The sequence below is a fragment of the Rattus rattus genome, chromosome 2, assembly GCF_011064425.1.
Source record: "Rattus rattus isolate New Zealand chromosome 2, Rrattus_CSIRO_v1, whole genome shotgun sequence".
Classification (NCBI taxonomy): Eukaryota; Metazoa; Chordata; class Mammalia; order Rodentia; family Muridae; genus Rattus; species Rattus rattus.
The window spans coordinates 43559549-43669332 of NC_046155.1; the positions used below are offsets into that span (position 1 = coordinate 43559549).

The 109784-nt window shown below is 40.7% G+C and overlaps 3 protein-coding genes and 1 non-coding gene across 5 annotated transcripts; all 4 read right to left on the minus strand.

Moving 5' to 3' along the window:
* Window positions 1-7066: 7066 nt before the first annotated feature.
* Window positions 7067-42349, minus strand: Erlin1 (ER lipid raft associated 1). The gene is made up of 12 exons (XM_032892032.1): window positions 42266-42349; window positions 41861-41984; window positions 40167-40248; window positions 36031-36077; window positions 34827-34888; window positions 31871-31996; window positions 29347-29420; window positions 21473-21531; window positions 19939-20030; window positions 12948-13037; window positions 11261-11340; window positions 7067-9283 (listed from the first exon to the last, which is right to left on the minus strand). Exons 2-12 carry the CDS (start codon window positions 41971-41973, stop codon window positions 9062-9064), a joined length of 1047 nt encoding a protein of 348 aa, XP_032747923.1. The 5' UTR covers window positions 41974-41984; window positions 42266-42349; the 3' UTR covers window positions 7067-9061.
* Window positions 42350-45367: 3018 nt separating this feature from the next.
* Window positions 45368-80438, minus strand: Chuk (component of inhibitor of nuclear factor kappa B kinase complex). 2 transcript variants are annotated; one of them, XM_032892034.1, is made up of 21 exons: window positions 80237-80438; window positions 75825-75919; window positions 74029-74143; window positions 72605-72674; window positions 70900-70988; window positions 69896-69985; window positions 69651-69775; window positions 69357-69464; window positions 68714-68849; window positions 63833-64027; window positions 62085-62187; window positions 61120-61243; window positions 60298-60449; window positions 57727-57788; window positions 56078-56187; window positions 54898-54947; window positions 51666-51762; window positions 51071-51218; window positions 50110-50226; window positions 48007-48106; window positions 45368-46613 (listed from the first exon to the last, which is right to left on the minus strand). In XM_032892034.1, the coding sequence occupies exons 1-20, from the start codon at window positions 80339-80341 to the stop codon at window positions 48038-48040; spliced, it is 2160 nt and encodes a 719-aa protein (XP_032747925.1). In that variant the 5' UTR covers window positions 80342-80438; the 3' UTR covers window positions 45368-46613; window positions 48007-48037. The 2 variants fall into 2 exon arrangements, with proteins under 2 accessions (XP_032747925.1, XP_032747924.1); XM_032892033.1 differs by having other exon boundaries at window positions 50093-50226.
* Window positions 80439-83269: 2831 nt separating this feature from the next.
* Window positions 83270-106734, minus strand: Cwf19l1 (CWF19 like cell cycle control factor 1). The gene is made up of 14 exons (XM_032892035.1): window positions 106622-106734; window positions 105763-105847; window positions 104951-105029; window positions 104182-104283; window positions 101806-102020; window positions 99441-99559; window positions 97383-97467; window positions 95536-95676; window positions 94395-94506; window positions 93422-93501; window positions 87355-87564; window positions 86507-86626; window positions 85792-85889; window positions 83270-83901 (listed from the first exon to the last, which is right to left on the minus strand). The coding sequence occupies exons 1-14, from the start codon at window positions 106642-106644 to the stop codon at window positions 83757-83759; spliced, it is 1614 nt and encodes a 537-aa protein (XP_032747926.1). The 5' UTR covers window positions 106645-106734; the 3' UTR covers window positions 83270-83756.
* LOC116895076 lies at window positions 86818-86963 on the minus strand. The gene has a single exon (XR_004387245.1). It is a non-coding gene; the product is annotated as a small nucleolar RNA SNORA12 (small nucleolar RNA).
* Window positions 106735-109784: the final 3050 nt, after the last annotated feature.

Here is a 109784-nt window from a genome sequence, read left to right on the forward strand (position 1 = left end):
TCCTCTTTGTATGTGTGTATGCGCATGCGCACATGTGTGTGTGTGTGTGTGTGTGTGTGTGTGTGTGTGTGTGTGAGCCAGAGGACAACCTTGGACGTTGGTTTTCGCTCCCCACTTTGAGACACATTCCTTATTGTTTACCTTTGCGTATGCTAAGCTATCTGGCAGTGGTGGGTTTTCTGCCCTCCACCTCCTATCTCGGCACCCTAACAGCAGGATCACAGATGCACAGTCCCACACCTAGCTTTACGTAGATGTGGGGATTCGAACTCAGGACATGCCTGTGCAGGGAATGCTTCCCCTTGAGCCATCTCCCTAGCTCTTGCATTTTCTAAGACTCTCTAGTGCATGTCCTTCTTCTCAGCACGGAGAGCTCATTACATACAAAACTGAACTTTTATGTTACATAGGTTTCTAAGACCATGACGTAATTACATCCACAAACTAGAAATAAGAAGCTAGGCTTGGGAGCTCTGAGATGGTTTGGAAGAGTTTTCCTCGGAGAACAGGTCTCTCATCAGCTAAGTCTTTTGAGCCCATCAACAAGAAATGGAACAAAACATGGTATATACCACCCGTCCTTAAGAAGGGATGAAATTCTGACATGCGCTACCAGGTAGGGAGAGCATGCTAGCTCTATGCCAAGCGAAGGGCCAGATACAATTCTTGTGTGAGCCCACTTGTATAGGGTATTTTGAATGAACAAATCAATAGGCTCTGGGAGCAGGAGAAGCGAGGTTACTCTGGGTCGGGAGGAGGAGGGGATGTCAAGCGATTGTGTCATAGGTGCAGAGTTTGTCTGGGAGGTTGGGAAGGTTCTGAAAATGTTGATACCATTAGTGGTCATTCAGCATAGCACGTGTACCTAACGCCACTGAATTACACACTATAAACATGGCAAAATGGCCTTTTTGCTTTAGATGAGGTTTTCCTATGTGGACTTGGCTGCTTGAACTTGTAGTAATCCTCCTGCCTCAGACTCCTGAACACTGGCACCACTGGCACCACGGGTACATGCCATCATACCAGGCTAAATTGGTAAATTTTATGTTATGTTAAATTTTACAACACTTAAAAAAAGTGTTGATAGTTGAAAGGTTATCTCGGTTTTTATTTGTACGTAAAATAGTCAATCTCTGCTGAGGCCAGGTTGGTCTTGAACTCACCCGCAATTGTAGGCGTCTGAGCATTGGGACTGCAAGCATACGCCACACTATGCTTAGCTCTTTAATACATCTGGTTATTCTTCGAGGGTATGGCTGTTTCATGGTCTAGTTTACTGCTTTTAAAGATCTTAAATATGTCTGCCTTAGAAGTAAAAGGTAAATGCGTGTAGCACTAGAATTCTTAGTTAAATGGTTTCCCCTTGGCTCTGAGTTGCCCACAGCGGAACATTATTTCCTCTCAGTAGACAAGCTTATCTTGGTCTTGTTCTTTACTGAGACAGGTAAATCCACAGAATGGTAAGGCTGCCTTAAAGCTCAGTAATCGATCAAGGCCTGGCTGTAATCTTGAAAAGCTTTGCTTCCCAAGTTTCTTTCTAGTCTTTGGAGGAACTCAGTAAGGCGTGACAAGATTTAGGAGGTCCTCCATGATCTGTGCTGCCCCTCCCTCCTGACCCTGCCTTTGGGGCTCCTCTTAGGTGCCCCCATCCCTACCTGTGCAGTGTTTACATGGAATTGTTTTTCCATTCGTCAAAGGATCTGGTGCTGGGATTTTCATAGTATCAGCTCAACCTTCTTGTAAAAAAAAAAAGATGACAGAGACATCCTTTAAATATCAGAGTTTTTCTTTTATAATGACTAGCAGTATTTAAAATAGACATTAAATTAAAACTTAGAATGCTTTCATGACTCCTAAAGGAAATGCCACACTCGTTTCTCTCCTCGGATGAAGGCAACCACCTCCTTTTATGTGTATAGATTAGCCTGCTTGAATATTTGATATGGCTGGACTCTTACAGTATCCTGCCTTTGGTGTCTGCTTTCACTCAGCATGCTTTCAAGGTCACTGCCCCATTTCTTTTCATGGCATGACAACGGTCTGTCCAGTCATCAGCTGCGGGACATGCCTCAGTGTTCTTGAGTAGATATTTGGAAGTGGACCCACTGGGTCATATGGTAACTATTTAACTTTTGGAGAAACCGTGAAAAAGTATTCCAAAGTAAATTACAACCTGCCAGCACTGTATAAGGATTCCAATTTCCTGCCATCATTCCTTACTGTCCTTAGAGAGAGCCTACTGTACTTCCCTAAAAATGAACGGCACTGTATTACTGTATTTCTGTTGCTGTGACAAAACGCCATGACCACAGGCAACTTGGGGAAGAAAGGGTTTGTTTCATCTTTTAACTCGTAGTCAGTCCGTCTTCCAGGAAAGCCAGGGCTTGGAGGTAGGAGCCGATGTCCTGGAGGAGGCAGGGAGCAAGGCTGCTTTCTGACTTGCTTCCATACTCAGCTCATCTTCTTGTAGCATCCAGGACCGCTAGCTCAGGGGTGGCCCTGCCCAGTGAGCTGGGCCCTCCCACATTTATTATCCATCCATTGGGGATATTTTCACAATCGAGTCTCCTTCTTCTAAAATTATTTTATCTGATGTCAAGTTTATATAAAAATAGCCAGTGCAGACACTAAACCCATAAAGCGTTGACTTCATGAGCATTTGCCTGTATGTATACAAGTGCACATCTGTACAGTGTCCACAAAGGGCAGCAGGGGGACAAGTCCCCTGGAACTGGAGCTACAGATGATCGTGAGCTGCCATGTCGGGGTTAGGAACCAAACCCCAGTCCTCTGGAAGAGCTCTTAGCCACGGAGCCATTTCTCCAGCCCCAATACTGATCACTTTACATACTCTTCATGGACACTGCATATGTTCTGAGAGATCCATGGGTTGGGATAGTTTTGCTAACCCAATGCGATAAGTGTGTGTTTCACTGTTTTTTCCCTTTTCTAACACTAGGTTCCTGTCGTCTAGGTGGTTTACCTTCAAGAGTTTGCTCTCCCACAACTGTCGAGTCTGAGAGAGCAGAGATTGTCTTGCTAGGTTCACTGTTGTTCTATTAACTTTACAGCCTTCTGGACTCACACAAGGCATTCTTTAAACTTTTGTTGAAATTTAACTTCATGATCGAAGCACTTTTTCTGTTGTGTCAGGAGGATTGCTGTCTCCAATGAAAATTTTTTTGGAGGGGTCACCCCACAGTAATCATTTATGTTCATTTCTCACTGAAGGTTGTCCCCTGGGGGTGCGAACTCTTGTGCTGGGTCGAGCATGTATGTGGACTGGCTATAGCCATGGTGTTGAGGGATTCCTAAAGTAAAAACGGCTAATGTGCTTGCATGAAGTGGAGATGCAAGCAGGGAACGTGAGGTGGCATCTGGTGGAACTGTCCAACCCAGACCTAACTCAAATCAAGAGATAAGGCTGAACAGAACTTGGGGAATCAAATACCCAGTTTCTCCGAATTCTCCTTATATGCCTGAATTGCAATTCAGCTTAATATAGCTATTAAGATGCAAATCCTGGCTTACCAGTCAGTAGAGAGATTTTGGAGGGAAAACCAGGTCAAACAATTCTGCTTTCTATTCATGCACCAAACACTTTATGTTGGCTGTCCCCGGGAAGAAGTGTGACCTGGGGAGGGGGACTTTTTCAGCCACCATAACTTTCTACTACCAGAGCAGGAAGACTTCCTATCTGAACACAGTATCTACAGTGACCAATTTTTATGCTCTTCAGTTCCACTTGGTTCATCTAATGGAAGAATACTGCTTGTCCAGGCTCCAAAAGGCTCATGTTTCTGCAGTCAGCAGCTATTTTGGGCAGCTCCTCTAGAGAGCACTTCAGAGGGCAAAGACAACCCATGGGTCACTACTTAACATGCTAACCAATCACTCATCCTTTCTCCTGGCCTTCATGGAGACTACACCACCTCTGAAATCTTTCCTAAATTCAGAGCCTTCTCTGTCTAATCGATTCAGTGAGCAAGCCTACCTTAGGACAGCGGTAAAGGCCCTGCAACTATGGTATAGCTCAAAGCTTTACTTCACACCTTGTTATTTATGTGATTTTTGGGTCAAGTGCTCTTTCTAAACCCCAGCTGTAGGATGACAGCAGAGCCTCTTAGGGTTGTGAGGATTCAGAGAGAACGCCTGCAGATGAGAACCTGTGCTAGTAAGTGCAAAGGTTATGAATGGGGGCTTGCAATGAGAAGGCTCTCGTGTCTCCCAGCACTCTTGAGGTGAAGGAATCCAGGAAATTGCATTTTAAATGTAATGTGACTTTTCCATTGCCTCATACACATGGCGTCATCACCGTTTTCAGCTGGCTGCCTCCCATTCATCCTTTGAAACTTGCCTCAGAGCACACATCGATTCCTAGAAACCACCAGATCCTGCCGCTGTTCACTGAACCTGCTGTGCGACTCGCCATTTAGTGTGTACTTATTTACTTAAAGCGCCCCACCCCATCCCCAATGTGGAGATGGTTGCTTTAGCTACACGGTAGGCGTCTAATACTAACAGGAGACTACATTTTTGAAGGTAAAAAAACAAACAGAAACTAGTAAAAAAAATGAATTAAAAGTAACAGCAAAGATAGGTAATATTTCCAAAGAAACATGGTTACCACAGTCCTCTTGTGCTGTAACAGTATCCGAAACTGTGTATAATAATAACTGTTATAATCAGTATAAACTGGCTCTTGGTAACAGAGACTAGGAAGTCCCAAGACTGAGGGGACAGAAGTTAGCTAGCTGTCGTCTACCAGTACTTTACCAAACATTGGTTTTTCTCTTAGCATTCTTTATACGTGCTAGGCTAAGGAGTCTTCAATTTCCTAAGTTCTGGTTTCTTTTAAAACCCTTCTTCCTGTCATTTCCCACCTTGCCTTTTGCTATCTGCAGCTAAAAGGAGCAATGTAGCTGCTTCAAGAATATACACTGAACTTTTTTCAAATAGGGCAGGGAGCAGTTATTGCTCGTCCTCTACTCAGCAGGTCCCAGGCTCTGGGTTCAACCCCCTGCACAACAAAGCAAGGGAGTAATGCCTTCCACTAACTTAGAGAATGGTCTTAAGACTTCCAGAACACCTTGCCACACAGTGGCTTTGCAGCTCAGAAGGATAACCTTCACTTAAGTTCCCAACAGTTAGTTCCTATTTCTGCACCCTCAGAACAGTCTCCGCCATCTTCCCTGTGCTGAAAATCCACTTCCCTACAGCTCTCCTTGCTCCCTCACAAGAACATTCCTTCATGGTCTGCTTGTGGCAACCAAGCTCTACTTATTATTCGACTCCAAAACTATGTCCACGTTTCCAGATATTTATTACAGCAACACTCCAACTCTTCTGGAACTGATTTCTTCTCTTTGTTCATCTTGCATTGTTCTAAAAGAACACTGTCAACTGGGTAATTAATGACGAAGAGCAGTCTCTTGAAATTCTGGAGGCTGGAGATCCAAAATTGAGAACAATACCTCCTGAACGTGCCTTCTTGCTGTATCATCTCACAGCCAATGCAGGCTGTAAGAAACAGTAAGAGGGTGAGAGGAAAAGGGAAGGAGGGAGGAATGCAAGCACACACAGAAATGAATCCCCTTAAAAAGTGAACTCATTCTTGCCATAAAGGGCTTAATCCATTCACTGTACTGACCCCAGGGCCTCATCTCTCTGGGCTAAGAGACTGGTGGACTAGAGGCTGTTCTTTTCTTTTCTTTTTTCTTTTTTTCGGAGCTGGGGACCGAACCCAGGGCCTTACCACTGAGCTAAATCCTCAACCTAGAGGCTGTTCTTAACACATGCTTTTTGAAGAACATACTCAAACCATTGCACAGAGTAAGAAAACTAGCAAAGTGTCACGAGTTATGTATGATCTGTGTAACTAAAGGACACCAGAAGTGAGAAATTAACTGTTCTAAAGGGTTACACATAGACAAGAGAGCAGGAGAGGATCGAGACGCTGGCCTAGGTTTCTAGAATGTCTGTCCCTCAAGGTTGTGGCCAATGTTTAAATCTAGTTATCTTTCACCCTGGCCCCTGAAGAGAAGTATCAATGTGTTTTACTTCATGCTCACACCCATCAAGTACTGTGCCATTCATTCTCTACTGTGGGAATTTCTGGGCTACTCAGAGACAGAAATAAACCGATCTCTATGATTAGATAAACTAACAGACCTTGGAAGTTACCGTATGGAAATTATTTTGCTTAAGAGATGCCCTGCAAGAATGAGTAAACCGTTTAGAGATGGCTGGTAATTTTCCATGATCATTTCTTAAGTCTTCATTCATATGGACTTAAACTCAGCTTCTAAGTCCTTTTGTTAGACGATTTAACTACATTTTCCTGTACTTCAGGAAAATGTAGTTTTGTTTTCATGAAACAAAACTGATCAAGTCTCAAGGATCAAACACCAACTCAGCAGCTAGAACTACATACACTCCCCAGGCAGCAATCTAGCCACGGCCACTGCCTTTACAGAGCCCAGGAAGTGATGACAGACCCTCAGCAGGTCCGAGGCAGGGTGACCCTTCATACAGGGTGAATGGAAACCTGGCTCTGAGCGCAGCTCAGGGTGGGCTCTCCAAGGTGATGAAGGATCCTTAGGAGTTGGCAAAGGACAGCTGCTGCCATAAGAGAGGAAAAGTAGGCCAGGACAGAGCATCACAACGGGAAACAGAGGGAAGGCACACTCCCGGACCTTAGAGGAGCGTGGCTGGAAAGGACAGCAGAGGCAGATTCTAAGCTCCTGGGCCACACACACTGGACTTAGTCATCTTAGAGCCAGTAGGAGTCACACTTCACTGTGCTACTTCACTCTTTCTTACCAGAATGGGCAGAACTCATCTTAATACCAATGCCTATAGGATAACGAGTTCAAATTAGTAGTCACAGCTCCCTGGTCTAAGGTGGGATAGTATGGTGGAGTCCCAAAAGCCAAATAAAGGGCCTCCTTCCCGGGATTCCCCAACTACTGCTCCCTACTAGCTCGGAGTACGATACAGACAGCCGTGGAACATGCTACGGCAACAGAGAAGTGTGAAGACTTGGAGAAAACAAAACACACAATCACTGATAGGAAAATAATTTTATTTAGGTTTTTTAAAAAAGTTAACTTTCACATATAAATTTAGACTTAAAGATTACAGTGTATATTTACCAAAAGGAGCGTCCCTGAAGGATGGTCAGACAAGCTCGCTGAGTGGGCACAGGGACGCTCGCTCCAGAAGGAGCTCAGGTGGAAGCGCTTTCTTTAATCTTCCACAGTGGCGCTTCCCTATTCCTCACCGGGCCTGACTGGTAAGAAAACCCACAACCATCACTTTGGGGCAACAGCATCTCACTAGATGGGAATAAGAAACATGTCTAGGAATGAAAGCACAAAGCTCAATGATCCAGATATCCCACAACAATCATTACATCTGCAGCAACATATAACAGGAGTATTGGATAGTTCAAAAATTCTTGTAAGAAGGGCCAAAGAACACAAAATCTGTTTAAAGGTAATTTCTATAATTAAATGAGAAAAATTATTTTTTCCATATTACAAATGCCTCTACACTATAAGACCTAGGCGGGGAAAACCCTTCAAATCTGGGCTCTCCTTTCTCAGTAAAATGTTTGGCACAACCCTTGAGCTGCTGTGAGATCAACAGCTGAGAGGTTTTAGGAAGTGGCCCCATAATTTTCTGTCTGGCTTCAACACAGTATACACAAGAGCTGTCAACAAGTTGGGCAGACTCAGGTCTACCAGTGCAGCACAAGATTCCAGGAAAGCTAATGTGATGGGCCAAGGTCTGGATGAAATAGATCTCCTAAAGCCACAGGCTAACTTTGTCTTCTCATGGAAAATGAATTCAATGGCTGCCCAAGGAGTCAAAAAGAATTCTGATTTCCTAGAGAAGGTGAAGTTGGAAAAAGCAACTTTGATATCCGCATCCCAGGGAAGGAGACAAAGATGACTAAGGATGCTCTCTAGGTCACTTGGTACCACACTTTGTGACCTACTTTGAGGAGAATCAGTGTGTTAGTGACCATGGCAGTCCAAAAGAACCTTGGCCTTTAGACAGAAGTGCTGGGGTGAATGAATGTGCCCCAAATCCAGTTTTAAAAATAAAAACTTCCTGCAATTATGGTATAATACTGTGCAGTGAATTAGGGATTGCACACTGCTCCTATGTCTGGTTAAAGCCGTGTCCCAGCTTTGGTCGGCCAAGAGGTGACATCTAAGCAGTTTGTGGCTAAAACCAGGCACTTTAGTCACACATGGGCTGGGACAGTGAGGTGGAGGACATCACCGACCAGAGGAAGCATGAGGCCCCACAGCTTCGGTGCAGTGCGGCTTAATCTCCCCTAAATTTCGTTTGCTTTCTGTGTCTCTGAGTCTGCTAATGCAAAAAACTAGTGACTGGGAATCTCTGCGAGGAACCTCTGGTTGGGTGGCAAAGTGCGTGTCCCTGCAGGCCACCAACCTGACTATAGAAAAACAGAAAGGTACAATTTGTATCAAGTAAATGGTTGCTCAACTGGAAGATAAATTTCCTAGGAACCCAGAGGTCTGGCTGTTATCACACAGAAGAATGCCGGAACTAGACTTTAAAGAGAGCCTGGGTCCCAAGTGCCTCATGACACTCGTCTTTTTTAACTTGCTGTTTCTGAAGGTCTTCTCTCTGGCCTCCTAGCTCATGAATGTCTGAGCACACATGTCCTCAGGGACCAATGTAAACATTATTCAATAGACCTCAGCTTTAACAAAACACAGCTTGTTATATAGTGTTAGACATTCCAGTGCAGGCAGTATCTTAGCATCAGACTTTCCCTCTTTCATGAGTACCGGTTTACAAAGGAACACATACAGGATACTTGATAAAACTGTGGCTGCAGAGACCATTTGAGTGCCAGACAGCTGGGTCTATCCTGTAGTCAGCTGGCAAACCAGGACTATGACAAGAGAATCACAACAGAGGACAAATTCCCTGTGAATCTTAAGAGTCCACATAACCACTGTTCCCACTTAGCCCCTTGGGTCGCATCCTGACATGGAGAACATTTCCACCTCTTGCATCAACCTGCGTTCTCCTTGTTTTGGATGGGGCTCTCTCCAGAGGGTTCATGAGTCTCCTCAGGGGAAAGGGAGCCTTCTCTTTCAGTCCTAACATCAGAGTACTTCAAAGCACAAGAGGAGTCCACGAACATGTTAGGGATGTTGCTGCCAAAGTAGATCTTACTGTTAGAAGCAATGGCCTGGTACTTCTTGAGTTCCAGATATTCTGGGGTCAATTTGTGCTGTGTGGGGTAAACAAGAGCAGAGAATTAGAACAGTTGGTGCAATAGTCAGCTCTTTCTCCCGAAGACTGTTTCTGCAGGTGCTCTCCTGAGTAACACGATTCAACTTGAAATGCTTGTCAGTGACCCTATTTCATTATGGAGTGTGTCTGTCCTATGAACAGCTAAGTTCTTGACTAAAATTCCTTTAACAAACTCCTGTCTTAATGTAGGATAAGCCATATTTTTTAAAAATAGATTGAGGATCAAATAACACAGTATTTCTTTTGTAGCTTATAAAGTAGTTTACATGCATTTTCTCAACTCAACGAGGAAATGACACAGCATTTCTGATTCTCTTGAGAGAAGTATACAATTCAACAAATCAGTGTTAGGGTTTCCAAGGAAAAGCCGAAGTCCACAATTGTTTAACCAGGTGTCTCAGTGATTCAACCGTTTCAACCAAATTTGAGAATTGGAGTATATCTAGACATCTAGAAATCACCTAAGCTGGCATCTTGCCTTTATGCAGAAGTTGGCTGTTTAAATCATTTGTGAAAATATGGGTGTCTGTCAACCACCAGAACTGCTTCAACCAACAGTTAATGTTTGAAAAAGGACCTCATATATTTCAGGCTGGCCTCAAACTTGCTATGTAGCAGAGGATGACCTTGAACTTTTAATACTCCTGTTTTTACCACCAGATTACTGGGATGCTAGACATTCGTCACCACGCCCAGGTTCATGTGGTGTTAGAGACCAAACTGAGTGCCCAGCCATGCACTCTATCACCCGACCTCCATCATCAGCCTCTCTACTAGGATTCTGTGTCAATATTTTCAACCAAACTTGCTTTTGGTTTAGAACTCATTGTTCCCAATCCCCCCAGGACTACTCTGGTCATCCACTGTGGCTCGTCTGTCCCGTCCTTTGCAGTGTGATCAGTCACTCTCTGCACTCTGGCGTCTCCACCCTCTCCAGCTGACTCTGGTCCTCGGCCAAAACACGGCAATTACATCTGATCATACAGCACAACTAAATTACTTCTTAAAGCCCTTTTAACACACACTGATATCTGAGTAGCATTTCTCATGATGGTATAAAATGACTACCCTTTTCAGAATAAGTTTGATCTTAATAATAAAGTCTTTTATTTAAAAAAACGACACCTTATTTTTGTTTATACATATGTTTGTGTGCGCAGATGTGCACACAGCTGCGAAGGGACGAAGACAGTATCTAACCCTTAGAGTTGGAGTTGTGAGCCACCCAGTGTAGGTGCTGGATATTGAACTCTGATCCCCTGAAAGTGCGGCAAGCACTCTCACCCATCTCTTCAAACCCAATAATAAGATCCTGATGCCTCTGCCGGGCCAGATCGCTAACTCCCAACTTGTACCAGTGGATGTATAAAGTTCCCATCTTGCTTTCATCTGACAAAATTCCACTTTGTTTCCCCTGAGGTCAAATTTGTTTCTAAATTATACTGTGGAAATGTGCATGTGAGAAGATGTTAAATCAGTACTACAGGCGTGCGGCAGGAAGGGCTAGGGATACAAATGTACCATAATACACAGTCAGCCTTCAACCGTGAAAAAGTATCTCACCCCAGAAAATGCAAGGACGACTCTGAGAGCAAACAATACTCTAAGTTCAGCTTCTATTCTGAAAAGCTATCTGGAAAGTTATTCCAACTCAGTTTTCCTCTTTTTCTGCCACTTTCTCAAGAGCTTGTCAACTATTCGGAGCCCCTCCTTACAGGACAAATGAACGGTTTTATGGCATCTGACCTGTGCTCATGCATCTGTTGGTCTTTACTTTTTACTGTTATAAAAACAGACAATGTTCCCTCCCTAACAATGGGTATCAATATGTCTGCTATGTAATTGGTTGATGATGGGTCGGCCACTCCCCTTTTCTGACATCGAATACACTAGAACCCAGGAAATGAAATGCACACCAGAAACAGTTCCTAGGGAAGGGCATGAGAGCGGTCACCTTGTTTGAGGTGGCATATTTGTGCGCAGCATAATACTCGGCATCTGCCTTCGCCTTCTCTCGGGCCAGGAACGCAGCGTCTAGCAAAGAAAACAGTAACAACATGTTTGAAATGAAAGAAAATTGCTACTGTAGTCCCACATTTGGGTAAGAGTATCTTTTTTATCTCTCTTTTTTTTTTTTTTTCATGTCAAGCCAAGAGAGGAAGAGAGGGAGCGAGAGAGAGAGAGGGAGGGAGGAAGAGCAGAAGAAGAGTGGAAGAGCGGAAGAGAGAGTGAGAACCTTTTTTATCTCTTAATAGTTCAATTGTTTGCCTTACTTTAAGTTATAACTTTAACAATTTAAAAAATCTGAATCCTCAGGACAGCTCCTTTTTAGGGGGAATTAAAGTTCATCACTGTTAACTTTTGCGTTAACTCGTTTGGTGTTCTAAGTGGTTCCTTTGTCCTCTTTCTCCCTCCAACTTCCCACCACCTAGAGCCTTAGCCTTCACCCAGGTGGGGGTCAGGCAAACAACCATAGGCATAATCTAGACTCAATTAACAGAGATAAGAAAAAGCTATGTACAAGCATAAAGACTGGACTAAGAACATCTATCTGCATTAGCATATGCAAGGCATTAGCTGAATAATGAACAGACCACTGTGTGATTTCAGAGTTTTACATTTTTCATTACAACTGGACCGTGTCTTTTCCCCAGCTAATTTGTTGTTATTGCTGTTTTCATGTGACAAACTGGTGGTGGTTAAGTTCATTATTCTGAACATTAAAAAAATTATTTGTGTGTTTAATTTATGTGCTTAAAGTATGTGTGTGTGTGTGAGAGACACACACAGAGAAGGGAGGGAGGGAGAAGGAGAGGGAGACACACACACACACACAGGGAGAGGGAGAGGGAGAGGGAGGGAGACACACACACACACACACACACACACACACAGGGAGAGAGAGAGGGAGAGAAAGAAGAGGAGGAGGAAGGGGAAGAGGAGGAGAAAGGGGGGGGGGAGGGGAGGGGAGGGGAGGGGAGGGGGAGGGGGAGGGGGAGGGAGAGGAGAGGGGGAGGGAGAGGGCAGCTGAGAACTGCCTAACATGGGTTCTCCGAGTCTCTGGGAGAGCAGTATGTGTTCTTAAGCACTGAGTCATCTCTCCTGCCCTTACCGTGCATATGCCTAAAAGCTTTTTGTTCCATTTTATTTTATGTATATGGGTATTTTACCTGCCATGTATCTCTGCACACCATATGTATACAGAGGATGTTAGAAGATGCCCTTGGGACTAGAATTACAGACAGTAATCACGTGGCCTGCGGATTGAACCTGTCCTCTGGAAGAGTAGCCGGTGTTCTTAACCACTGAGCCACCTCTCTAGATACTTATTTTAACAAAAGATTTTGAGGAATTCTTATACTTCATCAGAAAATAAAGTGAAAGCTAAAAAGACCCATTGTAGGAAAGGAAACGAAAGGCTGAGCCATCAGTTACAGACTGAAGAGAGAACTAGATTCTATAGGCTTTGTTGTTGTTTGCTTGCTTTCTTGTTGCTGTGTTTGTCTAGAGCATCAGGGTAGCTACTTCCTCCAGACCAGCACAGCACACCCTATGGTCTCCCCCACAAGACAATCAAGACCTGGTCCTGAGGCAGAGAGGCAGCTCAAGACATCCAGAAGTTCAACTTTTCACTGTTGTACCTTCAATCTCAGAAATGCGTTTTTCAGTTTCTTTCTCCATCACTTTCTGTTGAAATCGAATTTTTGCCACTTGTGCAATCTTCTCTGCTTCTATAAGAACACAACAAAGAGAAACACACTTAGAATCAGCAGTACATGGTATAACATAAATTACGTGTGGCTAACTGCTTCCAAGGTTTTATCTGTTCTAGAAACAACCTGAGAGGAAGAGAATTTCCTTCTTTCTTTACTGTTCTATCTTGGTAGTGCAAGCTTTGTGGGAAGAAGGTTATGAAAGGTTAACAGTTTCAGTCTTTCATGAGACTATAGAACAATGGTTCACAGGTAAACAGTAAAGACCGGTACAAAAGTGAAGCAATACAAACTCATGGCAGCGTAGGACAATGGCATATGGTGGCAAGAGAAAAACAGAATAGGGAAATTAAACCAAGAAGACATTTTGTAGGAATTAATGAACATGACCTGGTAGGGATATGCCATGAAGCATAAAATAAATAACATAGGATAAACGAAAAGAACAAAACAAAACAAAACCCTATATATAGAAAGTACACAGCCAGATAACAAGAAAAGACAATAAAGAAAGCCTGTGGTTTGAGTGGCAGGCTGCACAGTTTAGTGTTAATACATTCAGGATCTACTGTTAAGTGGCCATCAAGAATATGACATAAGGAAATATGACATTCCCTATCAAAGAAGGAAATGAGTTACTTATGGAAACAAATGTTCACAGTGAGCACAGTAGCTGCCACATCCAAGTGCACACAGGGAAAACTAAACAGCTTTAGTAAACATCTGTCCAAACCAAAGCTCCCTGGACCGAACAAGAAAGGCTCTAATTACACTGGAAATTCTACCTCCATCCTTAAAATAATATCTCAAATTTCCTTTTCAGATGAAGATTATGAAGGCTATAGTCCTCTATTGTCACAGGTTTCTTATCTGAAGATTTAACCAAATACAGATAGAAAATACTCAGAAATGTAAAAAAAATGTGTAGTGGACATAAACATTTTTTTTGTTATCATTCCCTAAATGCTTAGTATAACAACTGTTTCCAAAAACCTTTCATTTACTAGGTATAAGCAACCTAGAGGTGATGTAAAATACATGGGAGAATGCACCTAAGTCAGATGAAACACATTCCATGTTCTATAAACGACTAAAACACCTGTAAACATGGTATGAAACCCCCAAAGGGCCCAAGAGATACTTTAGCATATCTCATCTCTGGCTTCTGGGAGAAAACATAAAACAAGAGAGAAATTTTCCAAATATTTTTTTTCTTTTTTCAGAAGGCAATATCCTTTATAAATTACCCCAGGACTCAACTGAGTGAAATCAATCTGTATTATATCAGCTTAAAAACAGACTGAGGTACACCACTCTGCACTTCATGGGAAGAAACTAATGAATAGCACAACCAGACTTGGAGTTCCAGACAAGGGAGAGTAGACTTGAGGTATGCCCTAAAGTGTCATGAAAACAATCAATTTGCCTTAAAATGCACAGCGAGTTCAGAAACAAGAATGAAAGCCCTCCAGTGGCACAGAAGAGAGAGCTGAGGATTGTATGGTGGCAGCCCCCAGTGGTTATTTCACAGGAAAGAGAGGCATGTGAGCAGTGCTCCAAACAGGACAAGATAAGCCTTGTACATTCACACCGACTTCTGAATAAAACCAAGACCTCCAGAGGCTACAACTCTAGGGAGGCTGGACTAAAGAACTCTGCCCAGAGCCTAGTGAGGAGAGCGGGAGATCGAGCAGCGACTTTAAAAGCAGAACAACCCGCGCAGCTGCACGCTCATAACCACATACGGCAGACAGACAACAAGTGAATTTGGTGTGGTGCAGAACTGTGAGCTGATGGACCATCTGAGGATGAACTGACAGCACTTCTGACCAAGGAAGACCAAACAAGCTTTGCCTATGCTAGAAAAACAAAACAAGAAAACAACCAAATAGTAGGCAAAAGTAAACTGTCTGAAGCCGAGGGAAAGATCACCACTTTTAAACGAAAGCAGATGTTCACTCCAGGAGTCCTTAGCAGTGATGAGTAAGGGGCGAGAAGATTAAAAATAACACGGAGACAGTGACAGCAACCATGGCAGGTGAGACTGGAGAAGACGGTGAGAGTTAAAGCATTTTAAAGTATTATCCGAGGACAAAGAAACTATTTAACTTTAGATTTGACTGAGTCAGATACACATTTCACAAGTAATGACTAGTTGTGCATTCTAGACACAGAATGTCAAGTAAAAGAAATAAAATGAATACAGACTCTTCACAATGGAAAAAGAAGTAGAGGAAAATACATGGTAAATAGCACATATTGAGTGATAACAAATCTAAATACAGTAGCAACTACAATAAATATAAAAAGACTAAAACTCACCAGTTAAAAGACAGATTCTCACATTGGATAAGATAACAAAATCCAACTATATGCTGTTTATAAGAGACACACCTAAAACATAATGACATAGAAAAGTTGAAAGTAAAAGAATGAGAAGATACACCAAGAAAACAGCCAAGAGAACATAGCTATGTTATGAGGCATAACCATACAGCTATCATTAGACAGCGTGAGTCTTATGCTATAAAATATGTTTAGGAATAAAGAATGTTATTATAAGCCAGTAACAAACCTCCTGAGAAACTAACAATCCCAAATGTAAATGCCCCTCATGATATAGGCTCAAAATAAAGAAAAAGTTGTAAATCAACAATGAGTATAGTAGAACGTTTTTACACAATGTTCTCAGTAACTGATAGGACCAAAGACAAAATGAGGAGAGCACAAACAATGCAGTCAATCATCACAGAAACCTGCATCCACCAGACAGAGACAATATTTATACACGTGGGGCATTTACAGAAAAGGGCTATAGAGCAGATTTCAACACACAACTTGATGACCCATACAGCAAATGTTATCTTCTGACTGTAACTGACACTAAAATTCAATAATAAAAAAGGTTGAGTCTCAAAGCTCACTAAACCAAAAACTGAAAAAAAATACATATAACTCATGGACTAATGATGAAATGATAATGGAAATACCTTAAAAAGAAAACTAGACATATAAGCCAAAGAAGAGCCACTAAACAAATTCTCCAAGACCAAAGCAGTGCTCAAAAGAAAATGTACACTCCTACATGCTTCCACTAAAACCAGAGCAAAGCAAAACAAAAGAACCCAGAACCAAAAGAAAGAAAGGAAGGAAGGAAGCAACGAAGGAAGGAAGGAAGGAAGGAAAAAAGAGAGGGAGAAAGAGAGGAAGAAAGAGAGGAAGAAAGAAAGGAAGGAAAGAAAAAAAAAGGAAAACCTGGAAGTCACTGGTTTTAAGCATCTAATACTAGGATTTGTTTCTTAAAGGACTGTTAAATAAATTCACAGAGCAGAAGGAAAAAATTCATAAATAACACTGGAAAGCAAGCAAGTAAGCCAAAACCAAACGCAGTTCTCCAAAAAATAATAAGATCAAAATTGATCCAACAAAAAGAATGTACAAACAACAACAACAACAACAACAACAACAACAACAACAACAACAACACTGTAAGGAAAGGGAGGGAACAGCAGATGCTTCAAAGCTGCATGAAGGTTACAGGTCCACATCCCCATTTGTAGTATTCTATAAAACAGACAAATTTCAACAAAAATAAAATTACTAGGCCTTAAAGAGAAATGAATAATGGAGCAGACTTTTATGCAATAGAGAAATGAAATCAGGTTAGATATCACCAAAGCACAAGCAAACAGAACAGCACAAACCACAGTGAAGCACAGTGTGTCATGGGTCCACGAAACCCATGACAAGAAACAGTATACACCACACGAGCCATCCTGGGAATAAATGTTCTTCAAGTCATTCTGCAGTTGGAAGAAACACAGCACACAACAGACAGCAAATCCCAGCACCAAACAAAATACGAATACGTAAAACATGCTAAGAGTCTATAAGAAAACTGTAAGGTGACCTCATGAGAAACAAAAGTAAAAATTCTTAGTAAGCCTTTCAAGAGATTATGTGACCCTTCCCCATAATGACTATGTCGCTTTAACAGAGTAACACAGAGAAGATCCAGTAATGTAACATCTAACAATACAATCCACCATATCAGCAGCTTAAAAATCAACTCCACATATACAGAAAATAATTCAGTTCCAATGATTCTTAATAAGGCCCTTGACAAACAAAGAACAGAAGGGAACTTCATTAAATAGCAAATGTTAAGACACAATTGTTATGGAACTATAGCAGCTCAATGCCTGCCACTGCTACTTTCAGAGGCCAAAGCTTAAAGCAGTGAAACAAGAGGAAATGAAAGGTGTGATCTTTCTATGCAGAAGAAAAGTAGAATTACTGATACCTAAAAACAACACGATTGCTCACAGAAAACCCAGGATAGCACTCTGGATACTAGCATTTTCAGCGCTGTGGCTAACTAAAGACCAATGACTGTCCACACAAAGCAATGACAAGGTAGAAAAGCTCCTTTGCAGAAGAGAGTACTTATTACAGAAACAAACAAAAACTTACAGGGCTACACAGGCACGAACAGCTTTCTTTGTTTTTCTTTTTGAGGCACAGTTTTTCTGTAGATTTGTCTGTTCTGGAACTTATTCTGTAGAGCAGGCTGGCCTTGCTTCCCCAGTACTAGGACTATAGTGTGTTTCACCACACCAGGTACTAATAGAATGAATTTCTAGCAAATATCAAGGCCCTTAAGAATACTTTTTCCAGTTCTCATGTGTGTGCGGGCAAACGTATAGAGCATATGCATGTGGATACACAGCATGTGGAGGAAGAGGCTGATACCAGGAATCCCCTTTGACTCTTCCATCTTATTTGTTAAAGTGGGGTCTTCTCAATGAAACCAGAACTTGTCTATAAAGTCTTGCTGCCAGCTCGCTGAGTCCATCTATGCCTAGTGAGGCTGAACTTACAGGCGGGCCACCAAGCCCACCCCAGGTTTTTATGTGTTTCTGTTTTTCACAATTGCTTACATTTTACACCCTGAGTCATCTCCTTAATCTTTAATTATTATACTCCTTAAAATACATTTCTCATAAATAGAAGAGATTTGAAAGACTTAGTATCATAAATATTTCCATGCTCTCCAAATCAGTGTACATTCAATGTAGTTCCAACAAAAATCCTGACAGTATTTTACAGAAGTGAGCTGGTCCTTAGTCTCCTAGCTGAATACATTATAATTAAGAATAGTTAACAATTACAGCCAAGAGGAACAGCTAAGGAAAAACTCCAGCAGCAAGAAGTAACAGGGGAGACAGAGCAAAGAGTTAAAACACAACAGAGATCTTAGCATCAGAGCAAATGGCATGTAATAGCTTACCGTATACCAGGAATGGCATTCAAACAGAGAAAGCAACGGACTACTCAGTAGTCGAGGTAGCTGAGCTGCTATTTGGAAGAAGTAAAGCCAAACCTGTCACACTGACATTAACACACCCCTGTGAATGATCTGTCACACTGACAGTAACACACACCCTGTGAATGAAAGGCCCATACACAAATCTGTCACACTGACATTCACATACCCTGTGAATGAAAGGCCCATACACAAAAATCCAGAACTTTAAATGTTTAGAATGAATGGTACTGGTGGAGGCAAAAGAGCTGGTACAGAAAATAAGGCACAAACCACCAGATTTGTGATGAACTGGATATGTGAAAATCAGATATCTGTATCTCAAAGTTACTTCCATTCAAAGGTAAGTCACTAATGAAGAAAAGGTCATTTGCAAAGCATAAATCTGGGGAAGGATCAGTACTCAAAAAATACAAAGAACACCATAATCAGTTCGAAAAAGCCATCAGAGAACTGACATAAGATACGTAAAGGCAGTAAACCTTAAAGGGTTACTTTAACCCTTAAATCCAAATAAACAATTATCAATAATCCAGGATATTAACATTGAAATTATGTGATCCTCTGTCCATCACTGAACTGGCATGCATGTTTGAAGTCTGGCAACTCCAAGGGGTAAGGAGGACGCAGAGAAAGGAGAACTCAACACAGAGATCAGAATCCAGAATTCAAACTCTGCTGAAGACACTGAGTTGGAAGAACTAGGGAGGTGGCAGATTGGCAGCAAGAGAAACCTAAGCCCACCCACACACTGAGCTCAGCAAGTGTGCCCTGAGGGATGTTTTCTAAACCGCTGCTTCTCAAGGACCTACCCAAAGTACCTTTTCCTTGAATTTCAATCTATTAGGAACCAACAGATTACAAACTATAATAAAAACAAATTGTTAGAACTGGACCACTCAGAGCTCCCAGGGACTAGGGCGCCCTCTGCACACGTAGCAGAGGACGGCCTTATCTGGCCTCAGTGGGAGGGGATGCACTTGGTCCATGGAGCTTTGATGCCCTGAGAAGGGGGATGCTAGAGAGGTGAGGTGGGACTGGGTGGGTGGGGGAGCACCCTCTCAGAGGCAAAGGGGAGGGGAGATAGACGGGATGGGTAGGTTGTGGAGGGAGGACCTTCGGAAAGGGGGACAACATTCGAAAGGTAAATAAATAAAATAATTAATAAGTAAAACTTACAAAAAATTCACTGTGAAAATGCTTTAAGAACTTCTTAAATTCTCTCAGGAGTTGGACAGTTTCATTAAGGCTTAGGACCCTCTGCTGAGTCACGCTGCTCTAGGAAATTCCTGCACGTGTGCACGGCAGCCAACACAGAGGTGCTGTAGTAAGAACACACTAGAAAGCAACTCTCCTGCAGGGGTTCACGAATGAACAGATTCATGCTCACAATGAAATTATACCGTAAACTGAAAAGGAGCTAGGCCACACTTCATTACCTACTGGCTTCACTTACTTAAAGGTTTAAGGACATCTGAATGTACAATGAAGGTTCCAGAATTCTCCACTATACATCATGCTAATCTGATGAAGAACAGGACAAAGTTACAATACCTACACAAAGTCATTCGATTCACAAAAAAATCCAAGTACCTATAACAGCTCTCTTCCTCTCTGTCTCAGCTTCTTTCTCCACAACCTTTTGTTTCTGTGCAGCTATAAGAAGTTTTGTCTTCTCTGCCTCCCTGTGAAGTAAAACATACAAATCACAAAAGGTTCTGCCTTTCCCATCTTCCTCCCATCTTCCCTCCTTTGTGGTCCTGGGGATACGGTACAGTAACATACGGGTGTGAGAGGCTAACTCAAGCTTGTCCCATATACGACCCTTCTGAATAAGGAGAGAGAGGGGAGGTGGGAGGGAGGGGGAGTGAGAACAGGAGGGAGGAAGGAGAGAACCCACACGACTCATCATTAGTGGAAGCAATCATCTATCTCCCTGATCCTTGAAAAAATTATTTCTACGAGCAGCTCAGATTCCTAATCTACCTCTCAGCCTGACACTTCATGATTTTTGGTTTTAAAGCACAGCTCTACAATCAATCAGAGGAAATAAAACTCTGCCTAACAAAGACAGACTAGAAACAAAGACGACTCAGGGTCATTCTACCTTAGAGCAGTACTGTTATTCCTTGGACCCTGAGTCAATACACCCTATATTCTCTCTCTCTCTCTCTCTCTCTCTCTCTCTCTCTCTCTCTCTCTCTCTCTCTCTCTCTCTCCTCCTCTCTGCCTGTCCCTGTGTGTGCATGTGCACTCAGCCCTGTGTATGTCAGGTCAGCCCTCTGCCATGAGTCACATCCCCAGCCCCAGTCTTCATCTACTGTCGTCCTGGTTTTTGTAGTTAGTTTTCATTTAGCATCTCTTATTTTCTTCCCAACAGCCAAAATTTCTAAACATGTTTATTCTTTTCATATGCACTCTCTGAGAATATTGCTATTTCAAATATTTTAAGTATCATCATAAACAGATCCTTTAAAACATTTAGAAACTAATCCCATGTCAGGCATGTAATGTCTTTCTTCCCAGTTCTGGACAAATTAAAAAGAAAAAGACTCAGGAGTCAACTCAAACTCAGGCAATTATCACAAAATAATGAAAAAAAAATCCCTAAGCTTTATACCAACTAAGTATCTACTCATTAAAAAAAAGATTTTCCCCTTTAAAACTGTGTATGGGTGTTTTGCCTGCATGCTCGTCTGTGCAGCGTGTGTTTATAGTGGCCATGCAGGTCATAAGAGGGCCCTGAATTCCCTGGGACTTATCTATTCTTATCATTATAATAAGGTAACAAAATGGACATTCTTTTCGACATTAACAGGCTTTCCTGTTTTATTAATATTTCATTCACGGCTTTATTTATATATAGAGATCATAGCTCCTTGTATCTCCAGCAATCATTTCACAACAGATTGCATCTCTGAGCACTGCTTTGGACATGTCCACACATAAAGAGAAATCTAGTAAGAATTTACTGGGAATTAAGATACAAAAGGTAATATTACTAAAATACAGAGCACAGCTATTTATCCAATCACAGATTAAACTTTCCATCTTTTCCCTAGACTGTTATACTAATATATAAATAGTTCTAAATAGAAAATATTAAGACCCCCTGAGTGTTACTCACATTAACTCAAAATTTCTTCTTATGGCTTCTGGGATTTTGGGTTTTGTAACACGCACAGCCTAAAAAAAAAAAAAAAGAAAAGCCAATATATATATGAGAAATAAGTATTCACAGTAGGCATGGGAGTATACACTCATATAATCTAAGCACTGAGAAGATAACAGCAGGAGGACCAGAAGGGAGTTCAAGGTCACTTTGGGCTACACAGGCACTTACCTAAGAATAACAAAACTCCAAACAGAAGGCAACAGAAGAAGTCCAAGAAACCACTCCTTCTCAGATGACTCATTTCAACAACAATTGTAACAGTTCCCACTAACTTACACAAGGATCCCACTGGAAAACCTACATAGTCTGTTGTCACATCAAGAGTCAAAGGTGAACTACCAGTTTACTTAAATGGTGCCTGACCTCAAGAGAAAAACCACCTTACTCCTCCTGAAAGAACTTAAACTGGGACAGTTCCTCTTAGAAAATAGATTACAAACCTCTGTAGTTGGAGAGTTTTGCTTGCCATTTCAAATTTACAAACCAAAGAAGATAAGTCAGTCAAAGGAACAAAACTGAGAGGGAAATGATGTTAGAAGCTAATGAAGTCCCAGGCAGGTGTATGCAACTGAATTCTGTGTCCAGTGAGCCAATGGCCACGTCCTAAAGTTACAATCTGTCGGCAGTATAAAGCAGCCCAAAGTTTTACGACAGTGGTTCTCAACCTATATATATAGGTCATAACTCCTGTGGGGGTCACCTATCAGATAGCCTTTGAGAGTCACAGGGTAACATATAAGACATTTTTTATATTATGGTTGGTAACAGCAAAATTACAGTTATGAAGTAGCAATGAAATAATTTTATGGTGGGTGTCACTACAACATGAGGAACAGCATTTAAGTGTTAGTAAGGTTGAGAACCACTGCTTTAGAAAACTAGCAACTCAGAGCTTGCACTCTTCCTTTCTAGAGTCCATTTAGAACACAGTTTATCTGTGTCTGTAGGCATTCCTTACTGATACTTGGCTGTTCTAATCACAGTGGACTTTGGCATAGTTAAGAGTATCTATTTGGGATCTGTTGCTTTGGAGGCTGACTTTCACACACTAAGAACTTATCTCTGGAGGCTTTGCATTTGCTAACCAAACATCCTGCACCTACCGCGATACTGCACACATAAATCAGGGTTGGATCTCTCTCTGAAAACTGGCTAAGTGTTTAAGTAACAATCTTTAAGCACACGAATCTTATTTTTTTAAAGGCCTTTTTACATTTACTTCTGTGTGTACATGCAGGCACAGTCAGAGGAAAACTTGCAGGTCCTCTCCTTCCACCAGGCGGGCCCCAGGCAGTAAGCGCCTCTCCTTGCTAGCCTACTTACTTCATCAGCCCAGACTTTCCAACAATTCTTTCTTTCTCAGTTCACTCAGGGTTCATTTTTTAACCCTGGCTATTGAAAAATAACATTCCCATTGGTAGCTAAGCTCATAGTACAGACCAAGTAAAGACTTTATTTTAAAAGACTGGAAAAAATGCATATGTTTTTGCTTAAGTTTTTATAAAATGAAGGAATTCTCTAGCATTGTAGAAAAAAATCACAAGGGGATTTTAGACTGCAAGAAACAGCATCATGAGTTAGGTTCCCAACCATGGACACACAAGAAAGCATTTGTCAAGCTTCTGATGACTGAAGAATCTCAGCCTCTGAGGGCAGGAGAAATGGTCCAATGGTTAGAGATCCAGAGAACCTAGTTTGATTCCCAGCACCACCATGGCTCAGAAGTGTAACCAGTCCCAAGGCATCTGAAGTCCTCCCCAGCACCAAGCATACATGTGGTGCACAGACACACTTGAAGGCAAAACACCCACATACATAAATGCTGCCTGCCATTGTACAGGTCTAAAAGTCACTTGCTTCCTCATTTACAAACAAAAGACCAAAAACAAACAAACAAAGTCTCTCTCCTTTGCTCAATTTCTAGTCCTTACTTGAGAAAACATCTTGAAAAGAACAGGATGAAGGCAAGTGACTTCTCCAGTCTATCTGTGAAAATACATACAAGTTCCCTACTACTACAGCTGGGACACAGAGATCACCAATTTCTGGGCCATATTTCCAGACATCTGTAAAATATCCTCAAGTTTCCTCCAGGGAGGGGCTACTGCTTCAAAGTTGGTAGTTGCTTTCAAAGAACAAACACAGAATACTTTATAAGTTTATAGTTCAACATATAGAATGAGTGGTAAACATCCAAACTATTGGCTAGACAAAAGGCTGGTGGGCCTATCCTCTCTAACCTAAAGGTAGAGGTGGAGAAAATCAAGTATTTGACTGATCTTTCTTTGGAGAAGTGCAGGCATTTTGAGTTAAGCCATGTTTGCCTTGTTTGGGTGAGAGAGGGAGAGGAAGAGAGAGAGGGAAAGGAAGAGGGGAGGGGAGGGGAGAGGAGGGGAAGAGAGTCTAAAACAGTAGTTCTCAACCTGTGGGTTGTAACCCCTGGTGGTGGGGGTCACATAGCAGATATCTGTATGTCATATATTTACATTATGACTCATAACAGTAGCAAAGAAATGATGTTATGGGTAGGAGTTACCACAACATGAAGAACTTATATTTTTTGTTTGATATTTTCTTTATTTACATTTTAAATGCTATCCCCCTACCTCGAAGAACTTATATTAAAGGGTCACAGCATTAGGAAGGTTGAGAACCATTGGTCTAAGGTCTTCAAACTTTCTGCCTAAAAACGGCAGCTTGGTTCTTGGCTTTGTTTTACAGGACTATCTTTATTAAATATACTTAAGAACAGGGAAAATTTCAATGACTTCATAATTGTCAAACACTTCAATAACAGTGCCTCAAAACTGCCCCTAGAGACCAGCGTCCCTCAGAGCCCCTCACAGATGGGCTTCTTGCTTTACTCCTGCAGCAACTCATTTGCTTTAGAAAAATGTATACATCCAAAGATCCCAATAATAGGGAAAGTACACCAACCATAGGGAAAGATGAGCAGTGTGTACGACATGAGGCTACTTGGACGACACTGCCCTTCTGAGAAGGAGCGCCTCAGACATGACTATTCGGCTCTCATTCAGCCAGGAAATAACGCCTGGTGAATGACTCCCAAGTCTTCTCATTATTCAAATTGGCTTGATGAGCCTGAACAGTATGAAAGCTGAGGAGGACATCTTCCCAGTTCATCTGGACAAGTCTCCATGGCCAGAATGAACAAAACCATTTAACATCTATACACAGCAAAATGTTTTCCAGACTGGGCAAAGGTAGAGTCAGTCTTTGGATGTTAAAGCAGAGCTCATAAGCTTGACTTAGTCCAAATATGGATCTTGAAGGAATGGCAACCACCTTGAAACCTCTCACATCATGATTAAGTTCATGGGAGATCTGATGCAGAGATGAGTAATGCTGTGTAATGGTTTCTTTATTTTACAATCAATTTTCCAAAATATAGTTTCTGCAGCTTTCCAGGGAGATAATTCTTCTACCTCTCGCCTAAGGTCCACAGGCACATTACCTACTGTGATCTTAGTCCTCTATATGTGGAACAGCTGCCTTGGGGCTTATTGGAGAGGAAGGTGCATGCTAGGCTCCTCTTTAGATTGCCTGGGTCCTCTTGGGCCTGATGGACTACAAGAGGTAGGTGCAAGGGGACAATGAACAGCAGAAATCCTTTATAAGGTACCCATGGGTCACCCAAACCTTTGGCAAATATGGCTGTGCCCAGTCTAGAGATTAGTAAGGTACAAAAACTAAGGTGACTGAGATGCAGCCATGACCCATCCTGAGAGGAGTTAATGGATTAGAGACTCTGTACCATAACACCCCACCACTCAGAGGGTCAAGGACAAAGATTTTAAGAGCAAGCATTCAAAATATCTTTAAGTGGATCAGGGGCTATAGTTCAATGGTAGAATGCTTGCTTAGCATCAGGGAGTCCTTGGGTTGGGACCTTAGAACCGCAAACCAAACAAAAACAGAACTTTTAAGCAACAACACTTCCTATGTGAAAAGGATAATCAAATCTGTAGGTATGCCGAGGGCTATCATACTAGTATGAACATCATGTGGGACGGAATAAGATTCTCTGGGACAACAAACATCAAAGTAAGGCCTGCGAGGTCATAAGGACAATTCAGTGGCAAGTTCAGAAGTCAAAAATGTAGAACCAGAATTTATGAGGAATCAGGTTTCACAGTGTGAACACCAGACATAAAGGTAACTTCCATTCTGGATAACTATGATTCAGAGAGAAGTATAGACATACTATATTTAAAGACTTGTCAACTATCTTTCCAGTCTTATAAAAAGAAGAATAAAATAATACCTTGTGTGTGTGTGTGTGTGTGTGTAGTAATTGTACAAATAATTGGTTTCATTCTGAGACTTTCATAGTGGACCTTTTAAAGAATTTGATGTTTGAGGCAGAACATGCTACAAGCTTGCCAATCTTGGGAGACATCATACTCAGTATAGCAGATACCAGGAGTTAACTGAACCATAAGATATTTAAGGAAACAAAGACAATGTATCAAAAAACAATGTCTAACAAACACATACACAAGGGTGCACATGTGTACGCATGCATGCACACACAGTGGCAGGAATGGTGAAGAAGCTGATGAAATGAGTTTACCTGTTCTAAACTCAGTGTCAGAATATAATAACTCATTCTGTTAAATAACACAGGAAGCAAGTATAACCATTTTCACTATTCTACTTTGCCACCATAATTTTTCCAGAAGAAAAGTGGGATATAATAATGATAGGAAAAGGAGACGAGTACCAGCCAGAACTACTTGACAACAGAAATCTACTCTGTGCCATCTGTTCTGTTCCGTAGACACTGGATACAACAGTGAGCAGCAAAGCAAGACTGAGCTCATGGAATGAAGACTTTTAAAGAGACAGGAAAGAACAAGCAAGCAAACAAACAAACAAAAGGTAATGAGGGACAACATTTGAAATGTAAATAACCAACAAAAAAAAGAAAATGAATGAGAAATTTTCAAGTAATTATGAATACTACAAAGAAAACTTAACTAGGATGACCTGAAAACCAGGAAATCGCTATGTCTGGAGGAAAAAAAATTAAGACTTTGACAGACATAACTATATTAACTTAAAAAAACTAACACAAAACTTATTAGAGACAGTAAATTCAACAAAGTTTCATTTGGGGTATGAATTTCCTCCTACATCAGAAATTCTAAAAGAAACAAAAAAATAATGAGATCAAGTAAACTCATAACTATACTTTATAAATTAAACACCAATTTAGGTAATGGATAGTTTAAAAATATCAATAATAATGGCAGAAATATTAAAGGCCAGTATTTCTGCATATGTGTTATACCGTTCCAAATTTTAAAATTCAATAAAAAGTGAACACAACCAAACAAACCTGAAGGTCTAGAACTACATTCCAAATATTTTAAAAGTACTTTGATAAAAAGACAAAATTAATAAAAAAACCGACACATTTCAAGACTATAGTAGGGGTTGGGGATTTAGCTCAGTGGTAGAGCGCTTGCCTAGCAAGCGCAAGGCCCTAGGTTCGGGTCCCCAGCTCCGAAAAAAAAAAAAAAAAAAAAAAAAAAAAAAGAAAAAAAAAAGACTATAGTAATTTTATATGATTTTTTTAAAATAAAAAATATAAACTCAAAAAATCTTTGCTGTTGGCAAAACATGAAGTAGAAAGGTGTGGGGGGAGAGGTAACCCAAAAAACCCAGCTCGCTGACACCATGCAGTTGGGATAGGGAGGAATTGAAGCCCCACCTCATAATTAATGCTAAAACAAATTCCACATGAATCAATGTCTTCTAAGAATATTAATGGAAGATAATGGTTTCTTAATGTTATCTAAATTAGCCTTACACAATGTAAGAAGTCACTAAAATGCTGTAAGACTTATCTTTGCAGCAGACAATTGCAGAGAGCTACAATTGGTCAAAGGGCAAAGAGAAACTTATCATGGGGTTTCCAGGCCCAACTGATACATTTACAAAGTAATTCCTACACCCAAGGCTCAGAGAACATTGCAGAAGAGAGGGCAGAAAAACTGTAGGAGCCAGAGGACCAAGAAGTCTGCTATGAGAATAGAGTAGTGTATCTAACTTCTTCACTTTTGGTAAGAGACAGAAATAAAAGGCAAACCACCAGGGATAGGAGTCACCCATACAGCAGCTAACATTCATCTAACTCCAGTTCTATGGACTCTGACACCCTATTCTGGCCTCTGAGGGCACCAGGCACAACATGGTGTAGACATATGTGCAGACAAAACGCCCATACACAATAAAACAAAACAAGAAAAGCAAAGCACAGCAAATCACCTAATCAACAACTGGGCTAAGGAACCGACAGACAGTTCTGTAAGACATCCACCCAACGAATAGAGAAAATACACTGAGACAAGGGGATCCACTCTACACCTTACTCAGTATAGTGTTCCAAGTCATAACTTTCTTGTTAGAATTCCTTTATTAATGTGTTATCCTTAATAAACATATCAACATGAAAAGAAGTCATGTTTTAACCTAAAGTTAAAAGATTTTAAAGACTCTCAGAAATTCTTAGGCCTTATAAACATTTTAGAAAAGTAGCAGGATATAAAGTTGACATGCAAGAGTCATTATATTTTCTATATACTAATAATGAACTTCGCAAGAAAGAAATTTGGAAGGGGGCATGGGATAACATAATAGGATAAAACAAAACAAGCCAAAACTAGGGATAAACCTAACAGGGAAGTGAAAATTTAAGACACTAGAGAAAGTAACTAAAGAACATGAGAGGGTGGAGAGACCTCCCTGTTCATGGACTGGGAGAATTAACATTGTGAAAATGGCTGTGTCACTAAATCAATCCACAGATTGAAATCAGTGCCTGAATTTCATATGGAGAAATATCTCCCATCCTGCCACCAAGAGCCAAAGGAATTAGTAGTAGAAACAGCAATGCTCAGTTCGTGTGTAAAAATATCCAGAACATATGCAGAACTTCACATCAGTAGGTTAAAAAGAATCTACCAGAAAATGGACAAAGGATATAAAGCAAGCATTGGCAGAAGATGACAATTAAAAAATATCAAAAGATGTTTGACTTCATTAATAACCAAAGAAATGCAGATCAAGAAGAGAAGAGTCCCCATCTCTCCCTGCGGGGAAGGCCAGCATATATTTCACTGAGTCCAATGCTAGTGAGGACTTAGTGGCATTGCTAGGAAGTGTGCACATGTGCAGTCTCCTGAAAAGACAATTTGTATATAAGGAGAACATGCCATGGTTTGTAATACTAATGCTAATTAATAAATCGCTGGGAACAGAGAAATGAAGAAATGTGAAGAAGGGGATTCTAAGTAGCTACTGAGGTTTCAGTTTCAGCTGCATCTGAGTAACACATGCCTGGCATGAAATACTTTTCTCCTTTTTTTCATAACCTTTAATGAAAAGTTCCAGATTTATCCAAAATCTTAATTGAATCAAAGTCTTTAGACATGCTTTCTTGAAATAGCCTCTTACAACGCTCTCTAACATCCCGTGACACCTATTTTGTTTAGAACTGTTGTTTAATTCTTATATCTGAACTCCTTTTTTGTGATGTTATTAAAGGCATGGTATACTTTTATATTGATTAATATAAATTACTGTGTTTAAAAATAACACACAGTTGGTAGAAAGATCTTAGTTCCTCTATCTTCTTAAAAATTTACAAGAAAATACTAGTCAGCATGCTTCCCACTTCTGCAAGGATGTAGAGCCAAATTACCACAGTGATTGGTTTAAGTAACTGCATAACCAGTTACACAACAGCATTCAACCGGAAGCTCTGGAAGCTTCCCTAGGAAGCTTAGGAAGTAGCTTACCTGGATAGTGAGGCCTGGGGCCATGGTGTTTAAGTCTTTTTGCAGGGCCTGCTTCAGGTTTTCATCTATTTGATCTGTTTTTGAAGCCAAGAACAACAAAGCTCATGATATTTGGTTATTTTTAATTAACATCAAAACAAAAGCAGTCAGGAGAGACCTTGATTCCAGTCTTACTCTTTCGCAGATCTCGAGCAGCGTGTTGAATAAAGTATGTACCGTGTATAAATGAGGTGGATACAAAGCCCTTTTTGAGAAATTACCTACTAATAAGAAAGAGGACAAACAGCCATTCTAAGTTTACCCTTGAAATGTTTACTTAGTAAGTTCAATTTAACTCTGGATCGATGTTTGTTGAATAACTTAACTTACACTTTTACTAGATTAGTAATTATTGACTAAAGCAGGTTTTGGATAAATTAAGGTGAGTCTTTAGTTTCGTAATGCCTTATTCCTTTCACAGCTCGGATGGGTCTAAACTTACAATGGTCCTGCCTTAGCTTTCTAGGTGCTAGGAGTACAGATGACCACCACATCTAGCCTATGTATATCACATCTAGCCTATGTATATTCACTTTCATAATTTTTCTTTATGCAAATATGTTGGCTACCACCTTACTATCACTTTGAACTTAAAAGAGGCAAGTGGATCTCTGAGTTTGAGGCCAGCCTGGTCCACAGAGAGAATTCTGGGTTAGCCAAGCCTATAGAGAGAAACCCTGTCTCAAAAAAACAAAAATACAAACAAATGAGGCAAGTCTTTGAAGAACAGATCAATTAGACCATAAGAAGCAATCATTTTACTTGATCTCCCAATGGACGAATTTTTAATAACCTCAAGGGAGTTTCACCATTATCAAAGAAAGCAACTAGTGATGTGACAAGGTGGACATTGCAGTAATTGTCAGTTATCAAAAGCAAGCAACTGGTTTAATTACATTTTATTATTTAGATTGTGTATTATTGACTCTCCTTCCACTGTGTGGCGTCCGGGGACTGACTGAGGTCATCAGGTTTGATGGCAAGCACCTTTACTCCTGAGCAAACTGTCCGTCCCTCAATTGGTAAACTTTACAGTGATTCACCATTCGTCTACCTCGCTCTGAGAAATAAACTAAAATTCCACGAAGAAATGAACACCAAAGGCAATAAACGTGATTCCTTGGTCAGAACTTACATAATCTCAACTGAAAACTTTTACAGAAGAAAGGTAACATAGCAGGCCTGGGACTATGGTCCTTTGTACTTGGAAGTTTGAACTGGAGAGGACTCTCATACTATGACAGAGCTGGTAAAAGTGCCACATTGTGCCTGTTTATCCAAAGGAGTCTGTGCTGAACACTCTTTCTGTAGGAAGCCAAGGAGTTTGTTATGGGTTGGCAGAGGGCATCTGTATGATCAACCCCCAGTGACATTTTGGGGTGTCAGTGGCTATGAGCTTGCTCAGCAGTCAGAATCTCACATGTGCTCACATGCTGTTGCTAAGGGAATTGGGCACACCTGCAACTCCACAAAGAGTGAGCCTTAGAAGCCACGTGAGGTTTCTTTTTAAATTTCCACTATACCTTTTACTTCTGCTGGTTTTTATCCTTATCCTTTGTGTGTAATAATCCTAGTTGTGAATACAACTATATGCCAGGTCCCAGCTGTCCTAACAAATTCTTAATCCCAATTGCATGGATATGGATCTAGAGGAACACCTCTGTCTTGGTTTCTATTTCTGTGATAAAACACCATGACCAAAAGCAACTTGAGGAGGAAAGGGTTATTTCATCTCACAAACTATGGTCCATCATGAAGGATATCAAGGCAGGCAAGTTCATGGAAGCAGCAATGGACACAGAACAGGGGAACATTGCTGCGGGCTTCTTCACCTTGTTTTTTTTTTTTTTTTCTGGAGCTGGGGACCGAACCCAGGGCCTTGCTAGGCAAGAGCTCTACTGCTGAGCTAAATCTCCAACCCCTCACCTTGCTTTTATTTAGCTTCCAGGACCACAGTTAGCTATGCCCTCCTACAGCAATCATCAAGCAAGAAAAGACTCCATAGGTTTACCCACAGGCCAATCTGGTAGAGGCATTTTAATTATTGAGGGTCCTTTCCCAAATGACTGTAGCTTATGTCAAACCATACTCCCAAATATATCTTTAATAAGCTAGCACAGTAAAAATAGAATATAGTATGTGAATAGTGATTTTCTAATTCCTACCGAATTGTATAAGAAAGCATAACTAAGTGAGGCAAGGTGGTACATGTATTTAGTCCCAGCACTTGGGAAGTAGAAGCAGGCTGATCCCTATAAGTTTGAAGTCAGTCTGGGCTATGTAATACAATAGTAGAGAGAGGGGGCTAGAGGGAGATATTACAAGATAAAAATAAAGGTCTTTAAAGATACTTGATCTATTAAAAATTCAGATGAAATGATCAAATGGCCCAAGACTTATTAAAATTACAGCATCAATACTTAAGTTAATAAGATTTCTAAATGTAAACTGTCTATTTATATAGTTAAAACAAATTAACACTTACCAAACAGTTCTATGTAAACTTCTTGAAGTGTGTGGGCGCTGCAAAACTGGTTCAGCTCATGGTGAATTTTATTGAAGATTAAAGTCTTGTCATAGTCTGCAGTATAGTTCCTCACAATGTCAAAGACTGAAGGAGAATAAAATTCATGTTTATTTGGTACATTATCCCTGAAGAAAAGTACCTACAACAGTGAAAACACAAAGCACGGCTCACAGACCTTACAATCTTGGGTTCGATTTAACATATTTTCTTGCATTGACAACATTAACAGAAGACCCCAAATTCCAAACTAAGGAAAGGACAGTGGCCAACAGCACGGAAGAGACGGCAGTCAGTCAGATGTGTACTCAGGTAGCAGTGTGAAGATGGACTGAGAAGCAGGAATGCATAAGCAATTGCCAAGCAAACCTCCAGTCAAGAGATCAAGACCAAACTGAAGAACAGCAGGGGTAAAGGAAGCTGCTACAGAGACAGACGCACGCAACAGAAAGTGTGTAAAAATATAAATGTGCATATTTAATTTTAAAACGTGGTTTTTACTTGAACAGACTTTATGGAGATCAGTACAGAGCTTTTTAACTATCATAGAACTTAGCTTTGCCACTCATTAGCTATATTCCTGAAGTCTTCATCAACATCCATGCTTATTGTTGTACAATTCACAACAGTTGGAAATGGATCTAGTCTAGGTGTCCATCAACAGATAGATGGATTTTTTTTTAAGTGTAGTAGATACACACGATAGAATTTTATGTAGCTATAAATTAAAATGAAATCACGACATTTTCATGATGGATGAACTAGAAACATTGTGTTAAAAGAAATAAGCCAGATTCAGGAAAAAAAAAAAACCACTGCAATTTTTCTCTCATACTTAGAACCTAGACTAATATTGTGCATATGTGTGTGTATAGACCATACAACTAGAAAGAAGGTCATGAGCGAAGGAGATCTAAGGAGGGAGGAAAGGAAAGAGTAATGAAATATACATGACATGAAAGAAGGGGATTATCCAGGAGGGAACCAGCTGGAGGAGACGGCACACAGGACAGCCATGGGGGTGGGAGTTAATGAAAATAAAGTATAATGACATGCATGAAAATGACATCATAAAATCCATTACTTTATAAGCTAAGTTAAAAATTCTTAAGCAGTTTTTAAAGGCTTATATTTTTAAAAGGCTCTGGGAGAGCAGGGGAGGAGCTAACATTTACTAGGGTGGACTTCACATTAGGCAATTTATATACCTTGGTGTTTAATTACCCCCACCCCTCCTAATTTTCCATCTTAGGAAACTAAGAACCAGAAACTTCCAGAAATATCCCTAAAGGTAACATACCAGACTGTGTCAGAACCTGTGTTCTTACTATAACATTTACTCCACTGGCCTTCTACATAGAATTTTAAATGCAACTGGACTAGGTCATAGTCGATAGAACATGTGCTGATAAGTAACTGCTAAATATAAGGCCTCATCATTTTCCAAATGAGCCACTGATCTAAAAGTCTCCTGTCCATCTAGGGACAGCCATCAGCTTTTCTCTTTTTCAGTTCTAAGTCCTATCTTTCCAGTGATTTGTGACCAGAGAACACAGTCAGTCAGCCACCTGCTTCTTTCTGTGGGGCATTGGTTCCAAGATCCTCTGGAGATACTGAAAGTCTACAAATGTCTAAGTCTCTTCTATTAAACTGAGTAGGATCTGCATATAAACTGCATATACTCCTGTATACTTTGCCATGTCAAGGTGATTTACAGTATCTAGCATAATTACCATGTGAATAGTCACTGGACTGCCAGTTTGGGGAATAATGACAGGGGAGAGTCCACATATGTTTAGTGCAGATTCAGCTTTTCCCCTCAATGTTTGATATGTGCTTAGTTGGACCTGTAGATGCACAGGTCAGAGATATAGAGGGCTGACTGCAGATGAGAAACCACAAGGAAAATAACTGTTAAAAATATCTTTCAAAACCACTCAACAATAATACACCTGCAACTCTGTGCTCCGAAATCTCTCTACGATTTGTGCCTGTGTATGAGATACGATCTCTAACCCGACCCTATGTTCAATATATGTTTTCCTCTTTCTATCATGTCTTCTCAGTACAATGAAAACACTTTAAAGGCAGAGGCTACCATCTTCACTTTTTCCATGCTCTTGCAAAACACAAGGCATTGGTTTACTTGGTATATCAATTTGTTAACAAGGACGAAAACCAGCTATCTTCAAAAATTTGCAATTAAGTTCTTTTGTGTTCATGTGCTACACACACACACACACACAAACACACACCAATCAATCTCAGGTGTCATCCCTAGGTCTCTCACTAATTAGGGTAAGGTGGCTGGCCTCTGCCACAGCACTGGGATTACAGGTGCACACCACTATACTAAGCTCCTGGGTGTTTAGGATTGAACTCTGGTCCTCAAGCTTGCACAACAAATGTTTTACAGTCTGAGCCATCTCCCTCCATAGCCCAAACTGTTCTTAAATAGCATGTATCCACTTTGTCTCTGAGGTGTTCATCTTTTACTAAGAAAATGCTTCCTTGTACTATAAACTTTCAGACTGCTTTACAAGTTATGGCAAATCACAACTAGAAAATGACAAATGGGTGTGACCCAAGAAAACTCATCAATTATAGATCTGTAAGATACAAAGAAATTCTTCCCAACAAACTGGATACAATGACATTTTCTTTTTCTAGAAACATTTGCTTTCAGAAACAGTAAATTCAGGGAGGAACAGCTCACTAGTTCCTGAAAACTAATTCTGTCCAGAACTGGTAACCTGTTTATACCTCTATTTCCTCCAAATGAAAATACTTTCATGATCATTCTTCTAGAGTCATCAGTAACCACTGATGTAAAACTTTACAAAGTACCTTCCTTTCCTTTCTCAGTTTTAAACACCCTGGTTACAGTTATAGAAACACAGCAGAGAGTTAGCATTACCTGCATAAGGAGCCAACATATTAACCACTTCTATTCGGTCAATATAGATCATGACTCCACCACTAAAAACAAACAAACAAAACCGGAAAGTGTGAACCAGAGACACAATAAAAATAATAAAGCACAACAAAGAAGTTATGGATAGACCTAGGGAGAACTTGATAACCTAACTTAAAACCTAGGAGAACTTGACAGAGTAGCTTAAAACATAAGAAAGCTTGGTCCCCTATAAAATACATCTGTCCCTTGGTAGGTGTCAAAGGTACCTTTGTAGGTTTTGTAAAAACAATACTTTAAGTCATTTAAATTAGGTAATTAAAAAACCGCCTCGCACTTCACATTCCTCATTTGATACAATTTAATACAGTAAGAATATTTTAGTGATATAACAGCCTTGTTTCCTTTCTTGTCCTCAAACTTTTTAGGACAACAATTCTTAGAGGCCTTTAGACTAAAAGTGTAATAAGGAAATTCATTAGAAACATAAATTCTATTAAAGACCTACTTACTGACTCAGAAACTCTCAGATGTCATTTAACATTACAATAAGAAGTAAAATGATTTTATTTTGAGTAATCTTTTATTTAACATCAACTCAGAGCCAAGTTCTGGGCCATATACACAAATTCTAATCCTTGCAATAATTCTAACACAGGTCTTATTCCCTGGCTTAAGGTAATTAAGCTTAGAGAAGCTAATCAGGGTATCAGACGAGGGCAAACGCTATGTGGAGCCTATACTTCCTGCTTCATTTTCCTGCCAATTAAAATAGCAACACAGGTGTGATACAATACACACAATTAATAATACAATTAGTCTGCTAGCTCTGAAACTCCATTTCAATAACACCCTCAGATGAAATGCTCTCACTTGCAGCTTCATGAAAATAACTCACAGCACTGAAGTTTCTGTTGCTGTCATGTCTATAAAGTAGTGTCTTAGTCAGGCATGGCGATATATACTTATAATTTCAGGGTTTTGGAACAGAGGCAGTGAATTACTTCAAGTTTGACGCTGGCCTAGGCGACATACTAAGTCTTAGGCCAGCCAGAACCACATAAGAGCCACATAGTAAGAGTCTGTCTGATTCAAAAACAAAACAGGACAAAATGCAAACAAAGGTTTCTCAAGTGACTACAGCTCTAAGAACTTCCTCAGAACTATAGAAAGTAAAGGGTGATGGGTCACAAAGGAGGAAGCTTACCTTGTTCCACAAGGCACATTTTTAACTTCATCCGTTTGCAGTGTTGTCTGGGAAAGAAAAATAGCTCATCCAAATTTATCTTTAAACACAAAACAAAACAATAACAAAAAACCCCTGCTGATCTGGCTAGGTACAGTGTTGAATGACTTTAATCCCAGCACCCTGAGACAGGTGAATTTCTGTGAATTCAAGGTCAGTCTGGTCTACACAGTGAGCTCCAAAACTACATAGAGAGACTTTGTCTCAATAGCAAACAAAACAAATGAACAAACAAAGAAAGCAAGAACTGCTGATCCAGAGAACAATCTCTGCAGAGCTGCTGCCAGTAAGTACAGGAGAGCCCGCCATGACTTTAGCCTCCAAAGATCAGCTATTAAGTTAGCCATTTCTCTATGTATCTAGAAAGACTTGAGTACTACATGTCTTATAACAAAGACTGGACTCAATAAGCACTATAAAGAATTGAATGCCCAGTCTACTTGTAGACTAGAAAGTTTTTCCTGAACATCTTAATTGTTTAGAGCTGACCCGAGATCACAAACTACACACCTCACTTTCAGGAGACACTATGACCAAGGTCTGTGCTCTGAACTTTGATTCCTGCTGTTACTGTTTACAATGATGATAAATGATTATTCTTCCACACAAGTACTTTATGAACCAAAGCTATCATTGAACTGGACAGCAGAGCCAGTCACTGTTTTGTTTCAGGACCTGGTGCTCTCTCACAGGTTTTGTTCAGTTTGCCTTTAATGTGAGTGCCAACGCCACCATTGCTTCCTTCTAGGGAACCAATAATCTGGCTCTTAGTGCTTTGCTATATCTCACCTTTCTTCGTAACCTAAGGTTTCAAATAGGTTAGAAGTATATTCTGGGACACATTACACCTTGATAAGCACACAAAATATGGCCCTTGTTTTCTAAACATCACAATCTAGCAGAGGAAATAAAATTCTTACAAAGAAACATATCAGTAGGTTCAAAAATAATAGTATAGGGGTTGGGGATTTGGCTCAGTGGTAGAGCACTTGCCTAGCAAGCGCAAGGCCCTGGGTTCAGTCCCCAGCTCCGAAAAAAAGAAAAGAAAAGAATAGTATAAATTGAGCTCTTAAGTATTAAGCTACAAGGAAAGAAATACTAGTCTTAAAAGCTCTCTTAGACAGTTCATCAATTAAAAGTACTCGCTCTTTCGAGGGCCTGGGTTTGGTGTCTGGCACACATAAGGTAGCTTACAACTACCCATAATTCCCACTCCAGAGCATTCAACTCCTCCTCTGGCCTCTGCAGACACTACAGCATGTGGTACACATATAGACAAGTAGGCACACATGAAGACAAAAATTAAAAACTAAAAAATTTAGAAGATCTCTGAAATTAAGTATTAATAGGCAGATCTAGAAGAGCATAAGAACTTAAGAGGGACATCTGACATTTAATTAATGTCCTATTCAAATACACACAGTGAAGACAAAAGTATACACACAAAGCAGACTGGCTTGCCTAGATCAGAAGGCACAATTCAGATGAGTGGTAAATTCTGGGAAAGAACACAGTGTTATTAGGCTGAAGGCCTTGAATATTTGCTGAGCAGTTTAAGCGCTCTTTAATCCATGTTATATACAATCATAAAATGAATCTTTCAAAACTATTGTCAGAACGGGAGTGGTCACGCAAAGCTATAATCCCAGCTGTGTGAGAGGCTGAAGTGGGAGTAGTACAAGCTCCACACTGACTTGGGAAGCAAGTCCGGGGAGAGAAAATACAAAAGATGTAGGTCAGTGGTGGAGACTTGCCTAGAATGCTCTCAGCTCTGAGTTTAAGCCCAAAGTCTGATCTCTTAGCACTGGAAAGGAAAAAGTTTTCCTGAATTCCTCTGATGTAATACAGCTATTATTCAGCTTAGCTTGTGAGGGGCAAGAAAACCAGCTAGAAGCTAAAGAAGTAACTTGTCTAAGGTAACAAAAACTGGAAGACACCAATCTTGGACACAAAGGAAGGAGGTGATCACTGGTTGAACACATAATCCCAGCACAGAAAGAATAAAATGTAATTCTTTGGTTGAGATTAGCATTATGGTAATATTAGATATAATTCTGGATAAAGTAAGGGGAGAAGGCTGATAAATGAGTTCAGTGTATTTTACTTCTTTTAAAGCATTAAAACTAAGGCAATTTTCACTATTCTGTGTCAACTTTCAAATCAAGAACAACTAGGAATTAAACATATGTTCTGCTACATGCCTAATTCTTTTCCAAATATGAGGGAAATATGTTGACACACTTGTGTACTTAGCCTTGGCTCTAGTCTGTACTAGAGATCAAATGCTAGGGCAGCTTTGGCTACAGAGTGACCCTGTCTCAAAAGACACAAGAGAAACAGTGAGACTACATTTACTTTGTAGAGCGTATAAAAACTGAAGGTTTTATCTAATTTCTCTAAGCAATGCTTTCTCTGTACTTATATACAGCATTTCACATTAATGAATATTAGTCCCTCCAAGTATTATTTTAAACCATTTGTTTAAGTAGAACTGCATCTTCTAATTCCAAAACATAAATTCATGGCTCTGTTCTGAAGAAAAGTTTCTTAGGAGGGTTTTGTTAATGTAATTTTTTTACATAAAAGGATATTTCTATTTTATTACACTGCTTCTAACATTTAATTTTTAATTAATTAATAATCTAAGCAGAAAACTATGATAGTTTGTTGGAATCTTTTTATTAATTTCACTTATTTCTGATGACCACACAGTATTTTTGCAATACACACAGTTAAAATGTATCTACTATTCTTGCCTCTATCTACTTTATGCTACTGCTGCACCATGCTGCTTACTTCAGGCAGGAAGACAGATCTGCCTGGCTTTGAACAAGTTCTAAGAAAGAGCCCAATCTCTCATTCTGATGATGCCACTGTTAACGTTGGGACTATCAACAACTGTTGGTGAGCTAAGGCCAAAAGAGAGAGGAAACTGGGATGAGCCTAAAAGAGGCCAGCAAGACATAGGCAGCACAGGAGGGAAGAAGACATCATCAACCAAGACATAAAGGAATGCACAGTACTAGTCACTGGATACATTTGTCACACTAACCCATTTAGAAAAAGTAATATAAAATAATTGTTCTATGGGAAGCAGTTTCATAACCTAAAACATTTCCCTTTTTTCTTTTGTTTAAAACTATATCAATTCATTCTATTACAGTGCTATTTGTTAATTACATTGCTATACATAAGATATGGTTAAAAAAAGAACCTTCAAAAGTCTCAGTAAAATATAGGAAGCCAATGTGGAAATCATTCTGACTAGAAAAGAACACCATGTTCCCCATGCTTCACTTTACTATGCACAATCCTTCCCTAAGCCATTAAAACGGAACCGCAAAGAAACCCAGGAGAACTCACTATTCACAGTTACTCTCACTTTGCAGACTAAGTTGAATACAATGTTAATATTAATAATACTGACTTCTCCTGTTTCCTGAAAAATCTACAGCAGATTTTAAATAAACTGAATTTAAAGATTTATGATCCCACTGAGTTTACAAAATTAGTTAGAGCCCAATCCTATTTTGCAATCTTGTTACATTAAAGTATATTTATTAAGTATGGCCTATGGCTAAGATACCTTTTGCAAGAACCAGATTCTTATTTCAAACATTCTGAAATGCTGTCAAAGTACCACATTCATTCAGATTCCTCATAAATTTGTGTTCAATGTACCAAGCAAAAATTTGAGGCTGAAAAACTGCGTATAAAAATTAATTCCTCCATGTTAACAGTAGGCTGGGAACCTGTCTCTATAGAAACCAAATAGTTCTAAACCAAGTAATCACTGATTTGTATTCCTAATTGTTCTTCAATTCTTATTTTGTTTTGGCTGCAGTGACAGAAAACCTGCTAATACCATTAAACAGATGGCAGAAGTCAGTCTTGACAAGTGACTTAGCCTACATTTTCCTTTCAAGGCAAGGTGGTTTGAAATCATTACTTGTGCTATGACAGTTGTACTATGAACTTTCACTCCACATTTGAGTAAATACCAACATTTGCTTAAGCAATAAGGAAATTCATCTCCACCCATAAGCGTGGTAACTCCTGTCACACCTGTCTATCTGGAATCCCTAGGAATCACTCACCTGCACAGATCTGAATGTTGTAATGAAAGGTAACATGATATGATAGCCTGGTCCACTGGGGCTAGTTAGTAAAGCTCCTCCCCTGCAAAAAGATGTTTCAGTTGATAAAACTGTTAAGATCTCTTTTCAATTTAAAATGCTATAATAAACATTCCGTATTCCTCATGTTACTAACCTACTACCCTCACAACAGTTATTCAACAACGGCTACTTAAAACATCCATCACCGTTAAAAATGTGAAAATTCATCCATGTCCACTGCCAATGTTGCACCCTGTTTCATAAGCTTCACCAACCACACCTCTGGGTCTCTAGCACTGCTCTTGGGTTCAAATGATCCTCTCTGGTCTTTAGCTTTCCGATAAATACTTACGGAAAAAATTCTAATGACTCTCAATTAAGGTGCCTTAATTGCACATAACAAGAGACAAGTCAAAACAATATATTATTCACTAAGTTTATATAAGGAAAAAACGAACTTTCGAGGAAGAAGAAACTTTCTGAGGCTAATGGTTCTTTCAATACATGAGAGTAAAGTCCTGTGAACATACCTTCTGTATAAAAGAAACAAAACCTAATTTGGAAAGATAGACAGCAGAAGGGGTGAGATTACAGTCGAGAGATGGGTCTGTTTATCAAACTCTGAAATATGTGAACTATGAAAATATCCCCTGCAAATTAGAGGCAAATACAACAGAAAGTCCTATTTTACACAACAAATAGTAAATTCACACAACGCTGATCCCTTTCCTGAATATACGAAAAGGTTTGAAAGTCATAATTAAAAAGATGAACCATTTCATGTCCATTAGCTATCGTTTTGGAATGGTATCTTGATATGTTCTCTTTGTGGTTTTCCTGTCAGAAAGACAAAGACAGACTGGATGGAAATGTGGTCCAGGCTGGCATTTCTTATGCTAGAACTCCATCTGTTAAGACATACCACCAAAATTGTCTATTTTCTAGGATTCTGGACAGATCTAAAAGTAGAAATACCAGTTTCGGGGGCATAATGGAAATACTAAAAAATCTGCTTCAGAATTAACCACTATCCCAAATTCTCTGCAAACTCTGCAAACTGGCTTCTCTTATCAGTCTATATCACAAGGAGCTGGTGGTAATTTATACTGAAGAATAACTATGCCAAAACAAATGGACAGCAACTGAGTCCACACTCTTCCTCACCATGACTTGGAAAAAAACAAGTGAGAAAGGTGGCCTGCAAATGTGGTTTTGTCCCTTGAACTTTAGGAATAGGATACTGTTGTGGTCACTAAGACTTTGGGAGACATAACCACCAGACAATGGGAGGTTTCTAATGAAGAAGAAAAACCGTAGTGTTGGGAGAACTGTCATAAATAAGACCAGAGATCCCGAAAAACATCCACAGTGGCAAACTAAACACCTGTACAGTTGTGCGGACTACAAGGAGTCATCTGGGTTGCAGTGACTACTTCCGTACCCACTAAGGTGTCTTCACTTCTGCACAGCATGAACTTGTCACTAAACTGCCTGATACCAGAAAGGTGCCCCGCCAAAGATTAGCTCCCAGCAGCTGGGATGAAACCACTTCCCAGGGCTGGAAGCGCTCCCCTGACGCCGCGGAAAAGAGCAACTTCCTAGACTCCACGGTGACCATTGGACCCTTTCCCTGTGCTCTAGAACCATCGCTGGCTGCACAGGGCGGCGCTCACCTGTAGTACACGGCCAGGTGTCCTTCCTCGATCTTGTGGATGGAGGCGTAGAGGAGGATCGCCACCAACCCCACCACTGCAGCCACCAGAAGCCGGGCTTGAGTCATATTCATCCTTGTTCCTCCTGAGCACCGGGAGAAGAGGAACCTCAGTCCCTTGACTGACAGGCCAGTCCCCACCCAGTGAAGAGCCCGCGTACGGTCGCGGGCTGAGGCGGGAAGCCCCGCGCTCCGGCCCCTGGCTCTCTCTCAGCTAGCGCTCCCCTCACCAACCCCTAGCGCCGGCGCCCCCGGCTCGGCGTACGTCGTGACACCCCTTCCCCGGCTCCCCAAGTAGAAGGTCCCGACTGAGAACCGCCTTGGTCTCAGGCACCCGGAGAACCGCGACCCCTGAGCCTCGCCTCACCGGTCAGTGACGCATCGCCCCCGCCCGCACGTGCAGCCGCCACCCGGCCCCGCCAACTGCTGCCAACAGCCGGCCCCGCCCACCCGTCCGACACTGCGGCTGCGCGGGGACGCACGCGACGCAGCCCTCGCCCGCTAGACGGTGCGCGGGCGGGACAAAATTGGCTCGGGCGCGCGCACAGCATAGGGATTGGGAGTGCTAGTGCACAGGTCCAACCCCTCAGTGTAGGAATTGTTCCTTCATCCTTTTGTGGTTCGGACCTAGTCAGACTGGCAAGCGCGATCTACAGGTACACTAAGGAAACGACCAGATCAGTCTCAAGGAATGAGGGGTTTGATTCCGAAGAGGAAGCTATTAGACCAGTATTAATCATTCAGACTTGGGTTGAATATTTATTTTGTGCCAGAACGCTAAACCAGAGGGCTTTCTGAAAGCCACCCAGAAACAGGATCAGAATGATAAACATATGTTGAATGTGGGGATCGGGATTGTCGTCAGGAGGCCAAAACAGTGAACAGTGAATGCTTGATTTTCTATGGTTGAAAGAAGTTGTATGGCAGGGTAGGCTAGAACCAGATTTACAAAGTCTGGGGATCCGTTTTTCTGCTGATGGAAGAAATGAATGGCAAGAAAGCAACTTCATTTATGGATGTTATGCCTGCATATATGTCACTACATGTGTGTCTGGTGCCCTCAGCAGTCACAAGAGGGCATTGAATCCCCTGGAACTGGAGTTAGACTGTTGTGAACTGCCACATTTGTGCTGGGAATTGAACCAGGGTCCTCTGGAAGAGTAGCCAGTGCTCTTAACCTTTTCTCACTGTATTTTAACATTCCACACTACGTGGACCTGGTGAGATGGCTCAGTGGGTAGAGGAGTTTGTGGCAATCCTGAGGACTTCATTTCAGCCTAGATCTCACACAGCACATAAAGGCCCAGGCTCCGCATCACACACCAACACACACAATAATTATCATAAAAGGTTTAGGGGATAAACCCGAAACAGGTTCATGTATTACAAAACAAAAACGATAAAGGAAAGGGTAAAGGCTAGAGATGTATGAACAAAGGAAATAAGGACAGAGACAAGACAGGGTTAACAAGGTTGGAAGGATTAGCAAACTCCTGTGTAGGAAAATACCAGAAAGTAGTGCTTTAAGGGGTGTTGTATCTATAACTGGGTGAGAGTGAAGACAGACAGGAAGCTGGGAGACAGATAAACAACAGCAGGCACAAGGTCATGATGCTAGTAACAAAGAAAATGACAGGCAAGAAAATCAATTCAGGGATTTGTAAGAGCAAATCTAGCCACACCCCTTCAATACATGCACTAACCTGTATCATGCATTTGATTTTTATTACTTAGGAATATATGGAACCTTGTCTGTTGCAGACTAATATTACAATTTAGCTATTTTCACCTCCTCTGGTCCCCTTCCCCTGCCAAAAAAAAAAGCTGATCATGGTAGCACATGCCTGTAACCCCAGCTGGGAAGTGGAGGCAAGGAGGAGTGGGAGTTTCAAGCCAGTCTGTCCCAGAAACAAAGCAAAACAGAGCTGCAAATAGGGATCAGCAGTAGAGCTCTTGCCCAGTAGCATGATGGGCTCAATAGGAGAGTTGGGGGCACAAACTTGCTTTGAATCTAATACCTGTGCTTTCTGGGTTTATTCTTAGTTCCTCCTAATGTCCTAATGTTGCCTAAAGAATAAAGTGTGTATACAGTGGATAACTTTGATTTTAATTCTGAAAGTTGCTATTGAACAAAACTAAAATTGGGCTACTAATTCTTCAGAAGCAAGTTTGGGTGATCTTATTTGTTCTGCCTCTTATCACATGTCTAAATCATGTAGATTAGAGGGTTTGAACATCACTCCTACTCATGCCCCACCAAAATAGACCTCCAAATATGGCAAATCCTTGTGCTGATGATTGTGATAGTTAAAAAAACCGCATGATTTCTGGGGGGGGGAGGGGGGACTGAACAATACTTACATGTTAAGATTCTTAATGAATTGCCAGTATTAACTTTCAAGTCAGCCAGGTGAGGTGGCACACTCCTGGGAGGCAGAGGAAGGAGTATCACTAAAGTTTGAAGCTAGCCTGGTCTACATAGGGCGTTCCTACATAGGGCTGTCCTGTGAGATCCTGTTTTAAAATAACAGAAATAAAACCAAGAGTTCTTCTGACCTTTGCATATAGGTTAATATCTTCTGAGCAAGCAGTACCCAATCATGTTATTTACTATTAAGAGCCTCTAGACTCTAGAGCTAATGAATGGAGAGTTTGCCTATCATTTAGCTGACAGGGATGGAATTACCATCTGTAAAAAACCTTGATACCTGATAATTTAAAAGAAGATAGCCATGTGCAAAAGATGTACAAGATAGCCATGTATGCTACATACCTGTAGCTAAGACTGGAGATTGAAGAAAGATGGTAAGCTTGGAATAGACTAGGTTAATAGTGAGACCTTGTCTAAAAACCAAAACCAAAAGATAAGAAACAACTCTAAGCTATCAGATTTGGATACTAGGAGAATGACAGCATAATAAAACAGGATGGGAGGACTATATATCACTTTAAATGATGGGATCTTAATGTTTTTAGACACACAGAGTAGTACTAGTACCTCCTAGGAAAAAACATTACAGTAAGGAAGTTACTTAATATTTCTCAGTAAGTCTATTTAATTCCAGAAGAAAGTACAAGGTTGGGGAAGTCAGCAAAGCATATGATTTGCAGGCAGGAGGATCTGAGTTTGGCTCCTTAGAATTCATGTAAAATGCCAGGCATGGTGGTAGGTACCTGGAGTGGCAATGGTGGGCAGGTAAAGACAAGAAGAGCACAGTCCACCCAACCTACCTTAGTTGATAAGCTCCAGGCCACTGACAGACTTTCAGACAGTAGGGCAATTCCTCAAGACTATCCCCAGAGTTGTCCTCTGGCTTCCACACATGTGTGCACACACAAATAACAAAGTATAAAGACTCTATCTTGTAATTTCTGCTCCTAACCTATCACATGACCCTTTACATTTTTCAAACCATATTAGCCTATAGTACTACAAATTGCATTTTGGTAATGAGTAGAGATTCAAAAATAATTTTAAAATCATTTAATATGCAAAGTGAAAAACTAGAATATAAAAGCATTTCACATTTTTTAAAAACAAAATAACACCTTCTAAATTATTTAACATAAGGCAGAGATCCACAATCTTTTATCTGAAACCCTAAGTCTAGATGTTTCAGAATGAGAAATTTTCAGATTTTAGAAAGGTAATTCAGTGCATACACCATACTATATCAACCCTCAAAAGAGTTTGTGGCAGCACACCCCAATAATCAAACACATTAATATTTATGCAGCAAAATAAATGAATATTCACACTAATGGGATAAGCAGATTCAGTGTCAGATTAGAATAAATCCAGAGGCAAATGACTTTTGTTATCAAGCTTATGAAAACCTTGTTATCAGAACTTCTTGGATTTCGAGACTATAATTACAGATAAAGGAATGCAGACCTTTTGAAACTTGTATGACAAGACATAAAAGATTGTTTAAACAAGTGACCCATTTTTACAAACGTAAAACATACAACCTTCAAATACATTATAAATTAACAGGCATCCTCTCTGTGATATTATTAAATGTACACCTTAAATACATATACATATAGCACAGGACACAATTCATTATGGTCAGCTGATATCAAAGGCACATATGTCCACTCCCTTATATAAGAAGAGGACTCTATTAAATGTGGGGTTAAAGATGGGATTCATCTACCTCCATGGGAAACCAAGAAGAGCACTTGCTGAGAGCAACACAAGGAGGTGGGGCTTCATCTTCAGGAAGCACAATTTTACTTGTGAGCAGTGTCTTCCACAGAAACTCCATACACAAATTTTACTTAAAATGAACACTGGATGAATTTTTCATCTCTGTATATTAATACTATGTTGGGTCTTATGTGTAAAATTTAGACCTTTAAAAGATTATCTTTTTCATCAGCTAAACTAGTAATATTTTTTCAATTTTATAAGATAAGCAGGTCACTAATAATCTCCTTAATTAGTTGAGGTGTTAGAAAAATTAATTTCACTGATTTGTTATAAAATCCTATCTGTTCAGAGATCACAATTCTTTAAAAACAAAACACCAAGCTCGGGTGCGTGTAAAGTCATTTGTAGTTTCTGATCACAGCTGTCTCCTCCACGGACTGGTGAGTGAAGAATGGCTTCCGCAGGAAAGATGACCGCAGTAAGTGCTGGAACAGCTTCAATGGCTCGAGAACAGTGCACGAATGACGAGTCAGTCTGCTAACCAACTCCAATCAAGACTCTAAAAGCAGGCATGCAATGTCACAATTAACAGTCATCCGAATGTAGAGTTCACTTTTTAAAATTGCTTTTTAAATATTTGGGCATTTATAATCAAAATTCAAAAAGTTAAAAACTACAGAAGTAAACTTATCTTCTGAGAATCTCAAAATATTTCAAAGTTATCATAAAAGTCTGAGTAAAACATTCTTAACTGAAAAGGCAAAGAGTTGGTATCGAAACTAAATGCAGTGAATTTGCTAAGATTTAGAGTAGCTTCTCCCAGTTTTAACAAATCAATATTTCAAAGCAACTAAATCTTGATATAACCATTTTTATTATTAGCTTAATCAATCTTATATGCATAAAATACAGCAATTATAGAGTAAAACTATCATCTTATTGAAAAAAATGTATTGCTGAAGCAAAAAGGTACAGGCAGTCATACTGTGAAGAAAGCCTAATCTAAAAAAAATGTTAATAGGTGGATCTGAGTTAAGAACACATAGATGTTCTTTAAGCACCATGAATAAAATTGTTCTGTGAGCTCAGATTTATTTCTAAGCAGAATGAAGAAGGGGGTGTGGCCTGACAGTGTAACATCTGCAAATTCACAGTGTGCTTGGAGGGAAGTGCGTCTTTTGGGTAACAATATTAGGGAATATTCTCTTTAGTTTGTTATACATCTTTGTGAAAAATATTTTCTCTTCAAAGTTAGACATAAACAAAACTAGCTACTGTTCTAAAAAAAAGAAAAGAAAGCTTAATCTGACTGTAGATGCTACTGTGATGCTCACTGATGACATGATGCTATATGCAGGACAGTTAGCTTTGTAGAGTTGACATAACCTAGAATCCCTGGGAGGAGACTCCCAAGGACAGCTGGGAACAGTCTGATTTCATTAACTGATGTGCTAACACCCAGCCTAAAGGTGGGCAGCACCATGCCGAAGGCTGAGCCCTATATTATGTAAGCATAAGCACAGGGAGCTAAGTGCTGTCAGGAATACAGATGTCTGGTTCTCTATGCTCCTGACTGGAGCTGTTACGTCTATCTATTTCAAGTTCCTGCCTTGACTTCCCCATAATGGCGGCCTGTAGCCTCTAATTATAAGCAGAATAAACCCTTCTCCCCCAAGTTACTTTTTGTAAGGTTACCTGCATAATAAAAAGATAGCAACTAGAGGTTCAAAATATTTCTCAATAGTTTCTTCCTCTGAGTTCTAATCGTGTGTGTGTGTGTGTGTGTGTGTGTGTGTGTGTGTGTGTGTGTGTGTGTGTGTTTTTATTCCAATATATGTATTACACACACGGAATATATATAGCCCAAAAGTCAGACATGGCCAACATGGAAAATAAACCTTTTGTACTCCATGTATCTAAACTACACATCCATCTCTCCACAAAAAACTTACCATCATACTACTGCTCTGGTCCTCATTTGCTTCACGAATAATAGTACTTAAATGGCCAAGACAGTTCAGATTTTCTTCTATCATTTGTGCTAACGTCTCGCTGATGGAAGAAAGAACAAAACCATTTCAAATTCAGCAAAGGAGTCCCTGAGTGTTGCCTACTTTTTGTTCTTCTAAGTCAGGATGACCATTTTCTGCAACCAAGTCCCCCAGCAAAGCTGACTGCTGCCTTCAGTTTCTTTTTCCCTCCCACTCAGAGATAGCATCCCATGTCATCTAAGCCACTGCATCTGCCTACTCTAGGAAGCCCACTGTAACTCTAGTCAGATTTTCTTTTGAAATAGGTGGTACTGGTAGCAGCCTCCCATCCTCCCTGCTGATGAAGTAGCAGATTAGGAGACAGTCCTTCGGTACAGACAAACGGAATACATTCTCGTTTGTTTCTTTCTGGATTGCTTCCTTTTCCTTTTACAGACAGTAAAGCACTAGCATGCTCACTTCACACACAAACAGGGGAGAGATTTAAAGTGCAATTTGGTCTCCAGAGATCCAGGAAAGAGAAACACTGGTTCGGAACCACAGACAGTAGCAATGAAAACAAGCAAGCCAACAGCAGACGAAAACTATGAACCACAATTATCCCTGGGTTCTTATATGTGAAGGTGGCCTCGACTCTAGCTTCTCCCTTCATGCTTCCTCGTCTATACTCCTCTGCCATCATCCTTCGCCAACCCTCAGACCCTCCTTTATTACGCTGTGGGCCATGGGGAATAGCCATTGTTAGCTTAAAACTAAGTATTGATTCAGTTATTAAAACAGATAAAAAATTCCCTAATCCTTGGCAATTAAGTACCAGAGGCACATTATAATTAAGATCGGATTTCATTTATCAGGAAATGTATTTTCTGATAAAGATATGCTGTTGGAAACAACCAGAAGCTCAAATTGGAAGTTACCTATAGAGCTGATATTTGGAATTAGCATTCCTTCCAAGCCTAAATGCCTGAAATGAAAACAAAGGATTAGGATGTACTAAATTTTACCTCCTTCAGTTCTAATAGAGAATTTCCTGAAGTCTGTAAAATCAAAACCTCAGCTATGCTTGTGTATGTATTCACATTGGGCCACACAATTACTGACCCAGAGATCTACCCTGGAACTTGCTTTCTTTAAACAAGGAAATACCTGGTCAGCTTGCCTTCCTGCCATGTGCTTGTTCTCTCAGTGTGCCACTGTGTGACCTCCTGAGCAGCCATGTCACAGGAGTGCATGTCTGTAAAACTAATTTTGGGCAGACTCCGGGAGGTGCTTGGTGCCGTGGTGGTCTCCATGAGTTCTGAGAAAAGCGACAGTACACAAGCTAGCAAAGAGCCTCGGACCACACACGCCTTATGCGGAGAAAATAACAGAGATGGGCAGTCATTCAGCTTTTAGCAGCAGAGCAGAAACTGAAGACAAAATGCAGGGCTGCAAATCTGACTTCTCATTTGCAAAATGATTTAAAGCACTGAAAATTTTAAGAAATAGACCTCACTAGTGTATTAAAAGGGAACTTAAGTACCAAAAAAATACAAACCACAAATAGCATAATTTCTTGGAGATAAGTGGTTAAAGAAGGAGCACAGTTTGGGTAAAGGAAATTGATGGGGTTGGGGATTTAGCTCAGTGGTAGAGCGCTTGCTTGTAGGCCAAGGCCCTGGGTTCAGTCCCCAGTCTCGAAAAAAAAAAAAAAAAAAAAAAAAAAAAAAAAAAAAAAGAAATTGATAAGGGGGGAACAGAAATGGCTTAGAGCCTGGATCAAGCTAACACTTATTAGTAACACTGAAATTTATTTCCCAAGCATTTACATATATTGTTCAACTAAATTCTTACAGTAATTCTATAAGACATTCTCATTTTAAAGTGAAAATATATGAACACTAAAAAAGAAAAAAAGAAAGAAAATTACTCAGTACTATTAAAAAGAAGAGATCGTCCTAGTCTGAGTCCTACTCTGAAGACACTATTCATTAACCACCATGCTTGCTGCCTCTGTCCCACCATTTCCCCTGAAGCACAGCCGCCTATTGTTACAAAGCAAACCCACCCATCTTGAGGAGTTACCACACATGTCAGAGGATGTTCACGGTCTGCTAGAGTAGGGGGCAGCCATGCTGATACTGGAGGGGTTACTGTGCCTTCTAGACTGGATCCTACAAGAGAGCGGGCAGAACTCTGTGTCTGAAGGAAAAAACACATACACACACACAATAAGTTGCAGGCAAGCCCCTCTTGAATCATACCATTTTTTAAAAACCATACCCATAAGATTTATCAATCATTTACTCTTGTATAAAAGCTGGACTGTTTGTGACAAAATCATTCTCACCTCTATGGACTCTACCATCCCTGCCCCTTTTCTTCACTGACTACACTGAACGACTAATTCCTCTAATCCAGCTTTTGTTTGGAGGAAGGGAACAGCTAAATATGGTTGACTTATTAATAAGTCAGATGCATTTACTCCAAGTTGGGTTGGGCAACCAAAGTGATCCAGGGTATGGAGAACTATAAAAGAGGGGGACTGAGATGGCTGTGGTGGCTCCCACTTCTAATTGCAGCAACTGGGAGGCAGGAAAACTGCTGGGAGGTGGTTTAGCTTCCAGTCTAGGCTAGAGAAAGCTTTTGTCTCAAAAGAAACAAACAAAACTACACACATACCACCACCACCACCACCACCACCACCACCACCACCACCACCACCACCACCACCACCACCACCACCACCACCACCGCCAGCAGCAGCAGCAGCAGCAGCAGCAGCAGCAGCAGCAGTAGCAGCAGCAGCAGCAGCAGCAGCAGCAGCAGCAGCAGCAGCAGCAGCAGCAGCAGCAGCAGCAGCAACAGTGGAAAGGAGAATGATGATATAAACATCCTACCTCTATAATTACTTGGACACTGAATAAGAAATGTGTGGACCCAATATAAAGTATAAATATTTACAGGACATACCTTAAGGCAATAAAAACCCTCTTTGGCAGAAAATAACAGTAACTCAGTATTATATTCACTAATAATTACTTACACAAGCAATTTTAAGGAGGTGCCAAATTTCTTTCTGCCTCTTTCCCTGCATAAACATGACAGTATTGTCAGCTTCTTTGATGTTACTGAGGGCCACTTCCACCTTGGGGAGTAGATCAATAATCTTCTGCTTGCAGCCCAACAACTTGCTGGAAAGATTTAGTGAGAGTCAGATACTTGTCACATCCCTCAAGACTGTATAGCATAAGCCCAAACCCAGAGGAAATAAAGCACAACCAGCATACTATTTAATGGATGATCTCAAAGGCAATGAATGTAGGAGCTAGACAGATGGCTCAGTGGATAAGAGCACTGGCTGCTCTTCCAGAGGTCCTGGGTTCAATTCCCAGCACCCAGTCACAACCATCTGTAATTCCAGCTCCAGATCATATGCTCCTTTCTGGCCTCATACACATGGGGCAAACATGCCAGCAAAACACCCATACACATACAGAAAAAGTAATGCCTCTGTTCAGGGCTTACGTATCACCATGTTTTGTAAGATACTGACAGAATTATTTACCCAAGAGGAGTATTATAATTTTAAAGGAACACAAATATACTGGCATTTAGGAGGAAATAAAGCATTGTTCTACCTCAGGTGACCAAACAGCTCCTTGAGAACGCGGTCCTGACTCTGCACAGTGTGCACAATGATCTTCACCATCTCCGTGCTGTCACTGTAGGAGTGATCTACAAAGGACTTCAGTTAGTAGGTATAACCTCTCTGTTGCAGAGCACATCAACTTCCAAACAGGAAGTTCCTTAAAGACTCTTAAAAAGCTGCACGTAGTCTACATTTCTCAATTTGTTGTAGAACACTGTCCTTGAGGTGTGACATTGCCATTGCCTTAGTAAGCTCTCAGAAGCTGTGCCTACAGAGGTAAGACTAGGCCCACTAACAGTCTACCATGAAACAGAGAGGCTCATGAGGCCTTACCCTTCTCTAAGAACCTAAAAGAGGTTATCTCTTGCAGAGAGACAGAAGGAGGAGAGATTTTCTTCAGAAGTGTAGCTCATGAAGCTCCTCTTAGTAATCCTGATGAAACTCACATTTGCCAAACAAGACCAGGACAGAATCATTGCTTCTGTCACTGGTGTCCTGTCTGGGGTAAGTGGATTCTTCACATCTCCCCATGAAAAAAATACAACACCATTTAAATTAATATGTGGCTTAAAATTTTTTAAAAAATATTATTTATTTCATGTATGTGAGTACACTGTAGCTGTCTTCAGACACACCAGAAGAAGGCATCGGATTCCATTACAGATGGTTGTAAGCCACCATGTGGTTGCTGGGATTTGAACTCAGGACCTCTGGAAGAGCAGTCGGTGCTCTTAACCGCTGAGTTATATCTCTAGCCCATTTTAAAAGATTTTTAAATTAACTATAAATTCTAAGACAATGAAGTTTAGTTCAATGACAACTATACATTAAAAAGTAAAGTTAAAAGGCTAGGTGCGGTTGTCAAGAGCCTTTGCTGCTCTTCCAGAGGACCCAGATTTGTATCCCAGCACTCAAATTAGGTGGTTCATAAGGACCTATAATAACATCTCCAGGAATCTGATGTGGGCACCCCTACACAAATGGAATACACTCACATGTACAGACATTTCTAAGAAGTAAATTTATGCATGGTTATATGTTTAATTCTTAGAGACTTAATGTTGCCTGTGTTTGACTTAACCCATACTAACCTAAATTTCGACACAGATGCAGCTTTTGGCTAAGAGCCTAGATTTCTTACATGATTGACACTGCTTACTTGGGTGAATCAGGCTTTCCCTGCCCTAACAGGTTGCTTGGAATTTCATGCTAGTCCATCTGTTCATAGCTCAGAAAAAGTCCATCTGAAAAAAAAGCTGACTTAAACAAAATATGAAGTACTAATAAAAAGGATCAGTAGACACCTGAAACTCAACTTAAAGCCAACTGGCATCTGACAGACGTCCTCAAACCGGATGGTTGTTGATTACACTGAGTTTTTAAGTGATATTATCTCAGTTTTTAAAACTACTAGCATTAGGTATTGTTCTATTTCAGAAAATGGCAATTAAGAGTTTAGAAGAGCAGAAAATTGCTGATATATCATTCCAGTGTTTTTGTGACTGACAAGCCTGAAAACAAAAATATCACTACTGTTTATCCTTGCTACTAATTGTGCAAACTTCCTTGCTCAATGTTCTTCTGTGTTACTTCCAAGAAGAAAACTATGGAAGGGCTTTGAAAAGAGGTTTGAGAATGTTGTAGGATGGGAGCTCAGAGGAAGATCAGTGCCTTTCAGTCAAGCACAAGGCTCTGGGTTGGATCTCCACTATTGCAGAGGGGGTGGGGAGATGAAAGAAAGAAAAAGAAAAAATTGTCCTTTCTTAATCATTCCAGAAACCTCCTCCACGCACCAACTTCATTCCCACAATCAATCTTCTCTTTTCTTCTCTTCTCTTCTCTCTGCACACACACACATACACACACACACCTACGCACGCACACACACACACACGCACGCACGCACGCACGCACAGCCTTCCTGAGCAGACACAAGGTTCAGAACACCCACACGGCCACCTGGAACTCCAAGTCCAGTTGTCCAGCACTCTCATCTGGCCTCCATGGGTACACATCGAACACTGATAGACATACAGGTGAAACACCCACACAGAAAATAAAAATATAATCTCAGAAAAACAAAACAAAGCAAAACAAAAAACCCAGTGCACACACGAATGCTGTTTTTTTAAAGAACAATATAAATATTATAAAGTTGCATATGTAGCTGTATGTTTATAATTTTTCAAATCTAAAACTTGAAAACTTTATATAAGTTATATAAAACTTTTAAAATAAAAAATGTCTTCCAGAGCACAGATATCCCTTGTTACTTATGTAATCCTTCAATATAAATACATTTTAAATAAAATAAAGGTGTTTGGCATGTATATACTACCTTATTGTTGTCAAAGCATTTTCATGAACACATTCTCAAACACACTGCCAAAGCTTACTGAATTAGAAGGCTATGTTCTGACTGGTTTTGCACAAAGGGGAATAGAAACATGGAGATGTACTGGAGATTATTCAGTAAAACACCCAATTTAGAATTCCTACATTCCTCCCAACAATGCTCTGTTTGGCAGTGTTCAATATAAATTGTTCCCCTAAGGATGTGAGTGCTGGTGAAGGCAAGGTTTGTCGGGATAAATTGCTTCTGCATCAACTATAGCTTCTTCTCTTCCCATCCCACCCAGAACCCATTGTGCTGAATTGTTTCCAAGCTCTCTAAGTTAAGCAGTTATTTTTCCCATTATACCCTTTTTTGGGTGTGGTGGTGGTGGTGATGCTATTTCTTCCTTTTTGTTGGGGAGAGGATACATTAGAGGCCCAAGGTCACCTTCACGTATCATCCTTGACGGACCCCCACCCTACTTGTTGATAGGGTATTTCTCTGAATCCTAAGCTTGCTGTTTCAGCCCTCTGTCTCTGCTCTCCCGGTACTGCAGGACCACAGAGGTGTGCCACCATGTGTGTGTTTTCATGCGAGTGTTGGGAATCTAAACTTGGGTTTTTGTAGCAAGCACTTTACTCACCAATCCAATACCAAATTCCTCTTTTTTTTTTTTCTCCTCTACTTTCTTTTCACTTCACTTTTAAAACTTTTCTACTTTAATATCCTTATTACTTTCCCCTTCTAATCTTTTAAATTCTTATAAATTTAGAGCTATTATGCCACAAATGTTGCAAAAAGAATACCAAAAGAGGATCTTACTATGAAGTTAAAAAACACCATAGTACACCCACTCTGCTCAGCGAGGGTGACTCAAGTGGCTTACCGGTGGGTCTGTGTTTTAGCTGCTTATAGAGATCAATGGCACGCTGTTCCCTACAAAAGAGAAAAACAAAAACCTTTCTGTATGCGAAAGTAACTTAATGATTAATAATACATGACTTGAATAGTACTGGTTATTAGAACAAGATCCAATTTTTTTTAGCAAGTACAAATCATCAAAGAATATTTTACAGAGCATTTCACTGAAAACTGAGAATACAAGTCTCTAAAACTTGGGGCAAATAAATAAATAAATAAATAAATCCCAACAAATAAATCTCTGTGTGTGGGTGTCTCTGTGTCCACTTGCATATTCCATATGAGGAGGTAAGAAGATAACCGAGTGTCAGTCCTTGCTGGCTTCCTGAGTCAAGTCTCTGTCGTGTGCTCCTGCCTGTGCTTCCTCTAACTCTCCAGTTTCTGTGTCCCCCTTGCTGTAGAAGTACAAGGGTTATAGACACGATACCACACCTAGTCTTACATGTAGGTTCTGGGGAATTCAAACTCAGGTCCTCAAGCCTGAGCAGCAAGTGCTAAGACATTTCCCTAGTCTCTAAAACATTTATATGCTTCAGATCTACTCTTCCACCACAAATATAATACCCATGCACCAGAAACATTTAAATGGGGAGAACATCATGGATTGTGATCAGGGAGAAAATCTGAAGTTTCTAATCTAGACACTTAGGAAATTAACATCAACAGAGGAGTTAGGAGATGATATCTTGGACCAAAAGGAAAGTAAATGGGGGAATCATTTGTAATTTAAATACATAAACACACACACACACACAAAGGAGATTTTCTTTTAAATAGTAAAAACAATCCAGAGAGTTATTTCCCAAACTCCCTAGGACTAAGAATTAGCTTCCTTTTAAGATATTCTAAGGGCTGGAGAGATGGCTCAGAAGGTAAAAGTGTTTGCAATCAAGCTTACAACCTGAGTTCAATTCTTGGGCCCACCAAGGTAGAAGGGGAGAACTATCATCCCACAGTTTTGTCCTTTGACCTCTACATGTACATTGTGATGTGTTGCATGACATCTCTTCCCAACAAAATAAATGAGTGTTTAAAAAAAAACAAAAAACCCAAAAACGTTAGGGGTAAGAAAAGCCCAGATATAAGTAGGAAGAACAAAACAAAAAATCATAGACTCAGGAGCGACAGCACAGATACATTCTTACAGGGATTCCATCAGGTCTCCCTGGCGTCTCCCATAGGGGCTCTTCTGCAGCTCCATGATTTCAGTGTGCAAAGACATAATTTGATCCTCAAGGTATCCAATGACACCAACCTAAAATATAACACGAACCAAGAAAATGACAGCTTACTACCATATAAAGCAAGGTTCAGGTCTTAAAGGTAGATCTGTTGCAGCAGTAGAACTGAACATTTTACTACAACAAGGCAATTTTGTTAAAGCTAGTCATTTGTTTATTTGATAGAATAGTGGTATTACATGGCCTAGGCTATTCTTGAGCCTGGAATTCTCCCCTCTTACTTTCCTGAGGGCTGGGATTACAGTATACAGCACACTAGGCTGCTTAAAGCTATTTAAATAATATTAACAATAATAATTTACAAAATTTCTGAGAATTTCATAGGTGCATATACTGTATTTTGATATTTACACCCCACTACTCCTCCTAACTCCTCACAGATCTGCCCCTCTAACCCCACTTTCACCCCTCCCAATGTCATGTCTTTTTTTTTTTTTTTTAAATAATCCACAGGGTCCAATATGTGATGATCATATACTAATGAATGTGAGGCCATACAACAGGACATAGTCGAACTATCAGGGACCCCTCCTTAAAGAAAACTGACTCTTCTTCCCCCAACAGCCATAACTGTTAATAGCTCCTCAGCCATGGTGGGGGCTTTAGTATCCTTCTGACAATCTTTCATATAAAAACACCTTATGCTAGGTGCAATGGTGCACACTTTTAATCCCAGCACTCAGGAGGCACAGGCAAATGTATATCTGTGAGTTAAAGCCAGCTTGGTCTACAGAGTGAATTCCAGACCTGTTAGGGCTATACAGTGAGACCTTGTCTCAAAAAATAAATAAATTAAAATAAAATAAAAATAAAAACACTCCTATGTATCCCTTCTAACCACAGTCAACTACTAGATTTGCTTTGGCCTCTGGAGAAGCAAAATAATAGACGTGCCACTACAAAACAAAGTGGTCACTGAAACCACTGCCATTTTTTGCAAGCTCAGCCCCACAATACCAACTGCCCTATTCTCATCCTCAGCGTAAGTATGAGTTGGCACCCAGGAAAGCGACAGCACAAGACTATGGACATACAGGAGAGGAAAGGAATATATATATGCCACCTAAGGAATGATCTATACCTCACTAAGGGTGTATACATCCTACATAGTTTTGAGCATGAAACAGAGAACTATTGATAATTATGAGAAGACATCAGGTATAAATAGAACTGTCCAATTTAAACTAGATGTGAAGCCATCTTACTTACACCAGTAAGAAAAATACTAACGATACATATCATTACTGACTTCCATTTAATGTGCACAAGCCTAGTAGAAAAGACTGCTACCCCTAATATATACATATACATATACATATATGTGTGTGTATGTGTATGTATGTGTATACATATAATAGAACCTGAAGTTTTATGAAGCTAAAAAGTTGACCCAATGCCTTTGGCTTTATAGCCCATAACCTTCCTCTCTCTGTTGAAAGCATATACAAGATATTTGTCTAAATTTCAGAAATGAAAAAACACTTTTTATCTGTCAAAGTCAAGACAATTCTAATGGAGACACTGAGCACACAGAATGAGGCCAATGATTTTACCTCAGAATAGTGAATGGCCTTTTCTTCCATTTCTTTCCATGCTTTCAGCATTTTTTCTGAAGCTAAAAAAAGAAAAAAGAAAAAAAATCAAGTCTAAATTGGCTTTTTCTTAAATAATTATATCTTTAAATATTAGCCTGGCTTCTTTCTTGCTGTATCTATCAATATCAAAGATACATAATGGATTGAAAGTGTCTTTCCCATATAGGTATCCTATACTCCTAAGCCCAACACTGTAGAAGGTGACCTCACTGGAAATAGGTCAATTTACAATCAGCTATGTATGTACTCACAGTGGACTATGCTAGGCCCTTCCCACAGTGTGACTCCTTTCCAATGTCCTTAGAGAGAACAGACTTGGGGAGAAGGGGTATACAGAAACACAAAGGGGAATGTCAGATGACAACTAAAGTGAGAAGCCAAAGAACCTTAAACACAGCTGGTAACCTAGGAGTTAGGAAGTTATCTTTTTTTTTTTCCCCAAGTTTCAGAGGAATCCTGGCACTGCTAGCACCTTGACTTTTAGATTTTAGCCTTGAAATTCTGAGCTTTTACATCTATGTTGTTTTAAGCCACAGAGCTGTTATGGAAGTTCTAGGAGAATAATATATATTTTTCACCTCCAAAAAAAAAAAACTTATCTTAAAGCAATATATAAACATGTTTCAGAAAAGTTAAATGTTGGCTAGGAATGTGGCTTAGTAGTAGAAGAGTTGCCTAGTGCACACAAGGCTTTGAGTTTTGCTGAACATGTTTTAATTCCAGATTGGGAGGCAGAAGCAGACAGATCTTTGGGAGTTCAAGGCCTGCCTAGTTTCTGTAGTCAGTTCCAGGCCACCCAAGGCTACATAAGGAGATCTTGTATCAAAAACAACACAAGGGTCTAGGTTCAATTCCCACTACTGTAAAAATAAATAAAAAGCTATAAAAAGTATAAAAAGACTATCCCCTCTACTCCAAGTGTTCTCACTAACGTGTTTGTTATAAGATATATTCTCTATTTTCTCACAAGTAAGGAAGAAAATCTATGCATGCTTTTCCCCACAATTTAATTATCACTGTAGTAGTTTCATGACAATGGCCCCCACAGGCTTATATATTTGATTGTTTGGTTCCCAGTTGGTGAACTGTTTAGAAATAATTAGGAGGTCTGGCCTTGTTGGAAGAATTATGTCAGTGGAGATGGACTTTGAGGTTTTGAAAACCCATGCTAGGCCCAGTCTTGCCCTCTCTGCCTCCTGCCTGTGGATCAGATGTAAGCACTCAGCTACTGATCTGGAGCCATGCCTGTCTGTCTGCCAATCACCATGCTGGTCATGGACTCGCCCTCTGAAATTATAAACAAACCCCCAATTAAATGCTTTCTTTTATAAATTGCTTGTTCACTACAAGAGAAAAGTAACAAGATAGTCACTGTCAAATATTCTGATAAGTTAGTATCAGCACAGCTATATCTGTTTCAGTATGTTAACAGTTGTATAGTATGCCTATGACAAGTCAAAGATGCTTTAATGAAATAATTATGTTTTGTCATCCACAAGAATACCTATAATACGCAAACACAAAATAGCACTGGAAGATAAACATATTCACAAACTGGACACTTCTGATCACTAACTGGATATTCTGAGACATCCATACCTTTGTCAAATACAAATATAAACAGAACCTACTTCCTTAAAAAAGCTATGTTTCAAGAAGTAGGCAAATTCGGTTTAAATTTTAACTTTTTATAAATCGATAACACATCTGAGGGAAGATAAGGTTGAGTCAGAAGACTGTATACAATAAGAAAACAGTAGCTAGAACTCCACAGCAGATGAAGTAGAAATATACATGAGCTTGGAAATTGTATATATGTTTGTTTGTATGTATGTATGTATGTATGTAAGCAAATATATTTTTTAAACAGAAAAACAAATGAATTTAAGATTCCCCTGACTGTGTTATTCTGTTTGAGCCGCTACACTGTTAGAAACCAGAAAACAAAACCAAATGTACTGTAGGTGGCAAATATACCATGGAAATTTATTTCTCACAGTGCTGGAATCTGAGAAGGTTTGGCTCATAGATGGCTACTTTTTGTGTTCTCTCATGGCAGAAAGAGAAAGGGACTCTCTCTCAATCTTTTGTTAAAGGAAACGATTCATCCATGAAGGTTTCTTTGTGACGTAATCATTTCCCAGAGTTCCTACCATTATCTTAAGGATCTTGATCTCAGTACCCCAACTGGAGGAAGCACACGTTTCAGTACAGTATTTGCTAAGAAGCCATTAGTATAGACTCTGTATGCCTTTTTAAAATATGACTTAAAATTCACAGTCTTGTCTCTTCTGTATTATTCATCTTCTTTAGAGTTAAGTAATTTTACTACAATTAAGAAATAAGTTGCTCAATTAAGGAGTTAAATGAGCTAACCCTAAAAATAAAAACAGTTTGATGACTTAAGTTATCCCCTGTGTTGTTCTGATATGAATTTAAATAACTGGCTATGTGTTAACAAGACAGTAAGAGCAGATGATTTTGAAAGACTAGACACTCCTTACAAATACATTACAGCCAGACACTTACATATCCCATAAGTCATCTGCTCACTATATCTCTCCAAGTCAAGCTGAATGCTTTTGCGAAAAAACTCCAATTTAGCTTTGAGTTGCTGTGATGCTGAGATCAAAGTATTCTTCATTTTTGTCAAGTTAGCATTATATCTAAGAAGACTTAACCTAAGCCATAGCAAAACAAAACAAAATTATCAACATTCAGAAACATCGAATAACAATTTACAAACACACAGTATCCAAACTCCAAAACCTAAATTTCTATTATCAATCCATTAGAAATAGCTAACCTATTTCCTGCCTGTGATATCTGTGATAAACAACCTTCTTCAACTAAGATTGCCAAGCAACTACTACTTCTAAATCATTACAGTTGAATGACTTTACACTATTAATAAGAAATCTCTAAGTCTGGTGAGAATCAGGGTGACAGCTCAGTGGGCAAAGTGCTTGCTTTGCATGCATGAGTACCTCAGGTTAGTACATGGCAGTGTGTGCGTGTAACCCCAGTACTAAGAGGCTTGGGGGAATACACACACAGATCCTATGAGCTCACTGGCTAGTCAGTCTAACTCAAACAGTGAGCTCCAGATTTAGTAATAGATACTGCCTCAAAACTTAGTGGGGAAAACAATAAATGAAAGTTACCCAACATCAACCTCCGGCTTCCACGTGTGCACCCATTCACATGCACACAAACACATTCTTTAAAAAAAACTTTTTTAATGCTCAATATTTAAGCTTTGTACACAATCCTGCTCAAAGAAACCTGGCAAGAATAATTCTTGAGTACATGACATACATGTCATTGTGCTTAAAAAACCAACCCACTTACATTGCTGCTCTTTGTCCCTGAAAGAGCCTGCTGTAGTCCTCCTTTAGCCCAGACACATAGTGCACTGCTTCAGCCCACACTTTGCGCAGCTGTGTAACTGGAAGCTGTATCTTGCTGTCTTGCACTGTAAGAAAGACGGTATTAAGGGAGGTAAGCTACTTTCAGGAACACTGTATTTCATTCTTTGTGAGTTCCTTCCCAAATATTAATCCCAGAGATGCTAAAAGGAATCTACTGACTGACTAGCTGTAAGGCTATATGACTGGCATAACCACTTCTCCCAAGGAGCTGGAGATTGTTCCTGTACGCTTTTATTTTAATCTTGCTTCTTTTCAGTCGAGAATATGCCTTCTCTCTAATCCAAACTTCTTTACTTCTTTCAAGTTTTAAATCAAGTTCCATCTCATCCATAGTCCACCACTTTTTTCTGTTTCTGAAAAATAGCTATTATCTCCTGAATCACCAGCTCAACTTCATGAAATTTATAGATTAAGCTGTGTGTGAATCTCTGAATACCTATGACAAAGGAACAATTAAAAAGTAAGCTTAACTAATAGTGGCTTTCATTCTCCTCTCTAAAGATCCCTAGCCTCCTCAGGAAGGGAGGTCTTCAGCATAAAGGAGCTATGGTGATGTAACTCTACCTTCACACCTCCCAAACTACATTAAATGCATTTTTAACCACATATAGAAAACATAAAAGATCCTCTCTGGGGCTGGAGAGATGGCTCAGTGGTTAAGAGCACTAACCGCTCTTTCAGAGGTCCTGAGTTCAATTCCCAGCAACCACATGGTGGCTCACAACCATCTGTAATGGGATCTGATGCCCTTCTTCTGGTGTGTCTGAAGACAGCTACAGTGTGCTCATATAAATAAAAAAATTTAAAAAAATTTAAAAAAAGATTGTATCTACTAATCATGTAATTTCAAGTTTAAAGTTCAGCCAGTAACTGGACTCTACTTACCAATATAATTTACACAATCAGATAAACTTCTGGATGCAAATGGTCCTTCATATACAGTCTTACTTTTATCAAACAAATAAACCATGTAGCTATCACAGCCTCTCTAAAAAAGAAACAAACCAAAACTTGAAGATTCTTCAAAACTTAAGATTTTATAAGTCCTTAAGCAGCAGATTTCCTTCTTTGAGTTGCAATAAGCGAAGTCCCTGTGCCCTCATAAATACTTTACAGACACAGGGCCCAAGGTTTACTCTAGGGGAAAAAAAGATATATGGGCCAAAGTGAAAAATAACCGCCAGACCCAAAAGAACAGAAACAGAAGGTGTGGAAAAGGGCAATGGAATTCATGTGACAATGAGGCAGGAGGGGGGCTGCTCTGGTAGAGGAAGACCAGCAAAAGAAAGGCAAGATGGGAGGTATAAGAAAGAGTATGGTAAATAAATATACATAAAATGCTATAACAAACACCATTGTTTTGTTTGCTATAAGGTAAGAAAAACAAAATAACAAGGTTTTCTAGTTTTAGCAATTAACACCCCCCCCCAAAACACCACCAACAAAAAACAAATATAAAAGGTTATATTCATGGAATAAAACACTGTGTGGTAATCAAAAAGAAAAGATTAGGTGCCAGAGTAATCTCAGGACAGGATAGGGTCAGGAGACTAGCCTGGGCTACATAGCAAGACTGTTTTTCAAAAAGTCAAACATAAATGGAAAAAAAATTCTTACACACACTGTACCACTGATAAAGCTGAGACTACAATGCTAGCTGGGGAAATAGTTCCATCAGTAATGTTACACAAGCATGGAGACCCGAGAATGGTCCCCAGAACCCATGGTTTAAAAAAAAGTTGGGGATGGTGGTTCCACCAACTTAGCCTTATCAGTAAGATGCAGCTTATGAGAGGGCCTGATTGTTGTTAAGGAGGGCACCAACATTGACCTTTGTCCTCCATAAGCACACATGTACATACAGACTCTCATAAACATATACACCTACCCAAAAACATACCCATATACATACAGGCATGCAAATCTACAGAGGCAGAAAGTAGGATGGGTAGAATGGAAATCTACGAAGTAATGGACATGAGGAATAGAAATATTTTTATACTGATTTAAATTTATTTTTATAAAGTCTATGAGTTACAATTGAGATGAGTATATTATATGGCAAGCAATATATACATCTATAATATAAGAGGAAACAAAATACAAGTAACAAGAAACATTTTTTTGAGACGTGGTCTCTCTACATAGCCCTGGCTGGCCTTGAACCTACTATTTAGACCAGACTGGCTTGGACTCACAGGGATCTACCTGCCAAATGCTGAGAATCAGGTATGTACCACACACCTAGCTCCTTGTGTGTGCATCACATTTCTATCCAGTTTCTACAGGACGTAAGCATAATTATAGTCTATAGAAAGCTATATATTTAATGTAAGTAAGGAAAAAGAGTTTGCAAGTACCAACACACAGAAATGGAAATAGCCAAGGGAAAGAAATTGTTTTTCTTAGCGTTTAATCACTGAACAGTATACCCATGTATTGAATAACGATAATGTAATCCATAAATTATAAATATAACCACTAGTCAACTAAAAACAAAAGAGCACTGTGCAGGCAGCTCAGGCCTGTGATTTCAGTTTCCCGAGGCAGGATGATTGGAAGTTAGAGGTCATTCTGGGCTATCTAGCAAGACCCTGATCCCCAGCTCCACCCACGCCGCCCAAAGAACTTACCACTCCATCTAGAACACATTGAGAGGCTGGTTTCCGAGGATCCAGAGAAATTCCTGTCTCTGACAGAAGTTCTTGAGAACCTGTATTTATTCCTGTTTCACGTTCAATTCGAGACTGTAGTGAATGGAGACTTTCATCATATGGTAACAGAAAAGAAATGATTTTTGCAGAAGTCATATTTAGGATGTGCACTATCTGTATAAATAAGAAGACATGTTTGTTGATCATTTATCGTATAAACAATTCTGTGAAAGATACCTAAGGGGAAATCTAAGCACAGGAATTATTTCAGTACTAGATGAGGCTCACTCCAGAGCAAAGAAACCTTCTATATTTACAAAATGACACTGTGCATGAGCTGGGCTCAGATGTACAAGGTTGTGGTTTGGGTGTTTTTGTTTGTTTGACTGGTTGGTTGTTGTTTTAGGGGTAAGGTGCATTTTGACTTATTAGAATTTCTCCATGTTGTCCTGGCTGTCCTAGAACTTACTCTGTAAACCAGACTGGCATCAAACTCATAGAACCTCCTGCCTCTGCCTCCCTGTGCTGGGATCAAAAGCATGGTCCACCAGGCCCAGCAAATATTAGTTTTATCAAATAATACTTCAAAGTTCTAGGGATGCACAAAACAAAACAAAAAAAAACATAGAAATTTTATTTCAAAAACTTATTTCAAGAAACATTATCAAAAAAAAGAAAGAGGGGTTAGGGATTTAGCTCAGCGGTAGAGCGCTTGTCTAGCAAGCGCAAGGCCCTGGGTTCGGTCCCCAGCTCCGAAAAAAATAAAGGGGAAAAAAAATAAAGAAAGAAACAAATAAACATTATCACAGACCTAGAAGGAAAAACTCCTTTTTATTGAGTATCTCATAAATGAAACGCACAGAGTAGAGTTTACATATGACATCCCTATACTTAGAGCCTCTGATTTCCTTTTTAGCAAAGGAATAAGTCAGGCTTCTAAGAAGGTAAATAGTTTGTTAGGGACAATACAACTGATGAATGGTAGAGCTTGGGTCTGAAATCTTAACTACTTGATGTTGCCTCAAGAAACAATCATCTAATAGAAGACACAGGTTTCTTTTTCAACAGGAAAAAGTATTATTATTCTCCTAAAGCAACCAACACGGGGTGGTAATCTGCCTAAGGGTCCAATGTTGGACAAGAAAACAGTCTCATGCTCACTTAAATGCACTGAGAGAAATAGATCAGAATTTTGACACAATTAATGGTAATAGAAAAAAATCTCTATATATATCTATATATAGATTGCCTAAAAATGAAAAAGTATTTTAGCTAATGTCATCCCTGTTGCGTCCTGAGAGCCCTTTGCTTTCCTGGTGTCTGAGACGTTCTGGTGGCTGTCCCCAACGCCCCATCCCTCATTGCTACACACTTCTGTTTAATTTCCTGACCCTCCCCCCATACATCTCTCCCATTTCCTTCCTCACCTGACCCTGCCCCCGTTTTCTCCGTTCCCCATCCTCTCTCCCTCCCAAGACCTTTCTACCCTCTACCTCCTGTGATTATTTTGTTCCCCCTTATAAGCAGGACTGAAGCATCCACACTTGGTCTTCCTTCTTCTTGAGCTTCATATGGTCTGTGAGGTATATCATGGGTATTCTGAGCTTTTTTCCTAACAGTCACTTAATCAGTGAGTACTTATGACTGGGTTACCTCACTCAGGAAGACGAAAAAGTAATATACAAACAAAAAAAGGAGGGACTCGGGACACAGCTACATTAGGAGCACAAAGGGGGTAAAAAATCATTTAAAAAGAAAACTTTTATGCTATGCATGGTAGCACACCCCTTTAATTCCAACACCTGTAACTCCAGAAGGCAGAGGCAGATGGCATGGGACTTGCTATTTAGACCTGCACACCAGACTGACTTTGAACTCAAAGAGATCTGTCTGCCTCTGCCTTCTGGAGTTACAGGTGGTTTGTAAGATCTCCAATGTAGATGCTGAGAATACGATTTGGGTCCTCTGTAAGAATGACACAATTCTTTAACAGCTGAGCCATCTCTCCAGCACCTAAGGCATACACTATTTTAGACTCTCTAAAGTGTTTTCTTTTCTTTTTTCTAAAGATTTGTTTTATGTATATGAATACACTATAGCTGTCTTCAGACACACCAGAAGAGGGCATCAGATCCCATTACAGATGGCTGTGAGCCACCATGTGGGTGCTGGGACTTGAACTCAGAACCTCTGGAAGAGCAGTCAGTGTTCTTAACCACTGAGCTATCTCTCCACCCCCAAATGTGCAATTTTTTATTGCACAACCTTTAATACAAAATCAAATGCATAATTGCTTCACAGCATTCTCAGCAGTACCCATTAGTGTCACACTGCGTGACGTCACTGGAGCCTTGCTTCTGAACATAAAAATGTGCCTGCCCTCCTTTGACATGAAGCGAATGACTGCTTCTTGGACTGCAGCATCTTTTACTGTACACATAATCTTCTGTTCTTATAAAAAAGCATAATGGTTTATTAGAGAAAACAAAGATTTTTAATGTTTTCCTCCCATTATTCCTCTTCAAGTAAGTATCAAATTATTATGTTTAGATTGTATTTACTATAAACTTTAGATTTTTAAAAATAATTTAAAAAATTATTAAATGAATTTTGGCTTGGGATTAGGACAGGATTTCTAGTTCTGCAATGTTCCTCAGTCTACATCTGTCACTTTCTACTGAACACTCTTGTGAAGATGCATTCTCAGCCATGACCATAATAAAATCAACTCTAAAGACTGCTGATTGCTGACCTCTACAGAATCAAATGCTCAGCCAAGACTCTTTATGTAAAAATAAGTCAGCATACCCATTTCATTAATAGATACACTTTTCACATTTATAAGAGGTAAAATTGTATAGGTATATCAAAGAAACATTTTAAAATAAAATTCCTCAGGAGTAAATGTCTGATTCCATATGAGCTGTATATACCTATATTTTCTAGCCAGGGAAAATTTTCTCAGACAAAATGTAATAAATGTGTAAGAAGTTCTGCTATATAGTCAGTAATAAATGATTGCAAATGGAGTTGTTTCCAAGCAAATGGTAATAATAGAACTATCTGTACCTCTCATTTACATCATTAAATGTACACTGAAAACTCGATGCATGCTCTCTCGGTACTGAATGCCAGCACATACAACTATTAATAAACAAATTAATCAGTAAATCATTATAAATATTTATTGTATAAATATACATAATTTATTTTAATATATTTATATTTTGTTATAAATTTTATATACTATATTTTATACAATAATTTATTCATATAGGTATATATTATATTTTATATACTTATACATAAATGTATATTTCTACATATAAATGTATATATAATATATAGAATGTAATATATAATGTAGAAATATGAAAATAAACATGAATATATTATATAAATCAATAATAAACAAAAAATAATAAAACAGCATTGAGAAAGCAAATCTAAGTATAAAGTTGCAAATACAAGGTGAGAAATACTTAGAGAACATAGAAAATATTAAGTGACTAACTGTGTGACAGAGACTACCTAAGCAAAAAATAACTGAAGATATACTAGTCAACATAGGTGAAATGTGCAAAGTATAGACCATCCTGGCAGAAGGATAGCACGTGTCAAAGCAGAAATACAGACAAAGAGTTTAGAGTCATGAGCAGCAGTGGGTGACAAGATGGTCCTGACTGAGGAGGGAGAGGTTAAGAGATGTAGGTAATGGGGGAGGAAGGATGTTTGCCGAAACCGGGAAAGGGAATAACACTAAAATGTACATAAGAAATACTCAAGTTAAAAAAAAAAAAAAAAATGTGAAAAAAAAAAAAAAAAAAAAAAAAGAGATGTAGGTACGAGTCATGTGTTGGTTACAAGCAGATCAATTTAAATGTAACTTCTTTGTCAAGCAAAAGGAAAATGTGTTAGTTTCTTGGACATAGAAATAAAAAAGCTTTCTCAGAAGAGCCAGTTCATGGGGTTGGGGATTTAGCTCAGTGGTAGAGCGCTTTCAGAGTCCCCAGCTCTGAAAAAAAAAAAAAAAAGAAGAAGAAGAAGAGCCAGTTCATGTTGCATTGACTGCAAATTATATCTCAAGATGCGGATGAGAGTCAAATTGAAGGCTTCCTCACCAAGTCAAATCCAGTACAATTAAATCTACAGAAAGGAAGTGGTAATGACACCAGTCAATGTCATAAGGGGAAACCCCAAAGACCTGTGTAGAGGAAATTTAATCCAGCAGCACTGCTGCTCTGGCCAGGGATCACATCGAAAGTCCTTCCAGGTCTATCTGATCCAGATGGAATGCAGGCATGCTCTGGATTGAAGTCTGATCTGGCTTCGATTTGCCAGAATGAGACAGAGATAGGATGTTTCCAACTCTTATGAAAACAGACAGAAAAGAGAGGGAGAGAGAAAAAGAGGAGGCAGTTTTACAAAGAGAGGTTGCAGGTGAAGAAAGAGTAAGCCAGAGAATGAGAAGAAGCCAGAAGAATTGAACAGATTGCCAGAGCTAGTTTGAGGCCAAGCAGAACAATTTAGTCAGAAGCAGAAAGAAGCCAGTTTGAATCAGTCTGCTTAGAGAAGAGTTTGGGCCAGAACAGTTAAGTTCAACCAGCAAGCCAGAGTTCAGAAATAGCTAGAAAGGGTGAGATTTTTGGCAGTAAGCCTCTGAGACAACAATATACCTGGCAAATAAAAGTTACTTTTACGCCTGAAAAACCTGGCTAAAGAAATAAATTAAACACTCTAAGGATACAATATCCATTTTTAAATGAACACCAAGAAAAGATAAATAAAATAAATTTCTGTTCATTTTCAACTTGTTAAAGTCAATACAGGTATTCTAAAAGGCAGCCCATTAAAACTGACCTTCAAGTTGAGGATGTTATCCATTAACGCAAAGCATTTTGGCTGCTTCAAAAGAGGGTCAATAGGTCCCCCTCTCTGCTGTGGGTCCCAATTCAGCATCAACTGTAGCCAGCTTTCCATTGGCTCTACTATTAAACTGAAAATTAATAAAACCACGTGACTACCATTATGATCTGGTTAAACAGAAAACTTTACAGCCTTGTCACAACTGATCAGTACCAGTTTATATCTTACTTTCAAACAATTCATGTAATGACAAGAAACAAAATTTCTTACATTAATAAAAAACAGCCACAGTCCCTACACCATTTCATGCCTGGCAAATCCAAAACTGAGTTCAACTTTCAATCTTCAGGGAAGCCATTTAATTCTTTAGTCCTTGGGTTTTCTTAGCTTCTAAGGCAATCCGCTGATTGGCAATAGTCTCAGTTCCACATCTGTCTTATCCAACAGGATAATCGCTAACCACAGTGCTATTTATATTTACTACATACTTAGAATTCAGTTTCTCAGTCACACTAAGCACTCTCCTCCACCCACCCAGTATGTACCTCATGTGACAGACAGACAATGCTTTCATACTGGGTAATGCTACCTGAAACAGACAAGCACTCTCAAAACCCATCTCATCTTCCACACTTACCTACAAAGGTTGTTTGGCTGAGGTAAATGGCTACTAAACCGAACTTCTCCGGTCATCTCTTCACAAGCAAATATACACTTTGAATCTTTCTTCTTAATCTTTTCGTGCCTATAAAAACAAGATATATTAGTTGACAGTCTGATTCTCACAAATACTCTCAAGGTTTCTCACCATGTGATCTCACTCAATTCTGAGTAAAAAGATAATTTCACCACTATAGAAAGAAAGAGAAAAATAAACAACCCAAAAATTTCCATTACCATTAATTATGCCAAAGTTCTCATAATTTCTTACCAGGTAAATGGCTGCAGATGATGCAAAAAAGGCCTATATCCAGCAATACATTCAAACACCATGGTCCCAAAGCTCCAATAATCCACAGTGGCTGTGTATGGCTTATTTTCAAAGAGCTCTGGGGCCTAAAAATAGAAATTGCTTTAAGTGCCAATATCGTAAGAAAAGAGCTACTATTGTTTTGAACTACTTAAGAAATAACAAGGAGAATTTTAAATAATTAAATCAAATAAATATTGTCTCACCAAATACTGTAATGTTCCCACAAAAGATGTACAGAGACTTCCTTGATCAACATCTTTGGCATAACCCAAATCAATTATTTTATGCATTATCTGTGAATAATAAGATATACTATGTATTAAATTGTTGAAATATCTGCAAAAGGAAGGTAAGTTAGGGTGTAGTTTAGTGACAGCTTGTTTCCATTGCATGTATAAGGGGATAGCAAAAAATAAAAGGGTCAACCACTGAGAGGGCTCAGCTGATAGAGGCACCTGACACCAAGGCTGATGACCTGAGTCTGAACCCCAGGTTCCACACGAGAGAAGGAGAACTAGCTCCTGCAAGTTGTCCTGCTCTAAAAACACAAGTTATAGCACATGCATGCACACACACATGCATGCAAAATAAATAAAATAAATATAATTTAAAAAAGAAAGTTACCAGTGTTTTTACAAAACTGAGAGTCAGGTAATATGCCTGGCTAACCATATAGCCTAGGCCAAGTTATTTCATCTCTGGTAGTTTCCTACACAATTAGGTCAACATTCCTAGTCCAGAGATGAGCAAGACAGATGCTTCTCTAAGGAGCCACTGTTCCATAGAGAAGGAAAAAAAAAAATCTAACCACAAAACCACCGTTCAGGGGATGGACAGTTGGCCAGGCAGTTACAAGCACTGGTTGCTCTTGCAAAGAACTTGAGCTCAATTCCAATCACTTACACAATGGCCACAGCCATCTGTAATTCTAGACCCACGAACTCTGGTGCCTTCTTTTGTGTCCTCCACAAGCACCATATGTGGTACACATACACAGAAAATAATAACAACAAGCACAATGTATCTAAAACAATAACAATAATAAGTCTAGAATTAAAAACCCTACAGTTTAATTCAGTGAAGACTACAATAGAAAAATTATAAAGTACTATGTGTATACAATTAATGAGAAAACTAAAGTCTCAAAGTCTTAATGTACCAGGGAGACTATAAGGATAAGCATGAACATTCTTCAGGCTTCACCTACCTTCCCACCAACATCTTGAAGCACTATATTTTCAGGTTTTAGATCTCGATGTATAATTTTGTTTTCATGCAAATATCGAATCCCAGATCCTAAATAAAATTTCAAGTGTATTGTGAAGTAACAGAAAATACTGTTTAAAAAATTATATCACACTTTGTTTTTATTGTTAGAGTTTTGAGACAGTCTCATGTGCCCTGTCTGGCCTGGAACCCCTATGCAGCCAAGGATTACTTCACTTCTAATTCCTAATCCTCTTGTTCTCCCTCCCAGTGCTGTGACTGCAGGCATGTTCCAGCACCCTCAGCTCTTTCCTTAGACAGGGTCTCACTATATAGCCCTGGCTGGCCTGCTGGTCTTGATCTCATGGAGATCCTTCTATCTCTGCCTCCCAGTGTTAGAGTAAAAGCTGTGTGCCACCATGTCTAGCTACAGTCAGTTTTTAGCTCATATTTCTATAGATCTACACTGGTGCAAAAACTATGTCCAGAGCCATTATGGAGATGGCTCAGTGGATAAAAGTGAATGCTGTGAAAGCCCAAGGACCTGAGTTTAACCGTCGTCCCTCCCCCCCACACACACACACACACACACACACACACACACACACACACACACACACACACACACAGTCAAGTATGACTTTGTGTAACAATAACCCCAGCAGGGTTAAAAAGAGGAAAAGGCAAATCTCAGGAACTGGCTGGTCAGCCAGCCTAGTAGGAGCATGGAGCTTCTAGTTCAGTCAGAGACCCTGTCTCAAAACAATCAAGTTAAGGAAATGAGATCTGCCATCCTGCTGTTGCCTCCAGATGCATGCTGTGAGTGTGCACCAACAATCGCCCCCACACCACACCTTCCCACATTTACACGATCTATCACAGCTGCACCTCCATTAGGGTAGTTCAGATTTTCTTCACCAGAAGTTCAATGACATGAAATAAACACTGGAAAAATTATATTATATACTCACTTAATTTATTGGAATCAACATTAAAAGCAAATGGAACGATTAATTTTTCCTATAATTCTTATGGTCTTTTTCTTCCCACCTAAATCACATTCTATTTTTTTTTTTTTTCCTTTTCTTTTTTTCGGAGCTGAGGACTGAACCTAGGGCCTTAAGCGCTCTACCACTGAGCTAAATCCCCAACCCCCTAAATCATATTCTTAAACTAGACATTACTGTCCTTGACCTAGGAAAAGAGGCAACACTAAAACACAGAGGGAAATGAATTCTTGCTTTTTGAGGTTTCTCTAAAGGTCTAGGTCTAGTTCATGGTTATTTTAGGGATTTTTTTCAGTAGTCATTCTGACTAGAAGGAGAATTTCCTTCCAAAATAACTTGAGGAACTATCCCTGAAACATGTAATTCCTCTATAAACAAACTATTACGTCAGTGTGGGGGGAGTTATGAGGGGGAATGAGATGAATGTTGGCTCATACCACTTTTGTCATCATTGGACCATCTATTAGACAATAATACATAGCCAAAACCAAACAACAAACAAAATCCCCTCATATGAAAACAAATGCCAAATGTACTAGTTTTCATTAGCATCATAAGAAATGGATAATTCTAATTTTTCAGAGATATTAAAATCCACAAGTATATACGTAGTTCTCCTTCCCTTCCAAGCAGTACACAGAAGTTTCTGTGGACCAAGGAGGCATTAAATCACATGATACTTTAATATTAGTTACATACCTATGTCACTCAGTAAAGAAAGGATCTGGCTCTCTTTAAGTCCACAACAATTTTCTGGTTTGTTGAGTAGCTAAAGAGAAGAGAAGAAAAGAAAAGACATGTACTACTGCTGAGTGGCAACAGCGAAATCATCAACCACTATACTGTCAGAGGACACTCAAGTAAAAAAGTCACGCTACAGAAATTATAAGGATTGGGGCATAGTGGTGCATGTCTATAAGGCCAGCATATGGGAAGATGAGGCAGGACCCTGAGTTCAAGGCCAGCATGGGCTACATTGAAAGTCTGTTTTGCAACTTGTAACAATGACAAGAGATAGAAGGGTAAAAAATAATCATGAAATCCATACTGAGGTTGAATAAATTTGATGAGAAGGCTCATATGGAGTAAAGACGAGGGCAATAGCACTTGAAATTGAAAAATGCTGATAAAGTGATACATTTAAAATTAAATACAAAGAGTGATTATAATAAAAAGACAAGTTTTTAATAAGCCCCACAAATGTTGATATTTTTATTTAATATGACCAGCATGTTCTAGGCCAAGCATGGTGGCACATGCCTTTAATCCCAGCACTCAGGCAGAGGCAGACAGATCTCAAGACCAGCCTGGTCTACAAAGTGAGTTTTAGGACAACCAGGGGTCCATAGTGAAATGCTGTCTCAAAAACAACAAGAACAAGAACAACAACAACAACAACAACAAAACAACAACAACAACAACAACAAAAACCTAGAATGTATATAGCAATTAGTGGTTTTGGTTTTTTTTTTGTTTTTGTTTTTGTTTGTTTTTTTTTTGTTGTTCTTTTGTTTTGTTTTCTTGCCAACTTGGCGCGAGCTGGAGGAAAGCTCACTTGAGGCAATGCCTATCAGACTAGCTAGTAGACAAGTCTGTGGGTCATTTTCTTGATTAGCAGTTGATGCTGCATGGCCCAACCCACTGTGGGAAATGCCACCCCTAGACAGGCTGCAGTCCTAGATAAAACAGCAAGAAGGCTGAAGGAGTCATGAGGAACAAGCCAATAAGCAGTGCTCCTTCATGGTTGCCACTTTAGTTCCTGCCTTACCATTCCTCAACGATGGACTGGGATTGGTACACACAGAAACTTTAATTTTCCCAGGTTGCTTCTGTTGTTTCTATTGCTGTGCTCTTTATCACAGCAACAGAAAGAATTAAGACAAAGATTAACAAATATTTTCTGTATGGAGTCAAATATTAAGTACTTCAAGCTATGGAAGTCATAATCTCTGTTCCACTACTCAAATCTAGAACTGTTCATAAGCAGCCACAACATGCACAGAGCTGTGTTCCAATACAATGTATTTACAGGACAGGTGGCAGGATAACCATTGTCTGTCCTTATTCAGAACCTGCTAATGCTTGTGATTTACTATCTCAGTATCTCAAAACATCCACACTACCTTCCGGAGGTCCCCTCCAGAACAGTACTCCATTGCTAGAAGAGGCACATCGTTAATTAAAAAATTCAATTCCTCAGGAACATCACAGGCCTTTACAACATTTGCATGGTTCAACCTAACAAAGAAAAAACATTACAATAAAAAAAATGTTTTCCAATGAAGAAAGATAGGATTTGAAATGATAACTAGTGACATAAGACTGGTTTTATTTTTGAAAGTCTAAATTCTGATTGTACTTCAGTTAATCTTACTAAAAACCTATTAATTTCTGAATTGTCTGATTAAAGCAGATAAGTTTATAAAGAAAATACCGTTCTGTTACTATTACATGTCTGTGTGCCAAGCAGTCTGTTCTTCCATATATCAACCAGTTTACCTGTCACATAGTCCTTATACAAGTATACTTGCTAGTGACATCATTCCTGAGAAAACTGAAGGACAAACTGGTTAGGTAACATAAGATCATGTAGAGAGTAGGCTGCCAATGAAGATATAAATCTGACCCTGAGGAATACAAAAATCTAAACAGATTTCCTTCCTGTTTTAAATTTAAATACAAGTGTTTGTCTCAGTAATTGCAAATCACATTATTTACTGACTTCAACAGTTCTTAATTTTTTTTTAAATGTTAGAAAAGGGCATTAGATCCCCTGGAAATCGAATTACAGGTGGCTATATATAAGCTACTGTGTGGAGACCAGAAACTGAAAATGAACCTGGGTCCTGCTCTTAATTCTTTATCTCCTACTTCAGCTCCATTTCTTCCTGGTTGGTTGGAACATTTTAATCTCTGTGCTCACCATCACAATGTAATAGAGCCCTAATACAGTAGAGTCTCCTGTCCCAGGAACTAAAGAAACAGTGCTGTATACGGGATCTGAGAACTTAGACTATTAAGTTTTCCTGGTGACTCTGAAACTTTGCCAAGCTTGGAAGTCAAAATGAGTTGAACACAAAACTCAAGTCAGAAAATGCTCTGTGACAGCTGTGTGACTACATTTCTTCCTTCTTATCTACAAACAGGGCACTACCCAAAACAGAGGTGTGCTGACAACTACAAGAATGATCTGTAAAGCATACGTGTTATTACGTGTGGGAGCACGCTAGTAAAGTTAAAATATATCCACTGTCCCTTCAAAAGCTCAATTCTCTACTCCTTAAGCAGGTGCCCTTTTCTTAGTGACTCATTTCTAACAGAATGCAGTGGGAAATGAAATCCGACCCCTAAGGCAGCTTTATAGAGAGATGTCAGCCTTTTCCTTGCTCTCCTCATCAGAGCATTGTTCTGAGGAAGCCTATTGCCATGCTATTAAACCCTATGCATTTCTCCCTTACTGAAGAACTGTTGCCTCTGGCCAGCAGCCACATGAGTGTGCTTGGAAGTTAATACTCTAGCTTTGGTCAGGAGAGATGGAACCACAGTAAACTCAATCCCAAACTACAGAAACTAAATATTCAGAGTTTTGAGCTATGAAATTTTGGGATAACTACCTACAAAACAATGGATATATTATTTAATAAAAGTTAAGTACAAAAGGAAATTTTTATATTAGCCACAAAGTTGCCCAATATTCAAAAGAAAAATTTAAAGAGCCAGGTTGAGTGTTGTCTAGCTAATGTAAACTATAGCTTCCTTAGCCATATGTGACAGACTGTCTAAAACAGAACACACATATTAAATGACAAAATCACATTCTAAAAAGGTCTTAAGAACAGTGGACCCCTGACCTCTTTCCCGCTACTGAAAACTGGCTGGGTTGCAGAGCTGAAGGACCTGACTCACAGCACACACTTACTTTTTCATGATCTGGATTTCATGGCACCATCGCTCTCTGTTTTTGGTACTTAGCTCTAAGCGACAAGACTTAATTGCTATTTTGAGATCAAGTTCCTGTCAAGATAGAAAAATATAAATAAATTAGGTTTTTCTACAGTTTTACTTACAATCAAAAAAAAAAATGTCAACCCAGGGAAATAACACTCTTTTTAGCTTAACTAATTAAACATACTATCCACGGCTCTCTTTAGCCAATGTTAGTTACATGAACCATAATAGTATTATACCAACGATTTGAAACTGACTGTCAAATACACCAGAGTACATAAGCAAAAAACTGACTGAAGCAGATCCCACAATTGGTATCTTCAAAAGATTAGATGCACTCCTTAATACTTCAGAAGACTGTCTCCAACATACTACTAGAAATATATCAAGATCCCATTTCCCCAACAAGTCCTTTCTCAAGCTTAGTCAGAACAACAAACAAGTGCCCTAAACTCCAGTATAAACAGAATGAAGAAGGTAATTCAGGGATCCCTAGCCTCGATACTTTTCATATGACCAGGTCGACTGTAGAACAAACCAAACCAAACCCTCTAAAACTAGATCCCAAGCCTTGCATTTCAAACGGCATGGAAAACCATCCAAAGAATGGCACAGCAGTTCACACATCTGTAACACAACCAAAGACCTCTTGCCTGAGACTATTAATTCTAACTGAAAATTAAAAACTACACTATATACATCACAGTAAACAGTCAGACATCAGATCCTGGCAATACCAAGAGTGCAGTCAGAACACACACACACACAAAAAGGCTATATTATGTTAAAAACTCCAAAGACCTTCACAAATGTGACATCTCTGACACAAGGCAAAGGTGTGGTAAAGGCTGTGTGAGTAATGAGAACAGTACCCAGGGGCTGAAAGAGGAAAGGGGAAGGGAGAAGCAAGACGTAGCTTGGGTGGAATGATCTGAACAAGAAACCAGGAGGAGGAAGAAAGCTAAAAGGCCAAACAGTTTTTAGTGAAGGGTTGAGCCTAAGAGTCTACAAGCTAGGGGTTGGGGATTTAGCTCAGCAGTAGAGCTTGCATGCCCTAAGCAGCGAAGGCCCTGGGTTCGGTCCCCAGCTCCAAAAAAAAAAAAAGAAAGAAAAGAAAAAAAAAAAAAGAGTCTACAAGCTAGCTTTACCACCGGGCTCACTCCTTTTAGCTTCTGTGATAAGCAGATGGGTATCTGATAATAGTTATATTCTATATAAAGTGATATCATAATAAAGACAGTAAGCCCTAAATTCTGATATGAATGAGGCAGAAAATTATCTATTTGATATAGGTCATGACGAGAAGAGATCCTTCAACTCCTTAGTTTATACTTTACCTATTCCAAGAAACTCAATCTTTTCAAAGAGAATATTTTCTTGGGAGCTTTATAGTTGACAAACACCAACAGAAAGATGGATTTTGTTTTTAGATGAGGCTAAGTTGGGTGTGATGACCCCCACAGACTCATGTGTTTCATGCTAGGCCATAGAGTGGCACTATTAGGTGTAGCCTTGTTGGAGGAAGTGTGTCACTGTAGGGGCAGGCTTTAAGGTCTCCTGTGCTCAAGATATGCCCACTGTAGGACATAGTCCTTGCTGCCTTTAGGTTGAGATATAGAATTCACAGCTCCTTCTTCTCCAGCACCTTGTCTGTCTGAACGCTACCATGTCTCACCATGTAATAAGTGACTAAACCTCTGAAACTGTAAGCCAGCTGCAATGAAGTGTTTTCCCTTGTAAGAGCTGCCTTGGTCACATTGTCTCTTCATAGTAATAAAACCCTAACACATTAGGTATGGTAATATGAATCTACTGGTTCTGGTATTTTGAAAAATGAGGCAGGAATAAAGTTTGAAAACACAAATTTCTTTACTTTTTGGAGCTTTTAATTTGAATCATGATTCTCCAAGCAAAAGGACTAGTGCACGCAACATTATCAATGTGTGTGGAAAAAGTGACGCTGTTCCTCAATATGTAGATCGCAGCCTCTAGGACCTCCAGAGAATCCTGACGTCAGTCGAAGCTCGGGTCCATTGCATTAAAGAGCACAGCACTTGCACAAATCTTAGATAAATCCTCTGTCGGTATACGTTTAGTAGATGCTTCTCCTGCAATCCCAAGTCCCACCCTACCCACGATTATTTTCAATGTGTGGAAGGTTGAATCTGTAGTACTGAGGACAGAACCTAGGGCATGCATGTGACCACTAAGCTATATCTCTAGTCCATACATTTTGTTTTTTAAAGGTTCTTACTCTAATGGCCCATAGTGGCTTTGAACTGAAGGCAATCCTCCTGCCTCACTCTCCCACGGGTTCCTACCACGCCTTTCTATATATATTCTTTCTTTAATGGATTCCATGGAACTAGGTTTTTCAAATACCCCGAGGCAAAAGCCCTCTGATGTGGTGGTTTGAACAGGTCTGGCCTCCATAGATTGATGTGCATGAATGCCTGACCCACAGAAAGTGGCACTATTATGAGGTATGGCCTCATGGGAGTGCCTGTGGCCTTGTTGGTGGAAGTGTGTCACTGTGGGAGTGGGCTTTGATGCTTCCTATCTCAAGCTGCCTCCAATATGGAACATAGTCTCCTTCTGCAGCGTGTGGATCAAGATGTTGGACTCCTGACTCCATGTCTGCCTGTATGTTGCTATGCTTCCCACAAAGCGGCTAATGGACTAAACCTCTGAAACCTGTCCCAACTAAATGGTTTGCTTTATAAAAGCTGCCTTGGTCATTGTGTCTCTTCACAGCAATAAAACCCTATGACATCTTTTGGTGTCTAGGGTATCGTACTTATGTTTATTTCTGAGACACGGTCTATTATGTAACTGACACTGGCCTTGAGCACAATATGAAGGCCACCTAGTTGGGTCTCAGCTCCAAATCCTCTTGCCTCAGAGCCCTTGGTACTAGGATTACAAGCATATGCCACCATGCCTACCTGTTCCAATGCCCATCTCTCTCTGAAATGGAAAGCTCCTTCAGGGTAAAAACAATATTCTTGTTGATTTGAGCACCATCAATGCCCGATAAAGCAATCAACTAAATCATTTCATGTCCTTCTTCCTGTCCTCAAAGGTATATATGAAATACTGGAACTATTTCTACCAGCTGAGTATACCAACCCTGGTAGGCCCAATCTTAAGGTATTACTAACATGTCTGTACTTGGCTTATTGTTTTTCTAATTAAAACGTATCCCTTGTGTATGATGCTCCAGAACACCATTTTTATTTTACTATCCCTTTTGTAAACGTACAATTGATGGGGGTTACAATAACATGACAGTGGAGACCTATCAACCGACAATTACAGTGCCTACCTAGTACTTGCTAAGTTTCTAATGACATCTGACGTAACTCTCAAAGAGACCCAGAATGTATGTATACTCTTCTAAATATTTTACAGTCAACAAAAATCCTACACTGCAATGTTCAAGGTCTTTTCCCTACATCCTTCAGGAAAGCAAAAACCATCAATAATAACGTACTGGTTTGTACTGATAGGATTTTTCTGGAGAAAAGATGCATAATTTTTATTGACTTATCAAAAGACCCATGACTCAGACATGATTAACTATGGCTGAGGATGTAACCCAATGGTCAACCATTTGCCTAGCATGTGCAAGGTCCTGTGTTCCACCCCCAGCATTAACAAAAACACACTAGCGTAAGTAAAGTGACTGTTGGTTTGAAAATCCTTTAAATGCACGAGTGACTGCCGTTGCAATGGTTACATGTTTTTCGATAAATCAAAATAAATTTCCTGAGCCTGACATTAGCTGTCTTCTAGAGAACAAATCCCTCACCTTTCAGTCTATTTCCTTTCCTCTGAAGCAAGGATCATTTTCATTGCCTTACTTACCTTCACCCACCCTGGTCTTTACCTGAAACGCTCCAATTCCAAAGTCCGTCAATGTTTCCAAAGGTTCAACTCTGGACACTAGGAAGGTTCCTCGTCTATGCCAGTCTCCAGTGGATCACACCGCTCCCGAGCGAGTGTGAGCAGGCAACCGGAGACAGACAGACAGACAGACAGACAGACAGACAGACACACACACACACACACACACGCACACACACACAACACACAACACATAGACACAAACACACGCACGCTTGGGCACTCGACATGCACACAGACTCCTCATCACCACACACAGCTGCGACAGCTCCCTGTCACTCACTGCCCAGGGACCTCAGACACACCTGGAACACGGCCACCCAGGCTCACAAGCACAGTATCACCCGCGCTCGCTCACTGCCCTGGCCCCAGCACTGCCCAGGGGCTGGACCACCTCCCCTTCCACCTTGACTGACAGCCCGTGTTCCAGGGACGCCCAGACAGACCCGGCGTCACTGCTCCCGCCTCCCGCCTCACCCGGTGCTGGTACAGACTGACGTTCCCGAAGCCGCCCGTGCCAAGCCTCTCCCGCATCTCCCAGGGGCCGCCGGCGCCCGGCCGCAGCCCCGGGGGCCGCTCCATGGGGCGGGAGCGCCAGCCGCCTCAGGCACTGCCACCAGTCCCAGGCCGGTTCCGGGCCGCCGAGGCTTTCCGAGTCCTCCTTCTCGCGAGACTGCGTCACTTCCGCTAGCTTCCGCAGGCAAAGTCCCGCCCCGTGCGTCTTGAGTCAGACTGGGATTGGTGCATTCGAGTAGGCTGGGCAGGAGCGGATTCCCCTATTCTGTTCTAAGTGCCCCGGGCAACTTCCAGGCTGCGAGGACCGTGGAGCGTGCTGTTTTTATTTTTTGTTTAGATATTTTAATTGGTTCTTTGAGGGTTTCATACAACGTGTTTTTATTTTAAAATAGATCTCTCTCCAAACCCTAAACTCCGCATTGTCCCTACCTTGCACACATTTCATCTTTTTGAGAGTCCTGCCCTCTGCCCCTGAAATCCTACCACACTCGCTGGTCCGCACCGGTTAAGGCCTCTGTAAATGTGAAAGGAAACTGCGCTAACCGGCCTGTTGATTCATTAGCCTTCTAAGTCAGAGTCTCTCCTATAATTCCAAACCACCCAAGGATGTGACGTTATTCCTGAGTGAAAAACTCTTCTTCCGGACTTTGTGAGTTTCCCTACCGACCTTACTGCTTATCAGCCTTATTCTTTCAGCTTTGCCAAGGAAGTGGTTCTGGATTGGAATTGATTCTGAAGTGGCGCCACATGACTGCAAAGACAAGCTTGGGGGAAGTCTCGGTCCGATAAGGCATAATACTTCTGAGTGGTGGGTTGCACAGGGAACGTCGACCCGCCTAGCCTTTTGAGTGGGTTATCTGCTTCATGGTCTCTAGGTGTCTTGTTCTGAGACAGGATCTCAATACAGTCCAGCCTGGCCTAGAACTTGTTATTCCTCCATCTTTCTGAGAGTGGGATTACAGGCTTGTAGCTCCCCACTGGGCTGAAGCTAAGGATGCTCAATGCCAGCATGCAATTCGATGTTGTGCATCACTAATAGTGAGTTGTATTCGATAAGCTGGTTTCTATTATTTTCATGTCTTCTGTGGAATTGGAATATCGGACTTGAAGGTAATTGAAATTAGCCTCTGAGAGAACATCTCTAGAGGAGAGGAGACAGTCTAACAATATGAAGCCTCATTTGCAGTGTATGACAGAGATAGGCGTGATAGGCATGCCCCATCTCCACAGATGGGATATAGATTCATAATAGTTTCATAAGAAGAGAGACGCTGAAAACTCCAGCCAAGATAATGTTGACTGGGTTAATCGAGCTGGTTTCTACAGTCAATTCACTTTAAATATTCTATTCTTAAAATGCAACTCAAAGTTTATTGGTTTTTTTTTTTTTAATTCTTGGGGCTTTTTGTTTTGTTTTTCTTTGCTTTTTTGTGAGTGTCTATGTAGCCTTGTCTCATTTGGAATTCAGTACATAGACGAGGCTGGCTTTTAATCTGCTTGCAGAATGCTAAGATTAAAGGCCTGGCCTTTTATTTTTTAACTGTAAAATAGTTTATGCCAGGCTCCACAATCTTCAGGTTTCTAAGACTGTTTTAGTTTTTGTTGTTGTTCAGAAACAAAATAGACATCAAGAGATTTTTATGAGAACTAGGTGGAACTGTTTGTGGTCTACACCAGAAGCACCCAGCAAAGACCAATTCCTCTCGAAGGCTTCTGACATGCAGCATTCTCGTTTCCTTAAATCGTGGTCATCTTTAGGATGGGACTGACTGTGTTTGAATAGAGACTTTCTTGTGCAGTGTATGGCAGCATCACCTGTCAATAAAAAGCCCATGGCCAATGAGCTGAGGCAGGATTATAAGGGGGGCATGCAGCAGAGAGAGAAAAGGGCTGGGGGTGCAGGGAGGGAGTGGTGGTGGTGGTGATGATGGTGTTACAAATGAATGAGAGAATTCTGGGAAATAGTCAGGTGGGAAAGATTGGCCCGGAAGCTGATGGAGAGGGAACCAGCTATTTGGCAGGACTTAGAATAAACGGGTGATTAAGTTATGAGCTAGCTGGGGAACAAGCCAAAGCTTTTGACCTAGGAATTTATTCATGAAATATTAAATCTCAGAGTCCTTACTTTGGGGAACAAAGAGGCCGGGTGGAAAAGCTCTTGGTTATAGTGTTTGCCCTTTTATTTTATAAGTTCACTCTGGCCTATACTCTTGATAATCCTGAAGCCCAATCACCAACCTACATCTGCATGAGTATGAAAATTATCTACCACACTCTGGACACATTTGTGAGATAACTCAGGTATCTTAAACACGTGAAACATCAAAAATGTATTCAGGGGTTGGGGATTTAGCTCAGGGGTGGGGTGCTTGCCTAGGGAGCGCAAGGCCCTGGGTTCGATCCCCAGCTCCGAAAAAAAAAAAAAAAGAAAAAAAAAAAAAAAAATGTATTCAAAGCCCTCTCACCAATTCTGATCTGCATGAGTCTTAGAAGCATCTAATGGCAATGTGGACACATGTACTGGGTAACTCTGGTATTTAAAATATCTAAAACAACACATTCAAACTAAACTCATCTTATGTCTTTAATCTACCACTTTCTTTTTTTTTTTTCCCTTTTTCTTTTTTTCGGAGCTGGAGACCGAACCCCAGCACTTGCTAGGCAAGTACTCTACCACTGAGCTAAATCCCCAACCCCTACCACTTTCTTTTGAAATTAGACTCTAGACTCTAACAATGGGCAGCACATTAGGGCACTCATTAGCTATATTCTTGGAACTTATGTCCTAGCATACCAGAGCTAAATATCAAAAATACGGAATGGACTCTCTTATGTGAATAAGATGCTGTAAGAAAATAGAAGCAAAGGCCAGGCTTGGTTCCCTTCCCCAGACCCATTTGCTTGTGTTACTCTGGGATAAGTGCTGGGGATTAAACTCTGGTCTCATATACACATACTTTCATTTCAGAGGCCATAAGCAACATAAGACATTTGTCAACCTTAGTAAAGTGTTCCCTTTTTATTACAAGATTTGAGGGACATTATTTTTACATTTTGGGGAGGTGAGGGCGAGGACGGGGAGGCGAGATGGGTCTCACACCATAGACCAGACTGTCCTGAAACTCACGGTGTAGTCCAGACTAGCCTTGAATTCACAGCAATCCTCCTGCCGTAACTCCTCAATTTCTGAGATTAGAAGCAGGAGCTACCATACCCAATGTGAAAGGTTTAAAAGTTTGTGAGGATGTGGAGAAACAGAGCTGTCTTAGAAATATGTAGCAGATGTTCTTTTAACATATTGAATCTCAAAATGACTTCTTTTAAAAAGGTCAGAGGCCTCCTGCTGCAGGCAGGTCCGTGGGAATATACTGAAAAAGAGGAAGGGGGCAGCCCCTACGAGAGACTGTAGTTTCACTTTCAGAACAGGCTGGAACAATCTTCTGTGCCATCAGTGTGACCTGTGCTGTGCCCTTCCCTTTGGCTAGTCATCCAGAGTGAAGTCAAAGGGTTCAAAGTCTTTCCTGAAGCGGCGAGCCAGGGCCTCCTCCTCATCCTTACTGGTTTGACACTGCCTCCAGTCAGCCTTCTCAGGAATGTTGAGAATAGCTTCACTGGCCAGCACCTCCCTGCAGAGTACAAAGAAGAGAAAATGGGAGTAGTGATGAAAGCCACCTTCCAGTGTCATCTAAAGAGTATGCAGATTGCTTACAGCTCCCACTGTATTGCCCTGACAATATCTCTGCCATATTAAGTGTCCTTTCCCACCCCATTTATTTCTCCTTTCCTGGAACAATGTGGAACCACAATATTAATACTTAAGGAATGAACACCATGTACAAACGTCAGAAAAATCAGAGATCCAGTCCATGTTCTGGTATTTCATGTCTCTGCCTTAAACTATAGTTTTCACATGCCAAGTAGACCGAGTTTGCTGAGGGCATGGTTTAGAGTCACATGTTATGCCCATCCTCACTTAAAGCTCTTCTACCTGTCCTCCTAGCCCCTCGTGTGTGTGAGTACACAAGAAAGTTCAATGTGAAGAAAACAACTTATATAGACACACACACAAGCAGCTTCTAAGCTCTACCGATACACACTTTTCCTTGAACTTACTTCAATATGTTAGAAACAATTCTATTTGGCTCATTTCAGCTTTGAAGGTACAAGAAATAGAAAAGGCAGAAATGAATCACAGTGGTCTGAAGGTCAAAGGACCTAAACTCAGACTTTGGTTTGCCTGGCAAACCATGAGCATTGTTTCTTCATACGTAAAATGAAGATAAAGCCGTCTTCTCTATTAAGTATAGAATGTGTCAATTATACATTTGTATTCTGAAATTTTTCAGTGTTGAAACATAAACAATGACCATGATCACAAAAAGATGTGGACCGTACATGGCTGTGTCCATTGCCTATGTCCCCACTGCGTATCTGCATGTGTTCCTAAGGAAAGACTAAGAACGATAAGAACAGGAGTGGGTACTTGTTCTCATGTATCATTTATTTGGATTTGTTGGATTATCCAGTGGGGCAGTCTCTCGGAGGCTTTCCAAGTTAATCTAGGATTGGCTGACGGCTCATTCAAAGCCCAGGATAAACCACTGGGAGTGGTCAGAGAAGAGCTGCAAATCAGAGATCAGCACACATATTCTGTTCCCTCCACAGGGCTTTCAGAATGATGCAGAATAACAGGGTTAAAGACCTCCATCTTGGTGTTCACTACACTAAGGTTTGAACCTGTGACTGTGACCATGGCCATGCTACTTAACTCACCTTAAGATACAGTATACAGGGGAGTAGCCACTGGCCAGTGTGGCTATTTAAATTTAAGCTCACTTCCATTTTCTCTTTTTCATTCTATGTATTTATTTGTACATGGGTTCACGAATGCCATAGCACCTGTGGTCAGAGAACTCACGGTTGGGCCTACCATGTAGGTCCCAAGGATCAAACTACGTCACAGGTGTGGCAGCAAGCTGTCTCATCTCACTGCCCCTCAGTCTCATTTTCAAGTATCCAACAGCACGTGTAGCGTGTGCTTCTTGATCAGTGCAGCTTTACAGTGCACTTTCATGTCTGTATGGAGTTCTGCTGGGATCACGGGATACCCACAACACAACCGGAAGGCAGAATGAACAATGGCTGGAAAGCTCGTGCCAGTGTGTGAGCCGGCACAAATGCAATGGCCCTGCTTTGTTCCACCAGGAGCGCCCTCATGGTGTCTTCCCCTCTGCAGTCTCTCCCTTACGTACTCTCAGCCTTTCATGGAGCCTTGCAATTGGTAGAAAGAGCCCTTCCTTCCTGCTCCAAGTTTCTAAAGTATAATGTTCCTTAAGATTTGTTCATGGTACTTCCAGTTCTCCAGCCCAAGGCTGTAGCAGTGATCTGCTCTAAGACTTAAACTTCCTAGGGCTGGACCCTTCCCTGGTTGGTTTTCACTGACTGTCCATGAAGCCTGTCACCATGTTTATAACAGGTCAAATGAAATACACTAAATAGAGTGAAAACATACAAACCTCCCAAATTGCAATGGAAAATTCTTTTTAATTCTGTGGAAAAGCTTTTCTCCTGTGTCGAGTTCAACATAAAAATATGCTGCTCCTGGCTGTGCAATCTGAAGTAAACAGAAATGTGTAAGGACAAATAAATTTAAAAACAGTGTGACACACTATAGGAACCAGCGTTTAAAATGCCAATCTATTCCCATGGTACCCATTCTTCTAAGTTCCCATCACAGGAAGTGTCTAATTTTTTAAATTCATATGTGTTTGTATATGTGTACCTGTTCCCATGCGTGGGACTACATATACAGATGTGGCCACATGCCTGTGGAGGCCAGAGGATGATGCTGGGTGACTTTTTCAGTTCTTACCACCTCAGGCTTTGAAGCAGGCAAGGCTGTCGCTTTTCAATTTAGGGCCAAGAAGCTCTTGTCTCTCCCCCCTCAGCACGTGGACCACAGGCACATGTCCCAGCTCGTGACCTTTACACGGCTGCTGGAGATCACACTCAAGTCCTTGAAGCCATCTTCCCAACTCCCAGAAAAGTCTAATTCCTTACTTTTCCTAGCAAGGCACTAAGACTTTGCTATGATGACGTCTTCCCCTCTAGTCTTATCAATATCTTGTATTTCTAGTACCAAATGGCCCATTACTTAGTACCTCTGCTTCAACATGTCAAAAACTCAGATCTTAACTCCTCCCTAAATGTCACCACCCCTTCCTGATTTACCTGCTTTATGTCTGAATGTTCTGGAATTTCCAACAGCTCTATCTGTTGCTCCTGTGCCTGGGTAATGAAGGCGTCTTTAATGTCATCTGTAACACAGCAGCTGAGGGGCACAGGAATGACCTGGGTTGGTGTGGGAGGAATAGAAAAAAAAAAACCTTTTCGTATTGGTTCCAAAGAAGTTGAGTCTTTAAAGCCCTAGGGAAGTAGCAAACCCATCACTGGGGTGGAGAAACACCCCTCAGCATAGATTTTCCTCAGGCCAAACAACCTCCATTGGATTGGCTGTAGGACTTAAACTTATGAGAGCTGTCACATATAGGAGCCAGTCTGTTATTAGGAAACACTCAAGAGAGACTTCTTTGTCTCTAAGCCTTTGCCAGCTCCTGCATAATGTATGTGGCAGAGTCAGGCCCATTTGAACACTTAACAAATGCGCCAGGAAGACACTACCACCAGAGAGACAAATCACTCAACTTCCGAAGTACTGGCCCATGCTATGGAAACTCTTCCCTACCTCTACGCCTGCATTCCCGCTGGGCTTCCACATGAACAGCCGCAGCTTACCCAGCAATTCCACATACTCACCTTCCGTGGAACCTTTCCTAACGATCCGATCTGTCTACACGGGCACACACCACCTTGCTGTTCAGTTACCTCCAGCATGAACTGCTCTGGGATTATCAGCAGATATGCCCAGCCCTCTAAATGACCACCATTCAAATATTATCATGAAAACAATATCAAGTGCTCTAAGTATTAAAATTAAATCCTGAGGTCATCATTATTTAAATTTATCAATATCAAGGTCCCGACGGTGATTTCCAAGTTCCTGGGCAGGAAACACGTACCTGAAGCTGGAGGTGATGGCTCTTATAATTTCTTTCAAATAGAACACAACGCTTCCCTCGACTCTTAAAGAAGCGTTTCAGAGTATCCTTATATTTCTCTACCTCTTCCACCACCTCTGCCGAAAGCTCCACAACCGACTGGTAGTGTCCAATGGGCAGGATGAGGACATGGTCGTCAGATAAGCCTCCTTTGGCCAGGGCAAGGTAGCACTGAAGAAGAATCGCAGAAGCAAGACAGCAAGCCTATATGTATGACTGTCCACTCACAGAGAAAATCCTATACACACACAGTGAGCCTGAGCTACAGTAAGAAATGCTCGAGATGCTGCCCGTTTCCAGCCAGAACAGGATGACAGGCTCTTGCTATGTTGTACCGGGCAGCCTCAAATTCAATCCTCTTGGCTCAGCATCCAAGCTCTGGGACTACAGCCCTGGACCAATACACCCAATCCAAGATAGTCTTTTGTTTATTTGCTTTGTTGTTGTTTTTGTTTGCCTTTTTTTTTTTTTTTTTTTTTGAGGTAGGGTTTCTCTGTGTAACAACCCTGACTGTCCTAGAACTCATGTTATAGATCAGGCTGGCCTTGAACTCACAGAGATCCACCTGTCTCTGCCTCCTGAGAGCTGGGATTAAAGACATGACCCACCATGCCTGACTCAAGATATTCTTTTTTTTTTTAAATTATTATATATAAGTACATTGTAGATATCTTTAGACACACCAGAAAAGGGCATCAGATCCCATTAAAGATGGTTGTGAGCCACCATGTGGTTGCTGGGATTTGAACTCAGGAGCTCTGAAAGAGCAGTCCATACTCCAGCCATCACTCCAGCCCCCAAGATACTCTTAATAGAAATTATATTTTAAAAGATTTTATCTTATTTTTTTTTTCCTTTTTTTTTTTTCGGAGCTGGGGACTGAACCCAGGGCCTTGCGCTTGCTAGGCAAGCGCTCTACCACTGAGCTAAATCCCCAACCCCAAGATTTTATTTTAAAGGTTAGAACAGGAGCTGGAGAGATGGCTCAGTGGCTAAAAGCTGTTCTTCCAAAGGACCCAGATTCAACTCCTACCATCCCCATGGTAGCTCATAACCATCAACAATGCCAGTTTCAGGGAATCCAATGCCCTATCTGGTCTCTGCAGGCACATGGTACACCAACATACCCATATACTTCATACATACATACATACATACATACATACATACATACATACATACATACATACATGATTTAAGGTCTAGACAACATTTTAAAGTATCTTCTAAAGAGTGGGGATCAGTTTTAACAAATTTCCATGAAAATAACAAATGAACTCAGGGCATATAAGAAGGGCTTTGGTTTTAAATGCTAGAGTTCAAAAAGACTATTTGGGGATCCCAGGATCTAAACTTTAAAGCAATTTTCAGTTACTATCACTTTCCCTTCGACCATAAAAACAATAACATTTCTTATTTCAAATGACTCCTTCCTTCCTCCCCCAGAATATCCAACCCCACTCCTCTCTCCCTAATACACTTCTGGGCTCACAAAAAAGGCTAAGGTGCCATGATCAGCATGAGTCTTCCCACAGCTGTAAGGTGCTAACTAAATTCTACAGTCAAAGGAAGGAAGTCTACATCCCAATAGGATGAACCTCAGAGAAAAAGTCAGAGCACTCTGTTCCAACAATGACTCTCAGTCTTTAAGAACAACACACATTTAAGCATGCGCACAAAATAAATCAAGAAACAAACCAACCAACCTGCACATCAGGTGAGGAGGCTGCCCTCCCCCAGCACTCAGCAGGTAAAAGAGGACAGTCCAGCCTCAGCCCTGGCAAAACCAGCAACAGTAAAAAAGAAACGAAGCCATTCAGACAGGCGGTGCTGCTCTAACAGTCATGATGTGAAAAGAAGGTTTGAGTGAGCAGGCAAAGGGCCAAGGAATATCAATACAGGGAAGTACACAGGGACTTAAAAACAAACTGTACTTTTAGTGTGGTGGTCCCAAAGCTAAGGCTGAAAGAGAAAGTACAGAGGCTCCCCCCTGACTACTGACAGAGAACTAAACACATGCACAGCTGGTTTCCCAAGAGATTTCAGTTCACTAAAACCTCAAGGAGCAGGACATGGTGACACATACTTATAGTTCTACCTACTCTGGAGGCTAAAACGGGAATCTCAAATTTAAGACCAGCCTAGGAACAGAGGAAGAGCCTTACCACCAATAACCAAACAACATCCTCCCCAAATCCTCAGAGGAATTGAAAGTTTTTATTAATAGCCATTTTTATTGCATTTGTTTAAAAAGATTACTCTAGAACCCTTTATTTTCTAGTCTTTGTCACAGGCCACTGCCAAAGATGTCAGCTTTATACTGATGTGTGTTTCTTTAGCTATTTAACGGCTAGACCAAGTGACTGTGCACACCTCTAATGTACGTCAGTTGTCACACACCATTTCCCACTTTCCCAATGCTCTGCTCTTTCAAGCTCTTCTGACCTGTTTTGTACTTGGGTGGTCTCTAACCATGTAAACGGATAAAGGGCCTAAATGAGTGTTCCCCATGGGAAACATTGACGTGCAATCCTTGCTCGGGGCTCAGGGGACTCCCCTTTACCACACCGTCAGCACACTTTACGTACCTTCCTAAGGAAGGAAAGCACAGCAGCTCACAGACAGCCCCGAGGAAAATGTAATACAAGAAAACCAAGAGGAATGACCAGGAAGACTGCGAGCCCTTGCTGGGACTCAGAAGCCCAGAGAAAGTCCAGCGCAGTGTAGATCTGACTCTCAGGCAAGCACGAGTCTAGGATAAAATGCCCCAGGCCCGCTACTTTGCGCTTGGGAACTTGGTCAAAAGCATTCCTAAAGACACCTTTTTGCTGGCTTCAGACACAAAGGAACAGTTTCCTTCATTTCCCAGGCCCATTTCCTGGGGAATAAGCTGTGGGAAGCAAAGAAAGAATATTTTACCCCAAGACCTAGAGGCCAAGCCATCCTCTCCAACCCCTCCTCCTCCCCCACGGGCCCTGGAACCTTGCATGCTTCCTGAAGAAAAGGCAGCTCCAACTTGCCTCCCTGAAGGCTGTGTAAGGGAGAAGATTGGTGAAAGGTAACCCAGTGAGGGGAGCCCAAAGCTGATCTAAAAAGAGCACACCCACAAAAGTCAAGGCCTGTCAAGCTTGCTGTCAGAGCTCATCCACGGCCTTAGAAGCCAACTGTGTGTGGCACAGGCCTTGACTCCAGAACACCTCCCTGGACAGGACGCCAATAGTTAAGATGAAAAACAGAAATAGGTAAGTTTAGGCCTCTTCAGTTGGAAAGGAAGTGAAAATCAAAGTGAGACTCCAGTTGGTCACAAAAAAGGAACTCTCAGATTGTTAAGATGAAGAGGAAAGTCACCTTTAGAAACCAAAATTGAAAGATATCAATGAAAACCAGATGAACACCATCTGTCTGCAGAAGTGTTACACAGTAAGCTGGCCCTCGAGAATATTCAGTTTAGACTTAACTCTGGTGACTACTTCACTGTAAGTAAAAGACTTATCTTTACAAAGCCTGAACTGCAAGCTCTGAGAAAAAGTATAAACCCAAATGACTTCCCTGAGACACACGGTGTTTTCCACCTGAAAGGATGTCAGATTCATTTGAAGTGGAAGGATCTACTTCTACTCGGAATTGGGGAAAACCGGCCTGTAATCTGTGCAGTGCCATCTGCTGAAAGCCTATATAAAAGCATGGAAGAAAGAAGCTTATGCTCTCTGTCTGTTTGCGTCCACATTGATCACAAGTCTATTCCTTCACTAGCATTAAAGTCTACTTCTTTGGGGTTCACTGATATACTGCAGACCAGCTAAGCTATCCAGCCTCATGGACTGTAAAATGACTGGATTCTTTGACCTGCCATAGGTAGGCAATTATTGTTTGACTGACCACAGCTAGCAGTAATTCTAGTAAATCTCCATTCTATATGTAGAGAGATTTATTCTATAATGCTACTCCAGAAAACCCTCACTGTACAATCATTGACTGGAAAACTGACTATCACTTTAATCTTTCTAATGCTTAATGAACTTCAGTTTCTAGGAGTAGTTTTGGTTTGTTTTTGTTTGTTCTCAAAGAAAAAGCCTCACTCTGAAGCCCAGCATAGCCATAGCCTAGAATTCTTTAGGCAGTCCAAACTGACCTTGAATTTGTGATAATCCTCCTGCCTCAGTTTCCTGAGTGCTGAGATTATAGGCATAAGACCATGCTAACAATATCGACATTTTAGATCTAGTATGCGTATATAAATGACACATGACCCCTTTCTGTTTTCACTATTTAAAATAGGGAAAAATCAAGGAATATTTAAAACAGTGAGAAATTAAAAGAATGAACTCAAAATTTCAAGAAACATAGATGAATCTAAGACATATACAGAAGATTTATCCTGTGGAGGGAGACAGAGAAGGAGAGTGCTTATGAAACTGACTCCATAAAACTATAATGCCTACAGTCTGAAAGGCAGGCAAAGGGCTATGGATGGGTCTCAATGGCAGTGTTCTTGCCCATCATGCACAAGACCCTGACTTCAGCCCCCAACACTACCAAGAAGGGAGGAAAAGACGTTAAGCAATATTGGCATGAATATGGAAAGGCCAAATTCTCATAGTGTTGCTGTTAGGAGCATAAAATAATGCAGTGATTTTTTGATAATCTGTTTGACAATTTTTTTTTTTTTTTTTTTTTTTTTTTTTCGAGCTGGGGACCGAACCCAGGGCCTTCGCTAGCTAGGCAAGCGCTCCACCGCTGAGCTAAATCCCCAACCCTTGTTTGACAATTTCTTAAAAAGTTAAAACAGCTGGAGAGAGAGCTTAGTAGTCAAGAGCACATGCTACTCTTGCAGAGAACCTGAGTTCAGTTCCCAGCACCCATGTCAGGTGGCTCACAACTTTCTATAGCTCCAGCCCCAGGGATCCTGAATCCTCAGGCTCAGGCACTCCACATGCACATACAGCAACACACACACACACACACACACACACACACACACACACACACACACACACACACACACACAACAGGAGATTAAGAACAAAATTCTTTTCTTTGTTAAGTTTAAATACAAATTTGCAAATTATTGAGACATTCTTCTTCTTAGTATCTATCCAAAAGAAATGAAAATAAATGAGTTTCACAAATATATGCAAATATTATTATTATATGCAAACACCAGAAACATTATTCCTGAGAACTATAAAATGATATTAAATCAACTGCCTAGTGATTTAGAAAGCGGTAAGTGAATAGATAAATAATATACCTGCATAACACTAATTGGCAGTAAAACATTTATACATGAATTATAATATGGATAAAACTTAAAAACATGATTCTAGTCAAAGCAGACACACACACACACACACACACACACACACACACACACACACAATGCATTACATGATTTCAGTTAAATGTCTAAAACCTCATAAACCTAAAAAGATACAAAGTATGCAATTGGTAGCCAAGGCTGAGAGTTGATACTGAGATTAATATAAATGTGTTTAAGAAATTTTATTGGACTGATGGAAATGCTCTAAAGTTCTACTTTATAATTTCTTTTTGAAACAAGGGTCTCTGTGTGTGGTGCTAGCTGTCCTAGAAGTTTCTATGTAGACAGACTTGCCTTGGCCTCCAGAGATCACCTACCTCTGCCTGACGACTGGGGTTAAAGCATGCAACAGCACACCCAGCATGGAAACCCAGCAGGGAAACCTCTATTATGTGATGTTGCATAATTCAATAAACTTACTAAGTATCAATGAACTACAAATTCAAAATGTGAAAATTGTCTGGGAGTGTTGGTGCACACCATTAATCCCAGCGCTTGGCAGAGACAGGAGAATCTCTGTGAGCTGGAGGCCAGCTTAGTCTAGTGAGTTCCAGGGTAGCCAGGGCTACATAGAAAGACCCTGACTCACAAAGAAAGGAAAAGAGGGGGTGGGGTAAATTTGATGCACAGATCATATACTATGTAAAATTAGTAAAACCAAGTAACAGGCATTTCCTTCTCTGCCACCCACCTATGGAAGTAACTCACATGTGTGCCAATGTTGACCACCAGATGCTTTTCCACTTCAGGGCTGGCAAGGCAAAACCAACAAGGTCCTGGAGGCTGAGCTGCATAGGAAAGATAGGGAAGCATTAAGATCCAATCACCACAGATATAATCACCTGCACAAGCTTCCTCGTGGCCAAAGGGATGGTTTAGCAGGTCAAACGCCTGCCACAAAGACCTGACAACTTGAGTTCCATACCCACTCCAGAAAGCTGTCCTCTCATTTCCACAACACAGCACACATGCATACACACACACACACACACACACACACACACACCCCAACAATACTAACACTTTCAACAGAGAATTCATTGTTATTCACTGCTGTCTTGCCTGCCATACAGCAAAGACCACAAAGACTTCCACAATGAGCAGGACCTGTGGTTCTCACTATGGCTGCCAATGCTGCACCACTGTCAATGAAACTAAACCTCCCTTTGAAGCCCTCTGAATTGATAATTGATCCACAAGTGGTGGTCCACAAATAGATCATCCAGTGACGAAAGCAGCATACAAACTGGCAATAGGCTACAATGAGAGAATACTGACCTGGATGGGAGTCACTTAGGCACCCCCAATTCTAGTCCTAGCTCTGACATCAGTAGCCACATAACTGTGGGTCTACCCACCTTCCTAAGTTCAGATCCTCCTCTTTCAAACAGCACGGTGAAGAGAGGATCTCACTGAAGCAGCCTAAAGCCCTCCTCCTCAGCGTGGGTCTGCTATTACTGCATGAACCCACGTCAGTTTTATACTCGCCACATTTTACACAGACAGACAGACAGAGCTTTTCCCTTGTCCCTACAGGAAGAGTCTCAGCCATCTTTACATGATTCTGTTTTGCTCCTGATGGCTCTATGAAAATTTTCTTTGCCAGAAGATGTTCTTAGCAATGCAACTTTCCAAACAATCCTCCAAAGTCAATGCTCTCGATGGAGACCAAGGTACTTACGAGGCTTGCGAGGCTGCTTAGCATGAGGGGGCTTGTTATCCCTGCCTGTGGATGACCGTTTCCTTCCCTGCTTCTCATTCAAATCGAAGAAGAATTGACAGGCTGACTCTTCCTGCAAGGGTCAATGGGAAGGATGTCACTCAGCCAGTCTGCAGACACGTAACCAAGCAGAAAAGAAAAGGGAGCTGCCTTGTCTCTCACAGATTTCCTCAGCCCCTCCTTGCCTATTCTAGGAAAGACAAGTACATCCCAACCCTGATGCCCATGGGACCCTCAGTCTCACATCTCAGCATACCTATCCAAAACCATTACCAAATCTATCTCTTCTGAAAAGTAAGCTAAACCCAAGATATACAGCAACTTTTCTCTAGGCCAGAGCAGTATGAACCTAACTCCATTTATCTCCTTTCTCTCCCAACGATGACATGAGCAGCCCTGAAATTTCAGAACGAAGCAAGTCTGATCCAACTTCAACTGAAGGGGAGAGAGGATGAGCCACTTTGGGCAAAGGAGAGGCAGGAAAAGGTTTTGGAATGAACAGAAAGGAAATTTGACCGACCGGCCTTGCTTCAGTGGAGAGACAATTAATTTCTAAAGTCCACTATTAACAAACCTCTTCAAAGAAAATCTTATTTCTCTACTGAAATTATCATAAAATCATAAATCTGCCACCAACAGATCCTTGCCTCAAAAACTGAGAATAATCATCTCAGACAAGGAAAAACAATGTCACCTCAGACAAAGACAGCATAGAACTGTTAACCCCAAACAATTTAAAAATAAACTTCATTTTTCTTCCTTCTCCTCCCTCCTCATTTTTAAGATGATGTCTTTCTGTATAGCCATGGATGGGCTGGCCTGATTTTTCAAACAGTTTCTTGTATATCCCTGGCTGTTCTAGAACTCACTCTGTAGACCAGGCTAGCTGAGAAGTCAGAGATCTGCCTGCCTCTGCGTCTGCCTCTGCTGTGACTAAATGTGCACACCTGTCATCCAGCAGGACCTTCTAAATATTATCATGATTTGCCAGGAGGAAAAACATTAAGAGTTAAAAACTGAAGTTGTTCGATGTATGAAACTATAAGCAGGAAAGCCCACAGAGAGCAGCCGGCCTGAATGCCAGCTTACAACTGGAACTTACCTGAGGGGCAGGGATTTGTTTCCCTGCAGCGGCTTGCTTCCCAGATTCTCGGTAAGGGTTCTCAGTGACATCCGGAGGTTGCTTTACCAGCTCGGCTACAGCCATCAGCTTCATGGGAACAATACTGAAGGCATAGAGATACTCCAGGAAAAAAAGAGTAATGTTAAGGCTTGTGTCTCTCTGTGACCAACCAGGTTATGATGACAATTTCACTGAAAGTCTCTGACATTAAGAAAATTACAAGCCCATTGTGGTGCTATAGTAGTGTAGCCAATGTCCAACTGATGGCCTCTGCATTGGCTAAGGAGGGCTCACAAAGTAATGAGTAAGAGAGCAAAGCTCCAGCCCTTAAACAGGCTAAGCTCCTCACTTGGAGACCGGTACAGTGACAACATTTAAGGTTCAAAGGGACTTGCTCTTTAAGCCTTGAAGAAAAACTTTTTGTTTATGTGACCTTTGTTAATAGAACCATGGAACTCCAATTCCATCTTCTTAATGAATATTCCAACTGGAAAAGGAAAGTCTGCCCTCTCTGACACAGTTCTCCCATATTCTGCTACCTTTCCTTAGGGACTAGCAGCAAACAAGAAAACAATTCATATATATTTTATAAATCTTGGGCTAATGGCATAAGATAAAAAACTTAAGGCATGGGGTTGGGGATTTAGCTCAGCGGTAGAGCGCTTGCCTAGCGAGCACAAGGCCCTGGGTTCGGTCCCAGCTCTGAAAAAAAAAAGAAAAAAAAAACTTAAGGCATAAATATATGTTTTACCTCAACAAAATAATGGAAATGAAATTTGAAGTTGTAAGGATAGATTAACTTCTGTCTAATTGAGTGGGGGGAGGATCAATATACTCGGTCAGAGTGTAGAAAAGGGGAAAAGACAAACATTCACTGCTGAGAAGGTCGTAGACTGGAACAAAGACTTGAGCTGGATGTGCTTGTCGAGTCCACACTGTGCCTATGACTCTCTGAGACTGAGTAAGAGACTGAAATCACACAGCTCTGCTCCCCAGGGAAGTTCAGCTTCAAACATCAGTCTAGCCTTGCTAAGAATGGGCTTCAAAGCTTAAAAAAGAGAAGGGGCAGGAGTTAGCTTGTCTCATGAACGCTGTCTCTGGTGTGCTGTAGAGGACAGTCAGCTACAGAGGAAGGTCACAGCCTATGCCCTCCTTTCACTACTTACTCTGGTATTAGCTGTCTCACTCAACCGTCCAACTTTTAGCATTAGCAAAGCATTCCCAGGGAAGTAAAAAATACAATCTCTTTTTCTGGTCTGTCTTTGATCATCTGCACTATTTTCTAGATTCCAGGTATAACTACTAATTCAAAAAGCCAAGGAAGTACTAGTATATATATACATATGTATACATGCATACATGTTTTGCTTTGGTTGTTGTTGGCTGGCCTGGAACTCACTCTGTAGACCAGGCTGGCCGGGAACTCACTCCTTGCTGGGGTTAAAGGTGTGTATCACTGTGCCTTGAAGAATGTTCACAACAGGATTTTATTGTTTCAGGTAAATGAAGCTGCTAGAAGGAGGTATGCCTATCATCTGAGGGCAGACTCATGTGTAGCAACAGAGGCAAGCACATGGATGTGGAAGGAAGGAAGGAAGTAAAGGAAGGAAGGAAGGCAGGCAGGCAGGCAGGCAGGCAGGCAGGCAGGCCGGCCATTCCCACTGAATATCCCAGGGACATACCTTTCTCTAAGCCTCCTACAAGCCACTCAAGGAAACTTAACCTTTACAAGGAGTCCCTGAAGCTGTGACTCAGGGACCACAGAGGACTTAAGAAGGCCAGAAGCTCTGAAGGCCGAGTAGCCAACCAAGCACTCCAATCTTTACCTTCTTCTTTTCTGGATTCCCAACATTCGCCAGGGCTATGAAGCGAGTGGCATGCTGCGCACTTTCTTGGAGAACGACATGGTTTCTGAAAGGCACGACAACCGACCTCATCACTACAAATCAACAGCTCCCATTTTTGCCTTAATTCCTGCCCTCCCAGTGCCACCTGCCCCTGCCCCCCCTCCCCCCCCTCCTCCTTTCCTGTCATGTTAATGGGAGAGTCGGTGCTGAGGGATGGAAGGAGGACCTGTAAATGCTGCTGGTGGGGTAGGAAGCTGAGCAGCAGCTCACGCCTAAGCCAGAGCCGCCACCTGACCTGGCACCACTAGGCTTACACACAAACACCTTCATGGGGACAGTGGAACCACCTAGCTATCCAGTTTATGAGTGGGTTTTTAAATGGTGCACATACACAATGGGATTTCCAACAGTAAAACCAAAACACATTTATTTGCAGGAAAATGGACTGAACTAGAAATCATTATATAAAGAGAAACAAACTACTTAGAAAGACAAACACTACACATTTTCTCTAAAATCTAGATTTAAAAGTGTGTGTGTGTGTGTGTGTGTGTGTGTGTGTGTGTGTGTGTGTTGTGTGTTGCAAGTGTGTGCATGTGTGTGTTTATGTGAAATCAGAAAATGAGAGGAAGGACTCTTAACTGTGGTTAGGGTTAGGGTTAGGGTTAGGGGGGTACTGAGACAGGGTCATGGACTACCATTTTACCCTTGATTTGCAACTGTGAAGTAGGTAAGATTCCACAGGTTCATGAGAAGAACAAGTCTTGAATTCACCACAGGACATATGACCTTAGAAGCTACCCAGCATTCCAGTGGTTATGGATCCCTAACCTCATGGGGTCAATGTACTCTCTCTTATGTAAAAAACATAAAAACAATGAGACTACAAAAGTATGTTCTAAGTTGAGCATCAAACACTAATGCATCGAACACTAATATGCAGTATACTTTGATTTTTAAAGATGCTGACTTGTCCTGGATGCACGGTAGAACCGTTCTGTTAGCTTCTCTAGCTTTAAAAGTGCTCTGCATTTATCAACACCGGTAACTAAGGGAAGACAAGTGTGAGCAAAAGCAACTCTTAAGGTGCTGGATGGTGAGCATCAGTACAAATTCTTGGTGGGCAGAGAGAAACACAACGTCTCAGCTTTAGCCCAGGCTGGCTCTGAACTCACTGAAATCCTCCTACTTCAACCTCCAAGTGTAAGGGATTACAGGCAAGACACACCACACCCAGTTCAATCTAAGTTCCTGATTCTCAAATTGAAATTCTAAATTCCAAAGTGACTGTGCTGACTGCTGAGTATTCAAGACTAAATAAAGAACACACGCTGATTTGACCTGATGAAGGAAGGACCTCACCAGGTGACATGCCTTCATCCCAGCACTCAGAGGCAGAGGCAGATGGATCTCTGTGAGTTCAAGGATAGCCTGGTCTACAAAGTCAGTTCTGAAATAAGCAGGGCTACATAGAGAGGTCCTGTTTCAAAAAAGAAACAAACAAAACCCGAAAAACCTATTATTAGGACATAATACTCTTTAAGGATCACCCAGCATTCTAATAGAAAACCCTACATTTTTACAGAGTCTTACAGTCTAGCTCCTTTATGTCAAGTCAGGAAACTTATGAGTACGGCACTTGAACGGGAGATGTCCTCCAGAGGTCATGTGGTTTTTGAACACTTGTCTCCAGTTGGTGGTACTATTTGGGGAGGTTTCTGGCACTCCCTGGGATGTGGAGCCTAGTTGGAGGAAATATGTCACTGGGGATGGGCTCCTTGCAGCCTTGGCCCAATTCCTGAGCACAAATAAACTGTAAACAGCCAGGTTCCTGTTCCTGCTGCTACCCTCTGGTACCCCACTAGAATGGGTTCTCCTGGACTTAATAAACTAAAACAAACCCTGTCTTCCATAGGTTGACATTTTACCACAGCAACAAAAATGAAACTAACACAGTGCCTTAGGACTCGACGAAACCAAGACACACAGCTAAATGGGAACAGAGTTTACAGAGACCACCCATAAGAAGTTACTCACCGGTATGGAAGTCTCTCATAATACGACTTTTCCAAAGCGGCAAAATGATACCTCGGTTTCAAGCTTACGGCAAGGCTAGAGATCAAAGCTGAGCCACACTGTTTGGTATCTACTTCTCCCTAGTAAATGGGAACTTGGTTAGCCACACAGACTCAGGAATTATAAAGAATGGAAAGAAACAAGAAAATGTTTTGAAAGATCTTTCAAATTTATACACAGATGCATATTTGCACTGAACTGCATACCCTAGGGCAATCAAACATTTAAAAACATTGGAATATTAAAATTACAGAATGGCACAATTGTTGGAAACCAGAGGGAACAAGCCAAGGCAATTCCTCCACAGAAACCTCTACAACAAACATTAAGACTCCTTTTGAGAAAAGGTCTCTCCCTACAGCCTTTAAACTACATCTGCATAACACGATTCACAGTGCACATGTGAATCTGACAGAGTAAGTCATGGTCGAGAAGTAAGCAAACACTAGCACCAGAGTGCCCAGGGCCCACAGACGTTCAAGGCTCTCATTACCGAACAAGCTGTTCTTCTGTTCAGTCAAGGAAATGGCACAGCCACTCCTATGTTAAAGAGCTTATGGGGAGGGTTGGGGATTTAGCTCAGTGGTAGAGCGCCTGCCTAGCAAGCGCAAGGCCCTGGGTTCGGTCCTCAGCTCCAAAAAAAAAAAAAAAAAGAAAAGAAAGAAAGAGCTTATGGGGGCTTGAACCCAGCACTCCCGAGGCCGAGGCCAAGGCAGGGAGATCAGCCTGGTCTATATGGCTAGTTTCAGGACAGCCAGGGCTACAGAGACCCTGTCTCAAACAAAACAAAACAAAACAAAACAAAACAAAACAAACAGAAGCTTCAAGTAAAATGTCTTGTCACGGTAGATTTGTTCACAGGATACTCCTAGCTTCTTCTAGCTTTTGCTAAAGAAAGCTGTTTGACCGTGAACTTGGTTGTAGTATCACAAAGATAGCTAGGTATATTGTTTTCTTCCCCATAAAAATCTTATATGGTTGTTTACTGTACTGGCTAATTTTGTGTCAACTTGACAAAAGTTGAAGTTATCACAGAGAAAGGAGCCTCAGTTGAGGAAATGCCTCCATGAGACCCAGCTGTAAGGCATTTTCTCAATTAGTCATCAAGGTGGGTAAGACCAAGCCCATTGTGGGTGGTGCCGTCCCTGGGCTGGTAATCTTCGGTTCTAAAGAAAACAAGCTGAGCAAACAAGGGGAAGCAAGCCAGTTAAGTAACACCTCTCCATGGCCTCTGCATCAGCTCCTGCTTCCTGCCCTGCTTGAGTTCCAATCCTGACTTCCTTTGGTGATGAACAGCAATGTGGAGGTGTAAGCTGAATAAACCCTTTCCTCCCCAACTTGCTTCTTGGTCATGATGTTTGTGCAGGAATAGAAACCCTGACTAAGACATTTCCAAACTTTGACCAAAGTCTCCACTCCTACTGCCTTCTGCTGACTCTTGCTCTCCCAAAATGAGGGACTTCCTTTCTAGAAATGGAGGGACCACAGGTTGGTGGGGAAACTAGGCTCTCTTCTGCTCAACACTCTCCCTGATGACACTGGCTGGCATCTTGATGACTTTTACAGTCACACTCAGTGCTGAATCAGCAAGGACTGATCCACACATAGGATGCTCTGGGACATCACTGAACTTGGGATCTAGTTGTGAGTTCATTCCCAAATTCAGTCTTAGTCTTATATTTCCCTCCACTGAGGCTCAGCTGCTGCTTTCTACCCTTACACAACCATCCCGAGGCCTTCTTAGGCCGTGTCTAGCCATGTCACAGTTTACCAGTAACTGCCCCTTCACAGGACTATTTATAATACAGGGTGGCTTCCAAGGCATCCCAGATTAGTGTCCACAACAGAAATTCAGTCTCAGCACCTTGTTCCCCATCTATTAATATTTACACTACTAGACTCAATCTCACAATGACCCAATTTTGAAATCTATATCAGATAGCCAAACCCAATATTCTGGAATAGAAGAGGAAAATAAATGCAACTAGAGGGATGCCAATAGCTGTAACTCTTTCCACTGGGAATTAATAAACTTGCAAAATATATAAAGAAGGCTAAGGGAGGATACTTGTAAGAGAACATAATTTCAGGAACCACTTGCTTATAATTAAGATTCTGCAATTTTATGTGCAAATTATATGTTTATGAGATCAACTATTTTTGTCGGTAGATGTAGCTTATATAGAATCTTGAAATTTTTTCACAAAATGTTTCTGTAAAAGGCACTAAGAATTAACATATTCAAAATACAGAGAAAACCCTTAAAAACCCAACTTAAGCCAGTGTAATTCACTTTAAAAATTGCAACTGAACAAGCACTACTCACAGAGGAATTCCCAAAGCTCCCCACATACTTGGGCCACGGGGACGTGAGTAAGATATCAACACCCTTAAACTGGGGTGCAGAACACAGCATCGTTCTCAGGGAAGACACATCTTTGGGACTAAAACTGTAAGCTGGGACTGGTTCATCTAAGGACTCTGTCCCACTGAGGTATACAATCTGCAGCCCCGAGCTGCCAGTGAAGACTCCTTTTCGACCTGGGTTTAAAGAAAAATGAATGGGTTTTAGTCAGAGCTGCAGGAGAAAATGTGGCACGTCTTTCTTTCCCACGCCTCAGTCCCCTGGCTCTCTGCCTTTCTACTCTAAAAAACACTCCTGTTTCCTAAGTTTGAAGAGCTCTTCTGTGTGTGGCAGCTGCTGGTCACTGACTGGAACTGCCAGTGGTCTCTTACCCTGTGCCCAGATTCTATCAATCTGGTGTCTACACCCTAGAGCACCTGTCTCCCCACCCATGACAGCCTGTCACTACGGTACTGTCACCTCCTGGCTTCCTCTCTCTACCTCAGCTCTCTTCTCAGCTTTATTTTTCATGGTTATGTTACCAACTCCCCAAATTTTAATCTAATCCATCTACTCTAGAAAGAACTATCAGATTATAATCGGCTACAGTGCTTCAGGCTATCACAGGTCAACAAGACCACTGATGAAAGATGTGACTGAGTGGAATTCACCAAATAAAATGGCTGACAAATACAGGAATGTTCTTAATACAAACTGAAAAAACGCACTGAGGATTGTGACAAGTCAGACCCATGTTCAGATTTCAAAATGTCTGTCTCACAAGTGTAGCTAAAAATAAATAAGCAGAGGGCAGAGAGCAGACTCAGGCATCAAGAGAACTGGCTGCTCCTTCAGAGGGTTTGGGTGCAGTTCCCAGCATCAACATGGCAGCTCACAGAAGTCTCCAATTCTGGTTCCAGAGATCTCTAAGACTATCAGGCACACATCTGGTACACATATGTACATATGTGTAGGCAAAGCACCATTATACAGAAAATAATCATCATTTCTTAAAAGCAGGGATGGTGAGATGGCTCAAGGAAAGGTGCTGGCTTTGCGATCTAGAACCTGGGTTCAGTCTTTAGAACCCACGTAAGGTGAAAGAAGAGAACCAATTAACAAAGTTGTCGTCTGACCTCCACTCACACTCAGTATCTAGTAAGTGAGCTTACTCCAGTAAGCACAGAGACTAGATACAGTTCAGTGGCAGAAGACAAATTTAGCAAATGTGTGAAGCCCCGAGTTTGATTGCCAGTAACATAAATAACAATTAAATTTTAAGTCATATTACAAAAGTTTCCCTCAACATTCTTCCTAAGGGAGTCTCACGGGTGGAAAAAGCTAAAATGGCTTCTATGAGGGCCACAATGTATAGAGAGGCCCAGAGGCAATGACAGACTATGGTGGGTGATGTGTTTCTGTAAAGATAAAGAGCATTTCTAACAAAGGAAATACAGATGCTTCCTAGAGATACAAGACCACCAAGAATGTGAAGGAGCCATTTTAGAAAACACTGAGCTGAATAATGGCCAGTGGACAGCAGACTAAGGCAGACAGTGCTGAGGGAACCGCAGAACTTATCAACTGCCTTTGTCCTGAAACTGCAGAAATGCAGAGGGCTATGAGCAGCTTTAACCTGGAATTAGTGCCCCTGAGAACATAAAAAAGACAAAAGGAATAAAGAAAAACCAAGGACAAACACTACAGACCTGAGCTGCCAGAGCCTTAGACTGAAACCTGGAGTAAAGTAGTTAGAAGCCAAATTATCCAGTAAGGTAGAAGTCTCCAGCAAAGTCAGTGAAGGATGCAGTTTCTTTCATTCAAATGTAACATACACCTTAAGTTCTCCACATAGTGTGGGCAAGGGATTGGTCGCTCTGGTTGGCTGAAAAAGTGGTCCAGGGCTCAGAAACAAAAGAGAATCGAGGGGAATCAGAGAAACAATGAAGAAGAAATACCACTGTCCAAAGGGCTCTAGACACAGACTATGAGGAAAAATCTTCCCCAAAGGAAAAACAAAACAAAATTTTTATTCTCTCAAGCAGGGATGGCAAAAGAATCTAGCCAAAACTTTTCCTGAGAGATTAATCCCTGAATTTTGTTTTTTTCTTTTTGTTTGTTTTTCTTAAGATTTATTTGTTTTATGTATGTGAGTACACTGTTGCTGTCCTCAGACACACCAGAAGAGGGCATCGGATCCCATTACAGATGGTTGTGAGCCACCATGTGGTTGCTGGGAATTGAACTCAGGACCTCTGGAAGAGAAGTCAGTGCTCTTAACTACTGAGCCATCTCTCCAGCCCCCTGAAAAATTTTGTTTTTACTAAATTCATTACAAAAAAATTTTTTTTAACTTACCCAGATAAGTGATGTTTTCAGCCAATTCACAGCCATCAGCATCCTGGAAATAGTTGGCTGTTTCCTGGTTATTGGCACCAAGCACATACGTCTGAATAGGAGCTAATGGGGAAAACAGACATGCCACCAATGGTTACTGGGTCTGCTCTGAAAATTGAGAAACATTTTCTCATAGGAAAAATAGTCATGGCAAAAGTAAAGAGTCTGTGCATCCCCTCCATAGCCAGCCTAAATATGGAACACGCTCTAAGTGATGTCACCAGACCAAAGAACTGCCATCTTAAATGGTCAATGTATATACAATGAAAAGAAACATAGCCTAAAATAAAAAGCATTTAAGAAGAAAAAAAAGAAAAAGACATACTTAGCTGTACTTATCAGTTCCTGCCACTCTAAATGAGTATCCTTTCTTTGAACGAAACAGAACAAACTTCGAAATGTGAAAAACACAGGATTGTATATATATATGCCTTCTTTTTAGCCCAATTCGGAGTTTAGGAGGGACATAACACTCTTAGTTACTTTATCTTAGACAGTTCAACCTTGTAGCCTAAGCTGCCCAGTCACAGATTTCTGTCACTCCCGCCTGAGCCTCTCATGTATTGGCATTGTGAGCATGTGCTAACAATACCAGGAGAGAAATTCCCCAAAGTAGCTACGCTCGCCAATGCGTGAGAGAAATCTTCAGCAACCAATCCCCGAAAACGACCAACAGCAGCTACAGCCCGAGAGTCTGGAAGAAACTGGACATAAATAACCATTTCCATACCTTTCTTGCTGCCAGTCCTATACTCCTCCCAGGCAGCGTCTTGGGTAGAGCCAAAGAAATTTCCTACACACAACAGCAGCTAAAATGAGTTTTTTAAAGATAGATGAGATTAAAACAACAAAAAATTAAACATTACATTGTTGTCTGTAATCGCCAGCTAATTACTCTATTTAATAGTCTCAAACTAAGTACTTATTCGTTAATTTAACTAATAATTCTATGAATTATTAAACTTTGATGCACTGTCAATCACTCCAAGTTGAGGGTGGGAGAGTGTGAAACCTTTCAGAAGGCAAAATTTATGTGATTTCCAGAGGTTCCCAGGGCCTCTCTATCCTCCTTCCTTGGAATACACAGCAGTGTTGAAACAGATGACCCAATGGACAAATTTTTCCCTATACCTACAAGACTCTCCTGTGTCCTAGGAACTCATAATGTGGCAACTTAAGCAACATTCATTTCCAGTTCTTTCTTTACTAAAGCATGTGCACATCTGTTGTCTGATTTGACCCATAGGGCACACTCATGAAGCAAATTTGGGCTTATCAAACCCAGGTCTCAGAACTGGCTAGCTCTGTTCAGTTTGTTTGTTTGTTTGTTTTTGGTTCAGTAAGAAAGTAACACGATTTCAATCCCAACAGTGTACAGAAGGGAACAGTAGTAAAAGACCTCCCCTCCTCTCATCAAACCACAGCTACTTAGTGTTCATATTAAGGACCAAAAAAGGGAAAGTCAATCATAAAACTAACAAAGACCCAGTACTTTAATGCCTGACTACAGAAGTAAAATGTCAGTAAAAATAATCATCTTACATCAAAGTTCCCACTTTTCTTCTGAATTGTCCGAACTCTATTGAATAAAACATCGAACTTTCCTTCAACATCTCCACAAGCCAAGCTGCAAAGAAGAGATAAACATTATAGCAAGGCCTAGTAAATCTCTTTCAAGCAGGATCACGTTCTAGAACGAAGATTGGACCACATTAAGGAGCTTTTAAACGTTTTGATGATTTCTCTGTTAAATACAGTAATATTTACCTGAATAAAACCCTCACTTTCTCAAGAAAGCCTTAATTCCTTCCATTAAGCCAAATATCATTATTATATATCCTCCAGACCCATCAACTTTTTCTCTACATTTTCCGCATTCGTTAACGCTTGTTCCTCCTGTCCAGACTTAGCAGCTATCAAGACAGGAACTCGTTTGTGCAACGTTTTCCACCACGCAGAAACACACTACCACTGCCTAATAGTCTTTCTGAATGAAGTCTTGTCTTCGCTAACCGACCCCGCAACAAAAGTACGCCAGGGTAGGGCAATATTTATTTTGTCTGCCCAAACCCACCAATGCACCCGATGTCTGCAAGTATTTGGCTCATCAATACATGCCACGACGGGAGAAATTAAAGAAAGACGGTGTGTCGCAGGCAGAAGAGGCCTAAAATAAGTAGTCCGGCTTGGCAAGTTTTTGGTTCTCCCGAGAGATTCGAAAGACACCTGGGCGAAAATGAATTGGGACAGAACAGGAAGCCTCCACTCGTGCTCCCAGCAGCCCTGCGACCTCCCCTCCGTCTTCCCCTTCCGGTCTGGAGAAAGACCCTCACCCCCCCCCTCCGCCCGCCTCTCTCCCTTTCTCCTATGTGTCTGAGTCTACCGATGCAAGGTCACTCACAGACGCAGCGGCTTCTGAGTCATTGGTAATGACAACCTGCGGGGAACCGCCACCAAATGCTAGAAACACAAATGCGCGCTCAAGGTTGGAACGCCGGAGCGCAGAAATATGACGTCACACAGCTCAGCCAATAGGAAATACCTATCTACGGGGCGGTAGAGGGATAAAAATCTCTCCGCGGTTTCACTCTGGAAAGAGTGAAAAAGATAGAGGAATTAAAGAGAGAAAAAAATGTATCTTGTTTTCTTTGCTTTAGAAACATTTGGAGTCACTGAACTGTGAGCGTGCGTGTTTATATTAGTGTGTGCGTGTGCGCGCGCGCACATGTTGGAATCAGAAGAGGATGCTGATATTTTGGATCTAGATTTACAGGAGTTTGTGAGGTCTCTGATTTGGATTCTGGGATCCAAACAATGGATCCCATGACGAGCTGAGTCATCTTTCCAACCCTGGCTGGTGTTTTTGTTTGTTTGGTGTGTGTGTGTGTGTGTGTGTGTGTGTGTGTGTGTGTGTGTGTGTGTGTGTGTGTGTTTACTCATGTGGGCACATGCTTGTGTGCATGCAGGTTCCTGTGGAGGTCAGAGGTTGACATCAGGAGTCTTCTTCCCTTGCTCCCAACCTTATTAGTGAGATAGGGTATCATTTGAACCCAGAGCTCATTGGATTAGAATAATCTAGAAAGCCATATTGCCCAGATCCCCTAATTCTGCTTTCTGAACGCTGGGATTACTGGCGGGCCCTGAAATTTATCTGTCCAGATTTATATGGGTACTGGGGATCCGAACTCTAGTATTTATGTTTTGTGATAAGGGTGACTGAGACATCTCTCTAGCCCCTAAAAAAATTTTTTTAACGCATTGAAAGAACAATCATAACTTTGATTCAGCGTGTCAACATGCTGCCAAATTTGCTGTTTTGCTCACATCTCTCCAAGTCCCTTTCATTCTCACTGAGTTATTCAAAAGGAAGTGCAGCCCTCCATGTGCACCTCATAAATAAGTAAAAAACTGCCTCCCTTAGGTGACCTTAATATTAGCACATTGAAAGAGAATTAAATTAATTCAGTAACAAGACCTAATGTACAGGGGTGTTAAGGAGTTCTCTATAATCGATTGTATACATGGGGGTTATTTTCACATTTTCATCGGGTCTCTTTTTGCTTTGCTTTCCAGACATTGATTTTTCTGAAGGGGCCAGGCCAACTGGCAACTGTTTTTTAAATTTATTTTATTTATATGAGTACACTGTAACTGTCTTCAGACACACCAGAAGAGGGAATCAAATCCCATTACAGATGGTTGTGAGCCACCATGTGGTCGCTGGGAATTGAACTCAGGATCTCTGGAAGAGCAGTCAGTGCTCTTAACCGCTGAGCTAGCTCTCCAGCCCCCCGGCAACTGTTTAATTAGGTCATAGAAACAACTTTCCTGACAAAGGAAAGGCACCCAAGTTATCAGAAATCAAATATGTTAAAGAATCTCAAATCTCTGATTTTCTCATCATTCCTGCAATGCTTTTAAGGGGGATATTAAATTATTTACCGTATACATAATAATACCCCTGCTTTGTTGGTAACTTAAACCTTTTTCTTATTTTTTGGATAATTCAGCACTCCCAGGAGTGGCTTTCAAGACTGAATCCTGCCAATACGAACAGCTATATGATTTCAGAGATGGTTAAACAACAGTAAAATATGAAAACTGGTCCGTGAAATTTGTCTGTATTATTGTTACAACTTTCCCGTAGGTTCAAATCAACTCTAAAAATGAAAACTTATTCCTAGAAAAGGAGTTGCTGAGGATGGCTTAATAGGCTGTAAGTGTGGAAATAACAAAATATTTACTTTTGTAAGTGGGGCCCTTGTATACATAAGAATTCTAGTTTGGGGGGGGGGTGGCTGGAGAAATGGCTCCATGGTTAAGAGCACTTTTGCCCTTGCAAAGGACCTGGGTTCCATTCCTAGGAATCACGTGGTGGTTCATAAACATCAGTAACTCTAGTTCCAGGGTTCAACACCCTCTTCTGACCTCCATAGACACCAGGTACACACGTAATGCACATATATATGTGCAGACAAAACAGACACATACATCCTATTTAAATAAAAGGCCCATGCCCATTACAGACCAGAGAAATAAGGATAAATGATTACAGTCTAAGACAGCCAGGAGAAGTAGAAGCAGAAATAACCTCTCTTGGTAACCTAGTCACTGTTCCAGTGCTGGGAGGAGACACCATAACCAAGGCAACTCTCACAAAAGGAAGCCTTTAATTGGGGGCCTACTTAGTTTCAGAGGTTTAGTCCATTATCATCATGGCAGGAAGCATGGCCACCTGTAGGCAGACATGATGCTAGAGTAGTTGAGAACTACTTCCTGATCCACAGGGAGTCACTGGGCTTGGCATGGACTTTTGAAATCTTAAAGCCCACTTCTAGTGACACATTTCCTCTGTGCCCACACCTGATAGCCCTTCTAATCCTTTCAAATAGTGCTATTCCCTGTGGGTTCAAATATATGAGCCCATAGGGGCCATTCTTATTCAAACTACCACACTTGGGAATGACATGGAGAATATTAGGCTAGATAATAGCATGCTACTGTAGATAAGGTAATAATGTTGCTTCACAATCCAACCGGTTCTTTATTAACCCCTATCATCTGAGGTTTTTAGGCAATTGAGTTCTCCAAAATTCCTCTCACCCCATAGATACCAGTAGGAAATATGTTACAAAATACTTATGTATAAATGCTCTCCCTGCTTTTCTATCTAACACACATGCATGCACACAGACACACACACACACACACACACACACACACACACACTTGTCTCTCACATTTCCAGAACGGACCAGATATAAAGGTATCATCTCACCCCTACACATCTGACTCAAGTAAAAAGAAACAAGAAATTGTGAGCTCAGCTTCTGAGGAGGCTGAATTGAAGCAGGAGGTGGCAAAGTTGAAGCCTACTGAATTCCTTAGAGCAGTGGTTCTCAGCCTTCCTAAAACTGAGCCCTTTAATACAGTTCCTATTGTGGCAACCCCCAGCCATATAATTATTTCACTGCTACTTCATGACTGTTATTTTGCTACTGTTATGAATTATAATCTGATATGTGGGTTCTTGACCTACAGGTTGAGGCCTTGGAGTCCTAGCT

Bases quoted from the DNA above. Each gene is read 5' to 3' on its own strand.
- Erlin1 (XM_032892032.1), bottom strand. From the start codon at position 41,973: ATGAATATGACTCAAGCCCGGCTTCTGGTGGCTGCAGTGGTGGGGTTG. The intron at 29,421-31,870 runs GTAAGTGTTAAT...CTTCAAAAACAG, and splicing joins AGTTTACATAGAACTGTTTG to ATCAAATAGATGAAAACCTG. The intron at 13,038-19,938 runs GTACTTGGATTT...GTGTTCTTATAG, and splicing joins GAGGAAGAGAGCTGTTATAG to AAGCAGAGAAGATTGCACAA.
- Cwf19l1 (XM_032892035.1), bottom strand. From the start codon at position 106,644: ATGACTCAGAAGCCGCTGCGTCT. The intron at 95,677-97,382 runs GTAAAGATTGGA...TTTTTCCTGGAG, and splicing joins GGAATCCAGAAAAGAAGAAG to TATCTCTATGCCTTCAGTAT. The intron at 87,565-93,421 runs GTGAGTTACTTC...ATTCTTCTTCAG, and splicing joins TGGTCAACATTGGCACACAT to TGCTACCTTGCCCTGGCCAA.
- Chuk (XM_032892033.1), bottom strand. From the start codon at position 80,341: ATGGAGCGGCCCCCGGGGCTGCGGCCGGGCGCCGGCGGCCCCTGGGAG. The intron at 61,244-62,084 runs GTAAGTAGAGTC...TCTTTCTTACAG, and splicing joins TGATTGTGTAAATTATATTG to TGCAAGACAGCAAGATACAG. The intron at 57,789-60,297 runs GTAAGTGTCTGG...TTCTTTTTTTAG, and splicing joins GCAGATGACTTATGGGATAT to CTTCAGAAAAAATGCTGAAA.